Here is a 144,179-nt window from a genome sequence, read left to right as displayed (position 1 = left end):
AAGGCATTTTGTGAGGAGAGATTTTTCAGACTAATGGATTTATTTCTGTTTTATTGATAATAATGACTTGTGTTTGCAGAACACCTGGCTATTCTCAGGCTGCTTTCCTATGGTGTCTCTTTCTCTGACTTACTCCTCTCGGCACTGGCTGGTGGGCAGTATAATTTCATTTGATATAGGAGGAAACAGGTTGTAGGTATGAAAGAATGTTATGCTATTATGTATCAAGGGGACACTCTGTTTTCTCATTTTAATACTTAGTGTATTATCTTTTTATTTCAGTTTCTATATTTTTTCTAGTACTAGGAAGGGGGATTAGAGGATATTATCAATAAACCATTGGTTATTCATCAGCCTCTCAACAAATATATTTATTATCATAAGGATCAAATTTGCATTTTCTATGTGGGACATATATACTAGTGTTTTCTTATCCCTATCTGATTGCATAGTGGCCATACTGTGCTGCTTTTAATTGACATTGGTGTCAAACCAATAGCAGATATCAATTAAAGAAACATACTGAGATTAAATCATAAAAGAAAACATTGGAGGTAGAGTTAGTATAAGTTGATATTTTGGGTTTATTACATGGTTAGAGGGGCTCTATTTCATACTATTCTGGACATATGTTCTTGCTCTCAAAGAACAGTCTCAAAAGGCTGTGTGAAAGACATTTTCTTAAATGCCCCCTTTTCAATAGATAAGTCTTGCTGCCCTCAACTTTTAAAAATTTGTTTACTTTTTGTTGGTTTGAAATAAGAGGAAAAGGGTCAGAAACATAAAACATGCATGGAACAGAAGGGAAGTATGAGAACATGGGTGTGAATGAAGTTGATCAAAAACAGTAATGAGGGACTTCCCTGGTGGTTCAGTGGTAAAGACTCCGCACTGCCAATGCAGGGGGTGCAGGTTCGATCCCACATGCTGTGTGGTGCGACCAAAAAAATAAAAAACCCCAAAAAACAAAAACACAAACAAACAAACAAAACGGTGGTGAGAAGGAACAGGAGATGCACTTACTCTCCAGCTGAGCTTTGAATTAATTATTATTGTTGTACATTTCTAGGGCACTGAAAGTGTAACTTGTTGCTATTTGATAAAGACGTTCTGCCAGTCCCTTACCTCCAGGGAAATAATAACCCAATGAAATAAAATATCTGATTCAAGAGGGAAAATTACATGGCTTAAAAGAAATCAGGAGGCAGAGTCAAGATGGCAGTGTGGGAAGATGTGGTGTTTGTGTCTCGCCACAACTAGGGCGCCTGCCGGAGGCTGGTAGGGGATCCTGACACCCAGGGACATGGAAGAACCCCCAAGCAAACAAGTAGGACATTGGGGGACTGAAGGGGGAGGAGAAGTGGAGGCTGGATAGGACCAGCGCCCCTGAGGGGTGGCTGAGAGGGGGGAGGGGTTCCCAATCCTGGAGGGACCCTTGGGGGCTCAGATCAGGGGGGAGTGCGCCCAGCGTTTCCCCTGCCCAATCAGCTACGGAAGTCTGCCTTGCTCTCAGGCCATGTCCTACGCCTTCAGAGGTCCCTTCTGGGCCGGGTTGGTCCTGGGGGCCTAGGAGGGAAGCTGGGAGAGGACAGGAGAGGCAGGCAGGAGAGGCCTTCCAGGACTGGAGGAGTGGGAGAGGAGTGGAGGGTGTTTGCCCATCCACTCGAGCCTAGGAAGCCTGCTGGGCTCCCAGGTTGGGTCTCCCACACTCTGAGACCAGAGGCAGGAGGCACACCTGGGCCCCTTCTGTTCTGTTGAGCCTAAGCTCCACCCCCCACACCCCCTGGGACCTTTTCCAGCCCAGTGGGTCCTAAGCATAGACCTTGCCCACCACCTAAACCTCGCCCCTGCTTACGCCCTGCCCTCCACAACCAAGGCCTTTTCCACTTTTTTTTCTCCTCCTCATTTTTACTGTTGTGGTTCTGTTTTACCTTCCAGTTGTTGTTTCATCTATATTTTTATTTTTATATTTTTTCTAACATATCTGTTAGTTTCCTAGTCTAATTTTATTTTTTACTTTGTTATTGTTCTCTCTTTTTTTTTTTTTTTTTTTTGCTGCCCCACATGGCTTGGGGGATCTTGGTTCACGAGCCAGGGGTCAGGCCAAGGCTCCTGTGGTGGAAGCTCTGAATCTGAACCACTGGACTAACAGAGAACCTCAGACCCGAGGGAATATTCATCGGAGTGAGGTCTCATGGAAGTTCTCATCTCAGCACCAAGACCCAGCTCTACCTAACAGCCTACAAGCTGCATTGTTGGAAACCTCAGGCCAAACAACCAGTAAGACAGGAACACAATCCCACACATTAAAAAAAAGGAAAAAAAAAAGATGAGACGGCAAAAAAATATGTCACAGAGGAAGGAGCAAGGTAAAAACCTACAAGACCAAATAAATGAAGAGGAAATATGCAATCTACCTGAAAAAGAATTCAGAGTAATGATAGTAAAGATGATCCAGAATCTTGGAAATAGAATGGAGGCACGAATTGAGAAAATACAAGAAATGTTTAACAAAGATCTAGAAGAACTAAAGAACAAACAAACAGAGATGAACAACACAATAACTCATGAAAAATACACTAGAAGGAATCAATAACAGAATAACTGAGGCAGAAGGACGAGTAAGTGAGCTGGAAGACAGAAGAGTGGAAATAACTGCCGCAGTGCAGAATAAAGAAAAAAGAATGAAAAGAATTGAAGACAATCTCAGAGACCCCTGCAACAACAATAAATGCACCAACATTCGAATTATAGGGGTCCCAGAAGAAGAAGGGGAAAAGAAAGGGACTGAGAAAATATTTCAAGAGATTATAGTGGAAAACTTCCCTAACATGGGAAAGGAGGTAGTCACCCAAGTCCAGGAAGCACAGAGAGTCCCATACAGGATAACCCTGGGAGAAACATGCCAAGACACATATTAATCAAACTAACAATTAAATTCAAAGAAAAAATATTAAAAGCAGCAACAGAAAAACAAAAAAAAAAAAATACAAAGGAATCCCCATAACGTTATCAGCTGATTTTTCAACAGAAACTCTGCAGGCCAGAAGCGAGTGGCAGGATATACTTAAAGTGATGAAAGAGAAAAACCTATAACCAAGATTACTCTACCCAGCAAGGACCTCATTCAGATTCGATGGAGAAATCAAAAGCTTTTCAGACAAGCAAAACCTAAGATAATTCAGCACCACCAAACCAGCTTTACAACAAATGCTAAAGAAACTTCTCTAGGTGGGAAACACAAGAGGAGAAAAAGACCCACAAAAACAAGCCCAAAACAATTAAGAAAATGGTAATAGGAACATACATATTGATAATAACCTTGAATGTAAATGGATTAAATGCTTCAACCAAAAGACACAGACTGGCTGAATGGATACAAAAACAAGACCCATATATATGCTGTCTACAAGCGACCCTTTTCAGACCTAGGGACACATACAGACTGAAAGTGAGGGATGGAAAAAGATATTCCGTGCAAATGGAAATGAAAAGAAAGCTGGAGTAGCAATACTTGTATCAGACAAAATAGACTTTAAAATAAAGACTGTTACAAGAGATAAGGAAGGACACTACATAATGATCAAGGGGTCAATCCAAGAAGAAGATATAACAATTATAAATGTTTATACACCCAACATAGAAGCACCTCAATACATAAGGCAAATGCTAAGAGCCATGAAAGGGGAAATTGACAGTAACACATTAAGAGTAGGGGACTTTAACACCCCACTTACACTAGTGGACAGATCATCCAAACAGAAAATAAATAAGGAAACACAAGCTTTAAATGACACCGTAGACGAGATAGATTTAATTGATATTTATAGAACATTCCACCCACAAGTGGCAGAATACACTTTCTTCTCAAGTGCACATGGAACATTCTCCAGGATAGATCACATCTTGGGTCACAAATCAAGCCTTGGAAAATTTAAGAAAATTGAAATTTTATCAAGCATCTTTTCTGACCACAATGCTATGAGATTGGAAATCAATTACAGGAAAAAAACCTGTAAAAACCATCAAACACATGGAGGCTAAACAGTGCACTACTAAATAACCAAGAAATCACTGAAGAAATCAAAGAAGAAATAAAAAAATACATAGAAAGAAATGACAATGAAAACACAACGACCCAAAAGCTATGGGGCACAGCAAAATCAATTCTAAGGGGGACGTTTACGGCAATTCAGTCTCACCTCAAGAAACAGAAAAGTCTCAAATAACCAATCTAACCCTACACCTAAAGCAACTAGAGAAAGAAGAACAAAGAAAACCCAAAGTCAGTAGAAGGAAAGAAGTCATAAATATCAGAGCAGAAATAAATGAAATAGAAATGAAGAAAACAATAGCAAAGATCAATAAAACTAAAAGCTGGTTCTTTGTGAAGATAAACAAAATTGATAAACCCTTTGCCAGACTCATCAAGGAAAACAGGGAGAGGACACAAATCAATAAAATTAGAAATGAAAAAGGAGAAATGCAGAAATATAAAGGATTATAAGAGACTACTACAAACAACTATATGCCAATAAAATGAACAACCACTAAGAAATGGACAACTCCTTGAAAAGGTACAATTTTCCAAGACTGAACCAGAAAGAATTAGAAAATATAAACAGACCCATCAGAAGTAATGAAATTGAAACTCTAATTAAAAATTTTCCAATCAACAAAGGCCAGGACCAGATGGCTTCACAGGTGAATTCTATCAAACATTCAGAGAAGAGCTAACACTGATCCTTCTCAAACTCTTCCAAAAAATTGCAGAGGGAGGAACATTCCCAAATTCATTCTACAAAGTCACCATCACCCTGATACCAAGACCAGAAAAAAATATCACAAGAAAAGAAAATTATAGACCAGTATCACTGATGAACATAGAGGCAAAAATGCTGAACAAAATACTAGCAAACAGAATCCAACAACATATTAAAAGGATCATACACCATGATTAAGTGGGGTTTATCCCAGGAATGCAAGGATTCTTCAATATATGCAAATCAATGTGATACACCATATTAACAAATTAAGGAATAAAAACCATATGATCATATCAATAGATGCAGAAAAAGCTTTTGACAAAATTCAATACCCATTTATGATAAAAACTCTCCAGAAAATGGGCATAGAGGGAACCTACCCCAACATAATAAAGGCCATATATGACAAACCCACGGCCAACATTGTTCTCAATGGTGAAAAACTGAAAGCATGTCCATTAAGATCAGGAACAAGACAAGGATGTCCACTCTCACCACTTTTATTCAACATAGTTTTGGAAGTCCTAGCCACAGCAATCAGAGAAGTAAAAGAAATAAAACGAACACAACTTGGAAACAAACAAGTAAAATTGTCACTGTTTGCAGATGACATGATACTATACATAGAGAATCCTAAAGATTTCGTGAGAAAACTACTAGTGCTAATCAATGAATTTGGTAAAGTGGCAGGATACAAAATTAATGCACAAAAATCTCTTGCATTCCTATACACTAACAATGAAAATCAGAAAGAGAAATTAAGGAAACAATCCCATTTACCATCACAACAAAAAGAATAAAATACCTAGGAATAAACCTAAAGGAGGTGAAAAACTTGTACTCAGGAAACTATAAGACACTGATGAAAGAAATCAAAGATGACGTAAAATGATGGAGAAATATACCATGTTCTTGGATTGGAACAATCAATATTGTGAAAATGACTATACTACCCAAAGCAATCTAAAGATTCAATGTAATTCCTATCAAACTACCAATGGCATGCTTCACAGAATTAGAACAAAAATTTTACAATTTGTATGGAAACACAGAAGACCCCAAATAGCCAAAGCAATCTTGAGAAAGAAAAATGGAGCTGGAGGAATCAGGCTCTCTGACTTCAAACTATACTACAAAGCTACAGTAATCAAGACACTATGGTGCTGGCACAAAAACATAAATATAGATCAATGGTACAGGATAGAAAGCCCAGAGATAAACGCATGCTCATTTGGTCAACTAATTTATGACAAAGGAGGCAAGAACATACAGTGGAGAAAAGACAGCCTCTTCAATAAGTGGTGCTGGGAAAACTGAACAGCTACATGTAAAAGAATGAAATTAGAACACTCCCTCACACCATACACAAAAATAAATTAAAAATGGGTTAGAGACCTAAATGTAAGACCAGACAGTATAAAACTCTTAGAGGAAAACATAGGAAAAACACTCTGACATAAACCACAGCAAGATCTTTTTTGACCCACCTCCTAGAGTAATGGAAATAAAACCAAAAATAAACAAATCAGACCTAATTAAACCTCAAAGCTTTTGCACAGCAAAGGAGACCATAAACAAGACAAAAAGACAACCCTCAGAATGGGAGAAAATATTTGCTAATGTAACAACAGACAAAGGATTAATCTCCAAAATATACAAACAGCTCGTGGAGCTCAATATCAAAAAAACAAACAATTCAATTAAAAAATGGGCAGAAGACCTAAATAGACATTTACCCAAAGAAGACATACAGATGGCCAAGAGGCACATGAAAATATGCTCAACATTGCTAATTATTAGAGAAATGCAAATCAAAACTACAATGAGATATCACCTCACACCAGTCAGAATGGCCATTAAGAAAAAATCTGGAAAGGGTGTGGTGAAAAGTGAACTCTCCTGCACTGCTGGTGGGAATGTAAATTGATATAGCCACTGTGGAGAACAGTATGGAGGTTCCTTAAAAAAACTAAAAATAGATAGAACTACCATATGACTCAGCAATCCCACTTTTGGGCATATACCCTGAGAAAACCATAATTCAAAATTATGGTTTTGAATGTCCAATGTTCATTGCAGCACTATTTACAATAGCCAGGACATGGAAGCAACCTGAGTGTCCATCGACAGATGAATGGATAAAGAAGATGTGGCACATATATACAATGGAATGTTACTCAGCCATAAAAAGAAACGAAATTGAGTTATTTGTAGTGAGGTGGGTGGACCTAGAGTCTGTCATACAGAGTGAAGTATGTCAGAAAGAGAAAAACAAGCACTGTATGCTAACACATATATATGGAATCTAAAAAAAAGAAGAAAAAAAAAGGTCATGAAGAACCTAGGGGCAGGATGGGAATAAAGACGCAGACCTACTACAGAATGGATTTGAGGACACGGGGAGGGGGAAGGGTAAGCTGGGACAAAGTGAGAGAGTGGCATGTACATATATATACTACTAAATGTAAAACCGATAGCTAGTGGGAAGCAGCTACATAGCACAGGGAGATCAGCTCGGTGCTTTGCGACCCCCTAGAGGGGTGGGATAGGGAGGGTGGGTGGGAGGAAGACGGGAGAGGGAAGAGATATGGGAATATATGTATATGTATAGCTGACTCATTTTGTTATAAAGCAGAAACTAACACACCATTGTAAAGCAATTATACTCCAATAAAGATGTTTAAAAAAAAAGGATAGTCAATCAACTATTGAAATTCAGTATGAACAACATAAAAAAACACAAAACTCCAACAAACAATGGATGCCTACAATAAATAAAGAATTCCTACAACTCAATAAGGAAGAGAAAGACAACCCAATAGAAAAATGAGCAAAAGACTTTAACACAGACTTCACATTAAAAGATATTCAAATGGCCAGTGAACTTATGGAAAGGAGCTCAACTTCATTAGCCGCTAGGGAAAGGTAAATTAAAACCACAAGAAGATAACCTTCCTTTTCAATCCGTATGCCTGCAATTTAAGAAGGAGACTAATACCAAATGGAGCAACCGGCATTCTACGCTGCTGACAGGAGGGTCAATGGTACAAATATTTTGTAAAACTGTTTGGCAGCATCTGCTAAGCAAAGGTTCTCAAAGTGTGGTCCCTGGACCAGGAGCAAAAGCATCACCTGGAACTTTTCAGAAGTACAAATTCTCGGGCCTCACCCCAGACCTACTGAGTCAGAAACTCCAGGCGAGTCCCAGAGATCTGTGGTTGAACAAGCCCTCCTGGTAATCTGATTCATGTGAATTCTTGAGAACCACTGTACTAAAGCTAAACGTATGCGTACCCTGTAACCCAGAAATTGTACTCTTAGATAGAGGTAACAGAAATGTGTACAAATATTCCTCAAAAAATACGTACAAACATGTTCACAGTAGCACCACTTACAATAACCCTGAAGGGAAACTAGCTAAACGCCCATCATCGGTACAATGGACAAATAAACTGTGATATGGTTGCTTCATAGAAATTCATACAGCAATGAGGATGAGAAGTCTACAGTTTCACGCAACAATTTAGATGAATAAAAGAAACCAATGCAAAGCAATGCATCGTGTATGATTCCATTTATATAAATTACAAAAGTAAGTCAGGATAATGGTTATACTTGGGAGAGACCAGTGGGTAGAAGCTGGACAGGGGGTGGAGGAGGGCTTCTGGATGCAATTAAGTTTCTGTTCCTTGATCAAGGATTGTTCAGTTTATGAAAATTCATTCAGCTTGTAATATTCACTGTAGACTTGTAATATGTGTACATTACTGTGTCTATACACAAAGGTTTTTTTAACTTGATTAAAATAATTACTTTCAAGTTGCATAGGTGAGAATTACTTCAGGTAGTATATTTGCATTGGAAAAAGTTTAGGACGTTAAAGAATAATGAAGAACATCAAAAATAATATACTACTATGGGGAAAATTTATCCATATGGCAGCAGCAGCAGGGTGGGGAGGAAGATGCAAGGTCATTCACCAATGAAAGCTTCCCTGGAAGGCTGCATCTAGGTGCTAAAAATAGTCCCTGGGGTCTGGTTGGGCGGTAGAAACCCAGCAGTGGGTGTAGCTCGGTAAATCTAAGCTTTAATAATGAAAATGTAAGCACTACATTTCTACATCCCTTAACACCATAGGAATTTTCAGTGGTCATAGTTGCATTAACCTACTCATCAGTCAGGTTAAGCAGCCGTCAAAGGAGCAAAGTGGAAACAGTCAAACATGTTAGTTAATGTTCGCTTCTGATTGAAGTTTCTTAATATTTTGCCAGCAGAGTCAGTGGATTTAAAAAAAGACAATGAATGTTCTCATCTCCGTCACAGCAAAGCCTTCATTCCACCTCGAACTCTCTTTTGAGTAGCTTCTGGGCTCTGGTTTAGACATGGGTTCAGCCTGATGTTTACTAACAGGGAGGTTGACCTTGGCCAATTACGTCACTTGGGTAATTCAATATGAGCAACACACTACACTTTTTTTCCTTTTTTAAAAAATGTTCTCTATCTTCGTTTTTATTTTTTGAAAAAGTAATTTGCTTGCGTGGTTAGAAACTCAAAAATTACAAAGGGTTATATGGAAAAATGCCTCCCTTCTTAACTCATCTCCCAGGATTCGAGGCAACCAGTGTTACCAGTTTCCTATATAACTTTCCAGAGACTGAATATTTATTGGAAAAAATCTATAGCCATATCTCTATATTCCATCGTATCCTTCCCTCTTTTCCATACCGAACTGCTCTGCATTTAACATTTAAATCTTCCAACAGTTAAAAAGGGGCATCTCCTTTTTTATAGCTGCACAGTCATCCATTGTATGAATGAATGAACATGCCACCATTTAACCATGTTAACAGACATTTATGTCTATTAATCTTTGCTTATTGTAAATAGTGCTGTAATGGATATTTTTCTACATATGTGTCTGTAAACATGTGTGTGTATACCTGAGGATAAATTCCTTATTTCTCAATTTTTTGTTAATCTCTTCAGTTAAAAAAAAAAATTCCAGACCTATAGAAAAACTGCAAGAATATCACATTGAACTTCTAATATTTTGATATAAATTTCTTTAGCATTGCAACCCACTAACCATTTTATACGGAGAGATATCTCTTTCCACTGAATGCTAACAAAGTAAGAGGACGTGGGTATTTGAAGGTGGTTTTAAAATAAAATAAAATAAATAAAACAAATTAAATAGCAGCCTGTAGGAGGGTAAGAAATGCAGAAGAGGGATATTAAGAGTCCCAGTGACAGCCAACCTCATGTGGCTGTCCCCAGGTATATATGGTCTCTCAATGCCTACACACCAGGACGGAGGTGGCAGACTTTTCCTGTAAAGGGCCAAATAGTAAATATTTTAGACTTTACAGTCCTTAGAGGCTCAGCCACAATTATTCAACCCCACTGTTGTAGCATGTAAGTCGTCATAGATAATACATCAAATAAATGAGCGTGCCTGTGACCTACCTTCATTCACAAAACTGTTTACAAAAACAGGCTGAGGGCTGCGTTTGGCCTACTGGCCATAACTTGCCAACCTATACTCTTAAAGGTGACATGAAAATTACTCCTTTTTAAAGGAGATCAGCCTCTAGACTCACTCCAAAGGTAGAAAACCACGTTCAGCTATCCAAAATCAATCATAAGCACTAGTTACTGGTCTCTGACCTCAGATAATTAGACTGTCATTCTCAGCATTAAATCAAGTTCCATTGTTCTTCTTAAAGCATTTCGGGTTTGCACTGCTATCAACTATCTCTGTAGGGTACTGGCATTGGCACTGTCTCTGAACAGTCCTGAATGTACCCACACAGGTGAGCAGGAATAGTGAGTCCACCTAAAGGCAGGCGCCCATTGAGCCTATAGGCTTGGGAACGGGTATGTGTCAGCCTGAAATGACATTATATCACTCCAGAGAGAAAATATTATTTTGACATTTGGACCTTCACACAACACAACAGGAAGTATAGCTGAGAGTCCCAAGCAATATGACCCTAGTGATTTAAAATACAAAGATGTCTTCCAACCAGTTTCATAAATGAAATCTTTCTAGTTGATTTCTTTGTTGTTGTTGTTGTTTTTTAGATCTTTATTGGAGTATAATTGCTTCACAATACTGTGTTAGCTTCTGTTTTACAACAAAATGAATCAGCTATGTGTATACATATATTCCGATATCCCCTCCCTCTTGAGCCTCCCTCCCACCCTCCCTATCCCACCCCTCTAGGTCATCACAAAGTACCGAGCTGATCTCCGTGTGCTATGCAGCTGCTTCCCACTAGCTAACTATCTTACATTCGGTAGTGTATATATGTTGATGCTACTCTCACTTCACCCCAGCTTCCCCCTACCACCCCATGTGCTCAAGTCCATTCTCTATGTCTACGTCTTTATTCCTGCCCTGCCACGAGATTCATCAGTACCATTTTTTTTTTAGATTCCATATATATGTGTTAGCATATGGTAACTGTTTTCCTCTTTCTGACTTACTTTACTCTGTATGACAGACTCTAGGTCCACCCAGCTCACTAAAAATAACTCAATTTTGTTTCTTTTTATGGCTCAGTAACATTCCATTGTATATATGTGCCACATCTTCTTTATCCATTCATCTGTCGATGGACACTCAGGTTGCTTCCATGTCCTGGCTATTGTAAATAGTGCTGCAATGAACATTGAACATTCAAAACCATAATTTTGAATTATGGTTTTCTCAGGGTATATGCCCAATAGTGGGACTGCTGAGTCATATAGTAGTTCTACTTTTAGTTTTTTAAGGAACCTCCGTACTGTTCTCCACAGTGGCTGTATCAATTTACATTCCCACCAGCAGTGCAGGAGAGTTCACTTTTCACCACACCCTTTCCAGATTTTTTCTTAATGGCCATTCTGACTGGTGTGAGGTGATATCTCATTGTAGTTTTGATTTGCATTTCTCTAATAATTAACGATGTTGAGCATATTTTCATGTGCCTCTTGGCCATCTGTATGTCTTCTTTGGGGAAATGTCTATTTAGGTCTTCTGCCCATTTTTTAATTGAATTGTTTGTTTTTTTGATATTGAGCTCCACGAGCTGTTTGTATATTTTGGAGATTAATCCTTTGTCTGTTGTTACATTAGCAAATATTTTCTCCCATTCTGAGGGTTGTCTTTTTGTCTTGTTTATGGTCTCCTTTGCTGTGCAAAAGCTTTGAGGTTTAATTAGGTCTGATTTGTTTATTTTTGGTTTTATTTCCATTACTCTAGGAGGTGGGTCAAAAAAGATCTTGCTGTGGTTTATGTCAAAGAGTGTTTTTCCTATGTTTTCCTCTAAGAGTTTTATACTGTCTGGTCTTACATTTAGGTCTCTAACCCATTTTTAATTTATTTTTGTGTATGGTGTGAGGGAGTGTTCTAATTTCATTCTTTTACATGTAGCTGTTCAGTTTTCCCAGCACCACGTATTGAAGAGGCTGTCTTTTCTCTGTTGTATATTCTTCCCTCCTTTATCAAAAATAAGCTGACCAGGGCTTTCCTGGTGGTGCAGTGGTTGAGAGTCCGCCTGCCAATGCAGAGGATACGGGTTCGTGCCCTGGTCCGGGAAGATCCCTTATGCCACGGAGCCGCTAGGCCTGTGAGCCATGGCCACTGAGCCTGCGTGTCTGGAGCCTGTGCTCCACAATGGGAGAGGCCACAACAGTGAGAGGCCCGCGTACCATAAAAAAATAATAATAATAATAAGATGACCTTATGTGTGTGGGCTTTCTATCCTGTTCCATTGACCTATATTTCTGTTTTTGTGCCGGTACCATACTGTCTTGATTACTGTGGCTTTGTAGTATACTCTGAAGTCAGGGAGCCTGATTCCTCCAGTTTCGTTGTTCTTACTCAAGATTGCTTTGGCTATTTGGGGTCTGTTGTGTTTCCATACAAATTGTGAAAGTTTTTGTTCTAGTTCTGTGAAAAATGCCATTGGTAGTTTGATATGGATTGCATTGAATCTGTAGATTGCTTTGGGTAGTATAGTCATTTTCACAATGTTGATTCTTCCAATCCAAGAACATGGTGTATCTCTCCATCTGTCTGTATTGTCTTTAATTTCTTTCATCAGTGTCTCATAGTTTTCTGCATACAGGTCTTTTGTCTCCTTAGGTAGGTTTATTCCTAGGTATTTTATTCTTTTTGTTGCAATGGTAAATGGGAGTGTTTCCTTAATTTCTCCTTCAGATTTTTCATCATTAGTGTATAGGATTGCAAGAGATTTCTGTGCATTAATTGTGTATCCTGCTACTTTACCAAATTCATTGATTAGCTCTAGTAGTTTTCTGGTAGCATCTTTAGGATTCTCTATGTATAGTATCATGTCATCTGCAAACAGTGACAGCTTTACTTCTTCTTTTCTGATTGGGATTCCTTTTATTTCTTTTTCTTCTCTGATTGCTATGGCTAAAACTTCCAAAAGTATGTTGAATAATAGTGGTGAGAGTGGTCAACCTTGTCTTGTTCCTGATCTTAGAGGAAATGGTTTCAGTTTGATCACTGAGAATGATGTTGGCTGTGGGTCTGTCATATATGGCCTTTATTATGTTGAGGTAAGTTCCCTCTATGCCTGCTTTCTGGAGGGTTTTTATTATAAATGGGTGTTGAATTTTGTCAAAAGCTGTTTTTGCATCTGTTGAGATGATCATTTGGTTTTTCTCCTTCAATTTGTTAATATGGTTTACCACACTGATTGATTTGCATATGTTGAAGAATCCTTGCATTCCTGGGATAAACCCCACTTGATCATGGTGTATGATTCTTTTAATATGTTGTTGGATTCTGTTTGCTAGTATTTTGTTGAGGATTTTTGCATCTATGTTCATCAGTGATATTGGCCTAAGAAAGTTTTCTTTCTTTGTGACCTCTTTGTCTGGTTTTGGTATCAGTGTGATGGTGGCCTCATAGAGTGAGTTTGGGAGTGTTCGTCCCTCTGCTATATTTGGAAGAGTTTGAGAAGGATAGGTGCTAGCTCTTCTCTAAATGTTTGATAGAATTCGCCTGTGAAGCCATCTGGTCCTGGGCTTTTGTTTGTTGGAAGATTTTTAATCACAGTCTCAATTTCAGTGCTTGTGATTGGTCAGTTTTTATTTTCCATTTCTTCCTGGTTCAGTCTCGGAAGGTTGTACTTTTCTAAGAATTTGTTCATTTCTTCTAGGTTGTCCATTTTACTGGCATATTGTTGCTTGTAGTAATCTCTCATGATCGTTTGTATTTCTGCAGTGTCAGTTGTTACTTCTCCCTTTTCATTTCTAATTCTATTGATTTGAGTCTTCTCCCTTTTTTTCTTGATGAGTCTGGCTAATGGTTTATCAATTTTGTTTATCTTCTCAAAGAATCAGCTTTTAGTTTTATTGATCTTATCTATTGTTTCCTTCATTTGTTTTTCATTTCTTTCTGATCTGATCTTTATGATTTCTTTCCTTCTGCTAACTTTGGGTTTTTTTTGTTCTTCTTTCTCTAACTGATTTAGGTGTAAGGTTAGGTGTTAATTTGAGATGTTTCTTGTTTCTTGAGGTAGGATTGTATTGCTGTAAACTTCCCTGTTACAATTTCTTTTGCTGCATCCCATAGGTTTTGGGTCATCGTGTTTTTATTGTCTTTTGTTTCTAGGTAGTTTTTGATTTCTGCTTTGATTTCTTCAGTGATCTCTTGATTATTTAGTAGTGTATTGTTTAGCCTCCATGTGTTTGTATTTTTTACAGATTTTTTCCTGTAATTGATATCTAGTCTCATAGTGTTGTGGTTGGAAAAGATACTTGATAACATTTCAATTTTCTTAAATTTACCAAGGCTTGATTTGTGACCTAAGATATGATCTATCCTGGAGAATGTTCCATGAGCACTTGAGAAGAAAGTATATTCTGTTGTTTTTGGATGGAACTTTCTATAAATATCAATTAAGTCCATATTGTTTAATGTATCATTTAAAGCTTGTGTTTCCTTATTGATTTTCATTTTGTATGATCTGTCCATTGGTGAAAGTGGGGTGTTAAAGTCCCTTACTGTGATTGTGTTACTGTTGATTTCCCCTTTTATGGCTCTTAGCATTTGCCTTATGTATATAGGTGCTCCTATGTTGGGTGCCTAAATATTTACAATTGTGATATCTTCTTCTTGGATTGATCCCTTGATCATTATGTAGTGTCCCTCTTTGTCTCTTGTAAGAGTCTTTATTTTACAGTCTACTTTGTCTGATATGAGAATTGCTTCTGCAGCTTTCTTTTGATTTCCTTTTGCATGGAATATCTTTTTCCATCCCCTCGCTTTCTATCTGTATGTGTCTCTAGGTCTGAAGTGGGTCTCTTGTAGACAGCATATACAGGTCTTGTTTTATTATCCATTCAGCCAGTCTTTGTCTTTTAGTTGGAGCATTTAATCCATTTACATTCAAGGTTATTATCGATATGTATATTCCTATTACCATTTTCTTAACTGTTTTGGGTTTGTTATTGTAGGTCTTTTCCTTTTCTTGTGTTTCCTGCCTAGAGAAGTTCCTTGAGCATTTGCTGTAAAGCTGGTTTGGTGGTGCTGAATTCTCTTAGCTTTTGCTTGTCTGTAAAGGTTTTAATTTCTCCATCGAATCTGAATGAGATCCTTGCTGGGTAGAGTAATCTTGGTTGTAGTTTTTCCCTTTCATCACTTTAAATATGTCCTGCCACTCCCTTCTGGCTTGCAAAGTTTCTGCTGAAAGATCCACTGTTAACCTTATGGGGATTCCCTTGTATGTTATTTGCTGTTTTTTCCCTTGCTGCTTTTAATATTTTTTCTTTGAATTTAATTTTTGATAGTTTGATTAAGATGTGTCTTGGCATGTTTCTGCTTGGATTTTTCCTGTATGGGACTCTCTGTGCTTCCTGGATTTTTGACTGTTTCCTTTCCCATATTAGGGAAGTGTTGAACTATAATCTCTTCGAATATTTTCTCAGTCCCTTTCTTTTTCTCTTCTTCTTTTGGGACCCGTATAATTCAAATGTTGGTGCATTTAATGTTGTCCCAGAGGTCTGTGAGAGTGTCCTCAATTCTTTATTTTCTTTTTTCTTAATTCTGCTCTGTGGTAGTTATTTCCACTCTTTTATCTTCCAGGTCACTTATCTGTTCTTCTGCCTCAGTTATTCTGGTATTGATTCCTTGTAGAGAATTTTTAATTTCATTTTTTGTGTTGTTCACCATTGTTTGTTTGCTCTTTAGTTCTTCTAGGTGCTTGTTAATCATTTCTTGTATTTCCTCCATTCTCTTTCCAAGATTTTAGATCATCTTTACTCTCATTACTCTGAATTCTTTTTCAGGTAGACTGCCTATTTCCTCTTCATTTGTTTGGTCTGGTGGGTTGTTACCTTGCTCCTTCATCTGCTGTGTGTTTCTCTATCTTCTCATTTTGCCCACCTTACTGTGTTTGTGGTCCTCTTTTCGCAGGCTGCAGGTTCGTAGTTCCCGTTGTTTTTGGTGTCTGCCCCTAGTGGCTGAGGTTGGTTCAGTGGGTTATGTAGGCTTCCTGGTGGGGGGGACTGGTGCCTGTGTTCTGGTGGGTGGGGCTGGATCTTGTCCTTCTGGTGGGTAGGGCCAATGATGGTGCTGTGTTTTGGGGTGTCTGTGAACTTAGTATGACTTTAGGCATCCTCTCTGCTAATGGGTGGGGTTGTGCTCCTGTCTTGTTAGTTGTTTGGCATAGGGCGTTCAGCACTGGAGCTTGCTGGTCATTGAGTGGAGCTGGGTCTTAGTGTTGAGATGGAGATCTGTGGGAGATCTTTTGCCATTTGATATTACATGGAGCCAGTAGGTCTCTGGTGGACTAATGTCCTGAACTTGGCTCTTTCACCTCAGAGGCACAGGCCTGACACCCGACCAGAGCACCAAGAAAAGGGAGAAAAAAGGAATGAAAGAGAGAATAAAATAAAATAAAGTTATTAAAATAAAAAATTATTAAAAATAAAAACATTAAAAAGTAATTAAAAAAAGAAAAGAAAGAAAGAAAGAAAGAAGGGAGCAACGAAACCAAAAAACAAATCCAGCAATGATAACAAGCACTAAAAACTATCCAAAAAAAAAACCCCATAAAACAAAAAAAAACGGACAGACAGAACCCTAGGACAAATGGTAAAAGGAAAGGTACATAGACAAAATCACAGAAAGAAGCATACACGTATACATTCACAAAAAGAGAAAAAGGAAAAAAAAGTTATATATCTATATGTAAAAAAAAAGGAGGAAGAGAGCTACCAAATCAATAAACAAGTCTACCAATGATAATAAACTCTAAATACTAAACTTAGATAAACATAAAACCAAAAACAAATTAGATGCAGAAAGCAAACCCCAAGTCTACAGTTGCTCTCAAAGTCCACTGCCTCAATTTTGGGATGATTCGTTGTCTATTCAGGTATTCCACAGATGCAGGGTACATCAGGTTGATTGTGGAGATTTAATCCGCTGCTCCTGAGGCTGCCTGGAGAGATTTCCCCCTCTCTTCTTTGTTCTCACAGCTCCCAGGGGCTCAGCTTTGGATTTGGCTCCACCTTTGTGGGTAGGTCGCCTGAGGGCATCTGTTCTTCGCTCAGACAGGACGGGGTGAAAGGAGCAGCTGATTCGGGGGCTCTGGCTCACTCAGGCCGGGGAGAGGGAGGGGTATGGATGTGGGGTGAGCCTGCGGCAGCAGAGGCCAGTGTAACACTGCAGCAGCCTGAGGCACGCCTTGTGTTCTCCCAGGGAAGTTGTCCCTGGATCACGGGACCCTGGCCGTGGCGGGCTGCACAGGCTCCCGGGAGGGACGGTGTGGAGAGTGACCTGTGCGCGCTCACAGGCTTCTTTGTGGCTGCAGCAGCTGCCTTAGCGTCTCACGCCCGTCTCTGGTGTCTGTGCTGATAGCCGCGGCTCGTGCCCGTCTCTAGAGCTCGTTTAGACGGTGCTCTGAATCCCCTCTCCTCGTGCACCCTGAAACAGTGGTCTCTTGCCTCTTAGGCAGGTCCAGACTTTTCCGTAGACTTCCTCCGAGCTAGCTGCGGTGCACTAGCCCCCTTCAGGCTGTGTTCACGCAGCCAACCCCAGTCCTCTCCCTGGGATCCGACCTCCAATGCCCGAGCCTTAGCTCCCAGCCCCGTCCGCCCCGGTGGGTGAGAAGACAAGCCTCTCGGGCTGCTGAATGCTGGTCGGCACTGATCCTCTGTGTGGGAATCTCTCTGCTTTGCCCTCTGCACCCCTATTGCTGTGCTCTTCTCCATGGCTCTGAAGCCTCCCCCCCGCCACCGCCCCATCTCTGCCAGTGAAGGGGCTTCCTAGTGTGTGGAAACCTTTCCTCCTTCACAGCTCCCTCCCAGAGGTGCAGGTCCCATCCCTATTCTTTTGTCTCTGTTTTTTCTTTTTCTTTTGCCCTACCCAGGTACGTGGGGAGTTTGTTGCCTTTTGGGTGGTCTGAGGTCTTCTGCCAGTGTTCAGTAGTTCTGTAGGAGTTGTTCCACATGTAGATGCATTTCTGATGTATCTGTGGGGAGGAAGGTGATCTCCACATCTTACTCCTCCACCATCTTGAAGGTCTCCTCTTGTTGGAGTTTTTGTTGTAAGCATCTTTTCCCACTCTGTGGGTTGCCTTTTCATTTTCTTAATAGTAATGAACAGAAATTCCTAATTTTAATACAATTTAATTCATCTTTTTTTCTGTTAAAGGTTATTTTTTATTTTTTTGTGCTATTTAAGGAATCTTTGCCTACTCCAAGGTCATGAAGACGTTCTCTTATTTTTTTTTTAAGATTTATTTTTCCCTCTTATATTTAGATTAAAAATCATCTGGAATTGATTTTTGTGTTTTATTGCATTTCTGTGAGATATTTTCATATACTAAAATAATCTTCCTTAAGGCCCTGTTTAAAAGTCACCTCTTTGTCTCCATTTTCAGTACTTTTAAGAAATATCAATGTCATATAGAAACTTTTAGCAAATTCAAGAGATTTTTTTAAACTTACAATTGTATTGAAAGCAATGCTTCAAATAATAAACACTTTATATTTACTCAGGGTAGGCTTACTTTCAACAGAGCGAAATTTAGGGCAGTTATTGAAACTTTTAAGTAACATAAAGCACTTTTTTCATCTGGTGCCAAAAGTATAATGCTCACAATAATTTATATTTAATTTTTAATACAGTTATCTATCATGAGTAATTATGTGGGCTGCTCCCAGTATTCCATTCTCTGTTATGTGGTTTTCCTGAAGACTGTGGTTTCTTTGTATAACTACTGGGAATTATTACCTTGCTGATGAATTTCTCTTCTGAAGAGATATCAACTACGAGTTTCAGTGTCGTACTTTTTCACTTTAACTTACAAAACAGGCACAGTGTCTGGGTGCTCCCTTTATTTCTCGAATGTTTAGAAACAAAGCACTCTTTGTGTTTAAAGACATATTTTAGCAAGACTGTGCTACTTCGTGATAAATACCTTTAAAATTGGCTGAAAGAATTGATTAAAATTACTCTACATGTTTTGCCATGTCATTTCGGAGCAGCCTGCTTTCTTTGGCCAACAATGTGCTTGAATAGTCAAGAAAGCCCCTTGGTATTTGGTGGTCAGACCGGCCATGCCATTTTGCACAGAAGGAATGAAATTTGGCTTAGAAATTAGATTGGCAATTAAGAACTTTTAGAAAGATTGAAAAAAATATTGTACCCCAACTGTAAGGTCTGTTATTTTTACTCCTTTTTCTCACTACCAAGAAACAGACCCCTCTAGAATGCAAGCCCCATGAGGGCAGGTTTTGTTCACTACTTCATCTCCATCATCCAAAGCAAAGCAGTGCTTGGCACTTGTAGCTGCTCAATTACTGTTTCTGAGTTGAAACTAAGAATGAATGAATCCTTATGCCTTTAAAGGGTGGGATGCAGGCATGTCCAGCCAAGGCCTCCATCTTTGCCCTCTCTCACCTCTGAGCTATCCTGAGGGACTTTTGTAGGGAATGCTCAGGCCACAATGGATGCTTCCTAGCTTAGCCTTTTTGAGCTTGTAGACTGTAAAGGACATGGATTGCTTCCCCCAAACTTCCATCCTCCAACCCCAAAGATGAGGAGGAGTTGAAGATGAAACCAAAATTGCCAACTTTAGGAAGCACAAAGGTTATGATATTCCTGCTGGTAATTGTTGATTTAGGAAAGATGAATGAAAGGTGAAAGGATGAATACATTTGTAGACACGTTTAGGAGGCTTTGACACTATAAAATTTAACAAGAAGAACTCAATTAATCACAGCTGGGTAACTATTTATTCAGAACACAAATTACAGACTCGTTCACAAGTTACAGACGATTAAGATTTAACCTAAATTTAAAAAAATGACTATAGGATTTGCTTGTGATGGTATAAGGTCTTTGTGAAACATCCAAAAAGAAACAAGCATTTAATGGAACTGGGGCTCGAAGGAGAGACATCAAAAATAAATTTGAGGACCATTCACAGTTATTCAGGTGCTGGCTGAAAACACATGAGTAGATGAGCTGACTGGGGCTCATTTTCCTGTCGATGGGACTTGGGAGTAGAGGAAGAGAGAAAATGAGATGTATGCCATCTCACCTCTGATTTTCAGAACCTAGATACACGTGACAATTGTTATTGATTTTAGATTAGCTCAAACCATTGTAGTTTAGTTATTTAATTCGGAGTAGTGGCCTAAAGCATAAAGCACTCTACTATACTTTCCTTAAGTTTTTATCCACTGCTCATATGTGGTGACACACTTCCTACATGCTGTTCATGTATTGACAAGTGGTTCCACCTCTTTGCTGCATTAATCTCTTCTCAAGTTCTTTGAGGTGAACAACCCATTTCCTTTTTAGCTACCCATGGTGCTTGATGTAAAGGAGTCTCTGCTGAGCTTCTTAAACTTGTGTGTATCACTTTAACTATGCCACAAGATGAAAAGTAGATGTGTGGGGCAAGGAAACTTCTAGAAGAGCATCTGATCTTATCTCTCCACACTCTCTACATTTATTTCAGTGAAAATTCATATGGAGGTATACTATTTTCTCCATTGTATTCTGTGGTCACTGACAGGCTGTTTGACTTTGGGAAAATTACAGCTAGCTTATGATACCATTAAAGCATTGTATAGACTACTTAAGAAAGCTCTAGAGAAATTTGCATCCAAGAAATAGCATAGTTTAGTATTTATCTTTCCCTGGACGGCACAAAAACTAAGGCAATTTTCCTTTGATATTATACAGTAAAAAAAGGACCCAGTTTATATAGTTTATGAACAAGAAAACTTCTCAGTTAGATATGTGACAGTATTTAACTTATAAGGCATGTTACAGGATTATTCATGTTGATAATAATAATGATACGAGTATTACCAAAGTAGTCATCATGAATAGGCTATTGTGTGTCAGGCACTTTGCTGTTTTATACATATTATTTCATTTAATCTATAGATAATCTTCTGAAATAATTATAATGCTTTACAGGTGGGGAAAATGAGACTCAGAGAAATTAAGCAGTTTGATGAACCACACTAGGTAAGTGGCAGAACCACATGGTTGAACATGTCTGTCTGACTCCAAAGCCCTTGTGTTCCGTAATTAAGCTGAAACTTTGGGTTCAAGAGACAGCTGACCTTTGGGTGTATAAGAGAAAGCTACTAGTGAGAAGAAGAAAAGTTGTGATAGAAATCTCTAGAATAAAAATCATGGTATCTTTAAAAAGATCTTTGTTAGAGCCTTGAGTATTGGGGAGTGGCAGAGAAACAGTGACTTACCCATTGGAAAGAGTCATTTAGCATACAGCCAAAAATTTATTAAGCAATTACCATGTGCCAGGTAATGAGCTAGGTACTCAACAGTGAATAGATCATGGGCTTGCTTTTCTGATCTTATATCCTATAGAATGAATATTTCTCTGTGCTGTACTCTCTTCTTCCCTAAGAAGTCAAAAGAGAAATAGACAAATTCATTAAAACGCAATGTCAGATGACTTTCCAGGTTTATAACTAACTGGTTACATGAGAAAAATGGAAAAATTTCATCTAAGACAGGAAACACATAGAGCATGAGCAGATAGCCATCTTTGAAGAAATGTTTCCTTTCTTCTGTTAATATTGGAATATCATACAGTTATTTTCCTAGAATGTTGAAATTGGTATAAAAGATTTTTAGATGCCATCCAGTGTAAATGTCGTTTTTGCCATCCTGCTTGGCCTGAAAATTGGATATGTTTCTTAGGAATGTTGAGAAAGAATGAGGAGGAAAAGAAGAGTGAGCACAAATTCCAATCAGCCCTTTTCTGATCCAGTCAAGTCTGTTCCATAGGGTTGCGAGTTCCTTGTCATGGGCTGTCGTGGGAAATTAGAGCCAACGGCTGGAAGCTGTTCAGATAGATTTTTTTATTTTTCCTTTCAAGTAAGCTGTATTAAATCACACCAAAAAGAGCTGACATATTTAAAATCCTGGCTATTGTAATACATTAAGCACAGTAAAAATCTGCCTGGTTTTCACAACTCGAGATCACCTGGCATGGGTGCTTTTTGGACATATTAGAATTGGCTACATTCCCCAGGCACATGAGGCTGTCCCTATGCTTATCTTGCATTTCGTAGTGGAAAGTCTCCTTGGCTTTCAGTTCCAGCCTTCTCATCACCACGTTGAGGCAGGCATAGCAACAGGGTAATTCAGGGCAGCTCCTTGGTTTCCACTGCTACTGCCCCAGGTTCTGGTGAACACTGAAAAGTGGCCAGCAAGAAAGTAAAAACTGGCAAGAATAGCTAACCAATGAGAATATCAACCTCAGAACAATGAAATGCAAAGATTCACCTATAAAACAATAGCCTGCAGATCAGTGTTGCTTATATACACACATTTCAAGACCAGAGTTGGAATCTTAAAGAAGTCTCTGGAGACAGAGTGGATTTGTCCACAGCCAGATGGCTACTTGGAGTTGTCCTTGGATGTTCCCAGCATCCATGTTCAGTGGTATCAATTCCAGTGACAGGGGCCATATGGCGTCACCATCTGAAAATCAGTGTCCGAGGGGCTACACTAGTACATTTAAATTTCTCCTCTAGTGTTTTTCATGAAAGGCAGTTTTAAAAATATTAAGTTTATTTTTAAAGACATTTTGTATCTTACTTTTTTGTCCTTATTTTGCCTGTTTTTCTACGAGTGTTTCCATTTCTTTATCTCTTGTCACAATTTGCATGATGTGCTAACCAAGAAGGAAAAAATAACAAGTGGGAAGAGTAAGCACTTAGCAAATTATCAGATGAATGGATCATTATGCCCTAAGAAGCAGGCCTCCTGTAATTTTCTGACTGCATGTAATTTTCTGATAGAAGCCACTTGACTATTTGGGAGCAAATGAAGCAACTGGGAATTTTGGGAATGATGAGTGTTGCCATGTGTTTAAGCCTGTGCTTTGGAATAAAACCACATTATCTTTTCCTTTGCTTTGTGAATCTGAATCTATACTGAAATGTCCTAGGGGGATGTAATTCTAACTAGATTATATTCAAGTTCAGCTTTGGAAAAGTTAGGTTACATATGGCCTCCTAAAAACGTGAATGTAACTTCTAGAGTTTCTCACTCTCAGAAATGAAAGCTAAAGTTATTTTTAGCAATTACAGTTGAATGGAGACAGTGATCTATTGGTCTGATGCCTCTTTTTATGACATTACCTCCTGAAATGTTGCATATTTTCATGCTTAGAAATACCCTCTAACTTTGTAACGTACTCTGAGGATTGTATTGTATCTATTCTTTGCTCCGTAAATCACATAATGGCCGTTGTACAAAAGGAGTAAGATCTGACCTGATGTCTGATCTGTGGCATGGGTGTCACGCGGTTCATCTTAGGCTCCTGAAAGGCTGGAGGGGCTGTTCTTCGCAGGTCAGCATTCTGGGCCCGAGGCCACGGCAGTTCTTACTCCGCGGGAAAGATACCCTGAGTGTAGGAATAACACCAAAGCTGCCTGTCCCTTCGCGTTTTAGAGTTTCTCCAGCAGCTGGACTACAAACCAAAGTGCGGTTTCTACGTGAAAGCTGAGATGAATATTCACTTGGAAATTCAATTCAGCAAGCACACGGGTCACAGCATTGCCCAATTTCAGGGACACTATTCATAGAGAAAGAGTGCCGTGTTTGGACTGATCAAACAGTGCCATCTTTAACCAAAAGCGAGGAAATGGTGCTGCTTAAAATTCATTCGCAAGTCGATGACTTCTTTTTTTTTATAAATTTATTTATTTTATTTATCTTTGGCTGCATTGGGTCTTTGTTGCTGCGTGCGGGCTTTCTCTAGTTGCGGCAAGCAGGGGCTACTCTTCGTTGCGGTGCGCGGGCTTCTCATTGTGGTGGCTTCTCTTGTTGCGGAGCACAGGCTCTAGGCGCGCAGGCTTCAGTAGTTGTGGCATGCGGGCTCAGTAGTTGTGGCTCGCGGGCTCTAGAGCACAGGCTCAGTAGTTGTGGCGCACAGGCTTAGTTGCTCCGCGGCATGTGGGAACTTCCCGGACCAGGGCTTGAACCCGTGTCCCCTGCATTGGCAGGCTGATTCTTATCCACTGCACCACCAGGGAAGCCCAAGTCCATGACTTTTAATATAAAGCAGAGAACTTGGATAAGCAGCTTGTGCCTGTAGCCCATTGTGCCAGTGATAGTGGAAACAGTGGCAGCAGATTATTGTCCAGCAAAATCAATGTCTAAGGCCAAGGCTAGAGGGGTATGAGTGAAAGTGAATACATTGATTAAAGAAGCTCAGAAAATCAGGAACACCGGGCTCTAAGTACATGTATTTGGATGGGGGTTGGGGGTTGGAGGATGGAGAATGTTTTGGAGAATTGACAATTGGTTTTATGGTTTTTCCTTCCCTTCCACCTCCTCTCCAACTCTTACCCCTCTCTCCTCTTCATCTTTTTCTTAGGTGTCAGAAATTGCAAGTTGACCTCATTATCTATTTCCCCTTTTCTCAATTCTTATAGAACAAGTTTTAGTGGGGTACATGGACTTCTTCTCACCCCAGTTCACTTCTCAGTCTCCTTTGTAGTTGGATGAAGCTACATGGGTATGTCCTGGAATATAAACAGGTGTTGTGAGTGCACCTTCTGGCTTGCGCCTTTAAGGGGAGGCATGCTTTTCCTTTCCGTCTCCCCTTATTGGAATGAGGGTGAGGTAATGAACCATCTTAGACCATGTAGATGAGAGAAAGACTCTCAGAAGGACAGGGAACCAAGGTAGAAGAGTTCTGGGTCCCTGATGCCTTCACGTGAGCCCTGGACTGCCTATATTCAGACCATTATGTGAAACAGAAACAAACTCTTCTTATCTTGGGTCTCCTTGTCACAGCAGCTGACCCTATATCTTAATATATTGACTTCTCTTCCCAATTGACCTCCCTCCCTCCCTCATCCCTCCACTCCCTCATCCTTTTCTTCCACTTTCTGTTGGACAGTCCAAAGTGTAGACCAATGGCTCTCAAACTTTGGTTTGAATAAATATTTATAGGGTGGACTTTTTAAAGATGAAGCAGACCCTGCTTCTAGGGTATCTGGTTTAAGACTTCTTGCGTGGAGTGTAAGAATCTGCATCTAACAATCTGCATTTGGGCTTCCCTGGTGGCGCAGTGGTTGAGAGTCCACCTGCCGATGCAGGAGACACGGGTTCGTGTCCCGGTCCGGGAAGATCCCACATGCCGCGGAGCGACTGGGCCCGTGAGCCATGGCCGCTGAGCCTGCGCGTCTGGAGCCTGTGCTCTGCAATGGGAGAGGCCACAACAGTGAGAGGCCCGTGTACCGCAAAAAAACCAAAAACAATGTGCATTTTACCCTCAGGTTATTTAGATGAAGGTGGTCCATGGGATAACTTGGAGAAGCATTGGTATAGCATCTATGCCAATCCTAAAGTAGATGCTCAAGAAAGCGCTTGAGGGATTGAGTTGCAGTAACTCAGTGAAATCTGCCAACGCGTCACACAGACTGCACCTACATGAAACGTAAGCAACTGCCCCACTAACTCAGCTGTCTCTAAAGTATCGGCTAATATAATGGTTTAAGCAATATAACTACCAAATCAGTTATTTGGCACAATTTAGAAGAAAACAACTGGTTGACCCAAATTTTCAATATCCAATCAATGTTTTTTAATATGATACTTGCATAACTTGAGGATGTAGTTTTTGTTGTTGGCAGTTTATTTTTGAGAAGGAAAGTTTATTTACTAGTCATACGCTTTCTGAGGTTTTCAACTATTCATTCTTGAATGTCAACAATTATGAAGCTCAGAGAAAGGTTTTAGTTAATTAAGATAATTCACAAATAGTTGCATTTTTCTTATGTGATGATCTTCGTGCTAGACATGAGGGATATAAAGATGAACAGAACAAAGTCCTGCCCTCAAGCTTCCACAGTCAGCTTGGGGGATGTAGACAAATATTCCAACCAATACCAACGAGTGTGGGAGCCCTCCACTAGAGATTGGCACAGGGAGCTAGGGGCCAGAGGATCAGAGGTGAAGGTCAGAGATGCCTCCCAAAGGAAGGGGAAAGGTCACTGGGCTGAGCAGAAGCTAAACAGGCAGGGAAGGTGGTCAGTTAAAGGGAAAGTAAGGATGCTCAGGCCAGAGAAAATAGTCTAGGTCAAGCCACAGGATGAAGTGCCGTGTGATCAGAGCTCTGAGTACCTGTTGGGGGCAGTGGAGAAAAGGATGGTAGGGTGAGAGAACCCAGTTCATGAGGAATGTGGGATCTACCCTGAAGTGCTGAGGCACCACTGGAAGATTATTAATCAGAAAAACAAAGTCACTATCAGCTACAGTCCATCCCTCTGGCAGTGGAGGATGAACTGGAAGGGAATAAAAATAGAGACATGGATACGAAGTAAAACATGATAAGAGTGTCAACTAAGACTGTGGCTGTGGAAGAATGAAAGGAGGGTGAGATTTTTAAGTGGAAGCGGCAGGGCTTAGTGACTGGGTTGTAGGGAGGGGGAGAATCTGGGATTATGCATAATTTCTGTCTCAGGCTATGAGTGGCTACGTCTTTCATTGAGAAAGCAAATAGGAGAGGATGGGGTTGAGGGTAGAGCGGGGGGTGGGGAAAGTTAAAGTGTTTAGATTTAGGTATAATGAATTTGAGGAGTCTGTAGGTTATTCAGGAGGCAATTTGGATGTGATTCTGAAACCCAGGCGGGAGGTTTTTGTCTGAAGACATAGTTTTGGGAGTCATAAGCATACAGACAGCAGCTGAACATGTGCACGTGAAGTGTGTAATGAGAGTCAAGCAGAGGACCCAAGGGGAAACTCCGCACAAATTAGACTGTCTCAAGCTAGTGATGCCTTCACCCGGAGACTTGCTGAGACCCAAAGTCTGCAAAACACTCACCTCCCCTGTAAGGCCACCCTGATTATAGTCCCCAGGAGAATTCATCACGCTACCCTCATTGTTCCTGAATCACTATTTCATAAGACTGGTGTATCACACATCTTTTTGTATTATGCCTAGTTGTAGAGTTAGATGTCTGTGACTTTGCTGGCTAGGTGGTGAGTGCCTTAGAGACATGGACTATATTTTATTCAACCTGTTTTCCTAACACAGGTCACTGTATCAGGCCCCATTCAATTTCTTATTTGTTCGTGTATTTATTCATTCACTCATTTTCAAGTCTTTCAATGCCTGCCATGCTGTTCAGCTGTTTTATTATCATTAATTTCTTTGCAAAGCTTTTCCATAAAGTTACCCTTTTATGAATTTAAAAAAAAACCTCAATAGAATTTTGAAGAATACATCTTTCCTATTCTTACTCTTCCTGCCTGCCCTCCTCATTTCACATCATTCTGGGCTTATCCCAAGCCTTGATGTCTTTTTCTAAAATAATTTGCTGATCTTTGCTCATAAACTGTGTATCTTGGTTTCAACAGAATTATGGCTTTGGAAGTTCCTATTGATAACATCGCCTTTAAATCGATGTTATGTGAAAGAGAAAAATTAGATTTAGTGAAAAGGCAGTCATTTTTCCAGTTGTAAAAGAAAGCCAAAATGATAAAAGAAAACCAAAGAATTGATTTGAAGGTCACAGTGAAAAACCTCTCTTTTATCTGTGGTTTATCTCAGATTTTGGAGCTGATTTTATTTCTATCGTGAATTGTTGTCGGAATCTAGTTTCGGGTTGGCATATTTCTTACCGTTAGGTATTTATTCATGCTGCCCAAAAGAGAGATTTACCAATGAATATTTTTAAAAATTAGATCATAGATGAATCATCTTTTTTGTTAGTCTGGAGCATGTATTGAAGTTCTATGCTAACACAGCTCTTTATAAGAAGTTCAAATCTTAGGGTTGTTAACTTTCTTCTATTTTCAGAATAGTTTGCTTCTTGGTGTCTTTTGGAGGCAAGAGAAGGTATGTGGATGTTTGTGCATGGTTTCGAAACATTCTGAAGTGGATGTAGCATATCAATTTAATTATGCTCTCAATTTGTGTGGATAAGGAAAACTGGAGTTTTTAGTTCATTCACCTCTAGGTCACAGGGTTTCTCAGGGCAGTTCACGTACCTGTTTGTTTTAGAACCACTCAGGTGGGATTTTCAAATACAATTAGACTCTCCCAGCCAGAGTCTGAATCAGAATTTCTGGGTGAGGCCAGGTATCTGCACTTTAGCCCCCCAGGTGACCCTTGTAGGCTAAGAACCACTGCTTAATAGAATGGTTGCATGGAATAAGTGAGGACTCCGTGCTGAAGAGACAGGGCTGTCTTCACGGAACCAAGACAGGCATTGGCCACACCACTCAGTGTGAGGACAAGAGTCATAATCCTCTTCATCGTAACAGCAGGTCATAGAACTGTAGTAAAGAAAAGGAATCACTGTCTGGAAGCTGTGTAAATTTTAGTCTTAAACTGGCAACTCTATCTTAGTCTACACTAGTCATTATTTGTAAATGTCTCTGTGGTCATTTTGACTCTAAGCTCCTGAAGGGCAGGGACTGGCTCTATGTTTGCAGCCGTATCCTCATCACGGGGCTTGGCCAGTAACAAATACTCAATATGCCCTTATTTACTGATAGACAGGAAAGCTATCTAGTTAGCTTGAGGCAAACATCATATATAATCCTGCATATACACTTGTCCCCATCTACTCACCAGCATATACCCCTCACACATATCTTGAGATGTTACAAGACTAGTTTCAAAGGACCATGATGACAGTTCTTGTCTACGGCTGCTTATGTCAGAATGACTCCAATATGGTCACACGATGAGCCTCACTCTGCTTAGAGCCAAGAGAAAAACCAATATGACGTGAGCTTGCATGGACCCAGTTCTTATATCTAGATGGAGTAGTTTTGGGTATATCTATTTTGTTTCAAGTGTGACCCCAGAAAAAGATGAGTTTACTGTGGACCAGGGGTGGCTTCCTCTGAGAAACTATGTCTGAAGCTCATGTCCAGCTGGATATGAGCTCTCCTGTTCTTGATTCCCCTGGCTCATTGTACATTTCTTGGGCATTTGCCGATCAACCGTATTTTTGTTTAACTGTCTTATTTACCTTATTAAGTTTTGAGTTACTTGGGTCTAAAACCTTCCTCAAGGTTATATAACCATAGATAGGTCTTGAACTCTGGTTCTATAACTCAAAGTTCCTCTTTGCACCAAATCATAACCTGACACAATGCCAAATTATTGCTCATTCTTATTATCCCAAAGGGATTTTGAACAGATAAGTATTTGGTATCAGGTCTTTTGAGAGTGGGAAATGGTATAGAACATCTTGGTTAGTGAGGATGGACTTGCGGAGAGCGCACTGTATGAGAGGATTATCAAGGGCAGCAAAGGTCAACATGTAGGCAATGAATGTCTTGATGGGGAGTTATTGCTGTGTAGCATGGGCAATAAGGAGACATTGGGAACTCAGGTTGGGGAAAGAAAAGGTAAACTCCACTGTTTCAAAATTTGGCTTCTTTTAATATTCTCATTGCAAAGAGGGGATCTGGGCTGATTAAAGGCTATAACTGAACTAGTATCTTTTTCTAAGATAGGACTTGGTTGGCAGAATTAAAAGATGCTCCACAATAAATAGGGTAACTGCTCTGAACCAGTGGTTTTCGGTACTCATGTTCGTAGTCAAGACCTTGATCATATGTGCTGTCTAGTACCTAAATTTTAATTGAAAATATGACTAATTAGAGAAATATTGACAATTTGAAATGTCTTCTGAGGGCTGTCTTTTTATTCCAAGATGGTAGAGTGAAATGCAAAGCAAACATAATATTTTAATATTAACTTTCATTTAGTATTTAAATTTCAAATTTACTATTACATTTTAATACTGTATTATCTTGATATTCTCTAGTAGCACTAACTTTATCAAAAAGAATGTAATCCTCCACAATTTAGAGGGGATGAGCAAACACAGTTAAACATAGAATTCTCCACTGTTGAATGAATTGGAGTTCAACAGGCTTCAACTGGATGATAGAACTAAGTTTCTCTGGTTGAGGTTTAATCTGTGGTGTATGTGATTTTTGTGAACTGGATAAAGCATTGTTTAACGTGGGGATTCTCAAATGTTATGGTGCTGGAGAGCTTCTTAAAATGCAAATACCTAGGCTCCACCCCCAGATATTCTGATCTAATATTCCTGGTGTGGGGTCTGGAATCCGCGTTTTAAACAAACTCCTAAGTGATGAAGATACTGCCTCTCTGTGGAACCTCCTTTGAGTAGCAAGGTCCCTAAAGAATTGGAAAATGCAGTTTCAGAGGAATAGAAGCTGGATGCATGTTTCTTATCACCACTAAACCAACAAGTATGATGATCATTAAATTAATTCTAATTTTAATATTATTTTTCCTAACAAAGAAAAGAACATGGATTCCTATCAAATTTCTTTACAGAACAACTTGGCATTGGCTCTGACTTAAAATTATAATTTTATTGATTCTCCATTTTATTAAATAAATGTTCCTTGAGTTTGCTTTAGCTGAGGGAAATGAATTTTCAGTGTAATTTTGCTACCTACCTATTGCCTACTTTTTGACATGTAGAGAAATATTTAAACCAAATGGACAAAAAGAATCATCACAAAAAAGGGATGAACAGAAGTTATATTATCACTTGTATTAAGATAAAAAAACAAAGTGTATTTGGTTAGCATTTGACAAGGTTATTGTGATGGTTAATTTTATATGTCAATCTGACTGGGTCATAGGGTACCCAGACATTTGGTCAAACATTCTTCTGGGTGTTTTGTGAGGGTGTTTCTGTATGAGATTAGCACTTAAATCAGTTGACAGAGTAAAACAGATTGCCCTCCCTCTGTGGAATGCATCCAATCAGTTGAAGGCCTGAATAGAACAAGAATGCTGACCCTCTGCTTGGTTAAGAGGGAACTCCTCCCGCCCAATGTCATTTGAGCTGGGCTTGTACCTGCCTTTGCACTTGAACTGAAACTTTGGCTTTTCTGGGTCTTGAGCCTGCCGGCCTCCAGAGTAGAACCACACATCAGCTCTCCTGGTTCTCTGACCTTTGCACTTGGACTGGAACTATATACCACTGACCCTCCAGCTTGCTGACTTACCTTGAAAATCCTAGGACTTGTCTCCCTCCATAATCACATGAGCCAATTCCTTATAATTAATAAATCAATCTCTGTCTCTGTCTCTCCTATTGGTTCTGTTTCTCTGGAGAGCTCTGACTAATACAGTGACATTGTAGCTTTTTTCTCATTTTGTCTTTTCTGTTAAAAAAAATGTACTGTAATTTCCATGGTGTTTGGAAAGGTAGGGTGTTTGAGGCCCTATGTATTTTGTGTTTCATGCCTCAGCAACGTTTTGTTTATCACATTGTACACAGAGGACAGGAACGAGATACAACTCACACACACTGTAATTAGCACAGCCCAGTACAAATCAGAGCTCATTGTGTGTCTTGGAGCAGCACACAGGCTATATTGTCATCTCCCTTGAGAGCGTGTCAATCCAGGGCATCATATCGTAGCTCTTTCGTCAAGGCATCAGCAAAACAGGGAAGGGCAGGGGAGGGATGGAGACCTGGCAGTATGTGGGCCTGTCACTGAGCATTCATACATTCATTGCTATGTCATGGGCAATCTGTCCCTTGTGATGTCTCATGACTCATTGTCAGAGAACCCTTCATCAGGACAAAGATGGGCAATTTCCATAGCCCACTCCAGTCTTGGAGAGCTATCATGCTCCACTTTTAAAGTAACAGTACCCTTGAGTGATCCTTACTTTAGTTTTCTTGAAAAGAGAATTGGCTTAAAAAATGTGGCCTTAAAAAAAAAATGTGGCCTTACTACGAGCATGAAATATACGTGTGTACACATATATTTACACAGAATCCTGTATGAAGCACAAATGGGAAAAACAATATTTCTCCTTTTTTTTTTTTAAATACTGACTTCACTAGTAAAATGGAGATGTTTTCTTAGTTGCAAGAAAAAAAAATCTTTCAGCTGAGAATGGAAAAGAATTTACTAAGTTTGAAAAACTAAAAATAATTCCTGGCTGGTCTTATTCCCGTCCTCTGTATTTAAAGGAATTTACTCCTGATACTATTATTACAGGAAATTCCAAAAGCGTGAACATTTTCTGGTATTTTTATAAAAACAAGTGTTTGCGTTTTTTTAAATTTAGACATGGAGGAAAACAGTTTTGCTTTGTGTGCACTGAAGTGTCTAGTGGATGCCATGACAATGTGATTTTTGTGGAAAATTTAGATAATGACAGCATTTAGGGGTTCATAGAAGAGTAATAGAGGAACACACTTAACATAAAATGTCTCGCAAATTCTGTTGGAGTCCATAACAAACAATGGTTTTTAACACAAATGCAACGCCCACTTACACTGTCGAGATGATTGTTATAGGGGATGGACATTGATATCTTTCTCCAGGATCAGTTTTTATGTCATTAGGAAATGATCAATGCTTAATTATTATGAATAGATCTGATTCCTGTGAGGTGTCCAGGTATTTGCTGGCAGCTACGTAAGTAAAGGGATTGAAGGGTGATGAAATATTCAGATGTCTTAAAAAACATCTTATCTATCAATTCTGGAGCTTGGGAACACCATCCTCAGGGGTGTCAATATTGTATATATGTAGAATGAGGATGAAGATATGGAAAACCTTGACCTCCAGTTTAGTTTCCTTGGACCACAACTCTGAATTTCCAACTTCACTGTGCCCTGCCAAGGTCCTATAAAAATTCCAACTTATTTTATAGCTAGCATTTTTACTGCAGTGTAAGTGGGTTTCGGGAAAGGACAGCTATGCAGTGAAGAAAACCCTTTGCCTGCCCATGAGTTCCGTTCTTGTGAGTTTTATACAATCACCACTAAGGGTCATAACGATAATTCACTGAAGAAAGCTGAAAGAAGCTCTATTCATGGAATAAGGCCATGACATAGGCCTGAATATGTTCCTTAACTTGTTTTCTAACAGCCAGCTGAACACGTGCATTCATTACAACCTCTGATGCCACAGGTAACTGTATAAAAATCTGATCCAACAACTTTGACTTCAGTGAGCTTTGGACTATGCCTTTGTACTGTCAGGCTGCATTAATGTTCTTGCATCCAACAGAAATCATTATTGAGAAATTTGGTATTGCTTTGCTAAAGTGGGTATCTACTGAATATCCCCAATCCAATTCTTTCCTCTAATATGGTAATCTGTTATCTGTATTCAATTATCTGGAAGGTGAAAGTTGCTGGGATGCCCAGTGGAAAATTTTAAGTCCTTTCACTCTGAGTCTGCTGTCTTTTCAGATCAATCTTTCTGCTAATGACAACCAATACTTTCATATGTGATTACAGGCCTGCTCCATCTTTTCATGAGCCGAGACTCTTTGGAATCATATGTATTGATCTTTTTAATAGAAGTCAGGAAAAATAAAATTACTCTGGCTTCTTGAGGCAAAACGATGATAAATGAGAACTTTGAAACTTATGGGAGAAATTTTTTCTGCCTTGGATTATTTTAATCACTAAAAATGATTGTCTTTTTAATAATATTTGCTTTCCATTATGCACATTTGCAGCAAAGCCAAAAGTTGTTTCTGTATTGCTTTATGACAACACATTGACCCAGGGGTTTGCTGGTATTCCCTTACCTACTGGTAACTCAGGTACAACGGCCCCTAACAGGAGGCAAAGAGCCAACCAAGCTCCAGAGGCTTGAGAGCAATTTCAAGTGGAATATGACTAGGGCACTTTTGATGAAAGAGAACCTGCTGAACTATGTATTTTTTTTTTGTATTTGTTTAAAGCTCATTGTTAATACTATTATCTTAGAAGCAAGCTTCTGTTTCTTTTATCACCTCTCCTTTTTTGATTTCCCCTCTGCCAAGACTGATTATTTCCCAAGTGGGTTTCCTTTTTTGTGTAAGAGAAAGTATGTGTGATTCCCTGCCTGTGGTTCTGGTTGCTTCTTCTGTGTATCTGGCAGCTGCTGGTGGTGCCACTGGTGGTAACTGGGAATTAAGGATGTGGGATCATTGTTCTATAACCTCTTCTCTGAAACCTAGAGCTATAGGACTCCTTTTGGCCTCATTTTGGAATATGAGCTTCATGTTTTATATTTGAATCAACTTTGCAGTTGTCAGCTGAAGACACAATTGTTTCCTTGGCTTTGGGGGAACATGTGGTCAATACAGAAGATCAAAGAGAGTCATTGCCGCTTACACACAGAGATCAGATCTCCATTGGTACAAAGAAATGAGTGAAGACGAAAACACCGCAGATGTCAGGCCAAAGTACAGACTTGGTTTGCTTTGTTTGGACCTTGGAGACCTATCTGTAAGAAGGAAAACTTGTCCCATTGGGATGCCACGTAAATAGCCTTCATGGTTCAATGGCATTGCTTTACGTGATGGAGAGATGAATCTCGCTCTTTCTCTCTCTCTTTTTTTCCCCTCTCTTTGTATCTCTCTGTCTCCCTCCTACCTAAACATGACAAAAAGAAAGATCTCATTCAGGAAACAAATTGTGTTTACGAAGCTTGTCATTTAACTTAACTTAATCCAGTTCAGTGGAGACTTGGCAGGGGTGTACCGTGTGTCAGGCAATGAGAATATAGGACCAAACAGAAGAGACAGGTTTCCAGACTGTGTGTACAGAGTCATACAAAGAAAATGACCACCAAACATCATTACAAGCCTGAGGAGTGTTGCCAGGCTGCAAGGGCAGAGTGACCCTGGAGAACAGATAGAGTCTGACCTGGAAGTTCATGGATGGCTGCGTTTAAGCTGAGAGTAGTCATAAGCTGGATGGAAATTGGAGAATATGGGTGGGGAAAGGATATTCTAGGCTGAGGAAACTGCTTGTGTGAAAGCCGGAATTTGCGGGGGCATGGTCTTTGTGAGGAAGTGAAACTATCCCAGCCTGGCTGCAGTACAGAAAGGACCAGAGATCTGGGTCACTGTTTCCTAATGTCTTGTGGGTGTACACGTGGTCTCTGAGTTGAAATGTATCCACACTTGGAGATCTTGATGATTCTAAGGCACACTTCGCACTTCAGCTGCCGAAGGAGCCGTGTGTGTGGTGTTTCCTCTGTTTAGACTAATTCAACTTTGGCCACTTTGCTATCTTTGACTGAAAGGCAGTGTTTGTATAATTGTTTGAATAGCTCTAGAATTTTGGCCTTAATTTAGAAAAATCAGTGGAAAATATCAGAACCCAAATACCTGTGATAACTGTGATAAGAACTGTAGGTTTTAAAAAACTCATAAAATTGGAGGAAAATATTATGGTGAATTAGCTTTGGGCATGCATTGTTTTTAAGCATGTGAATTGTGTATTCATGTGTGAAAAGCAAACAGAATATTAAGGGGCATGCTTGAAATACTAGAAATAAACTGATGAAGAGTATGAGCATGTCTAAAGGTGAGGTATAATTAAGGGCTTTTTAATATATCCCTCTCTGGGAGTCCTCTCATCATGAGGAATATGCTATTTAAATTGTACTCACTTTATTTGCTTTCCACAACACCTGTTTATATATATGTATAAACAGGGATGCTTATTTTGTATGAAAGTCTTAATTTCTTTCTCTTGAGGAGTTCGTTCAAGATAGTTAGAAATCACAGATTCAAAATTTAGTTGCTTACATCGTATCAGTTCTTAGTCCCGCGCATTAGCTAGAACAATGGAATAATGTGAAATGAAAAGCAACCATAAACATGTTTGTACCCACCTTCTTGAGCACTTCTGCAAATATCATTAACTTTTCAGATTTTCAAAATCTAGATCTTGTTATTAAGAAGTGGCAACAGCTCTTGGTAATAGTAAACATTACAGAACTTGACAACAATTTGGAGAAACGGAAATAGATTGATAGCAAAATATGACTAACTATAGAAGCAAAATGTAAGGAGAAAAAATAATAGAATCTTTAATTCTACTGAATTAAGAAGTCTGAAGACACAGACCTACTGGAGAACGGACTTGAGGATATGGGGAGGGGGAATGGTGAGCTGTGACAGGGCGAGAGAGAGGCATGGACATATATACACTAACAAACGTAAGGTAGATAGTTAGTGGGAAGCAGCGGCATAGCACAGGGAGATCAGCTCGGTGCTTTGTGACCTCCTGGAGGGGTGGGATAGGGAGGTTGGGAGGGAGGGAGACGCAAGAGGGAAAAGCTATGGGAACATATGTATATATGTATAACTGATTCACTTTGTTATAAAGCAGAAACTAACACACCATTGTAAAGCAATTATACCCCAATAAAGATGTTAAAAAAAAAAAAAAGAAGCCTGAAGATTTATTGAGGTGAATTCTGTAAGCAAATTTTGTCACATAGTTACTCAAGAAGTATTAGAGGAATATTGGGCTTTGGTAGTATGCTCAACTGACCATGGAAGGTTTAAATACCTTCAAATACAAGGGCACCCACTGACATCAAGAGCTTTCAACACCTTACTATTCCATATGCAAACCTTACATTACAGCTTCTTGAGGTTTCAGTTCAAGCCAATCTGTGACTTGATTCCTTACAGGTCATGGTGGTTGCATTAAGAAGCTTCCAGAATCTTCGATAATTAAGAAGTCTTTTTGTAGGCTGAAGAATCAGCAGGTGGAATATGGATTCTAGGTTATCAAGCTTTTAGGTTCATAATTAACAAACTAAAATATGCAAAAGGAAAAGTATCTTCTCTCCCTGCCATCTAATATTCATTAGAGAATTTTCCAACTCCCCACCCCTTAGTGAGGTCTGCTGGTAATTTATTTCCAGTTTGGCCTTCTCTTCACTTTATCAATGGAAAACATTGAGGCTTCTATTGTCATTTTGGTTGCAGTTCCATCAGTACCCAGTGCAGCTTAAAATGACCTTTAATTTTCCATGACTCAAGCCTGCAGAAGAACATTGTGGGTCATTTTCCTTGGTTAGTTTTAGCCATTGCCTCCAACTTGTTGCTCTGCCTCACAATCACCTGTCTGTCTTTTTTTGTGTGTGTATATCTTGTATATCATTTTTTATTTTATTTTATTTTACTTTAATTGAAGTAAGGTTGAGTTACAATGTTGTGTTAGTTTTAGACATCTAGCAAAATGATTCAGTTATATATATATATATATATATACTTTTTCATTATAGGTTATTACTAGATATTGAATATAGTTCCCTGTGCTATACAATAGGTCTTTGTTGTTTACCTGTTTTACATATAGTAGTTTGTATCTGCTAATCCCAAACTCCCTAATTTATCCCTCCCTGCCCCCACTTTTCCCCTTTGGTAACCATAAGTTTGTTTTCTATGTCTGTGAGTCTGCTTCTGTTTTGTAAATAGGTTCATTTGTATCATATTTTAGATTCCACGTACAAGTGATATCATGATAATTGTCTTTCTCTGTCTGGCTTACTTCACTTAGTATGATAATCTCTAGGTCCATCCATGTTGCTGCAAATGGCATTATTTCATGCTTTTTTATGGTTGAGTAGTATTCCATTGTGTGGGTGTATACACACACACACACACACACACACACACATACATACATACATCTTCTTTATCCATTCATCTGTTGATGGACATTTAAGTTGCTTCCATGTCTTGGCTGTTGTAAATAGTGCTGCTATGAACATTGGGGTGCATGTATCTTTTCAAATTAGAGTTTTCCTCTTTTCTGGATATATGCCCATGAGTGGGATTGCTGGATCATATGGTAACTCTATTTTTAGTTTTTTGAGGAACTTCCATACTATTTTCCATAGAGGCTGCATCGATTTACATTCCTACCAGCAGTGTAGGAGGGTTCTCTTTTCTCCATACCCTCTCCAGCATTTATTGTTTGTGGACTTTTTAATGATGGCCATTTTGACTGGAGTGAGGTGATACCTCATTGTATCAATAGTTTTGAGTTGCATTTCTCTGATAATCAGTGATGTTGAGCATCTTTCCATATGCCTATTGGCCATCTGTATGTCTTCTTTGGAGAAATGTCTATCGAGGTTTTCTGCCCATTTTTTGATTGAGTTTTTTTTTACTGTTATTGAGTTGTATGAGCTGTGTATTTTGGAAATTAAGCCCTTGTCAGTTGCATCACTTGCAAATATTTTCTCCCAGTCTGCAGGTTGTCTTTTTGTTTTGTTTATGGCTTCCTTTGCTGTGCAAAGGCTTATAAGTTTGATTAGGTCCCAACTGTTTATTTTTGCTTTTATTTCTATTGCCTTGGGAGTTGCCTGTCAGTCTTTTGACATCTCAATATTTCCTGCATTCCCTGAGGATTGTGGAGATGAAGGTATTGATCATAGTCCTGTAGGTGTTTAAGCGCTTTCTCAGGGAGACTCTAAAAGTCGGTGTGTGCTCAGCCATTCACCCAGACAGCTCCCTGAAGTCCTCAGGAAGAGATTCCCACCAGTGCCAGTATGTGATGCAGGCATTGCATGGCCAGCTTGTGAAAATGTGTTGGCCCTTGACTGTGTACTCTTCTTTGCATTTCTCTACTATCTGCTGTGTGGATGTAACAAGTACTTTAAATTGGTAACCTTGTTTTTTCCTTCAGATTCAAAACTGTTCCTGCTCTGTAAACTACATACTCCCTCTGGTAATACTTGTTAGTCAGCTCAGGATAGCAGTTCAAAGAGTCTGCTAATTAAGACATCATTAAGTGAAGTATCCTGGGCTCCATTGCATTGCTGAGTCACTCTGATATGAACAGATGAGCACATCAGGTTCTAAGAAGTCTGTTGATCCTAATTTCTGAAATCAGAGAGCACAGGGTTTTTTTTTAAGAGCAACCAAACTAAAATTACCCCATGTATTGACAACAGGAGATATAAGGGACCTGATAATTGAAAGCATTTCTGAATCATAGGGGTCAAGCTAGGCTGTATTTGTGTTAGTTTTTTTTTTTTTTTAATTTACCATCTTAACCATTTTTTTAAAAGAGTCTTCCTTGAATTTGTTACAACATTGCTTCTGTTTTATTTATTTATTTATTTATTTAATTTATTTAGGCTGTGAGGCATGTGGGATCTTAGCTCCCTGACCAGGGATCAAACCCACACTCCCTGCATTGGAAGGTGAAGTCTTAACCACTGGACCACCAAGGAAGTCCCCTGTGTTAGGTTTTTAAGAATTCAAAATACGCTTTTAGTGTGGTGAAAAGGGAACCCTCCTGCCCTGTTGGTGGGAATTTATTTTTATTTTTTTTATGATTATTTATTTATTTTTTGACTTTTATTTATTTTTTTATACAGCAGTTTCTTATTAGTCATCAATTTTATCCACATCAGTGTATACATGTCAATCACAATGGCCCAATTCATCACACCACCACTACCACCACCCGCCACGTTCCCCCCTGGGTGTCCATATATTTGTTCTCTACATCTGTGTCTATTTCTGCCCTGCAAACCAGTTCATCTGTGCCATTTTTCTAGGTTTCACATATATGTGTTAATATACGATATTTGTTTTTTCTCTTTCTGACTGACTTCACTCTGTATGACAGTCTCTAGATCCACCCACGTCTCTACAAATGACCCAATTTCATTCCTTTTTATGGCAGAGTAATATTCCATGGTATATATGTACCACATCTTCTTTATCCATTCATCTGTCGATGGGCATTTAGGTTGCTTCCATGTCCTGGCTATTGTAAATAGTGCTGCAATGAACATTGGGGTGCATGTATCTTTTTGAATTATGGTTTTCTCAGGGTATATGCCCAGTAGTGGGATTGCTGGGTCATATGGTAATTCTATTTTTAGTTTTTTAAGGAACCTCTATACTGTTCTCCATAGTGACTGTATCAATTTACATTCCCACCAACAGTGCAAGAGGGTTCCCTTTTCTCCACACCCTCTCCAGCATTTGTTGTTTGTAGATTTTCTGATGATGCCCTTTCTAACTGGTGTGAGGTGATACCTCATTGTAGTTTTCATTTGCATTTCTCTAATAATTAGTGATGTTGAGCAGCTTTTCATGTGCTTCTTGGCCATCTGTATGTCTTCTTTGGAGAAATGTCTATTTAGGTCTTCTGCCCATTTTCTGATTGGGTTGTTTGTTTTTTTAATATTGAGCTGCATGAGCTGTTTATATATTTTGGAGATTAATCCTTTTTCTGGTGATTCATTTGCAAATATTTTCTCCCATTCTGAGAGTTGTCTTTTCATCTTGTTTGTAGTTTCCTTTGCTTTGCAAAAGCTTTGAAGTTTCCTTAGGTCCCATTTGTTTATTTTTGCTTTTATTTCCATTACTCTAGGAGGTGGATCAAAAAAGATCTTGCTGTGATTTATGTCAAAGAGTGTTCTTCCTGTGTTTTCTTCTAAGAGTTTTATAGTGTCCAGTCTTACATTTAGGTTTCTAATCCATTTTGAGTTTATCTTTGTGTATGGTGTTAGGGAGTGTTCTAATTTCATTGTTTTACATGTAGCTGTCCAGTTTTCCCAGCACCATTTATTGAAGAGACTGTCTTTTCTCCATTGTATATTCTTGCCTCCTTTGTCATAGATTAGTTGACCGTAGGTGTGTGGGTTTATCTCTGGGCTTTCTATCTTGTTCCATTGATCTATATTTCTGTTTTTGTGCCAGTACCGTATTGTCTTGATTACTGTAGCTTTGTAGTATAGTCTGAAGTCAGGGAGTCTGATTCCTCCAGCTCCGTTTTTATCCCTCAAGACTGCCTTGGCTATTGGGGGTCTTTTTTGTCTCCATTCGAATTTTAAGATTTTTTGTTCTAGTTCTGTAAAAAAATGCCATTAATAGTCTGATAGGGATTACATTGAATCTGTAGGTTGCTTTGGGTAGTAGAGTCATTTTCACAATATTGATTCTTCCAATCCAAGAACATGGTATATCTCTCCATCTGTTTGTATCATGTTTAATTTCTTTCATCAGTGTCTTATAGTTTTCTGCGTACAGGTCTTTTGTCTCCCTTGGTAGTTTTATTCCTAGGTATTTTATTCTTTTTGTTTCAGTGGTAAATGGGAGTGTTTCCTTTCAGATTTTTCATCATTAGTATATGGGAATGCAAGAGATTTCTGTGCATTGATTTTGTATCCTGCAACTTTACCAAATTCATTGATTAGCTCTAGTAGTCTGAATAAATGATGATTTCTAAACCTAAATATCTAACCCACACATTTCACCTAAGCTGCGTGGCATTAATCCAACTGCCCACTGAACATTTTGAGCTAAACTTCTAACATCTCTAATTCAACCTGTTCAAAACTGTCTTCATGAGTTTTTTCTCAAAGTTGTGGATCTTCTGCATTGTGGTCTGTCTCAGAATGAACCCCTTAACCATTCAGTTGCACAAGCCAACAACCTTGATGATTTTTTTTTGTGTCTTCAAATGCACAAAGAACTATGTCAGGTCTGTCTTTCACAAACCTCTCAAGTAAGTCTATTTTCTCTATCCACACTTTTACCACTGAAGATTAAGTGGCCAGTCATCCCTGTCCTGGGTTCATATTCTCCTCCAATCTATTCCTCATAGGGCAAAGAGAGTAATTTTCTAAAAATAAAAATCTAATGCTATAACTTTCCTGCTTTACAGCATGTTGGTGGGAATTTAAATGGATACAGCCACCATGGAGAACAGTATGGAGGTTCCTTAAAAAACTAAAAATAGAACTACCATATGACCCAGCAATCCCACTACTGGGCATATACCCTGAGAAAACCATAATTCAAAAAGAGTCATGTACCACAATGTTCATTGCAGCACTATTTACAATAGCCAGGACATGGAACCAACCTGAGTGTCCATCAACAGATGAATGGATAAAGAAGATGTGGCACATATATACAATGGAATGTTACTCAGCCATAAAAAGAAATGAAACTGAGTTATTTGCAGTGAGGTGGATGGACCTAGAGTCTGTCGTACAGAGTAAGTCAGAAAGAGAAAAACAAATATTGTATGCTGACACATATATATGGAATCTAAAAAAAAAAAGAAAAAAAAGGTACTGATGAACCTAGTGGCAGGGCAGGAATTAAGATATAGACATAGAGAATGGACTTGAGGACACAGTCGGGAGGGGGAAGCTGGGGTGAAGTGAGAGTAGCATTGACATATATACACTACCAAATGTAAAATAGATAGTGGGAAGCAGCCGCATAGCACAGGGAGATCACCTTGGTGCTTTGCGATGACCTAGAGGGGTGGGATAGGGAGGGTGGGAGGGAGGCTCAAGAGGGAGGGGATATGGGGATATACATATACTTATAGCTGGTGCACTTTGTTATACAGTAGAAACCAATACAACACTGTAAAGCAATTATACTCCAATAAAGATGTTAAAGGAAAAAAGATGTATTTAAACAAACAAACAATAAGCCAAAAAAACCAAAATACCCTTTTAAATTAATTAATTCTTTCATTTCTTTGCTCATTCATTTCAAAGTCTTGCTTAGCACCAGTGAAGTGCCAGGTGCTGATGTAGGCACTGGAACCCCAAAGGTGCATTGTGTCCCCTCCGCAGGGAGCACAGTGTCCAGTGGGTGATCTGGGTTCTCAAGAATGATGACAATTGGTCTCCAGGGCTATGCAGGAAGAATGCTTCGGTGTTGGGAGAGGAAGGAGGTACCCTAATTCTGCCTCAGGGCTCACAGAACTGTGTAGATTTTTTTTTTCTCAGGGATTACATAACAGGGAAGACTAGTTATATAGAGATGGTGCTTTTTGAGCTGAACTTTTAGAACTTTTCTGAGTAGGAGTTTTCCAGATAAGTGTGGTTCTTTGCAGATTAAACCGTGTTTCTGAAGACCCAGAGAATGATGGAGGTTTGAAGGTCTGCTCAGAACAGTGTATTTTCTTTTTTATTTTAGTATTTTAATTTTATTGGAGTATAGAGAACAGTGTATTTTCATATGTGTTATTTATAGGAAGAAAGAACACTTTTTCCCCTTAAAGATTTATTATTGTTCATTATTTGCTATTTGTATTACTGCTTGGTTTCTGCATTTTAAAACTCTGAACCATATTTTATATGTTTTAAAACACAGGTCAGTGGAAAAGTAAGATTCAGTGACCAATTTTCATTTAACACAACTTCTCAAGAATCCATTTAATTTGTAAATTGAGATTGGTTTCTGTCACATCTTTTAAGCATATAAAAATAACTTATTCTCTGTGGTTCATTCCAGATATTCTTAATATGAAAATTATTTGAAGTTGCTATGCTTTTTCTACCTCAGTGGCAACTGGTCGCCTATAGATGTTTGGATTTTATATGGTTAGACATGGATGTGCAAAGGAGTTACCACTGCTCTCATTCCTGAATCTGGGATAACAGGCAGGATTTTAAAAGTGCAAATTAAATGCTCGACTGCTGGCAAGAGAGGAGTGAAGATAATTTGTTTCCCTTTGGGATCTGATGACTGTTAATTCTTCATGAACTTGGCTTCTGCCAAACATATATTGTACTTTCCTCTGATAGGAAATTCATATTGTTAAACTCTATGTGAACTCAAGGTATTAATGTAGAGTGCTTACTAGCAAAAATGACTTGCAAATGTCAGATAAAATTAAATAACATGGCTTAATAAAATAAGCTTGTTTCTGAAAATCTGTTTTTCATATTTGTGAAAGAATTATCTGTCCTGTTATTTAAACCAAGATATTGCCAGGACAGGGAAAAGAGCCACTCTTTTATCAGTTATCCAGGGAACCATTGATTTCACAAAGCCAATTAAAGTATTTCTGGGGGAACAAGTAAATATTAGTTTTAGAAGCATTTCTTTTAAAAAGAGACTAGGATAAGAGTGCTGAATAAAAATGACATCTTATTCATTGCCTAAGGCATAGTGAATAGCGTGTTCTCAGATTTGTTACTTTAACTGACTTAAACAAATAAGGACAGTTAGGTTTTACTAAGACATAGGGATAAAAGTAGATGGACTTCATGGCCATTCAAAAAACTTTTTGACTTGAGCAAATATCCCGTGGTTTGGCTAAATATTTTGTGAGCAATGTAGTTACCATCAAAAAAGCAAATCTGAATGCTAGGTGCTCTCTCGGGATTCCACCGGGGTCCCCTTTATTGGCTGTGGTCTTTGCTGGAATTAGGTGTGCATAAACATCTGTCCAGGAAAGTGATCTGAAGCAGAAGAGAAACAGGGCACTGGAGGAGCCCGGATAGGCAGAATGGGCTGCTTCCAGAGCATGTGGACTCCTGGTTGGAGCACTCTTTAGGGAAAGCCTGTTAGATTACTTTGTGGTGGGAGAGAGTGGGGGGAGTTTTTTGGAATAATATTCTTCTTAGGTGATGCTAACTTGATCTGTGATGCTCAAGAAATATGTCTCCTTGTAAGGTTGGTCTCAGGGGATTCATTAACTATGATGGATCTGGAATCTCCTGGATCTCTGTTTAGAACCAACTCCTTCAGAATAAAACAGAATTATGGCTGTGGAGCAAGGTCAAGTCTATCTTGGAAGATATGATATCAGCCTTGGGACAAAGACCCTCCTAACAAAAACCTTTTCAATAATCCTTTATGGTTCTGTCGGCCATGCGTGACCTCACAGCTCTCCTCCATCCTGGGGATAATGAATTCCGTAAATCTACTCAACAAATGCACAAAGTCATCCCTATTTTATTTATTTTAATTTTCAAATGGTCGATTTTATGTTTCTTTTCTCCATTTTAAGGAGATGCTACCAAGTTAAAGATCACTGGAATTTGGTAAAGAGCAATTTGAAGAGCAAACATAGATATAATTCAGGAAGTTTCTATCTTTCCCCTTTGTAGGCATTTAGCTACCCATCCATTTTTTTGGTAGATGGATAGTAGAAACTAAATTTCTGTTAATTCAAAGTCTTTTCCCCTTTTCTTGAGGTTTCATCCTTATCCTGGCGGCTTAGGGAGAGCCAAGATACTATGGGCACGAGCCCATCAGGCAAGTGTCATTGTCAGGAGTTTGACGCCATATCAGCCCCATCTGGCTCACAAGGCTGGCTCAAGCCCCAGGTTCGCCCCATGCTCACGGGAGAGGCCAAATCCCGCTGGGCTTGCATGGTGCTGGAGAACCAGGGCTCTGAGGTCTGCAAGCAGACCATGCAGACAATTCTCTGATTGTTGTCCCGAGTTGGGCCTGAGAAAACTTTGAGGTCTTGCTTCTTTTCCATGAACTCTACCTAGAAAAGGGCCTCTTGGATTCTCTGGATCTACCTTGGGTTCTCTTGTTGAACCCCCCGATCTTCATCTGGGAGTCAGACCAGATCATGTCCCCATTCATGTCTCAACCATTTTCTTCACCTTTAAGTCCGTCTTCCCTCTTCCCAGCCCAGAGATGCTTTCCCTTGTCTGGAGCAGCACGCTCTACCTCATCATTTTTTCTTGTCTCTTGTTTATTGCTTAAACTTTAGGTCTTGAGCTTTTTTTAATGTGCAGTAGCAGAGAGAAACCACAAAATAGATGTACACATGACAACATGGGTAGATGATTTATTATTAGTAGTAATAACTTAATGAATTTGTTATTAATTAATTAAAAACACACACACAATGGCTCTGCATATTTTAAAAGGACACATGCATATTCAGGGCTAAGCCCGTACTTCAGAGTACATTACCTACAGGGAACTAGGAATGGAGTGAGGGGGTGATGGATCAAAGGGAAGAGATGAACCTGAGAGGGGCTTTGCATGCACTGATGTTAGTGATAAAGTTTCCCAACAGGGGAGGGTCATGATGAACTGTTTCTGTGTTTGGGACCCATAACAACAAACCAAGCAGCCTTTATTTCCTGAAACTTTTAGGATGTGGGCAATGCAAGCTCAAAAGAGTGGCCTCTGGAAAAGCAAAGGCTGTAGATTCTGAATAAGGAAAACCATGTTCAAAGTCATATTCCAAAAACTTCCCTTTTTCTTCTTATTCTGATGTAAAGTCCCTTCCCTGACTCAACGGCTGCTTCTTACTGACTCTGAGTTGGCAAAGGCCAGGGAGCACTGCCATGCGTACAAGGAGACACCAGGAAAACCCTCAGTTAATATGGCAAGTTTTATTCCACGGCGTCTCTCTCCTTAGTGCAAACAAGATTTCCTTGTCATCCTGATTTCCCGGCCTTTCCTTTGAGACCAAGCCATTGCTTTCATGGTTTAGGTGATTGGAGTTCTGGATCCCCCTCTGCATAAGTCATATGACCTCCTGAAGCAGGAGGGGTCAACTGGGAGGGATCAACCTCTCCTGGGAGGTTCTCTGAGCAGTGGGGAAACATAAAGAGCAAAGGGGTTCATTCTAGGTGTGACACATCAATTTAACACTTTTCATGAATTCCTCTGGTAAATTGTTCCATGGAATCTTATGAATGACTTATTTCAGTCCTTTTGCTAGCACCTCTGAGCATATCTGTGATCCTGACATAAATTCTCCCTCACAGAAATAGCTCCCTCCTCACAGCAGAAAAGATCACATAGCATACATGTCAGTCATTAAACAGGGAGCCTAAAACTGTGCAGCCTCCTTTCTGCAAAACCTCTACACCTCAGGGCTAATCATTGGTATTTTCATATCTATCCAAGGATGGGCAAGAGAGAGTGCAACCAGGGTGTTCTGGCTTCCAAGTTCAGCCTCCTCAGGTGTGGTTCAAGGCTCTGCTCAGTGGAGTGGAAGCCCCCTTTCAGCTCCACACATCTGACCCCTTTTCTCTGTGCTGGCATCTGTTCCACCTTTGAGGGGATCTCGACTATAATAATGCCTTTACCTCTAGCCATGTTGAAAACCACAGGGCAGGCAGTTGCTATATGTTTCTTCTCTAATCTCCCCCAGTCCCACATATTGGTACCTCCCTCTCATCTTGTCAGAGGGAGGGAGGGCATAATTATATTTGTTGATGGTTACCAGGTTTTTCCTTCTCTCTGGCTTTCCATATCTATCAGGCTCTCAAATGGTCTCTCTGTCCCTTTGGTTTCTTTGACGTTCCATCTATATTTTCTTCTAGATGACATTCTTATCACCTAGGGTGGGCACTGGATCTAAGTGGAGAGACTCATACAACCTTCTGGAATTCTCTATGTTAGTAAAATGCTTTGGCCAGAAACCCAGGAATCACGATTGACCTTGCAATCTCCTTGCCCTCCATGCCTCCCACCTCTGCCCCACCCTGCATGTGGTCACACGTCCATCCATCCATTACCTGGTCTTGTGGATCCTGCTTCCTGATAACTCTTACAGTGCCCATTCCCTTGTCCTGACTCAGCAGACCTCTTCCCTCTCCAGCCACAAGCATTCTTGTCCCCATCATCTCTTCCCATCCTGCTGCCAAAGTGATCTTTAAAAACCCAACCCTTATTCCTCTACTTATGACCACTTAGTGGCTTCCTATTGCCTTTAGAATAAACAACAAGCACAGTTTATAATGTCCTGACTGTCTGATCTGGCCCGTGCTGACCCCACATCTTCTTCCATCACTGTCTCCCAGGTCCCTTCCACTTCATTTCTCAGAGTTCCTTGAAAATGCCACACCGTTACCCTCTTGGCCCTGGTTGGTGTTGTTTGCTCTGAAGGCAGTGATTCTTTTTTCTTTGCCCCGTTGTCACCCACTCATCCTTCCTGTCTTAGCGTCACTCCCTGGACTAGGCTGGTCCCCCATAATGCATTTGCACAGCTCTGTACTTGTCCTTTGCAAGCGTTTCATAATTTATAATCACTCTGCTTATGCCACCTTTTTCTTTAGACCATCAGTTCCACAGGGGAAGTGAGCAGGTTTATTTTTCTTCCCACTGTACCCTCCATGATACTTGGAAGATAGAAGTGGCTCAGTAAATATTTGTTGACTGTCTGATTTTCCTAAGTTGGTGAATTGCTAATCCCAAGTTCAATGCTCTCAAACAGCACTAAGAAAATTCACCTTTGAAACACAACTGCAGCATGCTCAAGTTAATTCCTTACTTCTTGCCGATGCCTATAAATACTACATTTGGGGTGAGCTAAGACTTTTTTAGCTCAGCACAAGGCTGTCTAATGTTTGTGTTCCAACGATTTCCTTATGTCTCGTATGTTTCCTTTGAGCCATGTCTGAGCTTCAGTCCTGCAGAAATGATTTCTCATCTGTTTCTTGTACTAGATAACACCATATTAGTCTTGAATAAATGTGACAAAGCTCTAGCCAAATTCATCATCCTAGTAGAAACCGATGCCCAGGATTTCAATCAAATGGAAAAAGAAGAGATAAATAGGCTACTCTGAATTTATTTATGAATTGTGTGCTCCCAAAGTTACAGCCTCTGAGGGCTGAAATAAAATAATGAGGCTACCATTTCTCTGTACCTAGGAATATGTCCAAGTCAGTTCTGGCTTCCCTAGACAATAGAGACAGGGGAGGTCCCATAGGCAGAAAGGTCTTTTTCTCGTGTGGATCAGGAGGCAGGAATGTCATAGTAAATGACACCGCAGTTCACTTCGGCTCAAGCCCCAAAGTTGGAGTCATCCTTAATTCCTTTCTCTCAAAACCTGCACTCAAACTGTTAGTGAGACAAGAGCATCTCAATCTCTAAAACATAGTGACTCTGTATATACTTCCCTATATCTCCACATTTACACCACCATCTCCTCACCTTCCCCCGAAGCTCCTGACTTCCACTCTTGCCCCGCTAAAATCCATTCTATACGCAGCAGCTGAAGTGATCCTTCAAATCCACCATCAGGTTCTATCATTTCATTGCTTAAAAACTTTCAACAATTTCCAACAACGTAAGAAAACAATCTGAATTTCCTACCCTGGCTTACAAGACCCCTTCCTTGGGGAGAGATTTATGAGATGCCCTTTTCAAAAGCAGCAGCCCTCACCAGGTTCTGTCTCCTTATCCGGCCTGGCTTTTCCTCAGAGCACCTACTGCTACCTAACTGTATTCTGGGTACGAACATGATTATCGGTTTTTCTGTCTTGCCCACCAGAATATCATCTCCTTGTGGGCAGGGATTTTTTTTTTAACACCTTTATTGGTGTATAATTGCTTTACAATGTTGTGTTGGTTTCTGCTGTATAACAAACTGAATCAGCTATACATATACATATATCCCCATATTGCCTCCCTCTTGTGTCTCCCTCCCACCCTCCCTATCCCACCCCTCTAGGTGGTCACAAAGCACTGAGCTGATCTCCCTGTGCTGTGTGGCTGCTTCCCACTAGCTATCTAGTTTACATTTGGTAGTGTAAATATGTGAATGCTACTCTCTTACTTTGTCCCAGCTTACCCTTCTCCCCCCTACCACATGTCCTCAAGTCCATTTTCTACATCTGTGTCTTTATTCCTGTCCTGCCCCTAGATTCTTCAGAACCATTTTATTTTTAGATTCCATGTATACGTGTAAGCATATGGTATTTGTTTTTCTCTTTCTGACTTACTTCACTCTGTATGACAGACTCTAGGTCCATCCACCTCACTTTGTATAACTCAATTTCGTTTCTTTCTATGGCTGAGTAACATTCCATTGTATATATGTGCCACATCATTTTTATCCATTCATCTGTCAATGCACATTTAGCTTGCTTTCATGTCCTGGCTATTGTAAATAGTGCTGAAATGAACATTGTGGTACATGACTCTTTTTGAATTATGGTTTTCTCAGGGTATATGCCCAATAGTGGGTTTGCTGGGTCATATGGTACTTCTGTTTTTAGTTTCTTAAGGAACCTCCATACTGTTCTCCACAGTGGCTGTATCAATTTACATTCCCACCAACAGTGCAAGAGGGTTCCCTTTTCTCCGCACCCTCTCCAGCATTTATTGTTTCTAGATTTTTTGATGATGGACATTCTGACCGGTGTGAGGTGATACCTCAACGTAGTGGTTTTTTATTTTTACATCTTTATTGGAGTATAATTGCTTTACACTCAATGTAGTTTTGATTTGCATTTCTCTAATGATTAGTGATGTTGAGCATCCTTCCATGTGTTTGTTGGCAGTCTGCATATCTTCTTTGGAGACATGTCTATTTAGGTCTTCCACCCATTTTTGGATTGGGTTGTTTGTTTTTTTGATATCGAGCTGCATTAGCTGCTTGTATATTTTGGAGATTAATCCGTTGTCAGTTGCTTCATTTGCAAATATTTTCTCCCATTCTGAGGGTTGTCTTTACACCTTGTTTATGGTTTCCTTTGCTGTGCAAAAGCTTTTATGTTTCATTAGGTCCCATATGTTTATTTTTGTTTTTACTTCCATTTCTCAAGGAGGTGAGTCAAAAAGGATCTTGTTGTGATTTATGTCATAGTGTGTTCTGCATATGTTTTCCTCTAAGAGTTTTATAGTGTCTGGCCTTACATTTAGGTCTTTAATGCATTTTTAATTTATTTTTGTGTATGGTGTTAGGGAGGGTTCTAATTTCATTCTTTTACATGTAGCTGTTCAGTTTTCCCAGCATCACTTATTAAAAAGGCTGTCTTTCTGTATACTCTTGCCTCCTTTATCAAAGATAAGGTGACCATATATATGTGGGTTTATCTCTGGGCTTTCTATCCTGTTCCATTGATCTATATTTCTGTTTTTGTGCCAGTACCATAGTGTCTTGATTACTGTAGCTTTGTAGTATAGTCTGAAGTCAGGGAGCCTTATTCCTCTAGCTCCGTTTTTCTTTCTCAAGATTGCTTTGGCTATTCGGGGTCTTTTGTGTTTCCATACAAATTGTGAAAGTTTTTGTTCTAGTTCTGTGAAAAATGCCATTGGTAGTTTGATTTGGATTGCATTAAATCTGTAGATTGCTTTGGGTAGTAGAGTCATTTTCACAATGTTGATTCTTCGAATCCAAGAACATGGTATATCTCCCCATCTGTTTGTATCGTCTTTAATTTCTTTCATCAGTGTCTTATAGTTTTCTGCATACAGGTCTTTTGTCTCCTTAGGTAGGTTTATTCCTAGGTATTTTATTCTTTTTATTACAGTGGTAAATGGGAGTATTTCCTTAATTTCTCTTTCAGATTTATTGTTGTTAGTGTATAGGAATGCAAGGGATTTCTGTGCATTAATTTTGTATCCTGCTACTTTGCCAAATTCATTGATTAGCTCTAGTAGTTTTCTGGTAGCATCTTTAGGATTCTCTCTATATAGTATCATGTCATCTGCAAATGGTGACAGTTTTACTACTTTTCTGATTTGGATTCCTTTTACTTCTTTTTCTTCTCTGATTGCTAAGGCTAAAACTTCCAAACCTATGTTGAATAATAGTGGTGAGAGTGGGCAACTTTGTCTTGTCCTGATCTTAGAGGAAATGGTGTCAGTTTTTCCCTGTTGGGAACGATGTTGGCTGTGCGTTTGTCATATATGGCCTTTATTATGTTGAGGTAGGTTCCCTCTATGTCCACTTTCTGAAGAGTTTTTATCATAAATGGGTGTTGAATTTTGTCAAAAGCTTTTTTGGCATCTATTGAGATGATCATATGGTTTTTCTCCGATTTGTTAATATGGTGTTTGTTAATATGATTGATTTGCATATATTGAAGAATCCTTGCATTCCTGGGATAAACCCCACTTGATCATGATGTATGATCCTTTTAATGTGCTGTTGGATTCTGTTTGCTAGTATTATGTTAAGGATTTTTACATCTATGTTCATCAGTGATATTGACCTGTAGTTTTCTTTTCTGTGACATCTTTGTCTGGTTTTGGTATCAGGGTGATGGTGAACTCATAGACTGAGTCTGGGAGTGTTTCTCCCACTGCTATATTTTCGAAGAGTTTGAGAAGGATAGGTGTTAGCGCTTCCCTAATGTTTGATAGAATTCACCTGTGAAGCCATCTGGTCCTGGACTTTTTTTTGTTGGAAGATTTTTAATCACAGTTTCAATTTCAGTGATTGTGATTGGTCAGTTCATATTTTCTATTTCTTCTTGGTACAGTCTTGGAAGGTTGTATATTTCTAAGAATTTGTCCATTTTTTCCCAGTTGTCCATTTTATTGGCATATAGTCGCTTGCGGTAGTTTCTCATGATCCTTTGTATTTCTTCAGTGTCAGTTGTTACTTCTCTTTCTTTTCTAATTCTGTTGATTTGAGTCTTCTCCCTTTTTTTCTTGATGAGTTTATGAATTTTATCTTCTGAAGGAACCAACTTTTTAGTTTTATTGATCTTTTCTATAGTTTCCTTCATTTCTTTTTCATTTATTCCTCATCTGATCTTTATGATTTCTTTGTTTCTGCTAACCTTGGGTTTTTTTTGTTGTTGTTGTTGTTCTTCTTCTTTCTCTAAGTGCTTTAGGTGTAAGGTTAAGTTGTTTATTTGAGATTTTTCTTGTTTTTTGAGGTAGGATTGTATTGCTTTAAACTTCCCTCTTAGAACTGCTTTTGCTGCCTCCCATAGGTTTTGGGTCATCATGTTTTCATTGTCATTTGTTTCTAGGTATTTTTTGATTTCCTCTTTGATTTCTTCAGTGATCTCTTGATTATTTAGTAGTGTATTGTTTAGCCTCCATGTGTTTGTATCTTTTACAGTTTGTTTTTTCCTGTAATTGACATGTAGTCTCATAGCGTTGTGGTTGGAAAAGATACTTGATACAGTTTCAATTTTCTTAAATTTACCGAGGCTTGATTTGTGACCCAAGATATGATCTATTCTGGAGAATGTTCCATGTGCACTTGAGAAGAAAGCATATTCTGTTGTTTTTGGATGCAATGTCCTATAAATATCAATTAAGTCCCTCTGGTCTAATGTGTCATTTAAAGCTTGTGTTTACTTATTTCTTTTCTTTTTTTTTCTTACTTATTTTCATTTCGGATGATTTGTCCATTGGTGAAAGTGGGGTGTTAAAGTTCCCTACAGTGATTGTGTTACTGTCAATTTCCCCTTTCATGGCTGTTAGCATTTGCCTTATGTATTGCGGTGCTCCTATGCTGGGTGCATAAACATTTACAATTGTTATATCTTCTTCTTGGATTGATCCCTTGATCATTATGTAGTGTCCTTCTTTGTCTCTTGTAAGAGTCTTTATTTTAAAGTCTATTTTGTCTGATATGAGAATTTCTACTCCAGCTTTCCTTTGATTTCCATTTGCATGGATATCTTTTTCCAACCCCTCACTTTTAGTCTGTATGTGTTTCTAGGTCTGAAGTGGGTCTCTTGTAGACAGCATATATACGGGTCTTGTTTTTGTATCCATTCAGCCAGTCTGTATCCTTTGGTTGAAGCATTTAATCCATTTACATTTGAGGTAATTATCGATACGTATTGTTCCTATTCCCATTTTCTGAATTATTTTAGGTTTGTTTTTGTAGGTCTTTTCCTTCTTTTGTGTTTCCCACCTAGAGAAGTTCCTTTAGTATTTGTTGTAAAGCTGGTTTGGTGGTGCTGAATTCTCTTAACTTTTGTTTGTCTGTAAAGGTTTTAATTTCTCCATCGAATCTGAATGAGATCCCTGCTGGGTAGTGTAATCTTGGTTGTAGGTTTTTCCCTTTCATCACTTTAAATATGTCCTGCCACTCCTTTCTGGATTGCAGAGCTTCTGCTGAGAAATCAGCTGTTAACCTTATGGGGATTCCCTTGTATGTTTTTTGTTGCTTTTTCCTTGCTGCTTTTAGTTTTTTTTGTTTGTATTTAATTTTTGATAGTTTGATTAATATGTGTCTTGGCATGTTTCTCCTTGGATTTATCCTGTGTGGGACTCTCTGTGCTTCCTGGACTTGATTGACTATTTCCTTTCCCATCTTAGGGAAGTTTTCGCCTATAATTTCTTCAAATATTTTCTCAGACCCTTTCTTTTTCGCTTCTTCTTCTGGGACCCCTATGATTCGAATGTTGTAACATTTAATGTTGTCCCAGAGGTCTCTGAGACTGTCCTCAATTCTTTTCATTCTTTTTTCTTTATTCTGCTCTGCGGCAGTTATTTCCACTCTTCTGTCTTCCAGGTCACTTATCAGTTCTTGTAGCTCAGTTATTCTGCTATTGATTCCTTCTAGAGAATTTTTAATTTCATTTTTTGTGTTGTTCATCATTGTTTGTTTGCTCTTTAGTTCTTCTAGTTCCTTGTTAATTGTTTCTTGTAGTTTCTCCATTCTTCTTCTGAGATTTTGGATCATCTTTACTATCATTATTCTGAATCCTTTTTCAGGTAGACTGCCTATTTCCTCTTCATTTTTTGGTCTGGTGGGTTTTTCCCTTGCTCCTTCACCTGCTGCATATTTCTCTCTCTTCTCATTTTGTTGAACTTACTGTGTTTGGGGGTCTCCTTTTCGCAGGCTGCAGGTTCGTAGTTCCTGTTGTTTTTGGTGTCTGCCCCCAGTGGCTGAGGTTGGTTCAGTGGGTTGTGTAGGCTTCCTGGTTGGGGGGACTGGTGCCTGTGTTCTGGTGGATGAGGCTGGATCTTGTCCTTCTGATGGGTAGGGCCACATCTGGTGCTGTGTTTTGGGGTGTCTGTGACCTTATTATGACTTTAGGCAGCCTCTCTGCTAATGGATGGGGTTGTGTTCCTGTCTTGCTAGTTGTTTGGCATAGGGTGTCTAGTACCAGAGCTTGCTGGCTGTTGGGTGGATCTGGGTGTTAGTGTTGAGACGGAGATCTCTGGGAGAGCTCTTGCCAATTGATATTATATGGGGCTGGGAGGTCTCTGGTGGTCCAATGTCCTGGACTCAGCTCTCCCACCTCAGAGGCTCAGGCCTGACACCCGGCCAGAGCACCAAGACTCTGCTAGCTGCATGGCTAGGAAGAAAAGGAAGGAAAGAAAACCCCAAGAAAACTAACAAGCAGAACCCTAGGACAAATGGTAAAAGCAAAACCAAACAGATAAATCACATAAAGACACATACACACTCATAAAAAGAAAAAACAAACAAACAGCAACAAAAAAAAACCAAACATACAGAACCCTAGGACAAATGGTAAAAGCAAACCTAAACAGCCAAAATCACACAAAGAGACATACACACACACACACTCACAAAAAGAGAAAAAAGGGAAAAAAAGATAGAGAGCAACCAAACCAATAAACAAATTCACCAGTGATAACAAGTACTAAAAAGTACACTAAAAAAAAAAAAAGTAAACTAAGATAAACATAAAACCAAAACCAAATCAGACACAGAAAGCAAACCCCAAGTCTACAGTTGCTCCCCATGTCCACTCTCTCAATTTTGGGAACATTCATTGTCTATTCAGGTATTCCACAGATGCAGCGTTTATCAAGTTGATTGTGGAGATTTAATCCACTGTTCCTGAGGCTGCTGGGAGAGATTTCCCTTCTCTTCTTTGTTTGCACAGCTCCTGGGGTTCAGCTTTGGATTTGGCCCCACCTCTGCGTGTTGGTCGCCCTCAGGAGTCTGTTTCCTGCCCAGACAGGAGGTTTGTTTAAAGCAGCTGCTGATTAGTGCTGTCTTGCTCCCTCAGGCTGGAGAGTGGGAGGGGTACAGTAATCATAATTGGGATGTGGATTTAGCTTGAGGTGGCAGAGGCCAGCATAATATTGAAACAGCCTGTGGCAAGCCATGTGTTCTCCATGCGAAGTTGTCCCTGGATCATGGGCCCCTGGCAGTGGCGGGTTGCACAGTCTCCCCGGGGCATGTGGATAGTGACCTGTGCTTGCACACAGGATACTTGGTGGCAGCAGCAACAGTGTTAGTGGTCCATGCCCGTCTCTGGGGTCTGAGATGATAGCTGCGGGTCATGCCTGTCTCTGGAGCTCACTTAGGTGGTGCTCTGCCATCTGTGGGCACAAGAAGCAGGAAGCCCCTCTCCTCGTGCACCCCAAAACAATGGTCTCTTGCCTCTCTGGCTGGTCCAGACTTTTTCCCGGACTCCCTCCTACTAGATGTGGCCCACTAGCCCCCTTCAGGCTGTCTTCACGCAGCCAACCCCAGTTGTCTCCCTGGGGTCTGACCTCCAAAGCCCGAGCCTCAGCTCCCAGCCCCTGCCCGCCCCGGCGGGTGAGCAGACAAGCCTCTCAGGCTGGTGAGTGCTGTTTGGCCCTGAACCTCTGTGCGGGAATCTCTCCACTTTGCCCTCCGCACCCCTGTTGCTGTGCTCTCCTCTGTGGCTCTGAAGCTTCCTCCCTCCCACACCCTGTCCCTGCCAGTGAAAGGGGTCCCTAGTGTGTGGAAACTTCTCCTCCATCACAGCTCCCTCTCAGAGGTGCAGGTCCTGTCACTAATCTTTTTTTTCTTTTTTTTTTTTCCTGCGGTACACAGGCCTCTCACTGTTGTGGCCTCTCCCGTTGTGGAGCACAGGCTCCGGACACGCAGGCTCAGCAGCCATGTGTCACGGGCCTAGCCGCTCCGTGGCATGTGGGATCTTCCCGGACCGGGGCACGAACCTGTGTCCCCTGCATCGGCAGGCGGACTCTCAACCAGTGCGCCACCAGGGAAGCCCCTGTCCCTATTCTTTTGTCTCTGTTTTTGCTTTTCTCTTTTGCCCTACCCTGGTATGTGGGGAGTTTCTTGCCTTTTGGGAGGTCTGAGGTCTTCTGCCAGCATTCAGTAGGTGTTCTGTAGGTGTTGTTCCACATGTCGATGTATTTTTGATGTACTTGTGTGTAGGAAAGTGATCTCCATGTCTTACTCCTCCGCCATCTTGAAGGTCTCCGTGGGCAGGGATTTGGAAGATCTTGTTTAGTGTTGCATATGCAGCATCTACAAGAGTGACTGGTGCAACATCGGCACTTCGTGAATGCTTGTTAAATGAATGAACGAAACAAGCAAATAGATGGGACTGAGTCTACTTTGTGTCCCTTCCTGAGGAAATTTTCCCTTAAGCAAAAGGAAAAGTGGCATAAGGCCGTCACAGTCTAGCTGTTGCTATTGTGAGTTTGTAGCTTTCTGGTTGTCTGTCTTGATGTTTGGAGAACCCAGAGATATGAGGCTTAGCGTGTTTTCCACTGAGTTTATGGAATGATAATTAACGCAGACGCCCTTTTGGCTGTGCTACCTAGCAATCAATGCCGGACTGTGCCTCCTGGCTGGTACCTGCTGGGCACAGGGGCTCATTTCCCTCTGAGGAGCTGCTGACTGGAGCTGTTTGTCTCTCAAAGGGTGCTAAACCCTCATTAGCAGCTTGTAAACTTTTTCCTGCTCGTCAAGACTGGCTCTTTGTAAGCAGTGGGGGCGTTTACTAAGTCTTTCTGAGAAATGAGCCAAATTTTTGGAAACGTGCATATAGAAAGGGTCTGGAGTAAGAGTTGACTTATGATAATGCCAGTGGTATGTTTCTCTGTAGACAGAATCACAGGCTTCAATTAGGTGTTTCAGAAACATTTTTCTTTCTTTCTTTTTCTCCCCGCGAATTATCTCAAACCTCTGCTTTTATTTGCTCCTCTTGTGCATAGGGAGCCAGTGAGGGCACTTCCTTTTGGGACTGGGGTCAAAGGATACCTGATCAAGGGGCAGAACCATTGTACTTAAGTTTTAAAACTTTTAATTGGAGGGTAACATACATGCACCTAAGGGTACAGCTTGATGAAATTTCATATTCAGTTGTTGATGGACATTTGGATAGTTTCTAGTCTGGCGGTTAGGAATAGAAGGTCTGCTTTCTTTCTTCTTTCTCCCTCCCTCCCACCCTCCCTTCCTTCCTTCCTTTCTCCCTCCCTCCCTCCCTTCCTTCCTCCCTTCCTTCCTCCCTTTCTCCCTCCCTCCCCTTCCTTCCTCCCTTCCTTCCTTCCTTCCTCCCCTTCCTTCTCCCCCACTACCTTCATCCTTCTTCATCCCCCTCTTCCTCCTTTTCTTCTTCTTCTCCTCGTTCAAAATGGAGACTAACTACTAGAAAAAGCTCCGCAGAGATACATTCTTTTGGTGATCCCATTCTGAGGGTAAACCTAGATCATGTGGTCAGAGCATCTTCATGCAGCATTTACCTAAACTGCTGATTCTCCTCTGAGACAACCTGGTGCTTTCCTGGCTGGACCCAAGCATCCTTTTGATATTCCCTTTCTCATTTACCAAGACACGAAGGAGTGCTTGCAATCAGAGTTCGAGTAGGGGTTGAGCCAGCTGGGCAGCTGCTCAGGGTACTGAGCCGTACAATGAATTTGAATATCTCTGTAAATGGTTCCCCAGTTAACTCAGGTTTCCTTATCCTGCAACTAACACAACCAAGGAAGTCTAACTTGGGCCACCAAAGATAGTATCCTCCAGTGGAAATGACAAAAAAAAAACCCAAACCACTCCCCACTCGCCCAGACCTCTACTTGTGGAGAATTATTGCCATAGAAACATGAAGTCATAGATTCTGAAACTCTGAACCCAAACAGTGCATTCTGCAGTGCCAGTTACCAGGAACAATCAGTTTATTTTGTTCTATACATTTAAAACCCTTTATATGCCTCCCAAAGATCTACCTGGTTAGTAAGGTAGAATAACGAGTGGTGTTTTGCCATCATTTCTTTTAGAACATGGATGTTGCTCTGGACTGGGAAAGTGAATTGGTTTCTGTATATAGTACAATTTTTTAATTAATATAAATAAATGTTGTTCCCACTAAAAAAAGTAGAACAGATTATACTGTTGAAAGGGGTCAGATTATTGCCTGGCTGGAAGTACCCATGTGCTTAATCTAGCCTTGGCTGTGAATTGGGCCCCCTCTGCTCTAGAACCCCAGGCAGCCTGAGGGAGGTGGGAGGGGGAGAGGCTAGCCCAGAAGTCAAAGGGCTGGAGCTGAGTCCCCATGTGAACTGGTTGTGTGGCCTTTGGTGAATAATTTGATCATCTTGGTTCTTAGTTTCCTCATCCAGAAAATGACAGGGTTAGACAAGATGACTCTGAGTTTCCTTCCAGCTTTGACAGCCTGTGTAATGGTGTGAACTGGGCTGTGTATCAATTGTATCTTGCCCTGAATGAATAAAGGACTTTACAGAGTGCTGTAAATGCCCAGTGACCCAGCCCTAATGAATGAACTATTGTAACGTGATTGTTCTTCACCATTTTTTCTCTGAGTTGTCAAAATGCCTCACTGTGCTAAATAAGAACGTTGATGTTAACTACAGAAGTTTGATGCATAATTCTTTCTTTTTAAACATCTTTATTGGTGACACACAATTCTTAATAAAATATGTGATTATCAAAGTCCTCCTTGTTAACCAGCTGGCCTCCTGAGTGCTTTGGGGAGAATCACAAAAGAAGTAAATCCTGTGCCTCTCCCCTTGGAGCCTGTGGAGTTGCCCCTGGGAGAAGCAGCTGCATCACAAGTGTGCATCTGTCCTTAGGACTTCTGGTTTCAAGTCCATATTTGACTCTGCTTGCTTTTTTTCCCCCTGTCTGTGAAACTATTAATACCTGTGGCTCATCTTCCTTGATTGTCAGGCACAGAAGCTTCTCAGGAGACACAAAGGTGACCTTTTTCTCTCTGAAGTGCCCTCAGGTCTTAGAGCCTCTCACTGTGAATTTTATATTTGTCAATTGCCTCTATGAGTGTTCTATGGCTGCTGTAACAAATTGCCACAAATTCAGTGGCTTAAAACACAAGAATTTGTTATCTTACAGCTCTGGAGGTCAGGAGTCTGATCTGGTCTCACTGGGCTAAAATCAAGGTTTTGTGTTTCTTTCTGAAGACTTTGTGGAAGAATTCATTTCCTTGCCTTCTCCACTCTCTAAAGGCCACCCACAATCCTTGGCCCATGGTCCCTTCCTTTATCTTCAAGCCATCACCGTCGCACCTCCCGGAGCCCCCTCCCAAAGTCATATCTCCCTCTGATCATAACTTCCAGGAAAGTTTCTCTGCTTTTAAGGATTCGTGTGATTGGTTGGGTCAACCCAGATAATCCAGGTTAGTAATCTTCCCATCTCAAATTCCTTAATTTATTTATATCCACAAAGTGCCTTTTGTCATGTAGGTTCCAGAGGTTCTGCAGATTAGGGCGGGGACATTGTTGAGGAGGGGATTATTCTGCTGATCACGGTACTTTATGTCAGGTGATTCAGAACATCATCTTCAAGTCTGGGGTTGCCATGGATTGGGGTCACTCAGAGGTTGACTCTGAGCAGACACTGGCGTGCAGATTGTTTGCTAAGGAGGATCCTTGGAAGCAACACCTATGGCAGGGAGGGAGGGGGAGGAGGCAGGAGTGAACAGGGCAGAGGCTGAGTTACAGCCTCAGTCAACCCTACAGGGGACTCTGGAGCTAGAATGATTGAAGCTGTGATGGTCTTAGAGTAAAGAAACTTGCTCATGGCAGCCCAGTTAGTAAATGGTAGAGACAGTATTCCACCTCATATTGTTTTCATATAAACCTACATTCTTATCCATTGTACCTAATGCAGTCAACCTCCAGGACAGGGGTTTGTAAATTTTTCTGTAAAGGGCCTGATAATATATTTTTTTGGCTTTATTTGCCATATGGTCTCAGTCTTAACTACTCAACTCTGCCCTTGGGGTGCCATAGATAATACATAAAAGGATGACAGTACCATGTTCCGATAGAACTTTATTTACAAAAACAGGTGGCTGGTTGGACTTGGCCCACAGGCTGCAGGCTACCAACCCCTGCCCTAGGAAGTCCTCAGGTTGAGCAGGTACCACAGACTGAGTGGTTCTCACACTTGATCATGTATCACAACGACCTGGAAGACTCATCAGAACACATGTGACTCAACCCCACCTCCAGAATTTTGATTCAGCAGGTCTGGGGTGGAAGCCTAGAATTTGTAGTTTCAACAAGTTCCCAGGTGGAGCTGATGCTGCTGGTCCAGAGACCACACTTTGAGGACCACTGGCTTAGGTTAACACTCATGAATGAAAGTCAATGATGCTCTCCTCAAAGGAAAGTCTTGGTGTCATCCTTCAACAAAACAGCAATGCACAGGTGTCTTCTGAGTGTGTAACTAAAGGGCACACTGCTTAAATGGATTCCTTTCTTCAAGTCTCTGGCACAGGAGGAGCCAATGCTTTCTTAAATTCTCATCCACTGCATGAATTAGTGCTTGAATTTCTAGCAGGGCCAGTCCTCCAGGAATGCAAATTCCTTTTTTTTTGAAATGCAAATACCCTGGATGAAGAGAAACAATTTGAAGGGGAGAAGAGGAGTATATGTATATATGTATATATGGTTTGGAGTTGAGAGACCACTTCCTAGTTTAGTGGTCATGGACAGGCTTTTTCCTTTCTGAACTATTATTTCCTAATCAGTGTAATGGGAATGGTATTAATTCATAGGTGGTTATAAAAATCAAATATAATCTAATGAGATAATGCATCTAAAAACACCCTTAATATTCATACATTAGTTTAAACTGGTTTTATTAAATTTTTTTTCCCCTCTGTGTCAGGAAGGCTGGAGATGACAGGAGACAGTAATATCTTAGAGGGAGAGGGTGCTGTGTCAGTGAGGGTAAGGGCAAAAGCAGGATTAGCAGGGAGGTTTCTGAGGACAAACTACTTATTTTATAATATCTAAAAAATCGCATGTAATAATATCTAGGCTAGCCTTCGTTTAAGACAAACTAGGTGTATCAGTTAGCCTTTGCTGCATAACAAGCAGCTCCAAAATCAAATGGCTTAAAACAACAACCATTTATTTAGCTCATGATTCTGTTAGGTGGCTCTTTTTGTCTCTTCTGAGTTTGGCTGGTCTTGGCTGGCCTTATGAATCTGTGGTCATTTGGTAGGTGAGCGAGGTGGTAGCTGGTCCCAGATAGCCTCGTTTGCATGTTTCGTTGGCTAGAGGGTGGGGTGATGAGGGGACTATACCAAAAGTCTCTCATTTTCCAGTAGGCTAGCAGGGTCTGCTTATGTGGTGGCAGTTCTTAAAACAGCAAGCAAAAGCTACAAAGCCTTTAGAGGACTTAGCTTAAAAGTGACCCAATATCACATCTGCTGCCTTCTGTTTGTTAAAGCAAGTCACATGGCCAGATTAAAGGGGCAGGGAAATAGCCTCCACCCCTTGACCGGAATGGCTAGAACCACTGAAATCTACCACATCAGATACAAACTTTTCCAAGTACTTAGTCTGGTTTTATCATTTATTGCTTCAGTTTTTGTTGTTTGAATTTAAAAACTCAAAATGAGATCAGAATCATCTCTCACACCCCATGCATGCCAATATTCTTATTCTGATTTATAAAATAAAGTATATAAAAACCACAAAGAATTTATACAATTCTTAACCAGGCAATATGAATGACCCTTTGTAACTCAGGTAGAAGAGAAGAGCATTTTAGGTAGTTAGAATTTCAAAGAATTTGAAAACAAAAATCATTGTTGTTGTTGTTGTTGTTGTTGTTTTGCGGTACGCGGGCCTCTCACTGTTGTGGCCTCTCCCGTTGCGGAGCACAGGCTCCGGACGCGCAGGCTCAGTGGCCACGGCTCACGGGCCTAGCCGCTCTGCGGCATGTGGGATCTTCCCGGACTGGAGCACAAACCCGTGTCCCCTGCATCGGCAGGCAGACTCTCAACCACTGCGCCACCAGGGAAGCCCCCAAAATCATTTTTATCTTAGTTAAAAATTTTTTTTTTGTATGTAGGGAAAAGATACAGAAAACTGCCTTAAGAACTGTGGGTGGAAAAAAGGGCAAATAAAATTAACTATATATAAATGTTCCTTGCACTAATTCTGAAACATGAAGAATAAAAACAAAACACTAGTATGAATATTTGACTTGAAACTGGTGGATTAATCCAGAGATCTATCTCTAATATACATGATCTTTAAGAAATTTCCTAACTCCATGACTGTATTCTTTACACATTGGAGTTGAAAGATCTTTAGGAAACTGTGGTCCAGAGAGATGCCGAATTGTCTTGGGAAACCCAGCTAGTCATTGGCAGAGTCGGGACTAGGGCCTACATAACCAAGTTGCAAATCCAAACTTTTTCCATCATTCCATACTGTTTCCATCATAGATGCTCTGTTCAGAGGCCTCTACTACCAGGGCATATACTCACTGAGCTGAGAGAGGAAGTCAGTTGGAATGCTGCAAAATATTAGTCATTCCCATCGGAATGGGAAGTTGAATGGCTGAGGGCATCGTTGTTCTTCCTGTTTGAAGAACAGCTGCTGTGTCTTTCAAGGCATTTTTGAGGATGTGTTAATATTGCTTCTTTTCTAGCTTTTGGTTGGGCAGGTCTGCACTACCTACTAAGTAGGTGACTACATTTTCCTTGGTGGAAAGTGCATTAGGTAATGACATTTTTCCTATGCACTCATCAACAACACTGTCTCTGTCCAAGACACGGCTGTAAGTTTGCTCATGTTCTGTCTGTGGGGCATGGTCACACCTCTCCCAGTCACCTCATTTTGATTTTAAGCTACTGAAACTACTCTTTGTGTTGCTGGGTGACTATTAACCATATTTGACAAAAAGAATGTTTTCCATGTTCTGGTAAGGAAATCCTCTGTTAACATAAACAGCCCTTTCCCTCCTCTCCTGCAATTCGGGCCTTGCCAGAAAGGTCTAAATAGGTTCTCTGTAGTCATTTTCTTTTCAATACTTCACACTGGAGTTCAGTAAGAAACTCCAAGCCAGAAAACTTAACTTTTGCTGAAAGACCACAGAACCCAAGGACTAAAGAGCTATTTTAGGTTTGGGTGTCCTGCCCCAAGCCTCTTTTAGACATTTTGTATCCAGGTAAATGTCCTTTCTCTCTCCCCTCTTTTTCTATCATTTTCTTATGAAATTAATAAATATGCTTACTTCTTGGATTTTTGTGAATATGATTTTCTACCAAAACATTTACTTCTTCCATTTTTCTATCCTAAACTACTTCATGAAGTATTGGGTTTACCAATGAGCTGAAATCTACATTTGATCCTTTATGATGATACTTAATCCTGAACGATGTTTGGAGACCACTGACTGAGGTAGAGCTTTTTGTTACAGCAAATAGATGTTGTTGCCCCTGGGTGGGGGTAGAGCTGCCCCATGTTGCTGCTGGTAGATGGGCTGTAACTCCATATACTGGTGGTGCTTCAACTAACATGAAAACTAGTTCAGGACTCATTGATGCATATATGAGCTACCATTCTCATTCAATTTTTTCCCCTCCCTTCACCGTTTCCACATTTTGTGACTTCTTTTCTTCTTCACAGTGGCCATTGATGTTAATTTTTTTCTTTGAGGCATACCTGTATAACAATTGAGGGGGTGGTGAGATGGGGGTGTGTGATGGGAGTAGGGTGCAGACAGTGTTTTGCCTCAAGGTCCACACATTTGAAGAGTGGTCCTTCCCTCAGATTCTTGCCTTCTGGAGAGGACTGAATTCTCTGTTGCCCTAGCTATGTGTGCACAGTGAGTTCTATAGTTGAAATTTGACTTAGAAGCTAAGGGTGGCTGAAGGAAGTTGCCTGCGCTCCATCAGGAAGTGAGTTTCACTTCCGGGTCAGGAGTATCATGAAGCCTTAGGGCCCTGTAGCGTTTCCCTTTATGACTCTGCACATCTTGGGGGTGGAGCCTGGGGGCTCTAGCAACCTGAATTGGCTCTCTGTCCTGATCTCACAGTATTTGTTGTGACCCATTTTGTGTTTCCCTAAGGCCCAGGAAGGCATGGAATTCTGAGTTATTGTCCTGACGGCCCACGGACACACTGTGACAATGTGGGTGACAATAGGAGGAAACTCAGCAGTTGAAAACTGCTTTGAGTTTTCCTTGACAATAAACACCAAGGGAATGGGGTGCATTATGTTAAGACTGGAGGAGGAGGGGGAGTAGCCCTATTATCTCTCCCCACATCACATAGTCATTCTTTCATTTAATGGATGTGACTGAGGACTTTCTCTGTAACAGGGACTGTGCTGGGTGGATGAATTGGCTTCAAGCCTGGAGGCATCTTCCTTCTACATGGTCTTCACAACAGCTCAATTTATATGTGTGTGTGTGTCTGTGTGTGTGTGTACACACATGCTCACATACATATGCGCACCTAATCTATTACCATTGTCATAATTACTTGCATCTCTCTTCTACATCCCCAACACCTTACTTTTAGGCCATTATCACATTATACTTAGTACTAACCTAGAATGTTTAAATACATTTCTAGTAGCCACCGCTCCCTTTCCCCATCGCTCTCCCTTTACCAATTGCATCAGTTTAATCTTTCATTAAGACAGTGATGTATGCTTGGAAGATCATGGGAATGAGAGCAGTGAGAAGTGTTAGGACCCTGGGGTTATGATCTCTGCTCTGTCTCAGTTACTTTACCTATAAAATATAAGATTAACAGGGTGGGAGGATTAGATGACCTTTAATTTCCCTTCCTGTACTGAATTTCATGACTCCACACTGAAACTTGCCCCCACGACTTTCAACAGCCTACTATTGTCTGGAGGACATGATGCAAACCCATTTCTTGACTGTTCACCACCCTCTCAGTAGGGCCCAGATCCGTTGCATAGCCCAGCCACCTCCTGTACATGGGGCCTCCTGGACAGCCAGGTTCACTGGTCTACTGGCTTTTCCCCATTTTCCTTCCTCTCTCTATTTGCTCATGAGTTTTTCTATTTACAGTGCCACACCTGCGCCTAGACCTTATCCATCTTTCCAAGGCTGTATCCTCTAGGAAGCCTTCTCTCTTTTTATTCAATTGACTGAACTGTCCTTTCTCTGAAATCCCATCTTGCAGAGACTGAATCTTTCATGTGGCATACATACAAACACACATGCATACACATACATACATGTATGTATGTATATGCATGTATATATCCATATCTCTATATTTTTATTATAAATTTTATCCCCATGCCTTTTTTTTTGGTACGCGGGCCTCTCACTGTTGTGGCCTCTCCCATTGCGGAGTACAAGCGCAAGAGGGCTCCCTTTTCTCCACACCCTCTCCAGCATTTACTGTTTGTCGAGTTTTTGATGATGACCATTCTGACTGGTGTGAGGTGATACCTTATTGTAGTTTTGATTTGCATTTCTCTAATGATTAGTGATGTTGAGCATCCTTTCATGTGTTTGTTGGCAATCTGTATATCTGCTTTGGAGAAATGTCTATTTAGGTCTTCTGCCCATTTTTGGATTGGGTTGTTCGTTTTTTTGATATAGAGTTGCATGAGCTGCTTGTAAATTTTGGAGATTAATCCTTTGTAAGTTGCTTCATTTGCAAATATTTTCTCCCATTTTGAGGGTTGTCTTTTCGTCTTGTTTATGGTTTCCTTTGCTGTGCAAGCTTTTAAGTTTCATTTAAGGTCCCATTTGTTTATTTTTGTTTGTATTTCCATTTCTCTAGGAGGTGGGTCAAAAAGGATCTTGCTGTGATTTATGTCATAGAGTGTTCTGCCTATGTTTTCCTCTAAGAGTTTTATAGTGTCTGGCCTTACATTTAGGTCTTTAATCCATTTTGAGCTTATTTTTGTGTATGGTGTTAGGGAGTGTTCTAATTTCATTCTTTTACATGTAGCTGTCCAGTTTTCCCAGCACCACTTATTGAAGAGTCTATCTTTTCTCCATTGTATATTCTTGCCTCGTTTATCAAAAATAAGGTGACCATATGTGCATGAGTTTATCTCTGGGCTTTCTATCCTGTTCCATTGATCTATCTTTCTGTATTTGTGCCAGTACCATACTGTCTTGATTACTGTAGCTTTGTAGTATAGTCTGAAGTCAGGGAGCCTGATTCCTCCAGCTCCGTTTTTTCTTGGGCTGTTTTAATGAACATTTCTTATTAGGATGAACCCTGGGGTGTTGGCATGGAATATGGAAATCACATAGTTTTAGAAAACCCACTTAGTGATTGCTTGCACTGAAGTCCTTTGTAAGAGATTTGGAATTTGGGTTTAGTTATGTGTGTACTTATCAACTTTGAATGGAGGGTATGGTAGGTGCCTCAAAAGGCAGTAAAGTCTAAACAGATATTTTCAGGGTTGGAGGACTGTATCCATCCTCACTTTCTTTCCTTGTTTACCTGCTTGCCATGAATGATTGAACTGAGCTGGAAACCAGGGTCTGTGTATCCTGAGAGCCCAGGTCAAGAAAGACTATTGGCCCTTAAAGTAACAGTTTTGAAGGATGGAAAGGGCCAGGAAATTACCAGAATTCCAATACTTTACCCTGGGAAACTGGCTGAAGACCGGTTACCAAATCTAAATGGAAAAAACAAGATAGGATGTTCAGGGAACTTGCACTGAAGAGCATAGTTTGGAGTGGACAACCTTAGAATATATGTTCCTGGAGTTTTAAAGATTGAGAGAGGCTCAGGATACATCAAGTTTTTTGAGACCCTAAGTGTAAAAAACAAAACAAAACAAAACAAAAACAACAACAACAACAAGGGGAAGAAAGGCCAAAACAGCATTGCAAATATGCCAGAATACCTAACTTTACATTTTGACAAACAAGTTCTTTATAACCCAAACACGAAGCCCACAGTGCTGTGTGTTTGTGTTAGGCACAAGATATTTATAAGTTTTATAAAAACTAATTCACTGTGTACCACAGGGGGGTGGCCTGATAATGCAACATGAGATCAAAGTTGTGTGATAAATGTCATCATCTTTCAACCTTGTGTGTCATCTCTGTGTGTCATATATGTATCTTGAAAGTCCAAATTTGAGACCCTGTGGTTGTGAGGCCAAGGTCAAATGCCCCTTTGGTGATAGGGCTTTGTACATCTTATCCATTATTTAAAACCCAACTAAAGTGTTCTTCCCGTCTCTTCAATGTTAATCAAGAGTCAATAAATGACAGGGAATGAGCTATACTAGGCACTGGAGGCACAAAGATGGATGGGATACAGCTCACTGCTGGAAGAGCTGACACGGCTGAGGACGCAGCCATAGCAGCAGCTAAAGCCAGTGGCGGGAGATCGTCCTCGCTCCTGCCATCTTTCCTTGAGTTTGAAGACCTGAAGATGATCTCATCTCCTCTGGCTCCTCTTGCATTTAAATTCTCTACCACTTTTTGAACAAACCCTATACATATTGTATTGCTATGAAAATTGATTGCACTTTGTTATAAATATTTACATATTATAAATTGTAAATCAACTATACTTCAATTTTTAAAAAATGCTTAAATTTACATTTAATTGCTTATAATATAGTGTCTTCACTGCAGTTGGGTGTGGTAACCAGAGAAAGTTCAGGACAACAGGACACAAAGAGAGCCATTCCTTCAACTTCTGGGTTGTGCTCTTCAACAGAAGCTTCTAGTTAGCTGTGATAGGTATTATTATCTCTACTTCTAGCACTCTGGGAGAAAAACTTTCACCTCTCCCTGACTCAGGCTGAGTGCCTGTATATACATTATCAAATCACTTATCTCACTCTTGTAAGAAGCTTCTTTATCTGCCAGGCTCACTCAGGAGCTCATTGAGCCCTCAGTCATATTTTCCTCTCTAGCACTGAGTAGCAGTCGGTGTTCCTGCCACATTAGATGTTTGCTAAACAAATTAAGGAATTAAAGAACACCTTGTACTACATCAGGTTTCCCATGTGGATTAGGGTCAACTTACAAAATGATGCAAGGATCCCAGAAAGCACTAAAATAGTTGATAGCAATTGATTGTATTTCAACAATTACACCCCACTCCCCTTATCCCACCCGCCCTATTAGCAAATGCACCCATGACTTCATGTTTCCATAGAAGGCCCAAATATGTAGCCAACGTTGGCAACCTTTTATTTTCAGTAAATATTTTTTAGCGCTTTACTGCATGATTTGGCCAGTGGTTGATTGCCAGTTTCAGAGAATTTGGTAGCTGCTTTATAGGAAGGTGGATCATCTATGTTCCTTTAAATAAAGCTGGTTGCTTTGCGACTAGAAAAGGGACCTTGCCTTGTGGAACTGTCCGGACAATGAATTCACATTTTGTAGCATCTCTGGTTAATGTGAGATCACTGAGCCACGCTAGACACTGCCAGTGGCCATCAGTGCCATCATCTGATTTCTGAACAGCTCTGATTTCCCCTGACTTGGGAACCCCAGGCTAGTTTCACTTGGGCTCTGAAAACTGTCTCAGAATATCCTCCATCAATTGCTATTTGTATGGTGGGACATAAACAGCAAGGCAGGGTGGAGAAAACAAACAAGTTTATTGTACTTAAGTGTTACGGGAGCAGCGGTCACTAGTCAGGGGGGGAAATACATTTTATTTTCCTTTCTTCATGTGCTTTTCTATAAACAGCAAAACATGCTGAACCAGTTTTTCAAACAAAGTTGTAAAATCAGAAAATACAACGACCTTTAACAGTTGGTAGCATGAATTATCCGGGGCCACAAAGAAGTTTTTAACTCTTGAAACATGTTGGCAACGTGACAAATGAGGTTTTTTTCCCCCCTTTCAGACCATTAAAAATAGCTTTTATAAACTCTTAACTCCCTCTGATGGGGAGCTCACCATTAATCACCTTTATGACATCTTATATTTAGGCCATGGATAAATCCATGGGTCCTAATCAACCACTTTCCTGAGGAAATTGGCCAAATCCCCACTGGAGGGGGAGATGAATCACAACAGCCGTGCTATTCAGACAAATCTCTTTTCAAGTGCCCTTAAAGCTTTTTTTCATACACCAGCGAAGAGAGCCACACAGGAAACAATAATAGTTTAATCTTTTGAAAAATTTCCTTCCTGCATTGCAGCGCTTTCAGACAGGTAGTCAGAGCCAGCCAAAGAAAATTAGCAGCCGCCCCTGCCAAGAGCAGGCTGCTACTTGAGGCTCTGAGCTCCCCGGCCCCTTCCTCCTCTTCACACCCCCAACCCCTGTCGTCTCCAGGTCTCCAGCCTGAAAGGGAGTCTTCTTCTGCCCGGTGGTGGCCCTCACTGACATTGGAAGAGCCCTTGGTGACTCGGCGTGTGTCTAGGCGTTTTGAAAGCATCTCTGCCCTTCTCCTCCCAGAGTTTCCTCTAGGTTCTGGTTGGGAGGACACGTGTCATCTGGAGAAGCACATTGGGTTCTCAGGAAAATGCCATTTTTCACAAGATGGAGGGAGTCGTGGTAAATGTGTGTCTGCCTTTTGCTCGTGGAATTTTGCCAAATCTGAGCGAGTCCTGAGACTTGTGGGTTGGAAAAGACTTAGTTTCTGTAAGTTAACTTGCTTCACCCTCTGCCACCAGTGTGGGACATGAACCTTTAATAATGTCCAACAATTCGTTGCAGGCTTTGCTCGGGCTGTCGTAGACACTTTTCCTGAGGGATTTGGTCACAGTGCTTATGAAAGTCTTAAGCTGTACTTCTAATCAGCAAGTTCACTGAACTGTGGACAAAAAGAGAAGCCCCCTCCCCCATTGACCCCCGTAGGCCATTGACCTCTGGCTCAGGTTCTGTTGACCCATTGGCTGCCAGCGCCACCCCCCGCCCACTTGCCTCCCCTTACCCCACCATCTAAGTCTCCTGGCTCTCCATTTTGGCTCCTCACCCAACAGTCTCTTTGTCTTTTCCCTCGGCTTGGCAATTTCATGAACGACTTTCAGGGCCCGGAATAAATTAATTGCATTTCTATCTCTCGTGTATTTCCCCCTCCCATGTTTGTGACTGTATAAAGAAAAATAATCTCTCTTTATGTAGACTATGAAATTGACTGATCTCTCAAATGAGGAGAGAGGGGGCAAAAGGACTCATTGGCCAAGTTTCCGACTGTCACAAAAGAAAGTGAACCAAATTAGTTATTATAAAAATAGTCCCTCAATGCCACCCATGGTGTCTAGGAATTCTCTGGATCCATTCTCATGCATTTTCAGGACCAACAGAAAGTCCATGAAATTGGGGGTTTCATCTCCTTTTCCTCCATTATCATGGATAACTGAAAATAAGCTTTGTAATATTTTCCTTAGAAAAGTGTCTTAGCCACTCAGGAACATTTTCTCAGCAGTCCAAGTCAGAAGATCAGCAATCCATATCCCCATAGTAGCTGAGAAGAGGCCCGTGGTTCATGTTGTTGTAAAGGATTATCAACAACCAAGTGGTACCTTAAGATGTTCATCATAGTGTTATTTATAATAACAATACATTATGAAGACTTATATTTCCAGCAATAAGCCAGTGTTATTATCAGCCACATAACAGACATGTAACTGTGAAAAGTCGTGTTTTCAAAGTACACTAATCAATGGGAATATGCTTACACTATCTAAAGGGAAAAAGGTAGAATATACTGTTTATACTATTTAATTCCAATTTAGAAAAAAGATCATTTCTGGTTAATGGAATTATAAGTGGTTTTAATTTCATTTTTACAACTTTTCATAATTTCTAAAATGTTTTTAATGCAGAAACATTGTTTTATACTGATATACAGAATCAGATACTATTGTCTAATTGGCTTTGCTTGTTTTGTTTTATTTGGGAAGTTTCCTTCTTTCTCAATTTTTATTTGAAAGCTCTTAGAAGAAGAAAGGGTAAAGGGTAGGAAGAAAGAGGAAGGAAGAATGATTATTTCTGTATTTTGTCTTGAAAATTTTTGTGCTATATATTTTCAGTGAACACTGTAGTGTTTCTTAAACACTGTATTTTCCCTGGAGTTTTGATACCAGCAGAGGATAAAGACATTGAGTTACCAACTTGTTAGGAAAAAATTATGCTGACTCACATGTTCTAAAGAGACGCTGGATTTATGATGTTACATTAAAGATGTCTTTGAGTAGTGGCATCACTGTATACATGATCTCTGATACAATAAAATTTGGCAAAGTCAAGATCTTTGAGAGATATTTTTGAGGCAACATTAAGTTTTATCTTCTGGGCCCATGAAAGTTATGAATGTCTAGAATCTGATGTTTGATAAGAAATATCCCTACTATACATAATTAAAAAGGGATATCTAAAGAGACTGACGGATGAAATAAAATATTCAGAATAAATAGGACATCCCTGAATAGCAAGGAGGGGGCTTGTCAACCCTGGATGAGCACCTCTGTCTTTTTACCACTGCTCTTCCTGGATGCCTGTAGTCAGCTAAGCCCCGATTTGCCTGACATAAATTCATGAAAGTTTTGTGACATAACGAAGAAGGTGTGGAGGGGACCAGAGTGAGAGCCCAGTCTAAGCACTCAGAAACAATGCTGTACCCAGGTCAAGGCCATGTCAGTATCCTAGGGCTTTGCTTATTTCAGGCCAAAGTTCATGTGAGTCAGAGAAAGTTCTCGAGCCTCTGGCCATCACGGGACACTGCTTCTTTTGTTTAGTTGTTGAGGGAGACCCTGGCCCAGAAGACTCAGGATTGATTGCTCTTGAAAGCGCAAGGAATCAAAATGTGATTTCCTGACCCCAGAAGACGTGTGTGGTTGTAGGTTCTCTGTGTGGGGCAAGGTGAAGGAGGAAGTGAAGCTTGCCATGCTGGATAGGTGGGGAGGGACAAAAATTCTTCTCTCTTCTTTGCTCCAGTCTAACCCAGGCTTCTGTGATCTTTCCGACAACATGCCAAGTGTTCACCAAGGGACTCATTTTTCCCCTGGTCACACAGGAGACCACATTCCATGCCTCCTCATTCTCCACCGGCTAGACGTGGTCCAAGGAGGACTCCAAGGACCAGAGGATGGTGGAATCGCCAGGAGAAAGGGGCCAGGGTCTCTGAGTCACCTTGTGGAAGGCTGCTGCTAACTGCCTGACCAGACTGTGATCAGACGAGTGGGACATAAACCTTTATTAGATTAAGCTGCTGAGATTTAGCATTGTTTGGTGTAGTGGTTAGACTGTCTGACCAATACAAGGTGGTTGCCAAATCTGACTTTCCAATGGCCAGGATGCCCTCCTTGTTCTGTGCCTCAACTTCCTCATCTTTAAAATGGGAAACTCATAGTACTTACATCATAAGGATGTGGCAAAGTACAGAACTGTGCCTCATCCTCAGTGAAATGTCACCACTACCATGACTAGTACTACTACTATGGCAAGTACTATCAATACTATTACCTGAAGTAAGTGGTTGTTTATTTCAAGAAGGACTACCATTATGGAAGCACCCTAAATGTCCACTGACGGATGGATAAAGAAGATGTGGTATATATATAATGGAATATTACTCAGCCATAAAAAAGAATGAAATAATGCTATTTGCAGCAACATGGATGGACCTAGAGCTTATCATACTGAGTGAAGTAAGTCAGACAGAGAAAGACAAATGTCATATGATATCACTTATATGTGGAATCTAAAATAAGATACAAATGAACTTATTTATAAAGCAGAAATAGACTCACAGACATAGAAACCAAACATGGTTACCAAAGGGGAAAGCAGAGGGGAGGGATGAATTGAGAATTTGGGCTTAGCAGATACACACTACTATATATAAAGTAGACAAACAACAAGGGCCTACTGTATAGCATAGGGAACTATATTCAATATCTTGTAATATTCAATATCTTGTAATGGCCTCCTATAATGGAAAAAAATCTGAAAAAGAATATATATCTATATATTTCTCTATCTATCTATCTATCTAGCATCATCTATCTCTAACTGAATCACTTTGCTGTACACCTGGAACACTGTAAATCAACTATACTTCAAAAAAAAAAAGTAAAAAAGAGAAAAGAAAGGCTACCATGGATCTCATGCTTCTTGAGAGGGGAAAATAGGTTTCTTGACGCAAACCCTTGTGAAGTACTAGCCAAACTATCAAAACAAACCTTAGATTAAGTCACTCAGGGATTAAGCACATGGAACTGGTACATTACCTCTCGTTATGGAACTGGATGCCACCTAATGATTCACAGTGGGTTTCGAGGGGAGAGATCGTTTTGGGTTATGAGAAAATTGTTGAAGGGTTCATGGAGAAGCAATTAGTTATTTAATCGTTCTAGTTTATTTGGAAGTGGTGATCTCAACACACAATGAGCTTGGCCTTAGAAACTTCATTGCAGCCATAGAGGAAATTTGGCTTTTCAGTAGAGGTTTGCTTTGTGAAACTCAGGTGATGGGGTTTTATTATTTATTTATTATTTACTTAACGTCTTTATTGGAGTATAATTGCTTTACAATGGTGTGTTCGTTTCTGCTTTATAACAAAGTGAATCAGCTATACATATACGTATATCCCTATATCTCCTCCCTCTTGCGTCTTCCCCCCCACCCTCCCTACAGGTGAGGGGATTTTGAACAAAGACAGTGCGGCATCATAGTGACATCCTAACCAATCGATGAGGATAATTAGAACTGTTTCAACTGGTTAGCAGGTAAAGACTGATGTCTGAGTGCTAGGAGAGGGTAGTTGAGAAGTCTAGTGTTGTCATTACGAATGTAGGCTATGGAGTCACACCACCAGGGTTCACATTTGGCAATTTACCAGCTGTGTTACCCTGGGAAAGTTATGCAGTCTCTCTGGGCTTTTGTTTCTTCATTTGTAAATTGGAAATAATTATAATACCTCTCCTATAAGATTATGAGGAATAAATGAATTAATACATTTGAAAAGCTTAGAATAGAATGATACTACTAATTATTATTATTATCATTATAAAACATTGTTTAGTACCTTCGTCTGGAACATAGCCATCTATTTCAAAGGTGTTAAAAGTTTTACAACACTGAACTTCAATGAACTGTATTTGCCTGATTCAGTGGATATTTCAGCAGTGGAAGGAAAGTCTTCAGTGCCAAGATGATGCTGTGCACCATTTGCACCAAGATGCTCATTCTGATACTTTTTGTTTGTAGATACTTTTGCACCAACCCGAATGCTTTTGAAGGCTATTAACTGATGAGGAAGACCGGAGATAATAGAATCAGGCTGGTGGGCAGAAGCACATTTAAGTTGTTGATGCGTCTCTGAAGATGGAAAGAAGCTGTCGTCTTCCCATCTTGCAGAGACGTATTTTCTAGGAAATTAATTTTTAAATTATTCTTTGCTTTTGTCTCTCCATTCTCCAAATCTTCTTCAAAACATAATTTCAAACCATAAGATATATATATATATATATATATATATATATATATATATATATACTCTTAAAGTTTCTGTTTGGAAATAATTTCAAAGTTCCAGGAAAACTGCAACAAGAATATTTTCAAAGAACAACAAATATTCTTAACCTAGATTCACCTGTTGTGAACATTTTACTCCATTTGCTTTCTCATTTGTACTCTCTTCTATACGTATACATATATGCAGACACACAAAGTATTTTTTCTGAACATTTGTAAGTAAGTTACATATATCGTGACTTGTCATCCTTAAATACTTCAGTGTATATTTCTTAAGAACAAGGATAATTATTCTCTTCCATAACCACAGACCACTTATCAACTTTAGTAAATTTACCATCAATATCATACCTTTATTTAATATGCCATCCATATTCCAATTTTATCCAAATAATATATCCTTTATAAGGTTTTTCCTTCAATACAGCAACTAGTCCAAGGTTGCATTTAGGTGTGTGCCTGTTTAGTTTCCACAAGGCGTGTTTTAAATAAGACTGAACAGTGTTAAGCACTAGAAGGTTAGCCTTACTTTATTGCTCTTGAAAACAGAAGCAAACCACAAAAAGGAACCCTTGGCTGACCATCTTACTACCTCTGTTGGAGTTCTGGCCTTTTAAATGGTCAAAAGGCAGCAAGGTTCCATGAAGCCTCTTCTGAATCCACACAAGTCTACGTGAGAAGGGCATTCTCCTTCCATCTTCCCATGTGAAGTGTAGCTATTAATTACACTAAGTGACAAAGATTCTCCTTGTTGCTTGATGGACACAAGGACGAATCTTTGTTACTGACTGCAAATAATAGTCTGGTGGTGATCAAGAGTCAGGCCAGGAAAACGTGCTCCAAGCCACACAATGGGCATATGGCCCCTTCTTCTGCATCAACCCAAGGGGCTGCAGGGAAACAGAGTGGGTATTATTTGGTCAAGTTCCTCCTATAAAAATACAACCTCCATCCTTTTTGCTTGTTCAGTTCTGCCACTGGAACAACCCGTCTCTTTACATTAGTTCAGTTCTGTAGAGAAATGGTCATTTAGAAGGAAATACTTGGAAAATCCAGGCATGAATCCATTTTTAAAGTCACAACTGAATGATTGCTTTCTTATTGTGCTCCATGGGCCTGGAAAAATCATTCCTTTCTGTACATATTTTTCTTTTTTGCTTTGTATTTTTGTTCTGCTGAAAACACACATATGTGCCAGAAAAGAAAACATTTTCAAAGGGCAAGTTTCAAGGACTCCTAAAAATAGGACCTGTTGCCAAATATACATTTCCCGAATATGTAAATGACTGAAAAGGAGCACAATGAAAAGCATATGCTATTCAAATTTTCTTTAGAAAAACAAGAGCTAGAAGACTTGACTTTTAGCCCCGAAACTCTTTAAACTAGTGGTTTCCATTTAAGTTTTATCCTAAGTCTTCAGACATCATTCTTTCCATATTTGACATTTTTTAATCAAAACTGAAAAAAAGCTACTAAGAAGAATTTTTTTCTCCAAATGGGCAAATGTTATTTCATTACACCAGTCTGTGGCTTGACATGAAGTTTACAAGTAATTACCAAGGCTAAAAAAGGTAGAAAACACTCAGAACATCTGGGTCACTAGCGATTGCTTCCTAGACCCAAGGATGAATCAATGAGTTGGACAGTAAATGCAAATTTTTTGAGGTAAGAAGCTTTTAATTTCTTGCCTTCTGTGGTCTGCAATCAGGAATAACCTCAAACTCTTTCTGGAAAAAAAAAAAGGCAGAGCTTAAATACATTAATTAAAATCAAAGATGTCAATGGTGAGAGGGATTTGCTTAGGATTCTGTGCCTGCTATACTTAAAGCCATGCCTTGTAATTTAGAAGAATTATGATTTGTTATAAAAAAATCCCACCGGTGAGTTACTATCTCAAATGCCTTGTTATTTTCTGAAAAAATTTTTTATCAACAACAAATCAACACATAATTATTATATGTCATCTTGTCAAAGATCCCCAAACCTGAGTTGCCGTGTCCTTCCTGGGAAGGCTCTCATGGGGCTGGCATACCTCTGAGTTCTCTGGAGCTTTTCTCTCCTTCCTTCGGGGCTGTGGAGATAGTACTGGTCCACAAAATACAACTGAAGGTCTAGACCTTTTACCCTTGGAATTATCTTGCTTTCTCAGCTCTGGTTAAAATTTGCCTTCCATATCTTAATATTTCCATGATAGAGCATGGAAAAAGAAACTTAGAAAAGGTTTCACCTTTGCTGTTAAAAAGTTATGACCTTTGCTCACATTTGCCAGAGAAAGTGGCTTATAGCACCATTTAACATGAATTATTAACTCCCAGATTAATAATTTATTAGAAACCTAACGGCCCTCGGTAGTGCCAGATCACACTATTGAAAGAAAAATGAAGAAAACAGCATAGCTCTAATTATAACAGTTTGTTGGCCGTACTTGGAATAAGTAATGGCTTTTAGATTTTCTAAAGGATTTTTTTTAAAAAAAATCCTCTAATACCACCTGGCTGCAAAGTCAGACAAATTAATAATTCCCATAATGACTGGTGTAGATGTAGATTTAAAAAAAAATCTCTTTAACAAATACATATATATATAGCTTCCTTTGTGTCAACTTCTATTTGAAGCACTTGCACATACTAATTCATTTAATCCTTCTAACAGCATCTGCATTGGACCCTGTTACTATTATCCACATGTGCCTGGAACTGTGCCCAGAGTCACAGTGAAGCCGAATCCCGCCTCTGTACCCTGACACCTAAATAAATCTCAGAGACAGAGTTTTGGGTGAAGTAGAAAAGAATAGCTTTATTGCTTTGTCAGGCGAAGGGGGCCACAGCGGGCTTATGCCCTCAAAACTGTGTTTCCCGACCTGGAGGGAGTCGTGAGGAGTTTTATAGTAATTGTGCAAAGAGGGCGTGATCAGCTCTTTGATATTCTTCTGATTGGTTGGTGGTGAGCTAAGTGGGAGTCAGCGCCATCAACCATCTGGTTCCAGCCGGTTTGGGGTCTACGTGCTTGTGGGCAGCATACCATTAACTTTTCCCACCTGTTGGGGGTTTCAGTATCTGCAAAACGACTCAAAGATATTGTGTGTATCCCATGATGGGGAGCCAGGACTCAGCCCTAAGGCTGCACTATATTTTGTTTCTTTGAACTGTTCCTCCCTTGTCTCACATCCCCTCCCTTCCCTGCTTAGCAACTGCTTGAACCTGCCGGTTGGAACTCAGGGAAGGTCATGGAGGCTGAATGAAGCCTATTTCCTGTAATCAAGAAATGGTGGACACAGAAAGGCTTTTGTGCCCAGGAGCCCCACAGGGTCCTGCTTGGTATCAACAGATACATGATAACTGGGTGTATTCATTTGTGTGTAGGGCTACCGTGACAAAGAACCACAGCTGAGTGGCTGAAACAACAGAAGTGGATTGTCTCACAATTCTGGAGGCCAGAATTTCAAGATCAAGTCAGTTGGCTCCTTCTGAGGCTGTGAGGGAGAGTCTGATCCAGGCCTCTCTCTGAGTGTCTGGTGGTTTGCTGGCCATCTTTGGTATTCCTGGGCTTGTAGAATCCTCACCCAGATCTCTACCTTCATGTTCACCAGGCGTTTTCCCTGTATGTATGTCTGTGTGTCCACATTTCTCCTTGATACCAGTCATATTGTGTTGAGGCCCACCCTAGCGACCTCACTTGTTTATCTCTGTAAAGACCCGATCTCCAAATTAGGTGACATTCTGAGGTGTTGGGGGCTTAGGACTGCAACCTAGGAATTTTGGGAGGCAGGGAGTGGGGCACAATTCAACTCGTGACACTGGTAGAGCTGGGACTCAAACCCAGGCAATTTGGTATGGGTCTAAGCACTTAATACCATGCTAAGCTGCCTCCCATTTTTTTTTTTCTTTTGGTCTGTTTGAATACAAAAGCTCATAAAGGCAAGTTCAATTTAGAGCATCTTATTGATTGCATTCAAAAATTGTCCTTAGCATGGTGGCTCTTGTGGGCGATGTCTTCTTGAGCTCAGGCTGGGATCTGGTTAATTTAGGGGATCAGACTTGCTTATAGCTCTAGTCCCTATAAATTCTCTTCAAGCTCCAAGCCCACTGTGTTTTGAAATCTAAAAAGCTCTTTCTGCTCATTCTGCTTGACTCTGGAGTACATGTTTTCTTAAATCCACATTTTAAAGGCATTTTAAGATGGAGAAGCCTAATTACTTCCTTTTTTCCTTCCAAATTCCTGTTCTTGGAGCCATGATTAGATAATAGAGCACCTCTCTACCTTGCAAATGTATGTGACCTCATCATATCCTGAAATAGAGAGAAACCAAAAGGCCCACAACTTCTGCTTCTTTGGCCTTTCGACTTGACAAGGAGGCAAAGCTTGAAATCCCCTGCTCCTTAATGGAGGAGAGAAAAGAAAAAAGGGGGAGAAAAAAGAGAACCAGGAAACGTTAAAGAGCAGAGAAAAAAATTTTGCAAATAAAATAAAAATAGGTTTGGGATTTAGGAAATTGTGCTTTGTTTCATCAGATGCCCCTTTTCAAAGGAGAAAAGGGAGAGGTTGTACATGGCTATTCTCTGATGAAACCCTTCTTATCACTTCATTCCCCTCACCACCTAGCTCACTCTGACAGCCATCTGTGAGATTCATTGTCAAGATCAGATTCCCAAGAACATATGGTACACTTGGCTCTCTACCTCAACATTTTTAGGATTTTCTCCTTTCTTTCTTTTTGTTTCTTGTCAGTGCAGACTTACTAGCATTTTAGTGCAGTTTCTGTGTCAGACCACTTGTTTTTCTTTTCTTTTGAAACAAAGGCTGTCATAAAATCATGCAGGAGGGTGCCAGGTAGATGACAGGAATTCATTCCTGTTTTGCTTGAATAAATTGTCCACCCCTGTTAGTGTGTTTACCAATTTGTTCCGTTCTGAAGGAGTCATTTCTAAATTGACTCTAAAGAGGACAAGAGGCACAGAGAAGTCATTTCAGAGGGTGGAATGCGTTCAGAGAGAAGAGAAGCAAAGGTCAGGGCTTTGTGCTCCTGCTGTGTTTCTAAAAGAGGGACATCAGACTTGTTTAGGAATTTCTGATTCAGGCATTGAAATGACTGGCCTAGAAGTTTGATCAGGCTCCTGCTTCCCTCACTCTTTCAGGAGCTTTTCTTCTTTGGGAGCCCCAACAAATGTCAGTTCATACAAAACTAGCAGACTGGTAGAAAAGGGTCATCATCCTTTGCTTTTCCCTGTATCCATGTTCACTGTAATATGACTTTGCAACTCTCCCATCAAGGGGTAGAGTCAGAGTCAGTTTCCCTTACCTTTGAATCTGGGCTGCCCTGTGACTTGCTTTAACAAATAGAACACAGCAGAAGTGAGGTGTGACATTTCTAAGCTTAGCACAAGAGCTCATCCATGGCTGTTCTTTCTTTGATCCTTGTCCAGATTCCCTGTGAATAAGACCAGAGTAGTCTGTTGGAGGATGAACAACCACATGGAACCAAGGTAGGATGTTTCAGCAGAGGCCATCCCAAACCAGCCAGTCCCTGGCTGTCTCGGCAGCTAAGCACACATGCATGGTGAGCGCAGGCAAAATCAGAGGAACCATCCCACTGAGCCCAGCCTAAATTGTTAACCTAAGGAATCATGAGCTAAATAAATGGCTGTTGTTTTAAGTCGCTAAGTAAATTTAGTCCAATTTTATGGTTTTTGTTCACTTTTGTTGCCCATAACCCTTTGAGAGTCTCAATGAATATTTATGTATACAGAAAACCTAGCATTGTTTGTATCACTTCTTCTACTCATTGCAGAGCGATCATTGCTACTGGAGACTATCATAAGTCTGTCTTTGATGTCACATTTGGGCTTCCTTCTTTGTAGTGAGAGATACAAGATGCAATATTTTTGTCCTTTGCTTTGGATGGGATGTCCCAGACCCCTAAAATTTTACTGATATAGCACGTCCTGAATCTTCATAGGGTTTGTCTCTCACCCCCTGGAGCACATGTGTCTTACTAAGGCCTCCAGTGTACTAGGTACTTCTTGTCCATCTGGCCAGACTAGAATTATGCTATAGATGTGATGTTCTGTGGGATGCCCAGATGTCCAGCTCTCTTCAGACTGCATTACAACAGAGGGCAGAAGAGCTAACATAGGCCTTGGGCAAAACGGTAAAGGCATATTTTTGTTCTTTCAATTTGAATGCAAACAGTTTCTGATTTTCTTTTCTGATAGAGTTAGAGAGGAACACCTTCATTTCATCAAATCCATGGCTACATAGCATGTACCTGAGACCTATTAATCTCCCCCAACAAAGACACCACGTCTGGTGTAACAGCAGCACCTGGGGCTCCTACTTGGTTGAGTTTGAGTAGTCTGCTGTCATCCTCCAGGATCTATCTGGTTCCTTCAGGGGCGAGACTGATGAATTAAGAGGAGACAGGAAGGGGACCACTACTCCTGTATCCTTTAGATCATTGAGGGTGAAAATAATTTCTACTCTCCTCCCCTGGTATGTGATATATATTTTTTGATTTAATATTATATTTGGGCAGGGTGGGAGGTGGCAGTTTCAGGAGTTTCCACTTGGCTTTCCCCACTATGATCATTCTTATCCCATAGGTCAAGAACTCAATGTAAATTGGTTGCTCTGACTACCAATATGTCTATCCCAATTGTACTTTTGAAGATGAGGTAAATCATTGCCAGGTGGGTCTGTAGAACTGGTGGATACCCACTCGGTTGCATGTTGGTCAGATGCCATTATTCCTGGGCCCCATATACTCTCATTTTCACAGAAGAGCCATGATAATGCTTCAGTTCTCCAGCTATCAGTGTAAGCTGAGACCTCGTGTGCAATATTCCTAGACATATTTGAGTGTTTCTCTTGCCCAGTGTGCAGTTACCTGAGTAAATGGCTGAGGTCCCTTTGGGTCAAGACTGGGGGCATCATTACCATGTTCATTTGCCATATGTTACAGGGTCTGTCCTTGGGGCTCCATCTCCTCTTTTTTTTTTTTTTAACATCTTTATTGGAGTATAATTGCTTTACAATGGTGTGTTAGTTTCTGCTTTACAACAAAATGAATCAGTTATATATATACACATGTTCCCATCTCTTCCCTCTTGCGTCTCCCTCCCTCCCACCCTCCCTACCGCACCCCTCCAGGTGGTCACAAAGCACCGAGCTGATCTCCCTGTGCTATGCGGCTGCTTCCCACTAGCTATCTACCTTAAGTTTGGTAGTGTATATATGTCCATGCCTCTCTCTCGCTCCTCTTTAATCAATGAGTTATTGTCTGAAAACCGGCTCAGGTCTGGAAACTATGAAAAGGACCATGACCCTTAATGGGAGCAACTCCCTTTAGTCTCCTTGTCATGCATCCTTGGTTCTTTTACAGGCACAAGGTGAGCAGTGCCCTTGCCAGCTGCTCATCTATTTTGCCCTAGGGATGCCTTGCTAGTCATTACAATACCTGCATCCACCTGGCTTTTGATGGTTAAACATGGTTATGCTCTGCTTCCTAGTCTCTCCTGTTTGGGGTCTTATCATCCCCATTGGTCTGGTGAGACTATTTCTCTAGCAGCCTCTCCTATCATCAACCCTGGCCTAAAGAAGAGGAGCTGCTCTGAACTTCCCAAGTGCTGCTAGTGACCCATCACCCGCTCATCCTGTTGTTTTGTAAGTGGCCTATCATCTAGGCTTTCCCATTGAACATGGGTTTTCTGGTGGGTTTCCTGGTCTTCCATGATCTGTCCTCTCCAGCCTGCTCACCCAGAGGAGCTGTTTGATCTCAGGAATTCTGGCATTTGAACTCAGTAAGTTGGTCATTACTCTTTCCATGCTTTGAGGTGCCATCCCGGTAGCTAGTTTGCACAGTCTCCTGGGGTCCTTGCTAAAGAAGGTTAAACTCTAAATAAGCAAGGCTAGTCTGCTCTGCCAAGGTCAGGGTCCTGGTTGAGAAGGAGTGAGACCTTTACATCTGGATGCAGGACAGCGACTAGGAAGAGGAAAAGGAAGCATCCAGGGTGCAGTTTAAGGAGGTATTCACTCTTAGGTCCATGAAAGTGCAGGGAGTGAGTGGTTTCTGAAATTTTGCACCTTTTTGATCTCTCGAAAGTCTTGAATCTCCAGATTCCCCTGCACCCCCTGAGTCTACAGAAGTAGCCTATCCCCCTATGAAGAGCTAGCACTTCCCTTATGCTGGAGGCAGTGCAGAGACCTCGCCCCTGCAAGATAACCTGAGCCCCCTCCCCTCCTGATCCCTAGGTCTATAAATAGGTTTCAGCCTGGCACACCCCAGCTGAGGATGTGCTAAACCAGATAATTGAGGAAAATAGCTGCAAGACTTAGGCAGCATGGACCAGCAAGACCCATGGAATATACATGGGTCTGGTTCTGAGGGTTCTGGGTTGTGGAGCTTGGAATATAAGGTTGGATAAGGGAGAGTTTAAAGATTTGGGAGTACTCTCCCAAGATCAAACTCCCTGACAAGGATTCCAGGATATTGTGCCAACTTGCTAAGAAGGACATCTGGGCAGTGCATCACTGTTCTACTGCCTCCTGTGCCAGATCTCTCCCGAAAATTGATTGGCAAATGGACTGGGATGAGGATCTATGGAACAAGGAATCTGATTCCTAGAATTTGGAGAATGCAAAGTCTATAATTAAGACTTTAAATCTGATATTGTTACCCCATCCCTGGTGCTTGCTCTACTCATATTAATGACTTGTTTACTGGCCCTACAAACAGATGATATCCTTACAGTGTTGTCTGTATTTACTTTCTCATTTCTTGACTCTTCCATATTATTCCACTGAGCTCTGACATTGCCCTTATTCAGGTCCTCTTTCTGTTCAAAAACCCAGTGGACACTTTTCAGTCCCTACTGAAATGAAAGCCCTGTTTTCGTAACAACTGTCATTGGAGTTTCTCATAGGAAGGAATTTGTCTTTGCTTGGTATAGTTGGCAGAATTATGCCCTCCCCCTGCCGTAGATATCCACATCCTAATCCCAGAACCTGTGAATATGTCATATTATATGGCAAAAGGGAATGAAGATCACAGTTGGAATTAAGGTTACTAATCAGCTGATCATGAGCTGCGGAGATAATCCTGGATTATCTGAGTGGGTCCAATATGATCACATGGGAAGAAGGAGGTCAGAGTCAAAGAGAGTGATTGGGAGATGCTGTACTGCTGTCTTTGAAAATGGAAGAAGGGGCCACAAGCCAAGGATTGCAGGCAGTCACTGGAGCTGGAGAAGGCAAGGAAACAGATTCTCTCCTAGAGCCTCCAGAATGAAGGCAGCCCTGCTGACAACACGACTTTAGCCCGGTGAGACCCATTTCAGACTTTTGGCTTCCAGAATTATAAGATAGTAAATTTGTGTTGTTTTAAGTCACTGAGTTTGTGGTAACCTGTTATAGCAGCCATAGGAAACTACGACTTTGAGACACAGTTTGGGGAAGAGGATGAGGAAGAATGGTGAATGTGTGTAGGCCAGAAGAAGAAGCCTTCGTCTGGGGAGAAGGAGAGAGGAGCGAAGGCGAGGAGGATGGCACTAGCCAGATGAAAGGCTGGACCCACTGACTAGTTCAGTCTTGGTCTTCATTGCCATTCTGATGATATCCATCTCTGGTGACCACTCTCTCTTTCTACTCACTCCTTTTCTCCTTGGCTTCGTGTCATGCCACACCTGCGGGAGGAGACATCATGTCAGAACTTGGCCAAGTTCATCATTCCCTGGTAAATCCAGGGGTTTTCTTGGACCTTCCCTAGTCTAACTAGAATGACCCAGCTCTGTGTGCCCAAAGACCCCTCTGCCGCTGCATTTGTATTGGATTTCCTCCTGTGTCTGACTTCCGCACCCTGCTGTGGGCTCCTTGAGATGGGTCTTCATCATTTAGGCTTCCAGCTTTTACCACAGGCAGATGCTGAGGAATTCTTTGTCAAATGAATACACTGATGAAGGGATGGATGGGTGGAATCTGAATTCAACCACAGAAAGGGCTGATAAAGGATTTGGGGCCAGGACTTAAGGTTGATAGGTGGGCAGGTGCCATGATCAGGGCCCATTATGAGGGAGCCTTTTCTGAAACCAGCATCTGTCCCCATAGGCTTGTCCCTATGGTTCAAGGTGTCAACTTGAAGCACAGCTTCCAACCAAGTGAGGGGACTTCTGCTGGCAGCTCTAAACCTTCTGTGGTGCAGAGATGGGGCTGGGGTGGGAAACTGTGCCGTATATAGGAGAGGAACAAGAAATCCAGTGTGGTTGCTGGTCACCTTTTACCAAAAACCAATTTCTCTTTGGAATCTGAGGCAACTTTTTTGAGCTATGTTAGATGTTGAATTGAGTACCCTAAAATTCATATGTTAAGTCCTAACCTTTGGGACCTCAGAATGTGACATTGTTTGGAGATTGAGTCTTTACAGAGGTCATCAATGTTAAAATGACATCATTTGGGTGGGCCCTAATCCAGTATGACTGGTGTCCTGATTAAAAGGGGAAATTTGGACATAGCAACAGACAGTGAAAGAGGGAAGATACATAGCTATGAAGACATAGGAGACGGTGACCATCTACAAGCCAAGAGGAGAAGCCTGAAGCAGATCCTTCACTCCAGGCCCTCAGAAGGACCCCACCTTCTGACCCCTTGAATTTAGACTGTCCACCTACAGAACTGTGAGACAATACATTTTCGTTGTTTTAACCACTCAGGCTGTGTGGTACCTTGTTATGGCAGCTGTAGCAAACTAATGTAAGCCAGATAGCCAAACGTATGTATTCACTTCCAGAAACTTGTGCTCATTCATAGAAATGCTGAGGGTCTCAATCACAAATCCTAAATGAGAAAGTGGGTCCTCTTGTCCCCTTTCTGTTTATGATTGAGGTTAAGAATCAAAGATCCCACCATTGTTGGTTGTGCTTATAGCACCAGGGCCAAGAGGAAACCATGAAAATACAGCAGCCCTACCGGGGTGGGAGGTGGAAGGTCAGGGAAGAGCGGCCTATTACAGTGTCGACTTTCTGAGAAGAGGAACTAAATGTTCAAAATTTTATTTTCTCCAAAGACAGGTAATGATTATAGGGCCCCAACTTCTGGAAAATAAGATGCTCCTGTGAATGACTACAAAGATAAACAAAGTTAAAGAACAGGTTATAAATGGGGCCGATGCTTGGACCATGACTCTGATACAGGTTGTGTCTCTAACTAGATTCCCCCAGCTCTGCCCTCCCCCATTTGTGTGAGTTTCTCATATTCCCAGCATCGCTCAGCCTCAACAGCTCTGAAAGGCAGAACCTAGGAAAGGAAATGAAGAGGTTTTCTTCTCTTTGTTTCTGAAACATTTTGGAAAGACATCTTAATGAAAGGAAGTTTACAAAATGCATTCTTACAAGTGATGATGTTCCCCTCCCTTCTGTGAAATGATTTCATTTACTTAATAGAGGCTTTTTTTTTTTTTAATGCCTGATGCTGACCTGACCTAGGGAGCTTGACCTGACGGTAGCTTACAGTGCTGCCATCTCACTGTGACCCTTATTTAGGGAGAGTCATTCTGTTCAAAGTGTGGAAAGGGAAGTTCATTTCCATTCATGAAATCTCCCAATTCATCTCCTTTGGTAAATGCACTGGGGACGAATAACACTGTCTTAATGAAGGCTATAGATGGGTAATTGTGCTGGGAAAAACCAAATTGTAAATGCGAGATGTTAGGAGGCTAGATGTGTCTTCACAGAAGGTGTCTTATGTCTCCTGGGCACAGTTGTGGGGACCATGGGATGGAGCAGAAGGAAAGATGAGAGTGAGCCATGAGAGTGGGAAAGAGAGGCAGCTCTGGTCGATTTGTAGGGGACGAAGATCATAGGCCGGGTGCCCCCGGGTTCTAGACAGGATAAATCACACTGCAGAACAATGTTGTTAAGAGAAGTCAAGTTACAACAAATGGTAATGGTGGCCTGAAGGGAAGGGAGCAAGCAGCCAGTGCCATAGCTCACGTTTCCAAAGCACTGGTTTAAACTCACCTGTGCAGGTGATGATGTGAAGAGATCTGATAGAAGGGGAGTTTCCACCCTGAGCCCCTAAGGACAGGGAAGCCAGTTTATCTTTACATGTTTAGAATGATAAAGTACATATTTCTGAGTGATGTGACATTTGGGAAGGGACAAGAAGTGAGGGTGGACACAGATTTTCTGCCTCACCCACCAGATGGGTGGCTCCATACAGGAGTCAGTCTGTGCTTACAGGTTATAAGACGTGCTGTTGTCAGTGAGATCGACTGGAGTTCTCCCTGACAGACAGGAAGGGCTAACAACTCGTGGAAAGTGCTCAACTGGAACTCTAGAGGTCAACCTGTTTCTCTGGATTGTTTATCTGTTCACCATAGTGTCTTGGAAAAGTCGCCGAACCTCTCTGTGTTTCACTTTACTTATTCATGGTAAATAAAATAATAATATTCACTCCACTTATCTCCTAGCATAAATATGAATATAAAACCTTGAAATAGTCTAAGATGATTTTAAAACATTGTTTTAGAATTATAGAGGGAAGGAAGAAAGGAGGGAGCTAGGGAAGGAAAAGGAAAGAAGGAAGGGGGAAGGGTGTTTTAGCCCATTCAGGCTGCTATAACAAAAATGCTTTAAACTGAGGGGCTTATAAACAACAAAGATTTATTTGTCATAGTTCTGGAGGCTGGGAAGTCTAAAATCAAGGTGCCAATAGACTCAGTGTCTGGTGAGGCCCATTTCCTACACTGCTGTCTTTTCTCTGCAGCCACACATGGTGGAAAGGGCAGGGATCTCTCTGGGGTTCTTTTATAAGGGCACTAATCCCATTTGTGAGGGCTCCACCCTCATGACCCAGTAACCTCCCAAAGTCTCCACCTCCTAATACCATCATTTTGGGGGTTAGGATTTCAACATATGAATTTAGGGGAACATAAACATTCAGATAATAGCAAAGGGGAAGAAAAGAAGGAAGGAAAGGGAGGAAAGGAGGGAAAAATGTAGGAAGGAAGGGAAGGAGGAAAGGAAGAAAGAAGAGAAGGAAGGTGGGGAGGGAGAGCGGGAAGAAGGAAGGAAAATAGTCACTTGAATCTCATCTTTGCTCTGTGTTGAGATTTCTGAATTAATTCAGTGAAATTTGGGTGCTCTGGGGGAGTACAAATAGAAGCTCTCAAAAATCTGTTTCTTGAATACTTAAGTTACAAAAATGTTGAGGAGCACAGTCACCAAATTTATATCTTGTGTGAAAAACCTGAAATCCCAACCTCTGGAAGCTTAATCACTTTATGTGTCTTAACCTCCTTTGTTGTTGTAGTTGTTGTTGCTGTTGCCTGCAGCCATCCTTAAACAATCAGGATTCTCTTTAAAGCCTCAGGACTGTGAACATAAATCATACCAATGCTTTCTTAAGTCAGTCTCCCAAGGCAATATATAAAAGCAAAAATAAACAAATGGGACCTAATCAAATGTACAAGCCTTTGTACAGCAAAGGAAACCATAAACAGAACAAAAAGACAGCGTGCAGACTGGGAGAAAATATTTGCAAATGATGTGACTGACAAGGGCTTAATTTCCAAAATATACAAACAGCTCACACAACTCAATAACAAACAAACACACACAAAAAACAAACACCAAACAACCCAATCTAAAAATGGGCAGAAGACTTAAATGGACATTTCTCCAGAGAAGATATACAGATGGCCAAACAGGCACATGAAAAGATACTCAACATTGCTAATTATTAGAGAAATGAAAATCAAAGCTGCAATGAGGTATCACCTCACACCGATCAGAATGGCCATTATTAAAAAGTCTACAAATAGCAGGAGAGGATGTGGAAAAAAGGGAACCCTCCTACACAGTTGGTGGGAATGTAAATTGGGGCAGCCACTATGGAAAACAGTATGGAGATTCCTAAAAAAACTAAAAACAGAGTTGCCGTATGATCCTGCAATCCCACTCCTGGGCATATATCTGGAGAAAACTCTAATTCAAAAAGATACATGCACTCCAATGTTCATAGCAGCACTATTTGCTATAGCCAAGACATGGAAACAACCTAAATGCCCACTGACAGATGAATGGATAAAGAAGATGTAATACATATATATAATGACATATTACCCAGCCATAAAAAAGAATGAAATAATGCCATTTGCAGCAACACAGATGGACCTAGAGATTATCATACTAAGTGAAGTAAATCAGAAAGAGAAAGACAAATACCATATGATATCACTTATATGTGGAATCTAAAATATGACACAAATGAACTTATCTACGAAACAGACTTATAGACATAGAGAACAGACGTGGTTGCCAAGGGGGAGGGATGTATTGGGAGTTTGGGATTAGCAGGTACAAACTATTATATATGGAATGGATAAACAACAAGGTCCCACTGTATAACACTGGGGACTATATGCACTATCCTGTGATAAATGATAATGGAAAAGAATATGAAAACGAATGTTTATATATATTTATATATACATATATATGTGTGTGTGTGTGTGAATCACTTTGCAGTAGAGCAGAAATTAATAGAACATTGTAAATCAACAATACTTGAATAAAATAAATTTAAGAAAACTGCAGAACTGTGCAATATACTTAAACCATGGAGTCCTAACCACAAAACCCATCACAAAGCGTGGCAGAGCTTTGGATGAGCAGGAAGAGGATATCTTTGAAAGACTAAGATGAACATTAAATTAATCAACCAATACTCTGGGGGGAAATGTCCACTAATTTCAAATATTTCATCTCTGGAAAATCAATTATTATTATGTTTATTGATGTTGTATTTGTCACTATTTTCAGCCATTTCCCCCGATGACATGGGCTAAAGTAAGAACATTGTTGTAAAAGAGATTAGACATGTTCGATTCTGTTTCTAGACTTTCCACCTTTCAGCTACCTGGGGTTTGGGAGAGAAATCAACTGCCATAGGGCAAAGGCTGAGCTTGCTTTTCTTTGTTCCTTTCTATGGTGATCCTTTTTGCCTCGATGAGATTTTAAGTATTTAGTTAAACACCAGCTAATGCTTTTTACACACTGGGCAGGATTTTGGAGATGTGTGTGTATAAAGCGACCACTCCCTTTTCAGTCCAGTAGGTTTGGGGTTAGGAATTTGTTTCCTTCCCTTCCAAAGATTCTGAGGGCCTCTCCCTCAATCTGGGGTTGAGTTCCTCAATGATAGTCTCACAGAAAGAGGCTTCCTGCTGGTGTACTTGATCCCCAAATGGCCCTGACTCACCTGTGAGTTAACGCCAGCCTGTGCCCATCATTCCAAACATAAGGATTCATTCCCTAGCGAATGGCTCTTGTCCTTTCTGGAGCACTTGGTGATTTGGAGATCTCATAGCAGTGAGCAAGACAGGTTTGTCGGCAAATTGACAAAATGCCATTCATTCTCCCATTTGGTTGCATATATATTTGCATATACAAATATGCAAAAATACAGTTGTATATATGGCTTATATAAAGAGATAGAAGAATGATTCTAGAATCACAGTCTATGTTCTGTCATGTTCCATTAACTGGGAGAAATTGGTAGTGAAATTATATGTATGTATATCACCTAGTATATGCCAGGCATCATGCAAAGAATTCTGGGAAAATACAAAGATGAACTGGATCAAACTCTGTCTTCAATGATCAATGAGAACACAGTCTAGTGAGGACATTATATGGTTAAATTTTAGGTTTATATGTATAGATATGTTAATGTACCCCAAATCAAAATATAATGAGGACAATTTCTAAGTGAAGCCCTCAGATAACAAATGTATTTATAAACCTTATATTAGCTTTGGGTATTTAAAAATAATATCAGCTTGCTGTAACACATTTCAATAACATGGAAGCTTATAAAGTAAGAATAAAAGCTCCTTTTCTCCTGCAACCTCACTCCCCAGTGGTGTCTAGAGGTTCCCTGTTTGGTATGTGTTCTCCCAAATTTTGTTTGCCTGTAAAACATAAAAATAAGGCATATATATGGCGGATATCTTTGTTTGCCACCATCTCATTCTTTCAAAGGACTTTCAGGACTGCTTAATGTTTCATATCTTGAATGTACTAGAATTTATTTAACATTCTCTTGTTGGTGCCAGTTTTTTTTAATTTTGTAGTACTCTAAATGGATTATGAATAAGCAAGAACTTGTTTTAGCGGGAATACTAGCATTGTGAATGATATCTAAGCAATGTTTTGTAGTTGACCATTGAAGCTTTCAGTAGAGAAGCGATAAGGTCCAGGGTGTATATTAGAAGGAATCAAGGTTGGGGCTGAATTGGATTGGAGAGTGACTCCAAGCAAGGAAGACCAGTAGGCTATTTATGCAGTCATTTAGAGGAGAGATACTGGAGATTTGAGTTCAGACTATGGTAGTAATAAAGGAGAGGAATGATTCTGGAATCAGAGTCCAGATTCCATTAAGTGGGAGAGATTGGTGGTGAAGAAGAATATATTAGTTCCTAATTACAGTTAGGTCGAAACTACTGTCAACTCTTGACTTTCTAGTGGTGGAACAACTATGGCTAAGACTCAGAAGACAGCTAGGACATGCTTGTGATTGGCAGATGTTTACCGAGTATCCACCCTGGAGATTGGTCAGGTCCTAGGGTGAAGGCAGGAGGTTGAGCCAGGTAGGCCAAATGGAGTTTCGGTCTCTCTTTCCTGCTGACATCAAAGGCAGCTCTTCTGCGTTTTGGGTCCATTCTTCCCAGCTTAGCAGTCAGCCAACAATGAGTTCTCTCACTCAGCTGGAGAGGTAAAGGGTCCCAGGTCACTGCTCAGTCTTCACCGTGGTTAATTCAACCTCAAATAATCAAGATTTGACCTTTTTCAGGACGTAAAACTGACAGGAGCTGGTGACTGATTAGATATAGGAAGAAAAGGAGAGTGAAAGATGGTTGTGAGATTTCAAACCCAAATAAATGGGTATATTATGGTGACATTAACTGAGAGAACTTGGAAAAGGGATCAGGTTTTTTTCTGGTGGACTCAGTGAGGAAGAAATGGATTTAAATTTTAAAAAGCAAGATGGAAAACGTACAATTGGAAAGCGAAATTTTTGCATTAGAACTTTGTAGAGAGTTCTGTCAGAGCCATCATCACATGGGTGATGAACTTTCCCCCGGAAAAGCTTTGAAGAAAAAGTTGGTGAAAGTGCCTTGGTGAACAGCAGCATTTGGTTATGGGTAGAAAAAAGAGTGGTCAGGGAGAATTATCCTCAAAGCCAGAAGAGGCTGCCATTTCAGAAGGAAGGTGTGCTTCGCAGCATTAAATACTGTGCTGGGATTGACAGGACCATGCTGAGAAGGAGCCATCGGATCTGTTGGCTGAAGATGGGTGCTCTTTGGAGCACAGCTCCAGGGACAGGCCAGAGGGGCAGCTTGCTGTGTGCCTCCCCGATTTTTTCATTCTGGCTATAGAACTAAATCTTGTGATACATGATGATGCCGAGAAAATGCTCATCCTTTTCCACTGAAAGCATTTTCCCTGTGATTGTGCTTGAGTTGGCTTTTGGTTTTATTATTCTGAGGTTGCTTATAGTAATGAAATGCCCAACAACTGGTAGATCACTTAATAAGATAGGGTCAGTATTCTAATATTAAATGGCCAGTGTTACAATATTTTCCTTGTAGCAAAGCAATAACATGTGGATACATGGAAATAGCCAGTTGCTTGTTCAAAGGTACCCTCCAGTACCAGACACATGCCATAACTGGGAACCTGGCAGGGTGGAAAAAGCCATATCCTTCTTTTCTACAAACTGCAGTGTTAGAGAACGAAAAGACTGGATCTTCTGAGTTTCCTCAACTAGAGATGGAAAGTTCCGTCGTCAAGGTGTGGGATTTTTCCAGATGGGTCTGACGAATGATTAGAAGCTATTGGGGAAGGTACACCTGGCTTGTACTGTAACAAATAAGCAAGATTTCTTATATTGGCCTCATGAAATGTTGTGTGCACACAAGAGGGAAGGTTAACCCACAGAGGTGCTCTCACCTTTAAGACTGTCAAATATTTGAGTTGATAACAACACTTTGAGCCGATAACAACACTTTGAGCCATAGATGAATGAAGTATGGTAATACAGCCCTCTAAAGAACTGGCAATACTGTACATATCTGATAACCCTAAAAAACTTAAGGATTCATCTGTTCTGAGTAGAACACGCGGGAGCTTTGTTGGATTAGATTTTGAAACCATTTCTGCTGTTTATCAATTAATGGCATTTAAAGGACATATTTTAAAAGGACAATCAAATTTATAAATAAAAATTGACACTTGGTAGTAAATTTCAGTGAAATTCACTTTCTGGGTTCAAAATGTGTTTTATAGATATTCTGATACTGTAGGATTCTCTAGGAATTTAATCAGATATTTGTATAATAGGCTGTTAAAATTGAGAAGAGTGTTAGAAACTATCTAGTAACCCATTCTCTTAGAGGAAATTGAAGCGTTTAGAAGGGGGAGGACTGGCTCAAAATCACATAGCCAGTGGCCAGGCCAAAATTCAGCTTTCTTGACTCTCAGTCCAGAGCTCTTTTCAAAGCACCATGATGTATCATATAGAAACAACTATATATAGCAACTATATATATAAAATATATATATATATATTTTTTAAGAGCATTTTTCCAGGGCATTCACACACAGAACATTCACAACCATATACGGCGGCTCTAAATAATTTGGACTTGCTAGACAGTATGAAGTGCTTTTTTAAAAATCATTTTTGGGGAAGAAAGAGTATCATATATTCATAGACAGATAAATTACTGTGGTGTACCTTCCGGATATGCCTTTCTCTATTCAGAAAGTAATACTCACAGGCCCTCTGTAAACCCACATCTCCGCAGCCCCTGTGGCTTCCTCACCTCACGGTGAGGTCATTGCCCTTCCTTCATGTCCAGGACAATCATGTGCCCACCCTCCCTGAAGGCAGATGTCCCACCCCTGTGGGTGCTGTCATGAAGAGTGTCTAGGGTGATACATCACCCTAGATGATGAGTTCCTGTTGGGAACTCATTCCACAATGAAGAAGTATGATGCGTTGATGGGGAGTAAGGAGAGCTGGGATAGGTTTGTGACTCAAGACATCAGGGTCTGCTTGGGAAGCATTCATAACAAGTGTGACTTTTTTCAGTTTAACTTGAAGTTCAAGTTTAACTTGAAGTTCACGTTTAACTTGAATAGTAATTGTAAAAAGTTACTGAAGTAATAAAAGAGAACAAAAGGACTTATATGACAAGCAATAGATCCTGGTGTGTCCCCCCAGCCCCTCTCCCCGTCATGCCCCTCCCCCTCTCTGAGGGCTTTACCTTTAACTGCTTCTGTTTTTGGTTACTTTTGATGGTCAAGCCCATATCTCTAAATAATACACCATGCCACTTGTTGTTATCTCCCCTTGCCCACCTTTCCTCCCTGTCCAATTAAAGCTATATTACTACTTTTTCCTCTCTTGCTACTACAGAAACTTCCTCTTTAGATGAATGAAAATAAAACTGAATTCCAACCTTATCTCATTTATAAAGGTGACTCCAGATAAATTAGAAACCTAAACGTCAACCTATTCTGTAAAAATAATAGAAGAAAATACAGGAGACTATCTGACTTAGGGGTAGGAGAAGACTTCTTAAACCAGACCTCAACATCATAACCAAATGTAAAAACTTGGTAGATTTTATTACATCAAATGTAAGAATCCAGTTCATTGTAGAATCTCATAGAGACATCGTTGTTAGTCAGATGGCAGGTTAGAAGAAGGTATTTGCGGCGTCTAAAACTGGAAGGCTTATGCGGGATAATCAAGGAATTCCTACATGTTAGTGTGAAAAAGTCAAAGGAACCAAGAATAATGGATATAATAAATCAGTTCAGAGGAGGGGAGAACAGAACAGCTAACAAGTATATGAATAAACATTTCAATTCATTAGGAAGCAGAGAAATGAAAGTTCAAAGAACAATGAGAGACACAGCCGACTGGCAAGATTAGGCAGTTGAGTGGTGCAGTTGCATGTTGGTGCACCAGGAGCAGACAGTGAGACAGAGTTTATCAGGGATCAGCACCTGAGACAGGAGTGGGGAGGATGCAGTATTGGGCAGAAGAAGTTGAGATGTGATGCAGGCAGGGCAAAGCCTTGGCCAATCAGCCAGGGCCTCTGGAGTGGAAATTACCCTTCAGTGTTGCTGATATTTGGCTGAAATAGCTGGCCTGGGAAGGCAAGAACTGCAGCCAAGTCTTTATCTATGTGTGGCCTTGGTCATATAATCAACCCCAAGAGGCTAGAGACCACGTGCTCCACAACGGAGATGGACCCTGTGGGAGCTGACAGCTGGAGGCTGACTGTGGACCACACTCCCTCCATCCTTGAAGAGGGATCTGAGCCGCACAGCTCTGCATCTGTCATAGGCATGGTGTGTGTGTGTGTGTGTGTGTGTGTGTGTGTGTGTGTGTGTGTGTGTGTTTGTACTGTAACTCTTCAACTATTTTTCATACTGAAGACTTATGAAGCCACTTTTAAAAGCAGTAGTCAGTCATTAGGTTAAGTAGGTGTGTTTCTTCTATTCCAGAGATTCCACTCCTGGTGATACCTATCAGAGAAATTCTCCTAAGGGTCTATGAGTGGACATGCAAAAGAATATCCACTGCAGCAGCGTCTGTGCTGGAGTTGAACACATCTGAAGTGGTTGTCACTTGGGAAATGTGTAAATAAATCAAGGAATATTATCCAGATGCCAAACTAGGCATAAACACATCAGAATGAATAGACTTTAAAAACTTAGTGCCGAGTAAAGAAAGTAAAAACGCAATGTCAACTTTAGCACGTTACCATTTATATAAATTGAAACTTTGTAATTCTCAAGGGTACATACAAACTCAAGAATACTAGTCAGATACAATGGGGTGACTGCCCATGGTGGGAGAGAAAGATGGTTATGAGAATGGGAATGAAAGGCAATCAATCAATCAATCATAATTCATCACAAACTGACGATCAGAGTATGCCACTAAATGATGGCATGCCATTAACTAGGAGTATGATTAAGTTAATTCTGTGCATCTGAAGCTCAAAGGCGTAAACTAAAGAAAAAACTAGTGAATATTTCCTGGCCTCGGGTGTGCGCCTGCATCAGCCACTAATGCTGGGGCAGTTTGGTCACTAGCGTCATCACCTGGCTGCTCTTCATCACAACTCTAGGCCACTTCAGCTCGTTGGCCTGTTCACCATGGAGTCTCATGGGAACTTCTGGATCTTTCTGTGCCTTGCTGCTTAGGCCGTGGAGATCTGGGGTGAGAACTACTTCAGAGGTTCCAGACCCCACTCTGCCATTTCTGCTCTAGTGAGACTACCTCATGTTGCCTTTGGACATCCCACAAAGTGGTCTTCTCCCAGAATTCCAAACAGGAATCGAAGCATGAAACCCTCTTTCTTGGGGTTCCCCTAAAACTAACTGGCATTTGTATTATCTTATCTCTCCTACCTCAAGGCCATTTGGGTAGGCGCTGGGCTTATTTGGGATCTGGGCAGCACCTTAACTCTGGCCTCATTCCCTGGGAATCCCTCCAAGCTTCTCTTGGCAAATCTGGAACAAACACGTTTATCTTTCAGGTGTAATAGGAGCTACCATCCTTCTTGGTTTTATTGCGCTCTTTGTCTTTTACTCTTCCTGGTGCCTCCCAGCTAGAGGACCTTCTAGAATGAACCTGTTCAGGAATGTTTCAAGAGTTCTATTTGCATTTAAAGGTAATACATGAGTACTGAGACAAGTTTGAAAGTACTATAGTAAAGAACAAGAAGAAAATAAACAGATACATAATATCTCAATGTCTGAAAGACCATTGTCAAAATTTAGGGGCAGTTATCTTTTAGTCTCCATTCTGAGAACCTTATTTATATACTTTCTGGGAACCTTATTTGTATACTTGAAAGTGTAGTATATATGACATAGCATATATGTAACGTGCCTTAAGCATTTTTTCCACAGCTAGAAGGTACTTTATTAAATCATGCCCCTCCTGTTAGAAAATCAGTTGGCTCCATTGTTTTTGGCCATTAAGAGCTACAGAGTGATGGACATTCTTGATCACAATGCCTTTTCTGCATTCCAGATTATTTCCTTAGACTGAGAAGTAAAATTATTGGGTCAAAGGGTATAAACATTGTTAAGGCTTTTTATCTATTTTACTAAATTACTTTCCTGAAAGGTTAAGTCCGTTTATCTGAATATGTATAAGGTTTCCACGCAGATAGGACCATTTTACCCATCGTTGCTAGCATTTGCCAAACAGCTTAGTTGTTACATGAAAGGATTATGAAAATGGTGAACTTGAAAGACTCCAGAATTAAGAAGTAAAAGTGTCCAAGTCATAACAGATTTATCTCTCCCTAAGTTTATTATTTTGGGGACTGTGACACTGTCAGAAGATTGACAGTCCTCTCGATTCCATTTGTTCTGTAGCTGTGCCTTGGTGACCAGCCAGCTTGGCAGTAAGTTGGCAATGTTTAATAAGATTGTCTTCCATGATTGAAACAAATGACTCTGTTTTTGTCATCAGAAATGGAACCTTTATGCATTTGTTTTAGTAATACAAGATCTGACATCATTAATAATCTGGGCTCGTGACTTGCGCTTGTTGAATACAATAGATGAATGAAAAATTTAATTTTTTAGTAGATCATAAAAGATGTGCCAATAGATCAAAAATAATTTAGGCAGAGTACCTCTGATGCACGAGACAGTCCACTGTCTCTACTTTTTTATTAGGCTGGCATGTACGTGCTGATATCATTCTTTGTGAATCCTCTCAATGCCATAATGTCGTATTCAAAGACTTGCCTTAGTTGGTCTTATCTCTCCAGCTTTCTCTTCCATTACCCTCCACCATGGCCTTGCTTGGCCAAGCAAATCAATCTGTGTAATGTCCCCCGAGGATGAATTGCGAATCCCACCTTCATGTTTTTCTCTCTGCTGTACCCTTTCCTCACGGGCAATCTGTGTAATTCCTCTCTCTTTCCAAGACCACATTTAAAACTCACTCTCTGGTTTCATTTCTCAGATCGCTCCCTCAAACCTAGCACTGACATCTTGAGTTTACAACACTTGGATTTTCCTCTGATTCAGTCCTGTGTGGCTTCTCCAGGACCTTATCTATACTTGGCATTGAACAGATAATCAACTTCAGCGGGTTAGAGACCATGAGTTGAATCCTTTGCCTTTTGATCCCCACCAATCAGTAGTGTCTGAACTTAACAGCGTCATTTAAGATGTGTCTTCAACCCTGACTTCTCCAGTGTGTGCTTGAGAGGGCGTGATGGATTTGTGCCTGTCCGAGGCAAAGTAACACCTAGCCCAGAAGCATTTACCCAGGGACTGTTTAAACAAATGCCCAATTCTGCTTTTGTTCACAAGGGAGAGGGAACTTCAGCGGCTCCCTTGTGTGCTCTTTGCCATGGCTCCTTTGTCCAGGGACCTGGAGAGACTCCCCAGTGTTGCAACCAGTTCCCCTGGAGCCATGCAGACCAGAAATGATGCTGGGGATGGCGCTGGGGCCAGGGAAGAGCCAGGAGGACAGGAGATGGCTGGCAAGCCGTTGACTTTTGCTCAAAAGGAAGACTCTAGAAAATGTATTGAAGAGCCACCTTTGCCTGTCACTCCTGAAGAACATGTATTTCACAGTGTCAGGGTGAAAACGTAATTCAATAATTGTGAGTAATTATGGCAGAAAGGTGATCAAATGATGTCACTGTGCCTCCTTTCATTACCCATGGGTGAAACTTATTGGCCCCTCAGAATTTTATTTTTTTCTGAAATGTACCATGGAGTTCTACTGTCTCTACAGGTTCAAGAATATTAAAAAAAAAAAAAAAAGTCCTATGAATTTTTCTGTTTTATCTCTTGTAGGATTGTTGTTGGGTACAAGACAACATATCTGTAAAGGGAACACATTCCTCTCAGGTTGCAGTATCAGAAATGCAGTCTCTCCTCCCCCCTTTTAATAAAATTTTAGGGCACTGTGATCCTTGTAACTAATTCCCTATTTCCTTTGGCCACTAGGAAGCTTAGACCAAATTTTCAGACCCCTGCTAACAACTGCAGAGGACTGCTGGCTTGCATGTCTCTGCTTTTTCTTGCTTTCAGATGTACCATTTTTGCTGCCAATGATATGCTCAGTTCTTTATATTTTACCCTTTTGATTAAATTTATTTATTTTTAAATTAAACTTGTTATTCTGAGATAAGTGTAGATGCACATGCAGTTGTAAGAAAGAATACAGAGAGATCCAGGCTATTCTTTACCCAGTTTCCCCAAATGATAACATCTTCTTCAACTATTGTAAAATATTACAGGCAGGAAATTGACATTGGTGCAATCCACTAGCCTTATTCAGATTGGCTCTTTTTTTTTTTATATAAGCTTCTCCAAATCATTTGTAGAAAGGGAGAGAATATAAATGAACAAATATCAACATTTATTCAATAATTAAATATAGAGAGGGTTCTTATGATATACCTAATAACTTTTTTTTAAAGATAAAAGCTTTTTTAGTTTTGGAATAAAAATATATATTGACCCCCAGCCACCAAGATCTAAAGATGGACCCTCTAATAATATCTTTGTGTAAACAGAACGGTGGTCATGACCTTAGTTAGACCTTCTGTCCATCAACTGAGAACCCACACTTGGGTGGGAGAAGCTTGGACTAGACCTTTCTACTTCCATTCTACCTCCCTGAGGCCAGCATATGCTCTTTGTAGTATTAGTAGGAGTTTAGTTTGTTTGTAATTAAGAGTCCAGATGCAACATAGCAATCTAATACAAATGAAACTATAAATTTGCTTTGAAGGACTTAGGCATTTGTTTGGAAGTGAAATTGTGTGTGGTTGAAATCTGTTGGCATGAACACTCTGCAAATCAAGCAATGAAAAAACAAGTTTATTTTGTGATCTTATGATCTTGTGCATTTTTCAAGACTCCATTGGTTACCTATCTATGAGCCATTCCTTTCTTCTTCCTAAATGTATTCTAGAAATACTCTCAGGGAAGGTGAGTTTCAGGAATAGACCATGATTGGTTCAATGCAAACTTAATAATTCCATTTCTTTTTGCTAGTGAGAAGTTTAGGGGTGGGTCTGTTCTTCAGTTCTGCCCAAGAAAGCACAAGGGCAAGTGATTCTAGGGACAGTTTTGCTCCCCAATTAAAAAAAAAAGATGCAGCAAATATCTAGAACAATCAATGTGATGCATCATATTAATAAACTGAAGAATAAAAATCATGTGGTCATCTCAATAGATGCGGAAAAAAGTTTTTGACAAAATTCAACGTCCATTTATGATAAAAAATCTCTAGAAAGTGGGCATAGAGGGAACACCAGTGTTGTCTGCCGGCTGGTGGGTGAGGCTTGTCCTGAGGCTAGAGCAGGCTCACTGGTGGGAGGGGTCAGGGATTGGGGTCCGGTGCCCGCCCACTGGTGGGTGGAGCTGGGTCCTGGGGTCTCTGGATGCAGGGCACTGGAGGTCCCGGGTCTAGTGCTTATGCACTGGGGGGTGGGACCAGGTTCTGGGCCCTCTAATGGGCAGGGTTGTGTCCAGGGACGTCTGTGAGTTCTCTCTTCTGGTGGGTGGGGCCGTGTCCCTGTCCAGTTAGTTACTTGGCCTGAGGTGTCACAGGTCTCACAGGCTGTTGGGCAGAGGTGGGGCTGGGTTCTGAGGCTAACGAGCTAGAGGGAGGATTCCAAAATGATACTTGCCAGCAGCAGTATCCATGTGGCAGAAAGAGCTCCCCCAAAACTGCTGCTGCCTGTGTCTGTGTCCACAGGGTGAGCTCCAGTTGCCTCCCGCCTCTCTGGGAGATTCTCTGAGATCAGCAGATGGGTCTGACCCAGGCTTCTTTCAAATTACTGCTTCTGCCCTGGATCCTGGAGTGTGAGCTTTTGTGTGTGCCCTTTAAGAGAGGAGTCTCCGTTTCCCCCAGCCCTCTGGGACTCCCGAAAGTAAGCCCCGCTGGCCTTCAAAGCTAAATGTTCTGGGGAGCCCGATATGGGGCTCAGACCCTTCACTTCTTTGGGGGGAACCTCTGCAATGTAATTATTCTCCTGTTTGTGGGTTACCCCCCTGGGAGTATGGGATTTGACTATACTGTGACCCTGCCCGTCCTCCCTGTCTTGCTGTGGTTATTTCTTTATATCTTTAGTTGTAGAAAATCTTTTCCAGTGGGCTCGAGTCTTTTTCACCAATGGTTGTTTTATAAATAGTTGTGATTTTGGTGTACCTGTGAGAGGAGGTGAGCTTGTGGTCTTTCTACCCACTATCTTGGCTGATCTCTGTTGGCACATTTAGTTTTAAAAGTTGGGATTCTCATACAGAAGTGTCCTGCAGATATGGTGGCCATATTTATTTCAAGTATTTCAAAAGATTCTCAATATTAAGTGTGCCAGCTCTTGTCTTTATAAGCTATAGACATATCACAACATGCCCAGGGTTTCGATTCCAATTTTTCTTTCCCTCTGATTGTTACTTGCAGAAGACAGTGGTGCAGATTCCTTCATAAGTCATGAGACCTGGGTTAGGAGACCATGGTGGCTGTGCTGAATGGGCTGTTGTATCCCAAATTTGCCTGACCACAGACTTACCTTAGGGGGCCTTTTAAACTTGCATATCCCCACACCCATTGCAGATTTGGGTTTAGAGATTTTTTTAAGTCCCCCCACTCCCGCTTCCTGTAAGTTTCATGATCAGGCAAGGTTGGAAAACACGGCCATAGATGAGGAGATCCTGGCAACTAGGGAGAAGATGGAGATCCTATATGACCAGTTTAATCAACAACAACAAAAAGAATTGAGGTATTGAAGTGCTTGAGCTCCCCGAGAAAGAAAATCTGGCGAAGTTGTAGAGGATCCAGGTGCAATTCTTAGAGGATGCCATGTCAACGGGAGGAGCAGAGGAGGGGAGAAGAGGGCCTCATGGAGTGACCACAGAGAAGACATAACTTCAGCACACCTGCCATCTCATTTCTATCTTTATATTTTATTTTTTTATAAGGTATATATATTTAAATTCAATAAATACAGCTAGATTATTCTCCAAAATGGTGGTACCAGTGATGTAGAAATGTTCCATCTTTACCAACACATGATATTAGCCATTTTTTTTTTTTGCCATTCTGATGTGATGGTATAAAGTAGTACCTCACTGTTGTAATTTACATTTATTTGATTTCTATGAGTTTGAGCATTTCTACATATACTTTAAAAAAAATTAAGTTCAGCTATGTCATTATTTTCTTTAAATTAATGATCACTACTATTATTTGGCCACTTCATTTATACTGGACACTGGGCTAAGCATTTTTGTTATTTTATCTTCTCAACTTTGCGAGGCGGTATTACCATTCCCGTGCAATAGATAAGTAAATGAAGGCTCAGAGAGGTTAGGTAGTTTGCACAAAGTCACCCAGCTGAAGCTTGGATGAACTGGACAGAAGCTAAGTCAGTCTGACCCCAAAGATGATAATTTTAAGCATTGCCCTGTATATACTGCACGATGTACCACTGCTACTTAGAGTGAACATTATTTTTTCTATCAAGCCTGTTCTTGTTTCCTTGGGACCAGAGAAGTTACCAATAATTGAGAGACCAGTAATTTTAATGTAGGATCTTTATGTTTGAGTGTTACTGAATGGCTGAGTGACTGCTGGCAAGTCAGATAAGGTCTCCATTCAGGAGTTTACCCAGCTGTAAGCCAATGAAGACAAGGCTAATCTCTGGAGACACTGAGGGAAGAAATTCTGCAAACCACTTTGGAAAAAAGATGCTCAATAAAGAATGCTATTAAACACACCAAACAGAGTTAAGTGATTTGGAAAGAAATGAAAACCCTTTACAGTTCAAGAGGAATAGATAGACATAAATAGTGCTATCGAAACATGTGTCAGGAGGGGAAGTAGTTAAAGAAACGGGGACTTGGGGAACCCTGGGATGGAACTCTGTGCTTAGGGTGTCCTTGACTGGCATTTATGGGACCATACATGCAAAGCAGGTGGTTATAGACCTGAAACTGGGTGGAAGGGGAAGGAGGAGATGAATTTTAAGACTGTTGTGCATCCCCAGCTCTACAAAAGCAAGAGCAAGGGACCGAGTGGGGTCAGAGGCTGATGACGAAGGGCACCACGAGAATACATCCATCAGGGATGCTTGAGTGCCAGGAATGTGCTCTGATGGAATCGAACCTTCCTCACATCCGTCTGTGGCAGGGGCTGAACCTCACCCTCTGAGGGGTGGGAGGCAGCTATGAGATGAGCTGCTGAAAATATAAGGGTTGCCCAATGTGTAATCATGTAGGCAAGAGCAAACTGTAGGGACTTAGAAAAAAACATAATCTTAAGAATCTGAAAAAGAATAGATACATGTATATATATATATATATATATATATATATATATATAACTGAATCACTTTGATGTACACCTGAAACTAACACAACACTGTTAATCAACTATACTCCATATAGTTAAAAAAAGTTTATTTGGAAAAATAAAATAAACAAACCAACAAAAAAGAAGATAATCTTCACAGAGACAGGTCCACAGGGGACAAAGGACAGAGGGGCCCACAGTAGCCTTGGCTCACAGAGGCATTTCTTCTCAGCCCCGTTATCCAGCCATCAGGGGAGGAAATGAATGGGCTTCTTACAGTCCTGGGGTTGGCCTGTCACTGTGGCTGCATTAGGAAAATTCCCCAGTTAGAGGACTCTGGTGTCTCCCAGGCTGAGAAATGAAAGATTCTTTTCAAAAGCAGATTATCAAAATTAGGTACATTTACCAATGTTCAAAACCATATGCAGTAAAGGTCACTGATTCAGTGTTAGACAGAGGCCTGGACTCAACCCAGGGTGGGGGGATGACTCACTCCTGGACTAAGTGTTTACTTTTCCTTGGGTGAGGCAGGCACTGGGCCGGACCTGAGGGTCCCCAGGAGAAAGGAAGATTCTCTGACTTCGCTTGGCTCACAGCCTGAAGGGACGAGCAGAGACTAAACCAACCACCTCATAAGGTAAGATTTGACCCAAGATGACCAAGATCAGGAGCATGGGCAAGGGTCCCCAGCTCACACTGGGGTGGGTGGAGGGCAAGGGGGTTCCACGTTTTGTGGAGGAGCGTGAGTCCCAGTGACCCCACCAGCTGGGCACCGCTGGGGAAATCCCTTATTGAGTCTCTCCCCTCCCTCCTGAGAAGGAAAGGTGATAAACTCTGGCTCCTGCTGGTCACATGCAGCAAGTGTGCTCTCCCCCCCGTCCATCAGTGACAGCATTTTCCAGAAGAGCTTTATTTGGTGATATAGGGTGGATGGCATCTCTGTATCAAGAGAAAGGAAAATATTTGTTTAAAGGCGATTTTTTTTTTTTTGCCCTCTTTTCCCAACATCTGGCCTCTTTTGGCTCTTATTTGCTAAGCAGTTGCAAAGGTTTCATAAAGGGGGAAAAGAAAGCTCCATCTCATTCTCATGGCAGGTCGGAGGGTCTAGGTATAGGCAGTCCTCACTTTGCTTGGTAGTGTGAGACCATAAAGATATAAGCCAAAGCTAGGCAAAGCAGCCTTGATAATCAAAGACAAAAATTACACAGGGAAAGGAAAGCGTCAATATTCCAGAAGGAAGTTTTGAGATATATTTAGCTAGGAAATCACAGCATAAAGTAAATCACTTACATTTAATTGGTCTGGCAGCCCCTTCATGTTTATTTCGCATATAAAAAGTCCTTTGTTATGGTGCATGGATGAGAAAAATCTGGGTCTTGGACTCAATGTGTGTGATTGCTGGAGGACCACCTCCGCTAAGAGAATAAGAGTTGGTTGAATTCCTTTTGTTGTAATTGGCGTACCTCAGTTGGTGATACTGTAATAGAGGCAGATGGTGAAGAGGTTCTTCTGCATTCAAGTAGCCCTTTGCATTAAGAAAGCTTGTCTGTCTGTAGAGGAGGAGAAGGGGAAAGAGAGAGCGAGATAGAGGGAGAGAGGGAAGGAGAGGGAGAGAGGGAGAGACAGAAAGAGAGGGAGAGAGGGAGAGAGAGAGAGGGAGAGAGGGAAAGAGAGAGAGGGAAGGAGAGGGAGAGTGAGAGAAGAAGGAGAAGATGATGTAGGAAGGGACAGGAACAAATGTGAAGGGAAATGTGGCGGTTCAGAGAGGGACACTTAGAGAGTGACCAGCTCCTTGGTGAGTTTGTTTTAGAAAAAGAACACATGTTGGCTAAAGACTGAAGGATTTCTGGGGTTGGCTGGATGGGTACTTCTCTTAGGACTTAAGATTTTCCATTCTTGGCCTGTTGTTTCTCCTAGATTCTGTTGGTTGCAGGAAGGATTGGTGATGCATTTAGCAGGAAGTTGGCACCTCCCTTAGGCCTGAAGGGGTAGGGAAGGAAAGGTGTACGTGGGGGAGAGAGACTCCTGAAGGGGTCGTGGCTACAGGCAGAGGAGTGCCGCCATTGCAGAAGGCACAGAAACCTCCGTGGCACTCAGGCTAAGAGAAAGCTGCGTTTTCAGTTGTATTTTGCTATACTTAAAAAAGAGTGTCTTGGGTCAGGTCCATAGTGGTAGTCACGTGGTTTTTAAGACATATGTAATTTATAAATCTGTTCTTGGTTTTAAAATAAACAAACAAGCAAATGTCTCAGCTCTTCTTTCTAGAAGCTCGTCACATTTTCCCTTTCTATAGATGGCTGCCTTGGACAACGACAAGCCATGGAAATCCTTAGGATATGTTTACGTTCTCAGGCTGCTTATATCTCACTATCATTTAGTGCAGGCTCTTCACAAACAGAAAAAAAATATTGATCTCTTCCTTCAAAGTCATACATTTTAATATAGTTTAGCATACCAAGTTGTCAGGGTTTGATCTCTTGGGTCATAGTTCAAACTCCTTCTAATCCTATTTTCCATATTTCTAAATTTCTTGGGCAGTTTCAAGCACAAGCCAATCAGTGTCAATAAAAAAATGTAACAGGGTTATACTCTGTGCAGAGCCTGATGGATTTTGGATGGTCTCTCTGATACCATGAAGGTGTTTGTTTTTGTTGTTTCACTAGGTATTTCTTATCCTTACCTCCTAAGAGGGTATAAGTGAGTACAAATTGTTCTAAGTCCTTGTTAGCTTTTGAGGTAAAGAGGTAACTCCATACCCAGAAGAAACTGAATGTATGTGGTGGATGGGGGCTGGGGGATGATTAATTTTATGTGTCAACTGGCTAGACTGTGGTGACCAGTGGTTTGGTTAAACCCTAATCTAGATGTTTCTGTGAATGCATTTTTTAGATATGATTAACATCTACAATCAGTTGATTTTAATAAACCATATTATCTTCCATAATGTGGATGGGCTTCACTCAATCATTTGAAGGCTTTAAGAGCAAAGACTGAGGTTCCCCAAAGGAGAAGCAATTCTGCCTCTAGGGCAATGTAGAAATTCTGCCTGAGTTTCCATCTGTCAGACTCAAGACTACAGCATAAATTCCTAACTGAATCTCCAGTCTGCCAGCTTGCCCTATGGATTTTGGACTTCCTAGTCTTTATTTTATTTTAATTAAAAAAGTTTTTTATTGGAGTCTAGTTGATTTACTAATGTTGTATTAGTTTCAGGTGTACAGCAAAGTGAATCAGTTATACATATTCAAATATCCACTCTTTTTTTTTTTAGAATCTTTTCCCATATAGGCCATTACAGAGTATTGAGTAGAGTTCCCTGTGCTATACAGTAGGTCCTTATTAGTTATCTATTTTATATATAGTAGTGTGTATATGTCAGTTCCAATCTCCCAATTGACTTCCTAGTCTTTATAGTCGTAAAAGCCAATTCCTTAAATGTCCTATTGGTTCTGTTTAAGCCAATTCCTTAAATACCCTATTGGTTCTGTTTCTCTGGAGAAATATGACTGATTCAAGGAGGGGAGGGATTCGGGGATCGAGGCCAACCATCAGAGAGATCTGTCTGTCCAGTGCCACAGTGCCAAGCATAACTGTCCTGAAGATGGTGTGGCTACTGCAGTCAGGCTTATGATGAGGGATGGAATCAAGGAGGTTTTCCCCATCAGACTCCTGGCAGGAAATAGACTGTGTACTACAGGGGTTCGTTGAAGAGACAATGTCAGAGGTCAAGGGGTAAAGGAATCAGCAAGGTGGTACACCCAAGGGTGAGCATCAGTGGGAATCTGTTAATTCCCTTTGGCTTAAACAGAGCAGGGGTAGGAATTGAGATCTATGGGAGATGCCTCCCTGATTCAGGTTGGGACCACAGGCAGAGAAATGCAGCCATTGGCAAAACTGAGGGTTGGCAGAGAGGGTGTAGAAGAAATAAGTGCCTGGTCTTTCCCTCCTCCAACCCCAATCTTCTGCCAAGGCTCCCATTGTCAGAACCCTACCAGAAGCCACAAGGTAGGGAAGCTCACTAGAAAAGTTCATAGGCCCAGCCTCCTGGGACACTGAACAAAAAAGAGAAGCCCAGAGAATGGGACATGGGGGTGAACAAAAAGAAAATAATCAGGTCGCATGGGAATCTATCTCTGCAGAACTCATAATAACCTATTCACGTTCAATAAATTATAAGCTCAATCTTATTAACTGAAGAAAAGAGAATAGGTTATCTTTGGGTGATACAGGTATTCTATTCAGCAAAGCAGTAGAGGGATGCCAATACATAACCTGTGATATGGGGAAGAGAACCCTTAGCCTCCCTGGGGCTAAGATGACCTTAATTCTCAGCCACTTGGGGCAGGGGCTCCTTGACTTAAATCCTGTCCTCCTTTCTCTTCTCCCACCCGTCACATAAATAACCAAGCCCCCGGTTCCTGCCCAGAGTCACAGAGCAGCACAGCATGAACAATTTCAGAGTTATGCCCTGGGATAGAGGTTTATCATCAATGGATCACCTCATTAATAACTACCCAGTTTTCTATGATAAGACAAGGGTTCAACCTCTAAAGTGAGCATTTGATTATCTGCCTATCCTTCCGAAGTAATAGCGTTCAAGGACATGGGAGTTATATAATGCTTCCCTTGACGTGTTTTAAAGCAGTAGAAATCGTGGCTCTTGAATTGAAATGTTTGTTTAATTTATACTGAACACTGTGCCCTTAGTGGAGTTTTTACAATCCTCTGCAATTTTATTGATTTTGTATTAAGGCCCAGCACACCATCTCTGTGCATATGAACAAGTTCTTGAGTCAGGAGATGTTGGGTACTTATTGAGGACTGAATGCTAGGAAATGTGCTAAATCCTGGTTATGTAGAGGTCAGAACAGTCCCTGTTTTCTGGGCTTACACAGATGGGCCAGGGAGACCAACATGCAAATGGTAGTAGCAGCGAGGTCAGAGCAGTGATAGAGGCATCCAGAGAGGAGAAGCATCATTCCTAACTGGAGACCTAGCAAGATGATGCAGAGGAGGAAACACTTCAAGATTCTAAGTCTTAAAGGAAGACTTAGAGTTAGCTCCATGGTTGCGGTTGGGGGGAACCCAGGGGAGTGGCATTCTTGGACGGAGAGGGTAACCAGCTTGGAAGAGCAGAGGGTTTGTGAGTGGGGTTGGGGGACTGATCAGTTGGATCTGGTACCAATGTTATAGTCTGGACCTTATCATGAGTTCAAGGAGGGATCCCAATGCCTTCCAAGGAGGGAAGAGGCATGATAGAATTTTAATTGTATGAAGAAAAAAATCCGTGTAGAGGTGTGTAGAGGTGGGTGGAGGCTGGGTTGGAAGGTGCTGGGGCAAGACTGAAGAACTTTTAGAACTAGGCTAATGAGGAGACTGTTACATCTGTTACACTGTTACATCAAATCCAGCAAGAAATGATAAAAGTCTGAACTAAAGCCATGGTTGGGGCCTGGGAGGAGAGATAGAGTATGAAGAGGTTTCTGAGATGTGATAACAGAACTTTGCCAGAAGCGTTCTGTTATCCAACTTGGTTGGCAACACAGATAATCACCAATACAAATGATGAAAGAGGAGAGCAGGCTTGTGTGTGGAGAAGAGGTCAGTTTGGTGGAGCAGCCTGTAGGGTGTCCAGTGGGGGTGTCTGGATGTGGGAGGACACAGACCTGCAGGTCAGGAGGAAGAGATGGAAAGGATTTAGTAGTTAAAACTAGCAGGGGGAAGAGGCCACTAGGAACAACTGCAGAGGATGAGAAAATAAGAGAATCAGAGATGAACCTACTATTCCCTGTACTTTTATGAATGTTTGAAATAACTCATCATTTAAAAAAAATTCAAATTAAGAAAAAAGAACAGATGGAGGAAGAGAGATCTTTCATGGATAAAGATGCAGCAACCACAGATCGGGGAGTTCATGAGTTCATGCAATCAGAATGCTGCAGGAATGGGAATTCCTGGCCACAGGAGATAGAGAAAAAGACAGACAGACAAGTTTCCATTGGATTTGGAAATTAACAGGGCATTGGCAACTCAGCCAAAGCAGTTTCAGGGGTAGCTGGTGGTGGCATGTAAGGAGGGGAGAAGAAGAGAGAAGCGTAAGCTATTCCTTCAAGAAATTGCACTGGGAAGGGAAGGCAAGAGAGAAGTGGCTAGAGAGGATCTTGGGGTCCAGATTCAGAGAATTGCCTCTCTCTTTTTTTAAGGCAGGCAGAGCTAGAACAAGTTATCAGGATGAGGGCAGAGTCAGGAGGAAGGGGGAGGTTCCAGACACTTGTGATGGTACACAGGAGAAGCTCTAGAGGAGGTGGAGACATCAGATTGGAAGCAGAGGTGAGAGTCAGAGGAGTAGAAGGTGTAAAGACAGAATCCCAGTTTCCCATTTCAGAGGCAGAGCTGGTCCCAGTGATGAAAGTCTCAGGTGAAAGAGCCTGGAGAAGCTCATGGATGGACACCTATGACCCCAACATAGGAACCCAAGTCTCCGGTGAGTGTAGGGGGTAAATGAGGGGAAGGTAGAAAACAGTGCAGAGGAAAGTGAGAGGGCAGTGTAGTCTGAAGAGCCCACACTCAAAATATTTAAAAGACTGACAGCAGGAGGCAAAGGCAAAGCCAGCCCCAGCTCCTGTCCGTTCAGACAGCCCTTCAGCGGGTGTGGAAGTGGGCACCAGCCAAGTCCAAGAGGCTCACAAGGGGTGCAGGTAGAACCAGGTTTCAGCTGAGAGTTGTTGAACCAGTTAAAGCAGGTTTTAGTCTGTGTTTACCTAAAGTTGAGGGTTTCAGAGGGTGCTGTAGAAACGGGAGAGAGTAGCATTAATCAAAAAGATAACAGAGGGAGAGACATCATTACAATTACCTGTTATGGGTCTCTTTTAAACTTATACTATCCCGGATAACCATTTAATTATTGCCAATAACTCTACTTGCGTTTTGTAATCCTCCTTTCTCACGAGGGTGATGGATGCCATTCTTATGGGCCTTACTCAACGTGTCAGGTCTCACTAGAAGGAAAGCATAGGAGCTTTGACAAGAGAAGTGTAAATGGCGTCATAACTTAGGACTTCACTAATTCTTTGCACCTATTGCCAATATTTGCCAACTGTTCATCTGAAATATCACCATAATAGTGTTCAAAATGCAGAGCTTACTATTAAAATGGGCCTTTTAAAATACCATGTGAGTTCAGTTAACACACAGTTAAAACAATCTTATTTTATTTATCTATACCTATAAATAAACATGTACGTTATATTATCATACTATAGTATACTATATAATGCTATGTGATATTGTATTTCACTTGTGAAGGTAAGGGTAGTATTCTAATAGTGAAGTTCATTACAGTCACAGTGCTTGATGTGTGTATGGTTACATATCTGTACCTATACCTATCAATTTGTACCTCTACATCTGCAGTTTTTATGTTAGGAGGAAGGAAACACCCTAAAAAGTATATTAAAATCTTCTGAGGTAACATCTTCAGAACTACCGAAGCTAAATTATTTTGAACTCTGTAATTTTAAAATGGAAGTTTGGGTAAAAGTTTGTTTGCAAATTGTTGAATGCAATCACTCAGCCAGAATTTTTACTTGAATTATAAGACTATGTTGCTGTGCAAAGATCTTGAAAGACCAAGAAATGACATAAAATTTATGATATAATTTTCTAAAAGACCAGCCATCGCTTCTTTAAGAAATGCTATCTTCATTTGTAACACTCAGGATACCCTGAAATTTATAATACAAATAAGATTTCTGTGGTATTGAGTCCGCAACCCACACATAACAGCCCAGTATATCTTCATTAACAAGAAACATTTCTATTGATTTCATTTTGCGATGTTTCATATTACATATAACAAATATGTATGGTCACCTAAATGAATTATTACAATCCAATTTGCAATGATTGCATAGGGTTATTGTATTATCTCTAGGATGCTTTAGTCTCTGGGTGTCAAAACTGTTTTTATTTAATGGAATAACATGGAAAAGTTAATCAGACTAGGTTAACCTCTGTGGAACTGAAGGTCACATGCATTTACTCTCAGCTGGAAATGGAGGAGCTTTCAGTCTTGGACTGGGGGTGGGCAAAGGTGGAAGAGAGAAAGCCAGGAGGGATTTAATGCCTGTGTTCCTCTAGCCTCACTAGTATCATTTGGCTTATGGGGCATTTCAATAACTGGATTTTTGATTTAAAAATTTCCTGCAAGGAAAATAAAATGAAACAGGCAATACAAACATAATAAAAAATCAATACTGCTGTTAACATTTCTGTTGTATCTTATTGAACGACTGAACTTCAGGCACATTCAGCTCTGCATACACCTGCAGCTGCTCAGAGTTTCTGATCAGGGCTGGGGTGAAGAGGACCTGCAAAGAAAGAGTCTTATTTTCAAAATTATATTTCCAAGATAAATGGTACTTCTTATAATGTAAGTCCTTTCACTTCCAGGCCAGGAACACAGAGGTAGAGAAACTTCCCTTTCATTTCAACATCTTTTACTGGATGAGCACACAGAAGATACCAAGACTAGTGTTCACTGAACATATCAAAACTTGTTTCTTCACATGGTGCTTTCCCTTTCAGAGCAGTTCCTGTGAGGTTAGGCTTTTGCCGCCGTGAATGTGTGTGATATTTTTGTCTTGCTATATAGGTACTTGCTTGCCCTTACAGGACCCGGATGCAGAGGTGGGTGGCTGTAAAGACATTCGATTAAAGGCTAAGGGGAAAGCATTGCCCATGAATTAAATCCTCTACCGTTTCAAAGACCCTTTAAACTTCTGATCAAGATGGTTGACCGAGATAATTGGGAAAGTTCCCCTTCTATTCCAAAAATAACAAAGACAAAATCCAGAGGTGAGCTCAAAAGCTGGGAAGGGAGATCTCCAGATGCCAGAAACAAGAAGCCAGAGTTGGAGGAGAAGGAGGGCCGGGGACTGTGGATGGAGTGTCTCCCAGGGGTCTGGGTTGTAACAATGCACTGTCAGGGAGTTCAGGCGTCAAGATCCCTGGATGCAGGAGGAGAGACTGAACTCCCAGTGATAAGGACTGCCCATCAATGAAATAGGGATTAAAACTCCACCCACCAGCCCCAGATGTGGGCTTTATGCTCTGGACCTTGGGTAGCAAGAGTTACTTGAGGGAAATCAGAAAGCACAGGCTTGCACAGTATGAGTGTGAGACTAAATGTACACAGCCAGATCTCAAGCCAAAAAATACCACTGAAAACAAGTCTAGCACAACATGAATGTAAAAACCAGCTTGGGACTCCATAGAGTCTGCAGGAGCCAAAGTCAGCCTGTCCCCCTAAGGTGACCTCCATAACCCAGGGCACACAGGTGGAATTCTCACAAGGGCCTCATATACAAGAGCCAAGCTTACATCTCACACACCATGCAAGCTTGTATGTTCTCATTTCCCACAAGTAACTAAAAAATTACAAAACCCACAGTGACATTCACCCCTTGAGAGAGGGTCAACAGATGCAACAAATGGGAGAATTCACTAAGAACTGCAGATAAGAGTAATGTCCAAAGAATTTGAAAATAGGCATGATTTAGATGATCAAGGTGAAAAGCACAAATAGATTTTGTAATGCAAGATGAAAAGCAGTTGGGTTTGAGAAAGAAACAAAGATTGCTAATGCAAGTGAAGAAAGAAATCATTTTGAAGTTAAGGCTGAAAAAATAAAATGCTCAAAATACAGCTCAAAGAGACAAAGAGATGGTACAAATATGAAACAGAAATTGAGACAATGAACACAAAACAGGAAGCTCCAAAATATAGCTGAGTTCCAGAAAGAAATTAGAGATAGAATGAAGGAGAGATAATAGTCAAAGACATACTGGTGGAGAATTTTCCATAATGAAAAATCTTTAACCAGTTTGCAGTAGAACCCTGAATCTTGAAGAGGATACATAACATGGTCCAAACCTAACTCCTTGGAATTAAATTACAGAATATGTAAGATGATATAAAAATCTTTAAAACGCATACCTGTGCCTTCCCTGGTGGTCCAGTGGTTAAGACTCTGCCCTCCCAATGCAGGGGGCTCGGGTTCGATCCCTGGTCAGGGAACTAGATCCCGCATGCCACAGCTAAGACCCAGCACAGCCAAATAATTAATTAATTAATTAAAATTAAATTAAATAAAACGTGTACATGAAAAGGAGCTGCAATCAAACTGACAGCAGACTTTTGATTGGCAACAAGACATGTCAGAAGATGATCAAATACTATTTTCTAAATGCTACGAGAAAGTAACTATCAACTTCATATCTATACTCAGTTAAATGATGATTCAAAAGGAGGGAAGCTTTTTTCAGCAGCCATGAGCCTGGGATGCTGGCAGGGCTGCTGTCAAGTGTTATCATCATCATTTCCCTGTTTTCATTACCCTCAGAACTCTCTCAATATAATTGTTTCACTCCCTGATATGAGTAAAGGTAAAATAAATACATTTACAGACATACAAAGACTAAGAGACTTACTACCTGAAAGAGCAAATAAAACAATGCAATACTGAAAGAAGAAAATGGAAGCTATAAGGAATCAGTGGGCATCAAAAAGCAAGAAAGTTGTGAAACGGGTAAAAACATTTTACAAATCTACTATAAGAATAGCAATAATAATATTTGAGGGGATATTTGAAATGAGAGGGAATTAAAATTCTAGACCACAATGTCATGGGTGATAGAAAGGCAATATTTAGGGTGGAATTAAAGATTCTCATCTGGTGGGAGAGTAGAGTTATTGGTTAGCATCAAAATCTGAAAAAAGATAGTTGTGTATGCTTAATACTATAATAATAAAAGTAGAGAAATGTGACTATATAATTTCAAAAGAAAAAAGAAACGAAAACAGAGCTGAAGGCAGGGAAGAAGGAAGAAAGAAAAAAAAGCAAAGGAAGTGAAAGCTAAAATAGACCAAAATAAATATAAATAGATTAAACTTTTATTAAACCATCAGTGAGATGGGAAAAAAGTTCCCTCATTCATTGGATACTCTGACAGCACCCTGGTTGCCCTATTCTCCAGTGTCAGCATGGGTGGAAGTAATTTTTCATGACAAGAACCCTTCATTTCACTCTTACCTTCATAAGAAACGAAGTCTTATCTGTCATGTCTTTCTGCAGATATGATCAGATCCCAGATCAAGAGTCTCCACTAACGTAATGATGGTGTATTTCCAGGGGGCAGGGGTAGGAGAGTTGATTTTGATAGCTCTACCCAGATTTAGTGAACACAGGAAGGCTGAAGAAGCAGTGAGCCTATTCCTACGTGGAGCAGATGGAGAGATGCCAAAATGCAGGCCAAGTAGTTAGATGAGTCACAACATGGGTGAATGCCTTTACTCAACGAGTGCTGATAACCGAATCAATGCCACACACACAGAGGTTTTGTGAAAAAGACTTTGGGGTTTTAATTGAGGTTTGGCTCAATAGGATTTGACCACTAGATCAGCTAATGTGATTTTAGAAGGCAATAATGGGGGTAGAGTGTCCATAAAAGGGTATGATAGTGTGATAGACCCTCTCTACTTATTCGTATCTGACCACAGCTGGGAGGCTAAATTCAAAGGTAGGTCCAGAGGGCATCACTTAGATGTTAATAGTTGTCAATCTCTATCTCATGAATACTTACAGGAATAAGGGGGAGGGTGTGCTTATCTTAGAACAGAAATGCCATTTGTCCCTAAATATTCCATGAGTTGTATGGTGCATGGACAATTGGACCTCATCTTTGTGGCCTCAGTAAACAGAACTGGAACCACTAAGAACCATGTAACCAAATTGTTCAACAATGACAGTTTCAGGAGGTAGAGAACTTCTTATTGCAGAAAGTGTTCAAGCAAAAGTGAGACGACTTTCTTTTGGCAGCTTTATAAGGGATTGATGCACTGGGTCGGGGGTTGACTTTTCTGGCCCCTAATCTCCTTATCTACCCTATCTACACCTAAGGCTTTGATGCTGTGTTTTCCCTGACACTTTCAGTGAGTATCCAGGGTGGGAGTGATGCCTTTTATATCCCACTTATGATTCCCTCTTCAAGCCTCATGTGTATTTGTGATGCTGACACAATAAGGCAAATCCTGACAATAAACTAAAGGAGAGAAGAAAAGGTCTCTGTGAAGGGGATCCCTTCATCCCTATTCAGAGCATCACAACCCTTGTGGTGTCTTCAGAATTACCTGAGGATACTGCATGATTCCTGGGTTCCTGTTAAATTAGAACCTTAGACTTATGGCAGGAAGTCAGCATTTCTAACAAGTTTCGCAAGCGATTTTTATGCGCACTTAGGCATAAGAACCACTACTGGATTTCAACCTAGCCTCTGGTGACTGTTTGAGACTTGTTTTTCTCAGACATTTTCTGCTCTGACAACCCCAATAGATGACATTCTCACACAAACCCTCTCAGATGTCTTTGGTGCTGGGACGTAAAATAGGCAATAGGTTATATGCAAATCATATTTAATAAGCTGTTACTACACCCTTGTTCTTGCTCAGGATGCAGTAGACATAGATATTCATTGAGGACTGATAATGGCTATACATTCGTCCACTCATCCTCCATCCACCATCCATCCATCCACCTATGCACCATCCATCCACTCATCCATCCATCATCCATCCATCCATGCTTCCATCTATCCATTCATCCACCATGTATTTCTTAAGCATCTACTGTTGTTTGTAGTGTGTGCCAGTAGATGGTGGGGAATAGGTAAGAACTGATTCACCACTGAGGTTAGAGTAATGTTTGTTCTGCCCTTGTATCTATTGTGCCTTTCACCAAGAGACACAGTGACGATAAATGAGCTCTTTGGAAGTGTGTCCTTGATTGTCGCTTCCATTGAGGCAGCACTGGCACAGTGGAAACACTGAAGGCATTGGAAGCACCTAGAAGTGGTCTTGAGTGCACTATATGACTTTGGTATCTATTAACTCTCTGAGACTCAGTTTCTTCATTTCTAAAGTGAAATGATAAGAACAATAATAAAATTGATGTGAAGATACGAGTGTCGTACAATGTAAACCTTCTCTGAATAGTAGAGGAGTGTGTGTGTTTGTGTGTGTGTGTGTCTGTCTGTCTGTGTGTGTGTAATATATATCCAAGCTCTGGAAAATGCTATTGAACTTGAACTACAGAATTTTCCCACTTTGAGTTGTATGTACCCACTAACTCCCATCAGTCACTGGCTGCTCCCAGTAGCATTAATTCCTGTCAATTCCAACCTGAAATGTCTATGAGCAGATCAGGTTCTGGTGGCCAGAGAAAGCCTTTAGGCAAAAAATTGCAGGTGCTGGAAGTTGGACTTTGGGCCAGAGTGCACTGGAAAGGGAAGGGCCAAAGGGATATGGACAGGGCACCTGTGGTGTCTGCTAGTGTGTGTGTGTGTGTGTGTGTGTGTGTGTGTGTGTGTGTGTGTGTGAGGTTATGTATGTGATCTTTAGATGGGGACTGCACCAGAGGGCCTTTAATCATGCAGAGTCTGAGACAATAGCCGATGGTTGGTCTGTATATGGGATGCAGGTAAACCACCAAATCCTTGAGAGTTGGATGCACATTTGCTGTCACTACTTGGAACCCTCTCACTGAGACTGTCCTTTCTTTCTGGGATTTCAAGGCATTTTGGTGGCCCCTTGAGCAGCAATATCCCACTTTCCAGCTCTGCATTTGCAGCTTGGTTTTCATTCCTGAAACACTAGCCTTCTGTAGCTTCTACCAGAAACATCCTCTGTCCTCTCTCTCTTCTCGAGAGCTTTGTTTAGTGTGGATCCAACAGCCATTTCCGGACAGCACTGATGTAGAGACACATCCACAGAAGTTCATGTGGTCTTCTGTTATGAACAATCTGGTGCACAGAGCTTCAAAGCAGATACACAGAAAGTATAACCCTCTTCTCATGTATGTACTCCTGGTATAAATCCTAAAATGAACTTTCCTCCCAGGCTGTGGGGTTGAGAACCATTGTGCCCAGTACATGACACTTGCAGCATCAGCCGTCTACGGTGAATGGCCTGTACCTTGTAGACCCTCGACCCTGCTGGTGAGCCTTCTGTCTCTAAGCCACAGGGTGTGGTGTTAGAAATGAAATGGAATTCTGTCTCAGGGACGAAACTTCCTCCAAGTCTCTGGAATTAAATGAAAGAAGGAGTGGACCTGAGTTATTGTCATAGCTTAAAGGATTTCTACTGATCAAAAGGCTTGATGGAATTTCAGTCCTGGGCTCTGCATCCGCCTCCTCTAGGGACAGGTTCTGTGTCCATAATCAGCAGAACAAAGGCCAGCCAAGGCCATTAATATTTCAAAAAGGTAAACATGGAAATGGCATTACGAGTGATGCATTGCTCCTCCAGGGCAACTCTTGTGGACTGAGTGAAGGATCCTTCAGGAAGCTCCTGTGGCAACTCGGTGTCTGTCTGGTGCTGCGTTCTTACACCCTGTTGTAGAAATAAGCCTGGTGTGTCCTAACTCCTTGTCTTCCCTGAATAACTGCAGTCCTCCTCCATTGCCAGTCTTGGTTCACCATGCTGCCTCCACTCCGTTCCTGCACCATGAATTTAGGAGTCCCAGGCTTCTCCCCAACCCCCGTCCCACATCCTATCGGCTTAATCAATAGGTGATGTGACCAGGATGCACCACACGTCGGTGATGCTCTGACTTGTGACGATATTTACTGGGCCTTCTATGTGCTCCAGCAGGGAGATACCAATAGAGGATGACACAGCCTCTGATGTCAGAGCGTAATCATGTGCGCAGGGAGATGGGACAATTCATATAAAACAATGGCCACCAACTTAGGACACCGCAGTGGCCATACCAGCCTCAGGGTTGGAATGTGTGTCAAAGTAGGAGTGATGTCTGTTGGCACTGAGACTCAGGAAAGCTTCAGGGGAGTGGACATTGAATTTTCTCTTGAAAGATGAGCTGAGGGATTATTCTAGTGATGTCCCAGAGGCCTGAGGGCACGGGGTCCAACATATGCTGAGTTTTAGGGGAAGCACATTAAGTATTTGTTAGTATTGCAGATGCTGATGAACTTGGAGGTGGCAGTACTGGGTAATGGCTAAAAAGTCAGGCTCTGGAACCAGACTCTGGTCCTACCGCTTACCAGCAGTGGGGCCTCTGTGCCTCAGTTTCCCCAGCTGTAGAATGGGGATAATGAGAGTGGGGACTCTAAAGTCCTGGTGTGGGAACCGTATCTTGAGGACTGAAGGAGTTGGTAATTCTAAAGCACTGACTCATGCCTGGTCTACGTTAGAGGTGATGTGGCTGTCACTGTCATTATTATCAATTACGTAATCGCACAGGAAGAACTTTTCTCACTGTCAAATGGGAGAACCCAGGTCTGTGTGGGAAAAGTGATTTTTTTTTAAGGATACCATAACTAGTAGCCAGCAGAGATGGAACTCGAGGCCAGGGCTCCTGACTCCCAACTGATCATTTCTCTGTGTCAAGACTAGGAGGCTGTGACACTTTACCTTATCTTTCTAGGAGAAGACAAAATTTTGTCTGAAAATGTCTGATATGTAACCATATTGTTCCCAGAAACCAAGATCAATAATTCTGAACTGTATCAGAATGCCACAGGAAAGTAAATGATTCCGCAACTTCAACCACAGCGCTAGAAACACCCGGCTTCTGCTGAGCACCATGCTGAGGGCTTGGGGAGAGATAATTGCTGGTATGTTTTCCTCTGTACTTTGGAAACTTAAAGTGGAGAGGAAGAAAAGACAAGGCAGAAAGGCCTACCAAAAAACTACAACAGTAGAACTTGTGTAGTGCTTGCTGTGTTTCAGACTCTGTTCTGTGAGCTCTACGTGCATTAACTCGTTTAATCTCATCATAACACTTTGAGGTAGATTGTATCATTAAACCCATTTTCCAGGTGAAAATACTGAGGCTTATAAGGGCCATTATTTTGCCAAGTTAACACAGTTAGAAAAATAGCTGGAATAGAGCCCCAGCTTCTGCCCAAAGTCTGTGCTCATGTCTATTTATTAAAAGGGAAGAATCATATTTTAATATGTATTAAAAATGATATGTCATTTGTAACAAATTATCTAGTTTAAGTGAAATTGAGCTTCAGTAATATTTTCCTCAAGCTATCAAAAATATTAAATACAATTTCCATTTTTAATCCTGAATATGATGCATTATTTATTTTGAATAATCAATTTTAATAGCTAGTGACACATATAAGGAAGTATTTATCACTGTTTTGGGGGGAAGGATATAAACTAAATTTTAAACATACTTCTAATGAGAAAATGAGTAAGAATAGAGTTCTCCTAGATTACATCCTCAATCTTTAACATGTTCCTCTGGCTTGATGTATTAAGTTGGACATTTCAAGGTTTATCTCATTGTTATATAAACAACCTTTCCCCAATAGTGGTGCTTTAGGGAATCCATGCCTTATGGAAGGGCAGATTTAGAAGTTAGTTTTGGGGATTAGAATGTTCTTCCTCATACAAAGAACAGCAGGATCCCAAGACAGGTGACTAAAGCCCACCTGAGCTGTGTCACATCATCCAAACTGGGCTAGAAGAAACACCGCAGGTACATTCACTCCACGGGCAGGTGTATCAAGAGTATTAACATGTGCTGGGCAAATACCTCCTTCCAGAGGCGTGATGTAGCTTCTCCCCTTGCCTGCCAGGGGCTGGCTGTGGGGGTTGCAGTGGCCGTCATGGTCACCTACAGGGTGGTGGCTGAAAGGATGGAAGGAAGGGGATTGGGGGCTGGCGAGTGAGAAGCTGGTCATTCCTAGGTCCAGGGTAGTTAAAGGGTCTAGGGATATCTCTTTAGCCAGTAATCTTCATGACCTATTATTGTCTATCTCCCCGCCACCTTTTTTTTTTTTTTGGCTTTTTTTGTAGATCCCAGTGATGGGTCTGCATGAATCCTGTACCATCACCTTCACTAAAGTTTCTCTCCCTTGAAGCCCTCTGTAGAACAAGACACATCTCAAAGCTTCTCTCTGATTCTTCTGCTTCTCAGGGAAATGACCTGGAAGTTTTCTGTGACAAGATTGTACTGAATAGTGTTTCCCCAAAATTCATGACTACCTGGAACCTCCAAGTGTGACCTTATTTGGAAATGGGGTCTTGGCAGATATAATTAGTTAAGAAGAGGTGATACTGGAGTAGGGTGGCCCTTAGATTCAATGACTGGTGTCCTTATAAGAAGAGAAGAGACACCTGCAGAGACAGAGTGAAGAAGGCCATGTGAAGATGAGGCAGAGATTGGAGTGATGCTGCTATAAGTTGAGGAGTATCTAAAGCCACCAGAAGCTGCAAGAGGAAAGGAAGGATTCTTTTCTAGAGCTTTCACAGGGAGCGTGGCCCTCCTAACATCTTGATTTTGGACTCCCGGCATCCAGAACTATGAAAGAATAAGTTTCTGTCATTTAAGGCCCTCCATTTTTGGTTATCTGCTATGGAAGCCCCTGGAAACAAACACCGGGAAGTTTTAGTGGGGCTTTTCAGTTGCCCACCCAGCCTATTACCAGCCACTACCCAGTGTTTCTAATAAAGCTAGGAGGGGAGAAGGAGGACATTGGAGTAAGAGACGTCCCTCTCAACATGAAGACAAGTGAGACAACCCAGGGAAATACTAAAAGATTGGAGGTGCCCGAAAGAAAGGGAGACTTGCCTTCCCCCACTGGCCGTTGGCTTAAGAAGTGGACTTGCCGATTTGCCTCTCTGAGAGACATGGGAGGGGAGGCAGCCTGGATAGAGGGTGGGCGTGAAGCAGGCTGAGTTTCTTGTGGGTCAGTGGACATCCCAGAAAGGAAGCTGAGCTTGAACCATCTTGCTGGTACCCAGCTAAGAAGAGTGTCCGTCAGGCACAGGAATCCTAGCAGTAAGAGGCTTTGGGATTTTCCCCTGATGTAGGGAACAGTGGGGCAGGGTTGAAAGAGGTCAACCAAGCACCAGGTTCTGAATGTCAGGGAATTGTGCAGTAGGTGGGGGCAGAGAAGGGAGCTGACAGAGCCCCCAGAGCTCATGCATGCACCCCACAAGACAGCCAGCATTTGGACGCTGCCATTCAGAGGAATCATAAGCCAGGTGGCCAGCAGAGCTTCAAGAACCACCCAAGAGAGGATGCCAGTAGCGACCACCTAAGTGAATAGGCCTGTGTCCCTTTCTGGTGCCTCCCTGCTGCCGCATCAACTGAGACAGCTCAGGCAGCAGGGTGTGGGCATCGTGGAAGCAGATCTCATCCACTCTTCAGCATTTAAGGTCCCAGCTCAAGTCTGCATAGAGGGAAGGAGGACATGGGATTTACATCAAGATTGAGATTGAAGCTTTGGAATGCACCAGTGACTAGGAAGGTATGGATTCTGCCCAAGATACTGTTAAGGGGTGTTCAAAGGATGATTCGACAGAGCAACGGGAGAAGGGCAATGTGTAGAAGAAACAAAACCATTTTGTGTTTGTAACCCCATGTTCGGAGACTCCTTAATAAACCGTTACAGTCTCAAGAGTTTTTGCTGTATTTATGTATTTACTCATGTGATAGGGACACGAACAGCAGTGAATGGACTCGTCCGGTCTTCATCTTCTCATTTTCAACTGCAAGCCTGTTGGGAAAGGGACAGGATCATTGGTGTTTTCCCTCAAGCCTCTTAGTGCTTTGAGACCAAGAACTTGGGCTTGTTTCTCTGTCTACCTTGCAGTTGTCAGATGAGCCCAGTGAGTGCCAGCTGAGGAATTCAGGAATGGATCAAAGAATAAATTGAGAATAAAGACTGAGAATAAGGATGGAAGACATCTCACCTACATTTCAAAAGGACCCTCCAACCCCCCTTTCTAGACATTTTACCTCAGGAGTCAGCATCACGGTTCTGGTGTGGAGGACGGCAAGACAGCAGAGTGACTATACTATTCTGTGGAAGACGTGGGGCTTGGGGGGCTGAGGTTCCCTCATCCCAAGTGAATGCCAGTTAGAGATGAGAAGTAAGGGTCAGAGCTTGGGGGAGGAGCTCTGGGAGGGGAAAGGGGTGGAGAATTCTAAGCAGTGACTGCCGACGGGGAAAGGGAGAGAGATTCTGTGTTTGTGTTGTCTACATGGAACACACCAGGGCAACCGTTTTTTAGGTCGAATACGGCTATGATATAGAGATGTATATATTAAGGAAAGGTGTTTAGCTTGTTTATATACGTCCCTTAAAATGTTTAATATGGAAGCAACCTAAATGTCCGTTGACAGATGAATGGATAAAGAAGATATGGTATATATATATATATATATATATATATATATATACACACACACACACACACACATACACACATATACAATGGAATACTACTCAGCCATAAAAAGAATGAAAAAATGCCATTTGCAGAAACATGGATAGACCGAGAGATTATCATACTAAGTGAAGTATGTCAGACAGAGAAAAGACAAATATCACATGATATCACTTACATTTGGACTCTAAAAAAATGATATAAATGAACTTATTTATAAAACAGAAATAGACTCACAGATGTAGAAAACAAACTTATGGTTACCAAAGGGGAAAGGGGGGGAGGAGGGATAAATTAGGAGCTTGGGATTAACAGATACACACTACCATATATGAAATAGATAAACAACAAGGACCTACTGTATAGCACAGGGAACTATATTCAATATTTTGTAATAATCTATAATGGAAAAGAATCTGAAAAAGAATATATATACAGTTGTATAACCGAATCACTTTGCTGTACACCTGAAACTAATACAACATTGTAAATCAATTATACTTCAATAAAAAAAAATGTTGCCATTCCAATTGCTTCAAAGGAAAAAAACTGTTTAACAACTGCGTTCTGGAGAGGAGTATATATTTGTGGATGTGTAAGAGCAATGCGGCTATGAATTAGGAACTGGGACATAAGTATCCTATTGCATGCATATCTTCATGTCTTTGCATCTTCAGGTGAACTTTGGTTTTAGACAGCACAATGCCGATCCCAAGACTTGAGTCATCCTGAGAGATTTTATTTCAGTGGTGCAGTGTTCTATTTTATGAGAGAATTTTAGAAGAGAGAACTTCCATCGTAGCCACGTACTGAGGTGAGCTTTAAATGTATGAGTCTCAGGGAACAGTGGTATGCTCTCAATGAAACATCAAATTAATGATAAACTGCTGATTTGACAAAAAAAAATCTACTGAATTCTTACTCAGAATATCTTTACTTCTAGCCAATGAGGTTTTTGTTGTTGTTGGGGGGATGCAGAGGCATCATAATGTGTAGTTAATGAAAAGAACATGTGTTTTCACACTAGCACACTTATAAGTAAGAAATATGAATGCTTCATTTGGAAGAATAAATTGGCTAGTCAACATAATGTATTTGACAAGTTTGGCAAGACAAAATGAGAAAGCTGATTCGAAGGACTCCATCTTAAAAAAAAAAGAATCATATTGTGGAGCTGCAATTACTTTTCAACTAGAAGAAATAAAATTGTGCATCTTCAAAATATGCAGAGTATCCAACTTGCAACTAATCCTTAATTTCGAATCAATAAGGTTTAATATTTCACCAGCAATCATAGGTTGAAATCAATGCTGTCATGGCTCTTCAGAAGAACAGAAGCTTATGAAGCAAAGAACTGAAGGCAATCATCCAGGGATGAAATAAAAGAAGTATGTTTTGCAAGGTTTTTGTGAAAGGAAAAGCTATAGCAGCCCAACCCATCCCCTGGAGGTCTTTTCCTGCCAGTTTCAGTATGAGGTTCTGGTGGCTCATGAAAATGGGTTCAAAAGACGTAGTGAAAAAAAGAACGGGGACATCATCAGCCTGCTGAGTGTTCGAGAATGAGCCAGGTTGGGACATCATTAGTAGGTGTCTTTGCCTCATTATTCTTTCAAACTGGGAACCCTGATGTTTATGTTGATAAACTAAGGCACCTGTATCAGTTAGCTCTTACGGCATAACAAACTACCCCAAAACGGAGTAGGCAAAAACAATAGACATTTTCTTCTCTCACATGTCTGTGGGTTGGCAGTTCGGGCTGGGCTCAGCTGGGCAGTTTTTCTTTTTTCATCCAAGTTTATTCATGTGTCAGCCATCGGCTTCTGGGTTGGCTGGGGCCTGGCCAGTCTAAGATGCCAACAGATGGGATGGCAAGTCTCTGTTGCACACGGTCTCTCATCCTCCAGCAGGCTAGCCTGGGCTTGATCTTTGCAGGATTCCAAGGGGTGGAAGTATGCAGGACCTCCTGATGCCTGGGCCCCAAACTGGCACCCTGTCATGTCCACTTTATTCTTTTGCCTGAAGTAAGTTATAACAACAACGCAGATTCCAGGTAGGGAGAGGTAGACTCCATTTCTTGATGAGAAGAGTCACAAAGTCACATTGCTAAGGGTGTGATTATATGGAGAACCGAAGGACTGTGGCCATTTTGCAGCCTATCACAGAGCTACTCTTAGGATTAGTCAATGCCCCAAAGAGCAGCAGACCTCTGGCACTTAATCACTGTTGGAAACACCGTTTCCCCAAAGAGGGTGCCGTATTTGGAGAGAGGAAATGGCTGGGATTAGAAGTATCTCCTGATTATCTTCTCTGCAGTTTTCAGACCCCTTTACAGGAGAAAATAAGAAAACACATAGTCTTCCCCTGAGAACTCCAGGGGCAGGTCTTAAGAAGAGGAAATAAATAGAAGAGGATCTTCATTGTGGAATGAAACATCATGGTGATTAATTTTTAAATGGTCGGTTCTCAAGGGAGACAACACCTTGCATTGTGAGAAAGCTGAGGGAGAGGCTCCAGCAACAAGCTCTGAGTGCGATGTGGAGTCCAAACCGCTGGCAATAAAATGTTATGTCTAAGCAGCTGGTAATGTACAGGAATTCCCATATGTAAACACGTGGCTGGGGGGATAATGTTAACTTAACCACAGTCTGGGAGCCTGTATGATGGCCAAGACGTGTAAATCCCAACAGTGTCAGCCGCCACAGCTGGGTGGATTAGTGCCCTCGAGGGTGCAAGCCTTCCAGAACTGTGAAGGGGAAGAACTCAAGGCTGCGTGCTGCCTGTGTTGGGCACCTGCTCATGCCTGAAAGTATTTACTGTCTTTTTAGTTAGTTACTGATAACTAAACAAGTCTTCAGAGGTGACTACTCAGTGCCTAAATTGTCCCCTTGTTATACTCATAGGATGACAAGCCATTTGTCTGTGCAAGAGCCGAGAGGAAGACAAAGCCACTTCTAAAGGCTTCCCCCACGGCCGGCCCAACACCCTCCATGCACCCGCACCCTGCACTCAACTGTCAGCCATCCGTGCCCTTGTCCCATCTTTCCTCTCCTTGCTCCGGGTGTCTAAACGACTCCTGTTCGGTACCTGTGGCAGGCAGACTTTCAGGTGGCCTCATATTCATACCTGCTATAATCCTTTCTTCTTGAATGTGGGTGGGACCTCTGACTTGCTTCTAAACCACAGAACACGGCAAAGGTGATGAAGTGACACCCTGTTCCAGGACTCTGTCAGATGTGAAAGTGGGCAGGGCTGGGGCACAGAGAATGGAGGCAAGTTCTGGGTAGCAGTGAGGGTGTTGGGGAAGTAGGGAAGCAAAGGACATCTTAAGTTGCCAGGTGGCAGGTGTGGACAGAGAACAAAATCTGGTCAAAGAAACGGCACAGACGAGAAGAAGTTTCAAAATGGTAAATCTGGAAGAAGATGCAGGGATGGGGACCTTTGGAATGTCAGCAGGGCTGCGGTGGAGCTGCCTGGAGGTCTGGGCTGGAAATCCAACTCCCATTGAGTCAAATGCTACCTATTCCTTGAAGCCATCTTTGATGGGCCTCCAAACCCAACTTAAAGTTAAATGTGACCCTCTCCTCATCTTGCTGATCTATTTTTTGAGCCTCTATTGCAATCTATTTTATTCTGCCTTTTATTTAAAGCCAATTACATACTTACTTATGTGTCTTTAGATTTGAAGCTCCTCCAGGGAAAGCAATGTGTCATGGTTGTTTTTGGTTTTCCATCACACTTTCTCTATGTACACAGAGTACCTTGAAGTAATACTTTGCTAGTGCTCATGTGCTGGATTTTATCAGCAGGCTCTATGGCAATTCTCCTGTCCACACATCTACATACATCAAATATTTTGCCTTGTAGAATCATACAGGGCAATTCTCACTCCAGAAAAAAATAGTTCCCTCAACAGCCCAGCCTATAAAGTCAATACTGGGAACTAAGAATTGAGAACTCAGTCCTTCATGTGGCAACATCTGTGTTTTGGTTGCCCTGAAACTCTATCTCTGATCTTCTGTAACTCCCTCCATCTTTATGGAGCAGTGAAAATTGTGTTTTCTCATTCTTCCTATGTCAGCTCTCCAGATATTAGAAGACTGCCGCCTTTCTTCTCCTTGTGTAAATATCACCAACCATGTCAACCATTCTTCACCTAGAGTAGTAGCCATATCTCTCACTTGTATTGTTCCCCTCCTATGAATTGTCTCTTACCTGCCTTAAAATGCAGTGCCTGACCTGAACCTGCATCCCTACCAACCCACCAGGTAGCAAGATCATAACTACTTTTAGAGGGGGCCCTGGAAATCTACTAATGATATCTAAGACCCCTTAGACTTTGCTACTGGCTACAACAGTTTACGGGGGCATATTTTGCCTGGGACCAAGTCTTCTCTCCTTGAACTGCTCCTAAGCTGAGATTCTCTATTGTGCTATTGATTTGGGAATCAATCAAAGGACTATACAACTCATTCCTTTTACATTTCTTCTTTAAGGTTTTGGGGCCATTGGACTAGCAGGATGAGCACATTCTGGATCCTGATTCTTTTAACCTATTAGTGACCCCATAATTATGTCCTTCCATGTTCTAACAAGCATTACAACATCATTCAAGGCACTGATTAGCTGGTTGAACAGAGCAGAGCAAAACACAGAGCCCCAGGGCACATGGCTTCCTCCTTGTAGGCTGACATCACTCTATTAATCAACGCTTTGGACACGCTTGTTCAACCAGTTACAAATTCACTTAACTGTCCTCTAGTCCCACCCCCATTTCTCCTTCTTGTCCACAAGAATATCCTGAGCGACTCTGTCAAGTGCCTTGCTGAAACCCACTGATCAGATCCACTGATCAACCAGCCTAATAACCTATCAAGAGAGGAAACGAGATTAGATTGGGGTGGCTTGTTTAGGAGACGGCAGCCTCTTGGCAGTCGCTGTTTTCTGAGCTCACAGATCAACCCGTAATGATTAGTTCTCGCTTTCTGCCAGGGATCAATATTAAGCCCACTGATCTGTGTTTCACAGAATAACCCTTCCTCTCTCTCTCCCTCCTTATCTCCAAGCCCTCCCTCCACCCTTCTGAAAATTGAACCCTTTGCTGACTCAACTCTTCAGAATCTTTCCTTTGCTTCTTGTTTTCTTGAACAATCCTTGAGTCTTCTGTCACTTTCATGTCTCCTGATAATTCCTGGGGATGCCTCTTACTGTCCTCCAGCCTCAGTTTCTTCCTCTGGGAACAACAAGGCAACTCTCATCTGACCCCTGAGGTCACCCTGAGAACCCAATAAAGAAATGTCTATGAAAGCTCCTTACACAATGCCCAGCATATAATGGATAATTGTTAATTGAATAATCTACAAAGAACCACATAAATAAGAAATTTTATTATAGTTACGTGTAAGATACCCACATATACACACAGAGTGCTTTTCTCCGAAGCCAAATAAATTACATTTTGAGACTTAGTGTGTGTTGTCATAATTTTAGAAAGGTGTTCTTCAGAGAATCTAAAAGACTTTGACCTGATTGTCTATTCAAAATCAGCTTACCCTAAAATCAGATTTAATAAGAACCTTAAATTTTGCTACACTCCAATTGCTTAGTTCTATTTAAGGAAATTTATGATCGTTGGCATAGTTTTTATAGCTTTTTGCTGGTTTAGGTGGGTATATTGAATGATTGTGTTTTGGATCAAATAGTACGGTATTTGAAACCTAAAAAAAAAAAAACCATTCTGCTGGAGAGAGAGTGTGGGAAAACATTCTCTTTTTTTCCCCCAACACATCTATTGGAAAAACACTTCTTAACGGAAGTAGAATTTGCTTGATACGTGCTAATTATGATGTTTCTACTGTTAATTGGCAAATAGCCCAGAAGTAGTAACCATGTTTCTTATCTCAATCAACTGACAATATCCTTCATCCTTGCTACTTAGAGTATGATCTTTACTCTTCTAGAAGTAAAATAAGTTGTAGGTTGCTAGGGACCTTAGCATTCAACCTAGGTGAAACACCGTTATTTTGTAAGAGGGGAAACTGAGACACCTAGAGGCTAGGTGACTTGCTCAAGGTGACCCCTGGGGAATGGCTGAGCCGGATCTGTCAGCCAGGGTCTCCTGACTCCAGACCTGTGTCATTTGTAATGATCTGTAGCTGTACTGACAGGTTTAGGATCTTTGGGGTGACCTGTCATAGGTCCTTTGCTTCTAATTCCATTGGATGGTGACCTGGAAAAAAATTCCTGTGTGTGGCTGTCAACCAGCCTCTTTCTTGCCATTTAACTTAGTCCCGGGAAACATGAAGGCTTCAACTCTGTGCTGTCTGGTGCCCAGGGCAACGCGGATGCTGAGATGACAACGTGCATCTCTGGGATGTACAAATTAGAGCTGATTGATGGAAGGCCACCAATAAAATGTCACATCTTATAGATGTGGATGGGCCATGGGGCCAGTGATAAAGTGAGATCAGTGGGCTCTGACATCCACGCAGCCCGGCCATAGTATTGACAGTGGGAGATAGTATTGATCGAGCTGCCAAGATGATCCTATTATGCAATTAGAATATTAGATTTGCATTTTTAATTCCTTTAAAAGAAATTGGCTTGAGGCAATTTATGGCAGGAAAATATTAAGATGGATCCAACTGCTTTGAAAATAAGGACTCAGAAGAAGCTTTTAGGGAGATGCAGTCATTATCAGAGAAAAGTTTTACTTATAAAAATGGGCAACAAGGAAGTAATAAAAACACAAAGATAGGCAAGTTGAAAGGGCTCGTGGAAACCAACTTTACTCCAGTGCAGAAGAATGAAATCCCCCCGACCCTAGGACACGGTTTAGACCAGCCGGGAGTATTTAGTTACACTCAGTGTGAACACACATGCACATCACACTGTGGGCAGACTTCCACTGCATCTGTGCAGGGCTGCGTTCCCTTCCTTGTGCTGCAGACATGTTTCCTATACAGTAACCCCCCCCCACCCATCCATGGTTTTGCTTCCTGCAGTTTCAGTTACCTGCAGTCAACCATGGTCTGAAAATATTACATGGAAAATTCCAGAAATAAAAAACTCATTACGTTTTAAGTTGTTCTGAGTAACGTGATGAGATCTCATGCCATCTGCACCATCGCACCCGGGACGTGAATCATCCTTATGTCCAGTGTGCCCTGCCCCTTAGCCACTCAGTAGCCGTATTGGTCATCAGACCACTCACAGGGTTTGTGTTCAAGTGACCCTGATTTTACTTAATAATGGCCCCAAAGCACAAAGGCAGTGATGCTCACAATTTGGATACATCAAAGAGAAGCCGTATAGTGCTTCCTTTAAGTGAAAAGGTGAAAGTTCTTGACTTAAGGAGAGAAGAAAAATCCTACGCTGAGATTGCTAAGACCTACGATAATAAGGAACCTTTTATCTGTGAAACTGTGAAGAAAGAAAAAGAAATTTGTGCTAGTTTTGCTCTCACGCTTCAAAGTGCAAGAATTATGGTCACGGTGCACAGGAAGCACTTAGGATGGAAAAGGCATTAAATTTGTACAATAAGATATTTTGAGAGAAAGAGAGAGACCACATTCACAGAACTTTGATTATAGTATATTGTTATAATTGTCCTATTTTATTATGAGTTATTGTTCATTTCTTACTGCGCCTAATTTATAAATTAAATTTTTTGATATGTATGTATAGAAAAAACAGCATAAATATGGTTCAGTCTGGTTTCAGGCATCCACTGGGGGTCTTGGAATGTATTCCCCCGCGGATAAGGGGGAGCTGTTTGTGCCAGCTCAGCCCGGTTACTGGTTTCTGTTTAAGAGACTTAGTTTTCACCAGGGGTTTTTGTGCCGGCTTGGCTGCACAGGCAACTGACGTGAGTCCTCCTTCCTCTGAAGTAATAATATTTTAAAAATCATAGACTCCATTTATAATGGCTTTTGGGGAAAGGTTTAAAATCTGAGAGATACTAGCAAATACTTTTTTTTAAATTTAATTTAATTTATTTTTTTGGTTGCGTTGGGTCTTCGTTGCTGCGTGTGGGCTTTTCTCTAGTTGCAACGAGCGGGGGCTACTCTTCCTTGAGGTGCATGGGCTTCTCATTGCGGTGGCTTCTCTTGTTGTGGAGCACAGGCTCTAGGTGCGCGGGCTCAGTAGTTGTGGCACGTGAGCTCAGTAGTTGTGGCTCACGGGCTTAGTTGCTCTGCGGCATGTGGGATCTTCCCAGGCCAGGGCTCGAACCTGTGTCCCCTGCATTGGCAGGTGGATTCTTAACCACTGCGCCACCAGGGAAGCCTGCAAATACTTTAAAAACAGGAAACTGCATCCTTTTGGAGTGTGGTTGGCAGTTATTACATCAGGGCAGTCTGGGCCGGATCTGTGGTCCAAACGGTTGGCAAAGGTAAGCTTACTCCCAGCCTCTCTGTACAAACCATCAGATTCATTTGGTCCTTGGGTTCTGCTGAGCTTTGTCACCTGATGTATTCATTTCCTGGAGCTGCTGTAACAAATTGTCACAATTCGAGTGGCTTAAAACAACAGAAATTTATTCTCTGACAGGTTTGAGGGCTAGAAGTTCAAAATCAAGGTGTCAACAGGGTTGGTTCCTTCTGGAAGCTTGGAGGGAGGATCTATTCCATGTCTTTCTCCTAGCTTCCGGTGGCTGCTGGGAACCTTTGGCATTCCTTGGCTGGTAGATGCATCACTCCAATCTCTGCCTCCATCTCACATGCCTTCTTCCCTGTGTGTCTGTTGTTAACTCCTTGTGCCTTTCTCTTCTGACACCTGCCATTGGATTTAGGCAGGCTCATCCTAAATCCAGGATGATCTCATCTTGAGATCCTTAACTTATGACTTAATTACTGCAAAGACGCTTTTTCCAAATAAGATCACATTCACGGGTTCTGGGAGCTTAGGACTTAGACATATCTTTGGATGGGGGGAACATTATTCAACCCATAGGAGTAGTAAGAAAGGACCTCCTTGACAGGTTCCTGATATTAGGGGGGAAATGTTCAGTTTTTCATCAAGTACAAAGTTAGCTGCAAGTTTATTTTCCATAAAGTTTTCATATCAAGTCTAGAAAGTTTCCCTCTGTTCCTGATTTGCTGAGATTTTTCTTATCATGAATGAGTGTTGGATTTTGTCCAATGCTTTACCTCCATCCATTGATGTGAATATCCGATTTTTCTTCTATAGCTTCTTGATACGCTGTATTACATTGAGTTTTGCCTATTAAACCAGGCTTGAATCCTTGGAATAAATTCAACTTGGTATGGCATGGACTTATATATACTGCCAAATGTAAAATAGCTAGTGGGAAGCAGCTGCATAGCACAGGGAGATCAGCTCGGTGCTTTGTGACCACCTAGAGGGGTGGGATAAGGAGGGTGGGAGGGAGACCCAAGAGGGAGGGGATATGGGACTATATGTATACGTATAGCTGATTCACTTTGTTATACAGCAGAAACGAACACACTGTTGTATAGCAATTATACTCCAATAAAGATGTTAAAAAATAATTCCACTTGGTTGTGGGGTACAACGTTTTATATATATGTATTATATATTAACAAATTCCATTTGATTGTTAAAAATAATACAACTGGGATTTTTAAGGACCATGCTGGTTGCATCCAGACTTACTGCTATGTGAAAGGGAGAAGAAGAAATTCCCCAAGGTTTGGGGCTTATCGTTAAAACTCATTGGGGAGAATGAGGGCTCTTCTGTGTAGTGTAGCTTCAGCGTGACTTCAAGGCAAATGCAGGGGCTTGTGAGAATCAAGGAATGGCAGTGTTTATCCCTTAAACCAGCTTCTTCAAGCAAGGCTGCTCATTTAGCTCAAAGTGGTACTTTGTGTCAGCAATGTCACCCTGGAATCCAAAAGACAAAGATGAATGGAGTAAACATGTAGTACTCTTGATTTATCAAATGATTTTACCTAATGAATCCATCATATTCAATAGAAACCACATTAGCAATTCCTGTTATTGGTCTTATCCACCCAGAAGCCCCTGAGGTCCACCCTAGTGCCCACATGATCCATTCAAAGGAAAAAGAATGCAGAGCTTAAATAGATTTTTTTTGTAAGTGTAAAAGCTTGGACAAAAATAATGCAAACCAGTACAGACTGAGATGGCAAAGAGACCCGGCTTCTTTATCCTATTAAAGAACTACCAAGATGGTTATCACACAACCTAGCAGAAAACCGAGATCCTCACTAGCTAATAGAACAACAACATGGCGTTCCGAGAAAGGTTGATTTCGTTTCTCATCTTTCTAATGGCTGTGGCGTGTACTCGGTAATTTCTGCAACTGTGTTTCTGAATTTCTGGAGCTGCATCTTTGCTTCATTGTCTTAAACAGCATGAGTGAGTCCAACTTTCAGTAACTGACATGCTTAAGTTGTTCCTTTGGTGTAATTCAGCAAACATCATTAAGCACCCACGGTGTACCAGGCTTCATGCTATGCCCAAGGATTGAGATGACGAATAAAAGTATTTATTCCACCTTAAATAAAATTATTTAAGGTGGAATGTGTATGTGATCTTATTCCTCTGAATATCCTAAAGCTTTGAAGTCCTGTGTATATTTTTAAGATTTATTCTTGACATGTGCTTTTGAATGATAATGAAATGGGTGGCCATATGGGAATTCAAGTCCCTGAAACTTTAACTCAGAGATCCTTACTTTCTTCAGCTTTCAGTCAATAAGGAAAAATGCCTTAAGTCCTCTCTTGGACTTATGAAGAAAGCACAAGCTATTAACACAATGATGCTGTTTCCAGTGTACAGCACCATTAATTGGGTCTTTGCTATTTTCTGTATAGAGTGAAGCTTGATTTGGGTGTCAGCAAGTTGAAACCCTAACAACCATCTTTCCTATAGATTCAGCCCTTCCCTGCCCCCACCCCCATCAACTGTGGTCAATACTGCTGCTTCTCATCAAAGTTCTTCTGTAAGGAAAGAAAACACGGAAGAAGCATCTTTTCATATCCTTTAACTTCTAGAATCAGTGTTGCCCAGTAGAAATAGGACGTGATGTATTTTAAAATTTTCTAATGAAAAGAGACACATCGAATTAACTTTAACCGTATTTTTTCACCACAAGGTGTCCAAAATATTATAATTTCAACATGCAGTCAATATAAAAATATTAATGAGATTATGTTATGTTTATTTTTCTCATATTGAGACTTAAAAATCTGGTGTGTTTTTACATTTATGCCATAAATTGATTCGAACTGGCCACATCTCAAGTACTCCATAGCCACATGTGATTACCATATTGGACACTGCAGTTATAGATGAATATTTCAGTACTGGTTTCTGATAAAAAGAGAATATCAGTCTTTTTATGAAGCACTGAGGAGTTAAAAGAAAATGGATTACTTCTGGGTGAAGTTTAAGACTATGTTGATGAGAAGAAAAATTTTATGAGACTTTTCACTGTAGAAATATCTTCAAGGTTGAGTTTTGTGAGTGTATGTGTGTGAGATGTACGTAAACACACATGCATGCATATAAACTTATATTTAAAAGTTCTAGGGACTTCCCTGGTGGTGCAGCGGTTAAGAACCCGCCTGACAATGCAAGGGACACAGGTTCGATCCCTGGTCTGGGAAGATCCCATATGCCGCAGAGCAACTAAGCCCGCGAGCCACAACTACTGAGCTCGCATGCTGCAACTGCTGAAGCCCGCATGACTAGCGGCCATGCTCTGCAACCAGAGAAGCCACCACAATGAGAAGTCCGTGCACTGCAGTAGCCCCCACTAGAGAAAGACCGCGTGCAGCAACAAAGACCAAATGCAGCCAAAAATAAAAATTAAAAAAAAAAGTTCTATCAGTAAAGGACATGAATTGATAACTGACTTAAATATGTACTTGATTGTAACTCTAGCCTAAAATGAATTAAAAGCTAACTCTATAAGTATTGAAGGCATTAGAAAACAATAAGAATTTTTACATAATGTTGAGAAAAAGCAGAAGGGGTCAGGTTACAGATAGCACACTGGAATTTTCCATGGCTATACCCGTGTGTGACCCGTAACTGATCATGCTGTCTTGTGAGGAGAAAACGAGAACTGCTAGTTCGGAGAAGAGAAAGAAAATAGAAATCTAGTTGCTGAGGCTCCAAATGTATCATGGATTCATGCTTATTATTTAGTATCTTTATATTAATTTGGCTGAAATGTTAATTTGGATAGTATCATCCTCACCAATCCTCATTAACCAACGCTAATATGCTCAGTTCTTTATAAGTTTAAATCATGAATAGAGAGAGAATAATGCCCCTATGAATGTTTCTTAGGGAATCGCAAGCACACACATGTATATGTGTGGCCACCCCTCCACACATGCAGACCCTCGCCTCACCTACAAAACAGACGAGACCACCTTGCTCTAACTCAGCTGCTGATGTAAAATGACACACTAGTGAATGTGTGCGAGCCGACTCAGGGAGTAAGTCAATGCCACGGGTTCCCACATTCTGAAGTACCAGGTGACACTGGTCAGAATGTCTAGTCCCGGAACTTTATAGCTGAAAGTGTTATTTGAGATCCCCAAGTCCAGTCATCTTATTTATTAGGAAACTGAGGCACAGAGAAGAATGCCCATGGTAACACAGTCAGTTAGTGGCAGAACTGGGACCAGAACTCAGTGCTCCTGATTCCTAGTCCAGTGCTTTTCTCACTGAGATATTGGAAGAGGGAGAAAGTAACATAGATGAAGTGCTGGTTTATCAGTCAGTGTTTCTTCAGGGAATAAAATCCAGTCTAGGTATTTCAAACAGAGGGAATTTAATAAAGAGAATTGGTTACATAAGTGATGTTACAGCTAAGAAACCACCAGAGAACCATTAGTCAATCAGTGATTAGCCATCAGGACATTCCGCTGCCACCTCTTGGGCTGGAGAAGGACATGGCAAGGATGTGATATTGAACTGGAGCCCCAGAGTGGGGATTTCCTGGCTGGAGCTGGGAACCAAGAGTGGAGGGCTATCTGATAGGAGGTGCAGGCACTGTTGGAATCTCTGTTACAGGTAGAGTAAGACTCTCCAGTCTTACCATTGTCTCGTGTTGGACAAAGCTAATTGGCAAGGAGCATGGGAAATGCAGGTCCCAGCTGTGCAGAGCAGAGTAGGGCAGGGGTTAGGAAAGCATCTAAGAACAAATGACCCCTGCTGCCCAAAATGGGGAACCTTAAAAAGGTTCTATGGTCTTGCAACAGACTTATCATTTATTATGTTTTCAAACTAATTTCAGAAATCACTTGTGCACCAAGTTCACAATACCTGTGGTGAGAGGAGACGTCAGCCTGAGAAGCAACCGGTGGCTATAAACGTAGATAATCAAGAGCTGGCCACACCCATCATCCCTTTGGCCTTACTTAGGTCCATCCTCATTCATTTGTGTCTTGAGACGTTGGACTCCCCAGTTTCTTGTCTGAATCCATAGCCTTGCTCTTTTGGGGAAATAAAACATTTCCGTTCAGGCCTTCCTGGATGTTGCTTCTATGTGCTTCACAATTTGTAACAATCGAGGGTGGTCCCTCAGGTACAGGATAAATCAGAATTCATACAGAACCAAAGGGACAGGCTGGTATAAGAGAGGGTATTTTGTCTGTGTGTGTTTCTGTTTTGGGCAGTACAATGCATTTAAAATTATTTTTAGCATTAAATCATGCATGGCTGGAAAGAGTTAATCTGTCCCAGCCCCATGAAGGAGAAGCATGGGGAAACATTAACCATCTTTGACTGAGAATATTCCGTGTTCTGGGAGCTCTCCTGAATGCTTTGCATCTATGAACTCACTTAAGCCTCACACTCACCATGCTATGTGTTAGAAACAACTCTTCCCCCAATTTTCAGACGAGGACACTGTTGCTGAGAAAGATTTAAGTAACTCGGCCAAGTTGGCAGGTTGATAAGTGGTGGGGTTGTATTTGGAACCCAGGCAGCTTGGCTGTAGGGTCCCCATTTAACCACTGACTTGTGCCTCCCTCTGACCTATGTTGGCTGGTGCCTGGGTCCTCCCTAGGGTCCTAGCCACGCAGCGCTGTGCTCTGATACCCAGCGGGCTGGTGGGATTGGCCAGGGAAGCTGCTGATACTGTGATGAGGTGGTAACTGCCACATTATTGCAGGGCACTTAGCTGCTAATTGCCATTTAATCACAAGATGAATATAGTTATTTCTTTTCTCCCTCTACCCGAGGGCCAGCGAGATGGTAATTACTTCTGAACTGAGTGCTGAAGATGTGGCTTTGCACGGAGCTGGAACTAAATGCCATGACTCTCCTCTGAGCCGCCGCATTCCTGGCTGCCCTTGTTTACCCACGTGGCTAATTAAACACATTGCTTTGATATTAGATGCTCTTTCCAAGCTTCCCATTTCCCTGAAATGATGATATTTTTCCCCTGGGAAATGTGATTTCAAAAACCCTAAAATTTGGACTTTATATTTGGGAAATTAAACAACCCCAATTTTTGTAGAGATGGCATTACATTTTGGCCAACAGTTGAAATAGAACTTCACATTTGGAAAGTTCTAAATTGAAAACGAGTTAACCTAGATCATTTGTTTCTGCGCAGTCCCCTGTTTGCAGCTGCTGTATGGAGTTGAAGAGCTGCTGGGTTTTGTCTTCTGTTTTCTAAAGTTTGATGGATATAAAAACAATCATATGGAATTTCTCTAAACATGGACGTGCAATCTATTGGCTCTTGTTTGTCTGAGGATTTTTCCTCCAGGTAACTACTAAATGGGTTGGAATTGATCTGCTTTTCGCAGAGGCAATAAAATGAGCAGGTTAAGTGACTTGTCTAAAAAAATTCAATTAATAAACCCAGTCCTGGTTTTCCGGTTCCCGGTCAAATGGCACAGGTGATACCCGAGGTTAGTAAGTCTTCAACCTTATGAAGACCTAATCACCTTGGTCCAGGCTTGGAATTAATGGAGCCGTGACAAAGGTCTCTAGTAAAGCAGCAGTCAAATTTTAATTGGTTACCAAGGACTCAGTTTATGGTTTTTATGTTGGGACTCCCTGTAGATAGTTATCTAAGTGACTTAACAAAAACCCTCCAAATCTCAGTGTCCTTACACAGTAAGGCAGATGTTCTCAAACTTTAGAGTGTCTAAATCTCATTATGAAAATACGGGGCTTTTAGAAACCCTCTCGCAAGGTTTCTAATTGAGTATGCCTTGGTCAAAGCCGGGAATTTGCATTTTTAACGAGTTTGCAAGTGATGCTGACACTGCTGGTCTGGAAACCAGTGCACCAAGGGCTTATTCTTTCCTGTCATCACAGTCCAATGTGGGTGTATCTGGCTGGGCAACTCTCCAGGGATACTCTCCTCCAAAAGGTAACTCGGGGCCCTAGGCTCCTTCCTTAGAAGCTCTGCCATTCCCTAAGACCACAGACCCCCTCTTCTGCAAGCAACTAGTGGGTCATGGAAGAGAGAGGACGTAAGGGCTGGGGCTGTTCTAAGGGCCAGGCCTGGGAGTGGGATATATTACTTTTGCTTACTTCCCATTGGCTAGAATTAGTTACGTGGCCTCTGCGTAACTGTAAAAGGAAACTGGGAACAGAGTCTAGCTGGATGCTTAGGAGGAAAAGGAAACTGATTTTGGTGAAAATACGGCCATGTGGGGCCACATCTAAGTTTACGAAAGTCCTCCTCTTTATCTTTCTCCTCCACCTGAGATGCTGTGAAAATATTTATCAACCACTGTTTTTGAAAGTTTAATGATGTCCCTTGACTCACCTGGATATATCACCGAGTACTGGCAAATGGAGTTGATGAAGAATGTTTTCCGTGCTCCTCCCAGGGACGGAGATACCATGATAGCGGTTCACTGACGTGAAGGGTCTGCCTGCCCTTGAAGTGAGACCAGATCTAGAATGGGGGTCCCCATCTGTGCACATTGTCAATGTATTGTCTCCCAGCTCCAGATTGACTCTCCTCTGCCATGATTTGTGATACTGGAGCTGGACCCTGTAAACATTTCTCCTTTGCCCACTGGCCAGATGTTAACTTCATCACAGGAGGGTTTAGAATGGCAAATGCCAGATGGAGACTGTTTGCTCCTGAGTTCTGTATCTTCAGCGTTACCCTCCTCTGCAGTGGCCCAGTGGCCTATGTAGCTGAGCTCCGGCCATGCTCTCTCTGCTGGTGGCCACTTCCCAGGAGCTCTTCCCACACACACCCCTACGATGACAGGCTGTTTCTCCAGACCATCTCTGGCCTTTGCCTTCCAGGATGTTTCTTGACCACCAGCAGGTTGTAAGTTCTTATGGTAGCTAAGTCCCCTCTGATGAGCTCTAAGTCTCAGCCTTGTGGATGGCAAGAGGGGGCTTCTCTCCTAATTCTTTGTCCTTTTATCTCTCTTCCTTATCCCAAAGGTAATGCTACTTCTTTAGGGTCCCCTTTTTTTTTTTTTTTTTTTTTTTTGCGGTATGCGGGCCTCTCACTGTCGCGGCCTCTCCCGTTGCAGAGCACAGGCTCCGGACGTGCAGGCTCAGCGGCCATGGCTCACGGGCCCATCCGCTCCGCGGCATGTGGGATCTTCCCGGACCGGGGCACGAACCCGTGTCCCCCGCATCGGCAGGCGGGCTCTCTACCACTGTGCCACCAGGGAAGCCCTAGGGTCCCTTTTTAAAAATAAAATAGTTAAGTATCTTTTAGAGTTAACATTTCTTTGCATTACATCTTCCTTGTTAAAATAACTAGAGTGATTTCTGTCCTTTGAATGGACCCTGACAGCTGTGCCCTCCTCCTGGTGAATTTTTTCATAGAAAGGCACAGTTGAATGTACATCCACTCACATCAAAAAGCAGGACAGCAAAACTATACCTACTCAAAGCTCACTTCCATCTAGTCTCTTCTTTATCCTCTGCCCTCCTCATGTTGATTTCCTGCCCTGAGAAAGGCTGGCATTCTTATCCAATGGGAATCGGGTGGGTGGGTCTTCAAGTCTCAGACTTCTAGACTCTACAGTCTGCAGCCTCAGCAACCAGGGGCTCCCTTGCGTAAGGCCCTGGGTAGGCTTCCCAGGTTAGCCTGGGGCATGAGAAAGAAAGATGAAACGCATGTGTCATCAGTAACCAGAAAACAAATGTCGCTGCCTCGGTCTGTGTCCGAGGGTGAAACCGTAAAGTAAACTGTGTGTAACCACCAGGTCTCGCCTTGGCCTGGCTCTGCTGCCACAGCAGTAGGGAATCAATACAACTTAAAAAAGAATCCCAGGCAAAATCTGGCTAAACAACACAAGATCTAATTTTAGGCCACAGAAAAGAAAAGGTCAGCATAGCATAAGGATAATAATAAAATTAATTCCAGTCAGCATTAGTTACTTATTATTTCTTTTTTTGCACAGACGATGGATCCACGCCAGTGGAAGGCGGAGGCCAAGCCTCCTTCCTTTCTTGCGAGCTAACCTTGGCTTCCCAGACAAGCCACAGCGAGGACTTTTTATCTGAGGCAAGTTCAGTCCCGGACAAAGGCAAACTCATTCCTGTGAGTTAGGGACCCTGAGAAAGCTCCTTACTAGGAAACCTCTACCCTATTGCCACAATGTCTGAAATTTCACTGTAACAGCCTCCTGGGTGGCCATCTACAGACCGCTTCCCCCTTTTTAAAATTGTGGTGAAATTCACATAACACAAAATTAACCTTTTTTTTTTTTTTTTTTTGCGGTATGCGGGCCTCTCACTGTTGTGGCCTCTCCCGTTGCAGAGCACAGGCTCCGGACGCGCAGGCTCAGCGGCCATGGCTCACGGGCCCAGCCGCTCCGCGGCACGTGGGATCTTCCCGGACCGGGGCAGGAACCCGTGTCCCCTGCATCGGCAGGCGGACTCTCAACCACTGTGCCACCAGGGAAGCCCCAAATTAACCATTTTAAAGTGAAGAATTCAGTGGCATTAAGTAGACCCACAGCACTGGATAACCACCACCTCTATCTAGTTCCAAAACAACTTCATCACCCCAAAAGGAAATCCTGTACCCACTAAGCAGTCATTCCTCATTCTCCCTCCAGCCCCTGGCAACCACAAGTCTGCTTTCTGTGTCTACGGATTAGCCTGTTCTGGGCATTTCATATAAATGAAATCATACAACATGTCTTTTGTGTCTGGCTTTTTTCACTTAGCATAATGTTTCAAGGTCCATCCATGTTATAGCATGTGTCAGTACTTCGTTTTTTTAAATGACTGAACCCAAATGTTCATCAGTGGATGGTTGGATAAGCAAATTATGGTGTACACATACCAACTCCCTTTTAAATGATTTTTAAATGATCTTCTCGAATGGAGGCTATAACACATAGGACCACTGTGTCTTACTTTGAATGAGATTATCTGGTAAAATGGCTTTGGACTAACAGGACCAGGCACTTAAGTTTGAAACCCTCATTAATGCATTCTCCATCATATTTTTTTTGTTTTCTTTGGTTCAAAGAAATGAAGTCCCCTCATTAATATGTTAGTACTTTATCTGATGATGTACTATATTTCTATTTTTTTATCCTCTGGAGAAAGGACCGTCACAGTTAAGCTATATACTACTACTAATACATTGTAAATCTCTGAAACAGCATTTATGTCTGTAGAGCCAGTACCAAGTATTACTTAAAAATTCGAAGTGTATTAAAGGGAAGCTCCTAAAGAGTTACTTGTCAATAAATCTCTCTTTCTCTCCTTGTTTCCCATGAAAGACAAATGAAGTAGTCACTAGCAAAAATAGCTAGTAGCCTAATGACATCATTTAGTTGTTTGTGTGGCAGTAGGGGAGGGGGATTGGTGTTTCCAATTGGACATTGCTTCTCTCTGCCTCTTCTGCTCATGACATACCAAGATTCCCCATGGATAGAGGGATACAGTCAAAAAGTCTCAGGCTGATTTTCAAGTCTCCACTGGTCTGGACCCCCTTTACCTCTAGGACCGATTTTGTATAAATATCACTAACAAAAACTCCTGTTTGAGCCCTTTGGGTCTCCTACCTTCACCCAAAGAGGACACAGGCATTTCTGCTCTGGTATCTGCTCAAGCCCACGTGCATCATCTTTGAGTCCAGAGCCTTCCCAGCACAGGGTGCTGGTGACTCGGCATGTTATCTGATGGGCGATATGAAGCCAAGGGCAGTTTTCAATACGATCTGATGCTTTGCTTTTTTCATCTCTGGGCCCAGACATGCTGGTAGGTAAGAGGCCTTTCAGGCGTCTGGTGAGTGGGGAGGAAGCAGCAACAGGATGCATTCTAGGGGAGAGGAGTCAAGTTAGGCAGATATTTCTTAAACAGCATCAACGTCAATCAACGGTCCTTGGTTGCTTTTCAGATTTCTCTTTTAGGTGACGGTAGAGATGAGTCCTTTCATGGAAAGTGGGAAAACAGGAAGAGAGACAGTGAGCAAGAAATACAAATGTCCAATGCAGTTTGGGGCAAATCAATTCATGGTGTCTGAAATGTCCAGGTGGACTTGGTCAGTTGGAAGCTGAGAATACCACTCTCAAGAGAAGCTGGAGGAAAGGGATATAAAATAACTATAAAAAGCACCACAAATATTTGCATGCTAATTGTGGCTTCTAAAGTCTTTGAGGGGGTTTGAAGACAGTTTGTTTTTCACATAGTTTCAGCATTATTCTTGCCATCTTATTTTTAAAATACTGTTTGCAGTATCTATGATGAAAATGCTTGCTTAGCAGTCTAACTCATATTAATCACAAATTCCAAATTCATGGCATCAGAATTACAAGAAGTTTCATATTATATAATTAGAAGAAGACTCCAGTCTTTGGTTCATTGACTCTGGAGCCATATTACAGTCTTGTTATATTTGATAATGACATAGCAGACATTCTATCAGAACTTGGATGCTGGCAAGAGATTCCAACATGCTTTAATCTTGTCACAAATCAGAAGCAGCTGCTTCTTATAAAAAGGAAAGCTCATGTTTGGATGGTCCACAGAAAAACCAATGTGACTTACAGTCTTAAATAGCAGATTCTGGGGTTTTCAGTTGGCCGGTGTTCTCCATCAAGCAACACCCGCACCCCCGCCATGTTGATTCCTGTTGGTTTTATTTCTTTAAACTTCTCTCAAACTGCAAATTGCATTTGTGAAGTGAACTTTATCATAGGCACTTAGGCATTTTATGGTGAAGGCTAAGCATTATCTTGAGACTTTTACACACCGGAGAAAACAGATAACATGGAAAATGTAATTCGAATACAACTTGCCCCCTCTGAGTGGCAGAAAAACTAAAGAGAAAAAACTAAAGAGAGGAATGTTATTATCGTCAGTCAGTCAAGGGCTGCAAGCTTTGAGCGCTGAGCCTACAAACCTTCCGATGGTTCTATGATGACATGAAACTGCTGTTGTAGAAACTCTAAAACTAACAAGGGTATTAGCTTCATTGATTTTCTGAAAATGGGAAAGAAAAAAAAAAAAGCGCTCAGCTAAGTCCAGGGAAGAGATTTAATACAACTGTCTTTTAATAATATTAAGTTTCCTAGAATCAATATTTTCTCCCCCTCGTAATATACGATGGGTTGCTACACACCAGTTGCTATGTAGGAGAATGGGAATCAATAGAAGGCTTACCTTCTTTGGAGACTGTTTCAAAGGCCTGCATAATGGAGCATAGATTAGGAAGAATGAAATTGAATTTTAAGTACACTGACATTATGCTGTCATCTTCAACCATGGGAATGAAGATTGTTCTGGGGCCCGTGGGACCCATGAGGCTCAGGGCAAGAGATACCACGTAGAGACTGGCTCACAAAACTCCAGTGACTGTGGCTTCCTCAGGACTGCTTAACAAATGCTAAATCCAGGCCTTTGGGGGCACTCCTAAAAAGTATCTTCAAACACCCCAAGGGTTACTTGATGAGTAGTGTTGAAGGAGTGTTCTTAGTGGCTTCAAAATTATGCTAGATCCGGTCTGTGTTAACTCAAACTCTGACGTTGAACCCCCTTTCTACTTAGCTTTATTTTGTCTTTATTTCAGAAAGTCAAATGGATGTTTCTTAGCTGATAAAAATAACTCTTGATAGACTCACTGAAAATTATTTACAATGTGCTAAAATGACATTTTAAATATCTATGGAAAACACTCAAAAATAGCACAAAAATATCAAAACCTCAAATTTTGAGAGAGGGTAGAGTACATGAGTTTTTTAAGTGTTGTTTAATAGTGTTTTTAGTCTCTTATTTTAAGAGATTGACTTGAAAAAAAAATCTGGAGATTTAATGTGATGTTGAAATTTACCTGTCACTATAAAAGAACGACTTGGATGACCCAGCCATCCCACTCCTAGGTGTTTACCCTAGAGAGATGAAAACTTAGGTTCACGCAACAACTTACACGTGAATGTTTATGCCGCTCTATTAATAATCGCTAAGATGTGGAAATAAACCAGATGTCCTTTACCAGGTGAATGGTTAAACCAACTGTGGTACATCAGTACCAGGGAATACTATTTAGTAATGAAAAGAAACAGACAATAACTTTGATGATGATTCTCAAAGATGCTATGCTGAGTGAAAAACAGCCAGTTTCAGACAGCTGAATACTGTATGGTTCCATTGAGAT

General features: G+C 41.1%; 2 long non-coding RNA genes across 2 annotated transcripts; both read left to right on the top strand.

The window, feature by feature from the left end:
- The first annotated feature begins 80,364 nt into the window (after positions 1 to 80,364).
- LOC141278614 (uncharacterized) lies at positions 80,365 to 123,124 on the top strand. The gene is made up of 4 exons (XR_012331604.1): positions 80,365 to 80,409; positions 103,871 to 103,976; positions 118,893 to 119,028; positions 120,227 to 123,124. It is a non-coding gene; the product is annotated as an uncharacterized lncRNA (long non-coding RNA).
- A 37-nt stretch (positions 123,125 to 123,161) lies between these two features.
- On the top strand, positions 123,162 to 140,709 carry LOC141278615 (uncharacterized). Its single transcript, XR_012331605.1, has 2 exons — positions 123,162 to 123,419; positions 139,969 to 140,709. It is a non-coding gene; the product is annotated as an uncharacterized lncRNA (long non-coding RNA).
- Positions 140,710 to 144,179: the final 3,470 nt, after the last annotated feature.

Source organism: Tursiops truncatus, chromosome 4 (genome assembly GCF_011762595.2).
Source record: "Tursiops truncatus isolate mTurTru1 chromosome 4, mTurTru1.mat.Y, whole genome shotgun sequence".
Taxonomy (NCBI): domain Eukaryota; kingdom Metazoa; phylum Chordata; class Mammalia; order Artiodactyla; family Delphinidae; genus Tursiops; species Tursiops truncatus.
This window is presented reverse-complemented; position numbering and strand designations above follow the sequence as displayed.